The 139,816-nt window shown below is 50.1% G+C and overlaps 6 protein-coding genes across 10 annotated transcripts; 3 read left to right on the forward strand and 3 right to left on the reverse strand.

Moving 5' to 3' along the window:
* The first annotated feature begins 16,862 nt into the window (after positions 1-16,862).
* On the forward strand, positions 16,863-25,871 carry Sox10 (SRY-box transcription factor 10). Its single transcript, XM_057791230.1, has 4 exons — positions 16,863-17,050; positions 17,516-18,021; positions 21,925-22,193; positions 24,150-25,871. The coding sequence occupies exons 2-4, from the start codon at positions 17,594-17,596 to the stop codon at positions 24,851-24,853; spliced, it is 1,401 nt and encodes a 466-aa protein (XP_057647213.1). The 5' UTR covers positions 16,863-17,050; positions 17,516-17,593; the 3' UTR covers positions 24,854-25,871.
* A 2,880-nt stretch (positions 25,872-28,751) lies between these two features.
* On the reverse strand, positions 28,752-38,750 carry Polr2f (RNA polymerase II, I and III subunit F). The gene is made up of 5 exons (XM_057791231.1): positions 38,613-38,750; positions 36,209-36,278; positions 34,025-34,155; positions 29,139-29,210; positions 28,752-28,919 (listed from the first exon to the last, which is right to left on the reverse strand). The coding sequence occupies exons 1-5, from the start codon at positions 38,630-38,632 to the stop codon at positions 28,829-28,831; spliced, it is 384 nt and encodes a 127-aa protein (XP_057647214.1). The 5' UTR covers positions 38,633-38,750; the 3' UTR covers positions 28,752-28,828.
* Positions 38,751-38,763: 13 nt separating this feature from the next.
* On the forward strand, positions 38,764-45,637 carry C17H22orf23 (chromosome 17 C22orf23 homolog). 2 transcript variants are annotated; one of them, XM_057791233.1, is made up of 7 exons: positions 38,764-38,883; positions 39,046-39,157; positions 41,089-41,151; positions 44,322-44,504; positions 44,976-45,104; positions 45,270-45,370; positions 45,508-45,637. In XM_057791233.1, exons 2-7 carry the CDS (start codon positions 39,055-39,057, stop codon positions 45,577-45,579), a joined length of 651 nt encoding a protein of 216 aa, XP_057647216.1. In that variant the 5' UTR covers positions 38,764-38,883; positions 39,046-39,054; the 3' UTR covers positions 45,580-45,637. The 2 variants fall into 2 exon arrangements, with proteins under 2 accessions (XP_057647216.1, XP_057647217.1); XM_057791234.1 differs by lacking the exon at positions 39,046-39,157 and having other exon boundaries at positions 38,847-38,883.
* On the reverse strand, positions 43,884-75,575 carry Micall1 (MICAL like 1). Of its 2 annotated transcripts, none has more exons than XM_057791232.1 (16): positions 75,079-75,575; positions 70,551-70,599; positions 70,109-70,250; positions 63,504-63,598; positions 62,601-62,743; positions 60,012-60,448; positions 58,653-58,710; positions 57,544-57,902; positions 55,484-55,890; positions 52,793-52,927; positions 52,177-52,303; positions 51,968-52,058; positions 51,763-51,836; positions 49,519-49,633; positions 49,301-49,347; positions 43,884-48,222 (listed from the first exon to the last, which is right to left on the reverse strand). In XM_057791232.1, the coding sequence occupies exons 1-16, from the start codon at positions 75,222-75,224 to the stop codon at positions 48,101-48,103; spliced, it is 2,547 nt and encodes an 848-aa protein (XP_057647215.1). In that variant the 5' UTR covers positions 75,225-75,575; the 3' UTR covers positions 43,884-48,100. The 2 variants fall into 2 exon arrangements, 1 of the variants encoding a protein (XP_057647215.1); XR_009058463.1 differs by having other exon boundaries at positions 48,132-48,222; positions 49,519-49,628.
* A 16,899-nt stretch (positions 75,576-92,474) lies between these two features.
* Positions 92,475-116,070, reverse strand: Eif3l (eukaryotic translation initiation factor 3 subunit L). Of its 2 annotated transcripts, XM_057792623.1 has the most exons (13): positions 115,964-116,070; positions 115,497-115,545; positions 114,167-114,377; positions 113,105-113,184; positions 111,597-111,658; positions 109,850-109,919; positions 109,591-109,664; positions 107,318-107,489; positions 102,851-103,005; positions 101,068-101,238; positions 97,084-97,581; positions 93,553-93,633; positions 92,479-92,782 (listed from the first exon to the last, which is right to left on the reverse strand). In XM_057792623.1, the coding sequence occupies exons 1-13, from the start codon at positions 115,994-115,996 to the stop codon at positions 92,744-92,746; spliced, it is 1,695 nt and encodes a 564-aa protein (XP_057648606.1). In that variant the 5' UTR covers positions 115,997-116,070; the 3' UTR covers positions 92,479-92,743. The 2 variants fall into 2 exon arrangements, with proteins under 2 accessions (XP_057648607.1, XP_057648606.1); XM_057792624.1 differs by lacking the exons at positions 113,105-113,184; positions 115,497-115,545; positions 115,964-116,070 and having other exon boundaries at positions 92,475-92,782; positions 114,167-114,245.
* A 72-nt stretch (positions 116,071-116,142) lies between these two features.
* Positions 116,143-139,083, forward strand: Ankrd54 (ankyrin repeat domain 54). 2 transcript variants are annotated; one of them, XM_057792551.1, is made up of 9 exons: positions 116,143-116,351; positions 124,946-125,070; positions 128,876-128,923; positions 135,112-135,210; positions 136,422-136,493; positions 137,302-137,349; positions 137,430-137,554; positions 137,733-137,840; positions 138,095-139,083. In XM_057792551.1, exons 1-9 carry the CDS (start codon positions 116,305-116,307, stop codon positions 138,167-138,169), a joined length of 747 nt encoding a protein of 248 aa, XP_057648534.1. In that variant the 5' UTR covers positions 116,143-116,304; the 3' UTR covers positions 138,170-139,083. The 2 variants fall into 2 exon arrangements, with proteins under 2 accessions (XP_057648534.1, XP_057648533.1); XM_057792550.1 differs by lacking the exons at positions 116,143-116,351; positions 124,946-125,070 and adding an exon at positions 126,044-126,453.
* Positions 139,084-139,816: the final 733 nt, after the last annotated feature.

Below are 139,816 nucleotides of genomic sequence, written 5' to 3' on the forward strand. Positions count from 1 at the left end.
AGCTGCCTGACAGGGGTGCTGGGAATCAAACTTGAGTTTTCTGCAAAGCAGTATATGCTCTTAACCACCTGGCCATCTCTCCAGTCCTGGCTTTTGGAAACACTTCCATGGAGCAGATAGAGATAGAGTAGCTCATTACTACAACTCCAGAGCTCACAGGCTGGACACCTCGGGCTCCCTGCACTCAGTCTTGCACCCTCTGCCCTCTGCACCTCTTGTTAGCATCCATCCCTACACAAGGTTTGTGGATGAGCTTGGAACGGGACTGGCCCACCCGCTCTCCACCTTTGGGGCTGGCTGTCTTTGGGGATTCAGTTCTAGACCATCGAGCCAGTTCCTTCATGGTGACCCTCAAAGTGGCCCTTCTACACTCCCCCATCTTTGTGAACCATGTCACACAAGGGGATTGACTGTCCCAGGTTTGAGCTACATCATAACTTCCAGGTCAGCCTGACTATAATGTGAGACTGAAAAAAATAAAAGCAAGAAGGTGGGGCGTGTGATCACAGTGTTGGGGGAGGGGTCAGGAGGATCAAGCAGCCAAAGTCAACCTGGGCTACCTGAGAACCCATCTCAAACAACAAAACAAAAATACTTGTGTGGGCTCCTCTGTGTGTGTGTGTGTGTGTGTGTGTGTGTGTAGACCAGAGTCATTATTAGATGTCTTCATCAATCCTTCTCCACCTTGGTTTTTTATGTTATTTACTTTTATTTTACGTGCATTGGTATTTTGCCAGCACGTACATCTGTGTGAGGGTGTCGGATCCTCTGGAACTGGAGTTACAGTTGTGAGCTGCCAGGTGGGTGCTTGAAACCAAACCCGGGTCCTCTGGAAGAGTAGCCAGTGCTCCTAACCGCTGAGCCATCTCTCCAGTCCCTCCACCTTAGTTTTTGAGACGGTGAAACTGAAACTCACTGGCATCCCAGCAAGCCCTAGGGATCCTCCTGCCTCCGCCTCTCCAGCATGGGATTACAGGGCCAAGCTCAGTTTTTTCTATAAGCACTGGGGATCCAAATTCAGGTCCTCAAAGTTGTGTGACAGACACCTCATTCCCAGAGCCATCTCCCCAGCCCCTTCTTTGTGGATCCTCAGGCTACCATATTCTTCTTCCAGTGTCAAAAATTTGCATAGCTCCATAAGAAACATACACACCCTGAGCTGTGGGGCTCCAGTATGGAGAACTAGAAGACACCCAGCACTGCCTCCACATCATGCTGTCCTCTGGTGGATAGTACCTAACCGTCTGTCTAATCCTTGCTCTGGGTTCTCCCCAGCAAGGCAGAGCCAGGCTCCTGTGCCCTCACAGCTGAATAAGTTCATGACTTCTCACACCAGCAATCTGCTTCTCCTGTTTCTAAATCTAGCATCTTGCAGCCCCTGCACGCTTTTGTCAACTGGTTCAGTAAAAGGTACCTTGCCCAACATAGGGCACAGTGGCCAGAGCACCATAGGACCACATGCAGCCCCTCTTGAGCCTTGAATAACTCTCATCCCCCCACCCCCACTTTGTAGAAAAGGAGGCTCCGGCTAAGAGGGAAGGAAGAGCTGGTGCACAAGAAAGAGACTACAGCTTGAGCTGGAAAATGGCATGGGACTGTGGTCCCAGATTTCCTGATCTTTCTCAGCAACCCTGTTCGAGACAGCCATCAAGCACCTCCCCCCACCCCCCCACCCCCGCTGCTCTTCCCTGTTCCCACCAAGACCCAGACTTCACCTCCTCCAAACACTTCATCTTGTCGGCAGTTGGGTTGGCTCAACAGCATCATTCTCTCCCACACTGACCGAGTTTCCATTACGTACCAGGTGGGGTAAACAATGTATGCCAAAGTCATCAGCTTCTAAGCTACTCTGGGTGGTGGGTCCTTGTAAGGCTCCCCGAGATTTTTCTGTGGCCTGTATCCCCTGAGGATACAACACCCACTGCACCTCCAAGCTATGCAGGAAACCCTGGGCTGCCTTCGGCCCTGTGCCATCTGCACCTCTAGTTAGAGCCTCCATCCTTACAAGGGGTTTGGGAAGGAGCACGGAATAGCCTGGCCCACCTACTGTCCACCTTTGAGGCTGCCATTGAGGATTTCTCTAGAGGTCATTGGGCCAGCTCCTTCATGAAGACCCCCAAAGTGGCCTTTCTATACTTTTCCATCTTTGGAAAACACGTCACACAATCTGTGAAAGGAAATTAACTCTTCCCTGATCCTCTCCCTTGCTGAGCCTCTCCCCATTCTGGCTAGGAATAAGGAATTACCAAGGTCCAGTTAACTCCTGGAAGCTGCTGTGCATCAGGATGCAGGAGTCCAGCCTCCCAGCCTCGGGTGGCTGGTGGTTATTATTAAGTTGGTGGGATCTAGAATTACTGAAGAGGCAAGTGAAGAAAAATCTAGATTGGATTGGGGTGGGAAGATTTACCCTCAGTGTGAGTGGTACCATTCCACAGGCTAGACTAAATTAAAAGAAGAAAATAAGGCCTGGAGAGATGGCTCAACTTGCTGCTTTTTAAAGAGGACCAAAGCCTAGTTCCTAGCACCCACATCAGACGGTTCATAACTGCCTGACACTGCTCACAAGTGCTCCAGCAGACACCCTCTTCTGGCTTCTGCGGGTGTCTGTATGCACACGGGCGTGCATAAACATGCTCAAAAACATACACACACATAATAAAAAATGGGGGGAGGCACCGGCATTCATCTCTCTTCCTCCTGACTGTGAGTGAAATGCGACTGGCTGCCTCAAGCTTCCTGTGGCCCTGCTTTCCTCTCCATGATGGCCTGCACCCTCCAAGTGTGAGCCCAGATAAACTGTTCCTCTCTAAGCTGCTCCTGTCAACTGGTCTGTGACAGCTTGAGACAAATACCTGACGCACAGTCCAGTGTAGAAATGTTGGTATACTCTGCTGATTTCTTGGTACCCCAGGAGTCCCCTCCTCTCCAGACTCTAGCTCCCCAGTTCCCATGGTAATTAAGGCCAGTCACTGCATAAGGGAGGAGACTGAGACCTGCCCTTCTATCACAGTGTCATGCCCCCGACTCTTCACCACACCGCCAGCCGTCAGGGAGGTGGGAACGGGATGGTCACCAGATACAGAACGCCATTGGTCCATGGGCACCCTTCTGGCCATCAAGAACTCGCCCCACCAAAACTGCCACTGAGGAGCCTGAAGGCACTCCAGGTGCTTGGGCTGTCAAGTGCGGTAGCAAGCAGCCAATGGCATGCGCAGCCAGCCTTCTAGCCCAAGGGTACCGGGTACTGCCTAGACTTCCAGGAACTGTAATAGTCCTGAGCCAGGGCCTGAGCTATAACTCAGCGATAGAGTACTTGCCTGGAGGGCACAAGGCCGCAGGTTTGACCCCTAGCATCAAATAAACAACTAAACAAAAGAGTTTGAGGCCAGCCTGGCCTACATAGCGAGTTCCAGGACAGCCAAAACTTTACAGAGAAACCCTCTCTTGGAAGAAAAAAGAAAGAAAGGGAAAGAAAGAAAGAAAGAAAGAAAGAAAGAAAGAAAGAAAGAAAGAAAGAAAGAAAGAAAGGAAGGAAAGAGGAGGGAGGGAGGGAGGGAGAGAGGGAGGGAGGGAGGGAGGGAGGGACGGAGGGAGGGAGGGAGGGAGGGAGGGAGGGAGGGAGGGAGGGAGGGAGGGAGGGAGGGAGAAAAAGAACCAAACAAAAAGCAGCACAGAGTGGCTCCATCCAGGGTCGAAGGTTACGAAGGTTACGTGGTTGCTACATTTCTTTTTTCCCTAAAATGAAGCTGCCAGCTGATGGAGGTTGGTAACAATGAGTCACAGAGCCACAGGTGAGGTGCCTGACTCGGCCAGGTGCTCGGCACCCTCTGTGGCCCTAGTTCTTTCTGCCCCCAGTCTGAGTTCACCGTGTTTGATGTGACTCTTCACAAGGGGTCAGGACACCAGTCTGGAGACAGATGGTCTGGGCCAACTCCTGCTCAGCTCCAACCCAGGGCAAGCTAGTGCCCTCCCAGGCCTCTGTATATGCGCCCACAAAACCAGAAGTGTTGCCTGGAGCTTCTCCAGGGTCTTCACTGGGCTGTGACATTTCGGATGACTCTGGGGACTGCTGGTCCTCAGCCATGAGCCAGGCTGACACCAGAAGGTGTGGGCTCAGCAACTGATGAATTGCGCCCCCACGACAGCTGAGCTCCCCGGTGCGCCCCTCCCATGCAGGAGGAGTCACCTGGTGGCATGTGTCTGAGCTGACCCTGGAACTGGGTCAGAGGAACTCCTGGGACCAGGACAGAGGGTACAGCTCAGGAGCACAGACTGGACTTTCACAGCCTGGGGGTCTGAGTGAACCCTGGACCCCTAAGGAAAGACAGGGCAGGTGGAGGTCCCCAGAAAGCAGGGGCAGCATTCAGTCCTGACAGGCTCCAGGTATCAGGGGAGAAAGACACACGGAAGTGAAGGGTGCAGCCGTCTGGGAATGATAAACAAGAGAGGGAGAGCCTTGGTGAGGGGTGACAAGATCAGGTCTCCCTGCTGTGTGGGGACATGGACACGTCTGTGGGAGCAGGATCTGTCCTAGGGCATTACAGCCACATGCCAGGGGCTACTGTGACCAGCAGGTCCTCATGTCCTTCTCATATCTGAGCCTCAAGCCTCCATTTGTGAACTCTCTTTCTCTGTTTCTCTGTCTCTCCATCTCTTTGTTGTCTCTGCGTCTCTCTGTGTCTGTCTCTGTCTCTCTGTCTCTGTCTCTCTCGCATTCCTCTGGGAGTTGATCAGGGCTTGAATGACACCCCGTCCCCTCCTTGCTATTAATTCCCACACAGAGAATAGAGCCCTTGTTCCCTCCAGAGGATGGTCAGAGCCATCCCAAGAGTCCCTGACTTAACCCCTTCTTCTGACTCTTCCCTTACTTGTCCCTCACCAAAGCCACAGAGCAGCAGGGACCAGAGTAGTCAGGGACTCTAGGAGAACAGGAGCTCCCTCCTTCCCAGGCCTCCTGCAATCAAGTCCCAGGGTGAGAAAGGAGGCCTGAGAGCCAGACCCCTGCTATGTACCCAAAACTCCCAGTCAGGCCCTGGGGACAGAAGATCTCTACAGCCACACCTGGCCCCAGGGTCCTCAGCCTCCTCAGGGTCCTGACCCTGGGGGTACGTTCCTCCCAGCCCCCAGAAGGCCCTTTGAAGGGTAGGCCCTGGGGGATTAAGTAAGAAATAGGGCAGGACAACATCACACTGTCTGGGCAGGGTGCTGAGGGAAGGCGCTGCCTGACATTTGGATCCTATAAGCCTGTGGGGCCCGAGCAGGGACAGGAAAGTCTTATTCACTCTGGACATAAAGGCTTCAGCCCCATCAGAAAGAGAGTGGGGCTTCAAATGTTACCTCAGCCAGTCACTTCTGTCTATATGGGGAAACTGAGGCCCAGAGAGGGAGAAACACAGCCCCCTTCCCTCTGCAAGTGAGTGGTTGGCACAGTTCCAGGGACCTGGCTTCAGCTCTCCTTCCTCCTGCTCTCTCTTTGGCCCCCACTTCTCTCCAACTCTCTCAGATCTGTAGGCTTGGCTATGGGACCCCTGAGCAAGTTAGCCTGGGATCACACAGGAAGAAGAGGCTCCCACACCTACCCCACCGTCAGTATGAACAATCTTTGTTTGTTGCCCGGACAGGACTGAACCCTCTAGCCCCAGATTCATCCAGGCTGCCTCAGCCTCCTTGCTTGTGTCCTGCCACCAGCGGACAGGAGTGTTGTGGGGGCCTGGGAGCCACATCCCAGGGCAGCCAGCAAACGGACCAAAGGTAGGTAGTTGAACCGGAAATCAGAAGAGGCAGCTCGGTGCTGGGCTCAGGCCAAGGGAGGGGCAGGTGACCCAGGGCTTGCAGGTGTCCAGGAGAGAAGCAAGATGGAAACATGGGCTGGAGCCAGGTGGAGAGGGCTCAGAGGTTAAACTAGGAAGACAGCCCCAACCGGAGGCCTGCTCTCTGGCGTCCTTCACCAAAGCTTCGTCCTTCCAGCCTGTCACCTCTCCCCGTGGCAGTCTCATTTTTCCCAGAGTTCCCTAACTCCCAGGCAACCCTGCCCCCACCCCAGAGAAATGCACACAGAGAAAGAGACAGAGAGAAAAACAAAGAGAGCCGGGGGAAGGGAATGGGAGGCAGCCTAGAGAGAGAGAGGTAGGGACCTTGAAGACAATGGTGGACTGGATGAAAGAAAGCAAGGACAGGGAGACAGCCTCAGACAGACTGACCACTAAGAAAGGAAAACAAAACCAGGTATATCTGCACACTGCTTTAATCCCAGCACTCAGGAAAGCAGAGGCAGGTAGATCTCTGCGAGTTTAAGGCTAACCTTGTCTACTACATAAGAGAGACAGGATTACATTATAGAGAGACTCTGTACAAAAAAAAAAAGAAAAGAAAAAGAAAGAAAGGGAGAAATAAAGAAAGAGAAAGAAAGGAGAAAGAGAATAGAAAAAAGAAAAAAAGAAAAAAGAAAAAGAGAAACAAAGGAGAACAACAAACAACAGATTATGGAGTCAAGTAAGAGAGTCAGAAAAAGGAAACAGTAGAGAGAGAAAGAAATCGAAGCAGAGACAGAAATGGAGACAGAGTCAAGAGGAAGAGATTCTAAGGTGGACCAAGGGAGCAGAGATAGCTCCAGGCAGAGCTGGGACCTCCCAGGTTCCTCTGTGCCTCTGGCAGGCGACAACACAATGCTCCTGCAGCCTGAGTACCATCCAGCCCAGCACACTGCAGCCTGAGTACACTGCTGCCGGCCCCTGTCCCAGACAGGCCACAGGAGAGACCTATCTGCTTGGTGGAAGTTTTAATGCTGGGCAGGGCCCGGGATATGGTGGCTTTGGAAGGAGCATGCTCCAAAAATGTCCCTGCAACCTCCATCTTCATAGGTGAGCTTTTAAAATGACAGAGTTCTACCCAAATCTGTAATTCCAAATGGGTCCTGGGAATATTTACAAATTCTCCAAAGAGTTTGTTGTGACCCCTGGTTTAGGGGCTCCCTTGGCAGCTAAAGAGAGCGGCGGTGGTCAGAGAAGGGCTGTACCCCACCTTGCAATTCTCAGCAAGGCCTGGCCTCCCAGGAAAGCTAGTAGATAGATCCCAGCCTGTCCTTCACCCTGCAGAGGGGCCTCCGGGGGGGGGGGGGGGGGCAGTACCCACAGTGCTTCCCTCTGTCCCTCTATCCAGGCACAACTCCAGGGGCTGCTGAGGCAGTAGCCACCCAAAAATCCAGAGAAGAAAGGAATGGGTAGGGATGGGATTTCTGTCCTGTCCGTGTCCCCCACCCTACCCCACTTTGTCACCACCCACGTCCTCAGAGTGCCAAGGCCTGAGGCTGCAAGCTCTCACCAGAATGGGGGTGGAGGGCGGGACAGGAGGAAGGAGGGGAAGACACAGGGGCTTCCTGTCCCCCCCTTGCCCTGACTCCCTGGGTTCAGGGCTGGGTCCCCTGGAGGGGCGGGTGGCATCTGAGGCTGACAGATCTGCCCTGTCCTTCCTGATTGCTGGGGGAAGGGATCCAGCAGGCTCAACTCTCTATCCCCTCTTCCCCTTGTTTAGATACCAGGGGCCTGGTTCCCCAGTAAGTTATGCTCTTTCCAGGGCCCCAACTCCAGGAAAAGAAGAGCTCAAGATCTGACCAGTTGCCTCCGAAACAGAAGGGACACCAGAGAAGGCTGGCCTCTAACCCTCGGCCAGCTCCTGGTTCCCCATGCCTCTCCCCAGGAGGTTTCATTGAGTTGCTAGTTTCATTCCCTGGGCACCACCATACACCAAGCACCACCATCCTCAGGGGAAGATGGGCCATGTCTATAATAAACACATCATCACAAGTTGCAATGTGCAATAAAGGAAAAGTCCCATGTACACCGTTAGAGGGGAGTTCTGGAGGATCATGGGTTTGTCTGTAGACTTGACCATTATGCTGAGTGGTAAGCAAGGAACCACCTGGAAGGGCACGATTGGCTCCTGCCCCACAGTTTGCAGGAATGCCATGACCCAGACCACGGGACAGGTCTACAGGGAAGGGAGGGGAGGAGGATTCTTAGTGCGGTATCTCCATGGTCAATGAGCTCAGTAAACGCTTATGAACGGCTGCAGTATGCTAACACATTCAGGCCTGAAGCGGCAGTCTAGAGGAGACACAAAACCAGGTGCATGCTTCTCCCTATAGGACCTGAAGACCCCCGATGTTGACTGCGACAGAGCCCCTAGAGGTGACAGAAGCAAGCTCTCTTCTTATAAATGAAGGGGTGTACCTATAGGGCAGCTGACTTCCCCAAGGTCACACAGGGACCTTGACAGAGTCGGGAACAGTTCCTCTAATTGCACCTGCCGAGATACAGTCTGCAAAGACTTGACTCTGGACCGAGGCCCACACAGCAGGCACTCACTCTCTGGTTCCTCAGCTCATGTGGAGGTGAGACAAAAGACAAGAATCCATGAGGCTGGGGTGGGTGGGCCGAAGCTTTGGTCACACCACAGCTCCTTGGTAGGTGCACATTCCCCTCGCGGGCCTGTCCCACAGACCCTGCTCTTGGCATAGGAACTCTTCACTTAGGAAGGGACATGCTCTCCCAGGCCTTTTAATGTAGCTCATCAGCTGCCGTGCCTGGCCAATGCTGGACACACTAACTCGCATTCGAAGTGACCCAGAGACGGCAACACCCTGCCCAGGTTTCCCCAGAACTGCACAGAGCACTTGCCGTTCCTTGCTCCCATCCACCTTTGCAACAGTCTCATAAGACAGGTGTCGCCATCCTCATTTTACGGATGAGGAGACCAAGGCACAGGGAGATTAAATGGCTTGACCTGGTAAGTAGGACAGAGATCGCACTTGAACTCTGGTCTCTCTGGCTCTGCTGCCCCGGCCTCCATACCACTCAGCTCCCTTTCTCATAACAAAGTGATCTCATCAAAGCCACACAGATGCCAAAAGCCCTCCGATCACCCCACTGTCACGTCTAGGGGACAGAGGTAAACCATATGAGAACAAAAGTAAATAAGCCAGTGTCCTGGATTCAATTCACACCCAGCCTAGTCCTGGGTGGGGCCCTGGATGACTGAGAAAAGTGACATGGGATCCCAGTGGGGGAGCCGCCAGCTGCTCATCTCAACAAGCCCCTCGCCCAGCTGCTGGCAGCTGGCTGTAGACAGACTGAAACCTCAGAGGTCACGTGTAGCCTCGCCTGTACGAAAAGCCCCCTGTGTCCACAGCCATGTCTCTCTGCTCCAGGCCTCCGTCCCTGGTCCTTCCCTCCATCTTCTCTATTCCCTTGTCATGCACATCTGTCTGTACAATGTCACCTAAAAAGCATCTGGGGCATCAGCAAATGAACGAATGAATGGAAAAACAATCCCTAATAAATCTGTAAGTTCTTCCCTTACCCTCCAGACAACAGAGCCCTCCCTTGGGCATGTCTTCAGAAGACCTGGAGGGAAAAGTCACAGTGTTGTCCAGTCTCCTAACTCCTATCACCTGCTTCCCTTTCTGTGTGGTTCAGCGGGCTGGGACCCTGCTCCTGCTCTGTCTGGGTTAGCGGGAGCAGATTCAGGGACTCCTGGAGAAAGCAATTTGAGAGGACAAGCAGCAGTGGCCACTGTGAAGCTCAAGATAACAGGAAGCCACCTGTGGCAGAAGCTAGCAACAGTGACTGCCACTGACGGGCTCCACCGTGATCCAAGGACTGTCCTAAATGTGTACCCACACGATCTGCTTTAATCCCAACCTCAGCCTAGAAGGAAACTAAGAGCCAGGGGCCTTAAGCCATCTGCAGAGGAAACAGCTGAGAAGTGGGGGTGCGGGATTCAAGCCCACAGCTGTGCACCCTGAGTACCAGCTCAGGCCTTCCCAGGCCCCCAAACGACCTCCACACCTATGCGCAGGTGATTCTCTCTTTTGCTGTGGACTTTCCTCGTGCAGCCCCACCGAGGAGGGAAGCAGAACCCAGCCCAGAGGTCACAACCCAAAGATACAAGGCCCCATGAGTGGGCAAGCAAGGCAGGAGGCAGAAGACAGGCTGGCCTGTGGGGTGGGAGGGTGGACTTGACTGTAGTGAAAGCCAAGAGCAGGGGTAAATTGAGGTCCATGGGTTGGGAGCTCGGTGTGGGGATGGGAGAGCTGAAATCACAGCCCTTCTTCTTCCCTTACTCTTGGGACGGAGGAGGGGGAGGTCATGAAACAGGAAAGGGTCTAAGTTGGAGGAGAGAAGTTGGAGGGAGAACAGAGGCATCCATCATGGGAAAGGGAAGGCACTAGACAGGGAGAGCCCCCAAGTCCTGTGAACAAGGCCTGACACCAGGTAGTCACCCAACAAATGTCAAAACAGGCAGAGCTGGGGAAGGCCACATCATGCTTAGGCATTGAGGTGCCTCCAAGGTCACGTTCAGAAACTCTGTCCTCTCTGGGATAATGGAACTAGCATCCACCAAAACAGTAGTTAATAAGCAGAAAGACACTGTGGTGCTTGCCTGTAACTGCAGCACTCAAGAGGCTAAAAGAGGAAGCAGTGAGTTCAAGACCAGCCTAAGCTTCATAGCAAACAAAACCTGGGCCAGCCTGGGCCACGTCAAGTGAGACCCACCCTATTCCAAAACAACAAAGACACTAACCCCTCCCCCCAAAAAAGAATTCGTCTACAAGTTCGAAGCCAGTCTGGTCTATATAGTGAGTTCCAGGACAGCCAGAGCTACATAGTAAGATCCTGTCTTGAAAACAAACCAAAATAAATAAATAAATAAATAAATAAATAAATAAATAAATAAATAAATAGAGGGTTCATGTTTTAAGTAAAAGGCAAGGCAATTTCTCAATTCTGGAACCTTGAACTTCCGACACATCATTAGAAACACATTACCACAGCTGTAGGAAATGTGGTGTCTGACCATGACCCTGGCCCTCGGGAGAGACCCAGGGATGTGCCGAGGTGCACAAGGGACAGGCAGTGGGCTGGACACTGTCCTCCTTTATGAAGCATGGCACAGGCTGTCGGGGCTCTCAGGATACCTTGCTACCCCTCATTTTACAAATAGGGAAACTAACCGGGCAGTGGTGGCGCACGCCTTTAATCCCAGCACTTGGGAGGCAGAGGCAAGTGGATCTCTGTGAGTTTGAGGCCAGCCTGGTGTACAGAGCTAATTCCAAGGCAGCCAGGACTGTTTCACAGAGAAACCCTAGCTCAAAAAAAAAAAAAAAAAAAAAAAAGACAAAAATAAAAACAAACAAACAATAAATAAATAAATGGGGAAATTAAGGTCCAGAGAGGAAAGAAGGAAGCCAGGGCCACCTAGGCACCTGCAGCAGTTGGAACCTTTGGGTTCCAGCAGGGAGGGGTTCCAGTATATATCATCCGTGGAAGACTCAGCCATGCCAGGTTCTAGGGCTCCAAGCTAGTCTGATTAAACAAAGCCTGAAGTCCAAAACCAGGCCTGCCACCATCACCTCCTGTCCCAGCTCCTGAGCCCCCCTGCCCTGCTCTGCACAGAAGCAACTGAGCAGCTCGGAGCAGAAAGCAGGAAGGGCTCTCAGGCAGTTGGGTCTGATGACAGGAACGAGTAGTCTCTGTTTCTGAGGGCTTCTAAGAAGGGGGCAGAGGCCAGGCTGCCCCAGGCAGCACTGGGCACCAGCCCCAACTTCCTTGTTCCCGGAGAGGGTGGGGTTGGAAGAAGGAAGATTTGGGCCACTGGAATGGCCTCCAGCTCAAAGAAGAAAGAGGGCAGGGCCAAGGCCCCTATTGGGTCAGGTCTTGGAACAGATATACTCCTCCTGCCTCAGAGCACAGGCCCTCCACCTCCAGGAAGCCCTCCCTGACTGTTCCAGTCCCTTTCTCTTTTCCTCCTTAGATAGGAACTCAACTCAAGGACCACCACCAAAAGGCACGCTGGGCTGCAGATCAACCAAGACCAACAAGCCCTGCCCTCCGAGGGCTGCAACAGAAAATGATGGTCGCCTTGACCACCAAGCTGGGTCAGGAAAAGAGAACACAGGAAGCACACACACATAGACATGTCTCCAGTGGAGCACAGAGGGAAAGGAATTCTAGCAAAAATGCCCAGAAGAGGGCCTCTTAAGCTGGGCTGCAAGCAAGGACTAGACCTCAGCACACAGATGGCAGGCGATGCCCAGTGAGAGAACTCGGTGGGCAAGGTGAATAGCCCAGCCTAGCAGGAGAGAAGAAAAGATAAGACCCCTGTGACTCTGCCTGGGGTCTAGGGGCAGCAGACAGCCATGAGGACTAGACTGGAGAAACCAACCCCAGGTCTCATCGCTTTCATAACTAGATTGTTGTGCATGGGCTCATCCCTCAGCCTTTCTGTGCCTCAGTTTCCCTGAAGAATTCAGACTCAGGCAGAGGGTTGTTCAGAGTATGGAATCAAACATCACGAGCCCTCGGAGCTGGGCAGGTTCTCCCTCCCCACTTTAGTTAGAGACTCTGGAAGCTGCTGCTACAGGGTGCAGAGTGGAGGCCACACACAGGCAGGAGCTCAGCACATCCTCCCCTGGCCTGGACCTGGATTTGAGAGCCGTAGGAGAAGTTCCTGGGGGTAAGCGCTGGACATGGGTGCTTACCTAGTATGTGGGAGTCTCTCAGCCCTGGGTCCCCTTCCCCATTCCTACTCCCTGGCACTACAAAAGCAAGCAGAGCCCAAATTCCCAAAGGTGGGTCTACAGCCAGGTGCCGGTGCAATGGGAATGAAGGGAACCCCTCACCATGTCTCTCGGCATTAGCCCAGAGCCTACCTTATTTTCTCTAGTGAATGCTTACTATGATTACTAAGTAGATGTGTGTGTGTTATTCTTTCTCTCCCTTGTATACACACACTTTAAAGATATAAGCAGTAGCCGGGCGGTGGTGGCGCACGCCTTTAATCCCAGCACTCGGGAGGCAGAGGCAGGCGGATCTCTGTGAGTTCGAGACCAGCCTGGTCTACAAGAGCTAGTTCCAGGGCAGGCTCCAAAACCACAGAGAAACCCTGTCTCAAAAAACAAAAACAAGATATAAGCAGTAAATGTATGAAGCTCTCGACATTGTACAGGTAAAACCAAGTCCCAACATTCCTAGACTAGCCTGCCCAGGGCCATGTGGGTAGGAATGGTGGGCCCTCCCCGGTGCCATATAATTTTCTACTACACAGCCCTGCCAAGACGGAGTGACCTAGAAGGTGTTCAAGGGTGCATACTCATCCCCAGACACCCCCTAGTGCAAGCTGAGGAGCCAAGGCATGGTTGGATGCCAGGGTTACTCTTGACATCTAACCCTGACCCTCTGCCTCCCCAATGCACAGCTTCCCTTGCCACGCCCTCAAACTCAAGTGACTACAAGTTTGGTCACTGGCTCTCTGGCTCAGAGTCCAAGTTAAGTGCTATCCATTCTTCTTAGACACTTTGGATCTGGCAGGGGATCCCTCCCAGTCTTGGAGTTGTAGGGGACCCTGGAAGGAAACCAGAGCCTGTCAAGGGAATTACAAAAATAAAAATAAAATATACCCGCCTCTGCTTCCCAGAAATTCATTAAAAACAAACCAGTCTGGTATAGAATCTGACATTTTTAAATCCAAATCAGCATTTGTCTTAACTGCACACAGCTGATATGGAGGTGCACACCTGTAATCCTAGCTCCTTGGGAGGCTGAGGCCAGGGAATGGAGAGTTCAAGGCCAACTGAGGCTGCACAGTGAGACTTGTGTACCTGATCCCAGGCCTGAGACCGGCTCCTGGGCAGGTGCCAGGAAACAAACCTGGCAGGAATGCAGAACCTCAGACCCCTTATGACTGAGAAGCATCAAGCAGGACCCAGGGCAGCCGAAACATAGACTTGGGAAGGCAGATGAGAGGAAGCAGGGATTCCAGGTGTGGTCTATACCTCTGTGATCAGAGGTGGCCCCCATCTGATCCCTTCCATGTCCTATGAGGGAATCTGAAAGACAGACGACCGTACGGAAAACTGAACCTGAGGCAAAAGCTCAGGCTTTCCTGGAGCCATCCTAACACCTCACGGCTCCTGGTTCTGCCAAGTAGCAGGTTTCCCACTCTCTGTATATCCTCCAAGGCAGGGAAGGATGGCACTCCTCTGTCATGTGACAAATGAGAGGCCTGGGCTCAGGGTTGGGGATTATGGGTAAAGCCTGCTGCCAGGCAGGACAGCACCCCCCAAAAAGGTTAAGGGTTACTGTTGACTTAAGGTGATCTGGCCTGGCAGTATCATGAGTGAACTTCGAGTCCCACTGAGAGATTTCAGGTCCCTCCCAAGGACTACCTTCTGGGGGGATTGGGGAACCATCCTGCACCCAGGAAGCTCGTGATTGGCCTCTGCCCATGGCAGGAAGCCTGGATTCCACCACACGCAGGCCTTGGCCCTCTGCTGAGGAGCACACACCAGCACCACCCTCACCCATGGTGGGGAGGAGCCCTCCTCTCAGGGCAGCTTTGATAGGATGTGGGGTGTGGGGTCACGAGCATCCCTGGGATAGAATCAGGGATGGAGAGAAAATAGCCCCTCCCTTCTAGCTGCCAGCTGGGAAAAGAAGCAGGTGGTAGCCCTGGCCCTCCTGGCCACCCTGAGGTCCCTGAGGTCTGATATCAAAATGCAGGGACCCTCCCCACTTTCCTAATTCCCTACTCTGTAAAGAAAATGGGGCCTTTACCTTCTCCTGCTGGAAAGCACTGGGTTCCTAAGACCGAAAATGAGGCAAAAGCATCATGATTGCCAGTCTGGGATTTATAGATGTCTTGTTCACAAGGGATTCCCTCAATCAACACATAATCCTTCCCCTGCCCTCCCCCCACAGGCCTAGCCACCCCAGCAGCATCTCTCAGCAGGTAGCTAGGCAGGGTCCAAGCAAGTCAAGCACTCAGGAGAACCTGTGTGCAGGGACGAAGAAGAAACAGAGAGGGAGCACAAACCAGGTGTGACCCTCTATAGAGCCCCCTCACACACACACGCACCCCTTACTGGCAGCTGGGCCCAAGAGGGTGGTGGCAGGGAACTGGAGAGGTCCGCGGCTGTGAGACCACCACCTCCCCCACCCCCAGCTTCCTATAATCCTGGGCCCACTCCCCCCCACAGCGCTCCTCCATGCCCCAGGGGTCTCAGGCTCAGCCACAGACAGAGAGCAGGGAGGTCCTTCCCTTCAAGAGGAGGGACCGAAGGGTGGGGAGATGAACAGGGACCCACCGGGAGAGAGATGCCAGGCTGGCAGGCGGGCAGCGGGCCGGCAGCAGCGGACGTTGGAGACCGCTGCAGAGGAGCCGGGACACGACTGGCTGGATGCTTGTAGCTCAGTCCCTCTGTCCATCCAAGGCGGCTTCTCTCCGGGCGGTTCTGAGGCCGGGCGGGCGCTGTTAAAAAGCTTTTTATGTGTGTGTGCGTTAATCACATGATTGCCGTTCACCTGTATTTCGAACAAAGACAGCTCACTGTTTCAAGGCCCCGAACAAGAGTCTGGGCACAGGGAAGAGAAGGGAGGCGGGGGGAGGAGGGTTGGCAGCGCCGGGGGTGGCGTCGAGGAAAACTGGGGGGAGATTGTCCAAGGCCAGTGAGCGAGAGAAAGAGAAAACCCTTATCAAACTCCTAATTCACTGGGCTCTGCAGCCCCAGACACACTGGCCCAATTGTCTGGCTGGTTGTGTGTGCGCAAGCATGTGTGAGTGTGTGTTACCAGTGTCTGCCACCCCCTCGACATGCCTTTGCCCTGTGTGACTATCTCATTGTGTTCCACTATCCACCCTGGGGCCGTCCCAGTCATGAGGCCTTGATTCTCCAGATCCCATTTCCAGCCTGACTCCAGACAGTACCTGTTTGGTGTGGGCCTAGGACCTTGCCCAGCTAAGAGGGACAGAGAAGCCACATATTGTCACTGGTGTGACCCAGGCTCCTCTGCTTGTCCCTCCGTGGGCACCCTAGTTCTGCATAGCCACTCAACCAGGAAAGGCTGCCTTTGCTGAGAAGAGAATGGACAATAGCCTATGGAGGTGTGACCAAGGAAAGGGCTGAGGGGAAGGGACCCTGGAGCGATGGGCAGGAAGAACAAAGGATGAGAGTGAGGGGCAGAGGAAAGGGGGGGTCAGAGGCAGGGCAGTTCCTTTCTCAGTGTGGGACAGTGAGGGACTTCATGACATCTAGGTAGGGCTGGGACGCTTCCATTCTTCCCTGTCCCAGGAGAGGAAGAGATCAGTGTGGGAGTGAGACCCCAAAGTCCTCCATGTCTCCTTGAAGAGGACTCTCTCCCATTCCGCCTCAGCCTCCTGTGTCTCTACCTTGGGCAGGTCTGCCTTTCTGAAGGCTGCTATCTAGAGAGAGGGAATTATGGATTGAACCTGGGTATGTGTACGTATGGAGCAAAGGTTGTTCAGCTGAGGATCTCCTTGTCAGGACCTCTGACTGTATACACTGAGACAGGCCAGGAGAGAGTGACCGAGTGAGGCCATCTGGCAGCGGTCCCTAGCACACAGTGGGACTCAGTAGGATTTCTAAAACCAAGCAACACAGGCTGCCACCCTTTGAGATTATCGGCTTTCCTCACATCTCCCCCTAGTCCTTTGTCAACAGCCCATGCCACTACCTGCGGCAGAGGTCTAGGGTCCCAGGCAACAGGTTCTGACTGCGCCACCTGCATCTCTCCCTTCCCAGACGTAAAGTGCCCCACTCTCACACCAGCTGCCCAAACCCAAGCTTAGTCCAGGGAGACGGGCCTAGGCAGCAGTGCGGGCAGGGCTGGGGGGGGGGGGGGAGCTGGGCAGAGTAGAGGCGTCCTGGGTGTTGGGGATGAAGGCAGCGCTGGAGGCTCCACCTTCTGCCCTTCCCACCCTCCTTTTCCCCCCTCCCCTCCCCCTCCTTCCTTCCCCAGCCGTCTGCAGCGGCTCAGTCGCTCAGTCAGTCTCGGGCTGTCCAGCCAGGGTGTTTGGTGGTGAGGATTCAGGCTCCGTCCAGACAAGGCTGTGGCCTGAGGCTTAGGGCCCCCCAGCCCCTCCCTCCCAGTCCATCAGTGTCAGCCCCCCCAGCCCCGACCTGGACCGCACACCTTGGGACACGGTTTTCCACTTCCTCAGGACGAGCCCCAGACTGGAGGAGAGGTCGGAGGAGGTGAGTGCGCACCGCTCCCCTGAGCCAGGACTGCCATCAGGGGTCTGGGTCCCCCCAGTTTGGGGTGGGAGAGGCTGACACCCCACAGGCAGGCATGCGTCCCCCACCCAGCTTCCTTAGACTGTCAGGGCAGACGAGGGAAAGGAGAGTTGAGAGAAAAGGTGGGAAATTCCAGGGGCCCGGATTAGAGTCGAATAAAGGGTCCGTTTTTCTTCCTTTCCATCAACAAACCTCCACCCAAGAGGAGGTTTAAGGAAAAAAACCCACCCACACCTAGAGACGGTTGGGATCAGGGGGTGGGAAGACGTAGAGGCGGGACGCACCCACTTAGGGTCTGGCATGTGCGCGGGCCCAGGCCCGAGTGGATTTAGCGCGGGCAAAGAGGGCCGCCACCTCGGGGCTACATCCGCGTCCAGCCTGGGGTGGCGCACGGCGCCTCTCCATCGCGCCCTCCTTCCTGTCCAGGTGGGCGTTGGGCTCTTCGCAAGGACCCCGGCGGTGGGCCTGGGGGAGGCGGCCGAAGCGGCGGCGGCCGGGAGCGACATGGCCGAGGAACAGGACCTATCAGAGGTGGAGCTGAGCCCTGTGGGCTCCGAGGAGCCCCGCTGCCTGTCCCCTGGCAGCGCGCCGTCGCTGGGACCCGACGGCGGCGGCGGTGGCTCGGGCCTGCGAGCCAGCCCGGGGCCCGGCGAACTGGGCAAGGTCAAGAAGGAACAGCAGGACGGCGAGGCAGACGATGACAAGTTCCCTGTGTGCATCCGCGAGGCTGTCAGCCAGGTGCTCAGCGGCTACGACTGGACGCTGGTGCCCATGCCCGTGCGTGTCAATGGCGCCAGCAAGAGCAAGCCGCACGTCAAGCGGCCCATGAACGCCTTCATGGTGTGGGCACAGGCGGCGCGCAGGAAGCTGGCCGACCAATACCCGCACCTCCACAATGCCGAGCTCAGCAAGACGCTGGGCAAGCTTTGGAGGTGAGCCCTGCCCCGCCCCAGCCCCGCAGGCCCTAGCTTCGTGGGCATTAGGGCTAGCCTGGGGCCCCAGAGTAGGATCGCCCAGGCCCCTCTCCTAGGGGAGGCCAACCATCTCTTTAGAAGACTAGATTTGGTAACCTTGCCCATCCATCTACCCAGAGTGCTCCTGGGGGACTCCTTGGGCTGCTCGCCCTGGAACTCAGAACCCCAGCGGCCTAGGCTGGGCCTCCCCATCCTGAGATGGCGGGCTGGGAGGCGCCCCCTCGTGGCTGGAATTCTGTGGGTGGTGGGCAGGCCCACATTCACACATTTGGGTGCCACTGCCACCCGTTTCAGTGGTCGGGAGAATGTGGGAAACTCTGGGAGAGAATTGGTCTTGCTGTAGACGCTGCGACGCTGAAGCAGCCAGATGGAGAACTTGTGGGGAGGAGGGGTTGCAAGGAAAACAAGAAACCCAGAGAAAGCAGAGTTCCCTGCTCCCACAGGGTCCCTGCTCCAACTGCGCTGGGAGAGCTTCCTGACCCAAGCCTCTGCACTGAGGGCTTCCTTATTCCCAGGACAGGGCACACAAAAAGAGGCCTTCCCGTCCAGCTATGTCCCCGAGCCACCAAGCTACTCGCTCTTCTCCACTTTCTCCAGCTTTGGCGCCATCTTCCCTCCCTGGGCTCCACCCAATGGTTGAGCAACCTCTTCCCCAAGCTCAAGAACTGGAGCTGAGCACCCTAGCCAGGAGGAAGCCTGCTTCCTGCCAGGGTCCCTCAGAACTCTAGGCTACCTAAGCTGGTCCTCAAGCCTCTGGAGCAACATTTTCCCAGGAAGCAAATTTGACCCTTGTGCTCACCTGGCCAGTCCCAGATGTGTGGAGCACCCCTACACGCCACAGGCACTCTGGGCCAGGTTCAAAGGGAACAAGGGCTCCAGCAGAAGCTAGATTGCTGAGGTCACCTGATCCCCACTAGACTTTCCAAGAGACAGGCCCAAGAGGCAGTCTTGGCTTCCTGGGTCAGTCAGCGACAGAGTCCAGCCACCAATCCTTGTCAGAGGTTATTCCCCACATTCTCTCTGGTGACAGAGGTCACACTTGGCTCTCTGGAGTGGTCTGGAGTGGGCAGAGAACAGGAAAATGGAGAGGGCTTCATGCTTGAGGAGACTTGGGGTCTGTTAGAGGAGCCAGCTCCTTCCACTTTGTTGGCCTGGTGTGAAAGCCACAGGCCTTGAAGTAGCAGAAGGAGCAATCCGTTCCCTAAGAACAGAGCCATCCGCAAGCAGCTTCCTGACCTGCGCTCGCCATGTGCTTGCTGAAGGCCCGGCACCCCTCCCCCAGCTTCCTCAGTCCTGACCAGGCAATAGCTGGAAGCCCAGCCACTATGAGCCCAGAGCCCAGCTCTGCTCAGGGAAGGCAGTGGCGGCTACTCCTTTGTCCAAGGTCTGTCTAGGCATGCAATAGCACTGAGAGATGGACCCCCAACTCTCCAACCACCATCTGTTGCCAGGGTTTATGGAGTCCCTCCGTTGTCCCTGTCCCAATTCCCACTTTAGAACCCTTGACTTAGTCCCCTTCAGGCAGACTCATCCCTGGCTACCACTCAGACTGTGCCCACAACGTTCCACCTGGAGCAGGTGAGGCAGGAGAGCCCGGATGGCCGAGGACCACCCCAGGGATGGGAAGTGGCAAAACAATGCCAGGGAGCCAAGACTGTGTCAAGGGGAGGTAGCTGCTTAGGCCCTGGATGGGGTTTCTCAGGGACACCGGAATGTGGACTGAGCTTGCCAGTTGCTCCAAGGGTTTGAACACACTTTTTCCAAGCTCGTGCCTCTAAGGACATTAGGAGCATAGATGGTTGGGTTGACAGAACTGAAGAGCAGCCTAAAACACAGACTGGGGAGAGAGCTCTGCATGAGTCTGGGATCAATGCACTTGAACGCAGGTCTTGGGTGGCCGTGTGAGCACTTGGCACACTAAACTTGGCTGCCATCTGGGGAGGAACCATGACGTGCTTACCTGTGGGATGTTCGGTCCTGTTTAACCTGTACAGAAAGTACAGTCCAAGCCAGGAAACTGGGACCACGCTGCAGCCGAGCTCCTCCTGTAGGGCCCTCATTGGCCTCTCCTGCCTCAAGTCGCACAGACTCTTGCCCACATGTTGGCCTGGCAGGACACATAGCCCCACTAGGAGTTGCCCACTGGGCTGGGAATCAGCCTCCCTTCTCCTTCCACCCATTACAAACCAAGAGGCAGGTAGAAAGAAAGAGAGCAAATGAGGACCGAGCTGGCCCGGGAGGTGGGGGGGAGCAGTGGAGAAGGGCAGCTCTGAATGTGAGGGTTTGTACAGGAGGAAAGGGAGGCTTTGGAGATGGTGTGGGGTGGATGAGGAGACCTGCACAGACTTGGCTAAGATTGGTACTAGCACCACGGCTTCCCCAGGTTTCTGTTAGGGCTGACTGGGTACAGGGCGGCTTGGGGGGTGATGGTAGGCTCCAGTGTCGTAATCTTCCTGCACTTCTGCTATGTGGGGCCCTCTCCCACATTCCTTGCCACTTTCTTGGTGATTTCAGGTTGGCAGCCAGGCAGGGGACAAGAGAAGGATAGGCGAGACTGTCCGGTGTCACCAGCCACCGCAGGAACATCTGTGCTGGGTCCATGCTGACAGGACCCCACCATTCTGCTCTGTGGTTCTTTCTAAGGCCTAACCTTGGGGTCTCCACCTATCCAGAGAGTGTACTAACTCTAATGGAGTCTGGCTAGAGGGTCCTTTGGGGGAATGCTGGCAGGGTGCAGGGCAGACCAGGAGGCTAAGCTGCAAAGGAATGCTGCTGCTGGCTAGAAAGTGCCTGGTATAACCAGCCCGGAGAAGGGGCTTGGTCTTCTGTTGCCTAGGAGAAGAGGGCACCAATTGGGTGTGCTGGAGGGAGAGAAACCCTTAAAGTGGACCAGTGGTCCCTGTGTCTGGAGTCTATGGATCTGGTCTTTCCCCCTATTTAAGATGCCCCACCCTGTCTTCCTTACCCTGGGGCAGGCAAGTCCTGGTACCCTCCACCCTTCAACTTTGACCTGAAGCTGGAGTCGAATGGGTGGGGGCACTGCCATCAGGGCTTCTCCATGTCATGAGGGCTGGCCTTAGTCTGTCCCAGAGTCTGGGAAGAGACCCAAGATTCCTCTACCTTCTGTCACTCCCAGGTCCAGACACAAAATCTCTCTCTGGAGACAGTGCTCCCTATTGAAGGGGTTCACACCTAGAACACTCAGCCCCACCACATAGAAATTTCACCAAATCATTTTTCTGGACTTGAGGATCTACCCTTGGGCTGTCCCGTGCAGCTCCTCCACAGGCACCATCAGAGTAGCCCCTATTTCCTCTAGGTCCCCCCTCCCCAGGCCCAGGCACTTCGTGTATTTATATATATTTCTGGTGACCCACACCCGGGTGAAGTAGGTGTTATCATCCTCGTTTTGTAGGTGAAGAAACCCGGACTCAGAGAAGTAACTTGTGCAAAGTCTGGCACACAGCTAGTAAGTAGCAGAGACTGGGTTCCTCCGCAGCCGTGTGCTTCTGTCCACACACCTCCAGGTGTGCGCCAGGGAGCTCGCCCTTCAATGGGGCTTCAGTAACAGGACCGACTTCCCTCTGCTTGCACTGACACCTGCCCCTTGTAACTCCTTTTTGACCGCATGCTCAGAGGCTGGTGGCTCCTGGTGTCCTCTAGCCACTGAGAGGTAGGGGACAGACATCACAACCACCTCAGGCTGGGGCTCCTTGGTCTGACATTTTTCTGGGAGCTAACCACAGGGCATAGTCCTACATTGGGCCTGCCCTCTGGGTTCCCCATCCCAGGAATGAAGTTCAGAGGGAAGCTCACCCTGGTGCCCCAGCACTCACTAGCTCTGGTGTCCTCCACCTCCAGGCTGCTGAATGAGAGTGACAAGCGCCCCTTCATTGAGGAGGCTGAACGGCTCCGCATGCAACACAAGAAGGACCATCCCGACTACAAGTACCAACCTCGGCGGCGGAAGAATGGGAAGGCAACCCAGGGTGAGGCAGAATGCCCAGGCGGGGAGGCTGAGCAAGGAGGGGCTGCTGCCATCCAGGCCCACTACAAGAGTGCCCACCTGGACCATCGACACCCGGAAGAAGGCTCCCCCATTTCAGACGGGAACCCAGAGCACCCCTCAGGTGAGTGCTGGGTCAGGAGCTACCAGTGTGCTGTTGGCAGAGCTGCAGTGGGGCTGGGAGAAGCCAGGCAATGGAGAGTTCCCTAGCCTGAGCTGAGATCTGGGAAGGGCTGGCCAGGGGTGCGGCACCTCCAGCTGGAGGACAGAACCTGGAGGCAGCTCAGTGGGGGTTCTGGTGCTTTTGAGAAATGATTGATCAAAAGCCAAAAACCAAGCAACAAACAAACAAAAAAGACGGGTGGCGGGTGGCGGTACACACCTCTAATCGAGGCAGAGGCAGGTGGGTCTCTGAGTTTGAAGCCAGCCTAGTCTACAGAGTGAGTTCCAAGGCTATGCAGAGAAACCCTGTCTGGAGAAACCAGAGGTAAGAGGCAGGCAGGGTGAGTGATCAAACATGGGTGGAGAGGAAACCACGGCCTCTTCCGGCTCCTGCCCTAGGGTGATGCTGAGCACACGCCACAGAGGGGCCTACGTGGCCCATTCCTATTTACTTCTCGCTAAGGATGCGAGCTGACCCTGAGCGTGCCAGGCTGCCTTGCGTGTGTGAATCGCTTCCACTAGCCAGTCAGCCTGAAATGCCATGGTGAGGTGAGCAACTCCTCACCAGCGTCCTGTAGATGAGGAGACAGAAAAAAGAGCCTGCTCCTCAGCTGAGGTCTGAGCCCAGGTGGTAGGACTCTGCGGGCGATGTTTCGCTTGCGTTCCTCATGAGCAGAGCGCCAGTGTGACGCGCAGAAAGTGCTCACAGAGTAGAGAGCTGCTCTGGCTTCAGCAGACAAGCTAAGTCCTCATTGCATCAGGTACCAGGAGCCACCAGGAGAAGCCCATGGTCCCTGGCTTGGGAGCCTACAGTCTAGAGGAGGAGTAGGGATGGAATCGAGTGAATGACGTACAGGAAGAAACTAGCATAGGAAGAGCCTCTTTGAGACTCAGGCGGCAGCATCTATCAGTTCAGGAATCATCCAACTCCAGGCTGTAATCACAGTAGGCTCCCCAAGATGCAGCAGCTAGGCTCCCTGGTCTCATCTCCCCAAGATGCAGTACCTAGGCTCCCTGGTCTCGTCTCCGCTTTACTGACAAACTGCTTAAAGGAAGATTGAGGGTTTGCCGGGGATCACACAGTGAATGGCAGAGCCAGAATTCAAGCCTTGGTAGGTCTCCTGAAGTCAGCAGCCCTTGGCTAATGAAGGACTTGGCACTGCCTCCAGTGTGACGGCCGAGGTGCTATCTGCCCCGGCAGCTGCTGGCCTTACAACGCTATGCTGTGGATTTACTTCTCTGTGATGGGATGCTCGGTCCAGTCACCTTCCTTCCATGTAATCTCATCATCGGAGCCTCTGGGACATTCAGATGCCCTTTGAGACTCCCCCAAATCCCTGAGACAGCAGGTGGCTTCCTTCTCTCGTCCCCTCAGTCCTTTGCATGCGCCTTCACGCAGCGCCCACTGCTCTAGAAACCTGTGGGGGCTCTTATCTCTCTGTGGCTGCAAGCTTTTGGAGACAGGGCCCGATTTTATTTCCATTTCTTCCTAGGATCTGGCACACCTGGCCTGGCACTTAGCAGTGCCCTGAGCATTTGCTGAGATGGTGAATGAGAAAGTTAACAGGCAAAGCCAAGGGGGCCAACAGGGCAGGGAGTAGCCAGGCTTGAGGTTGCATTGCAGAGGCCACAGTGCTGCTGAGGTAGTAAGAGGTAACAGTCCAAAGTAGACAGGGAAAGTGACCAGCAGATGTCAAGGGTGCTCCAAAGAGCAGACAGGGCCCAGGACGATAGCCCAGCATGACCCAGTAGGCTCAGCCATTAGGCAGCATGTCTGGTCTTAGTGGTCAGCATCCTGCTGCCTGGAGATGAGCCACGAGGCCTTCTAGGGTCCATTTGCCTCTAACCTGCTCATTCTCACTCCTCTCTCTCTCTCTTTCTCTCTCTTTCTCTCTCTCTTTCTCTCTCTCTCATCCAGGCCAGAGCCATGGCCCTCCCACCCCTCCAACCACCCCAAAGACAGAGCTGCAATCCGGCAAGGCAGACCCCAAAAGGGATGGGCGCTCCCTGGGGGAGGGCGGGAAGCCCCACATCGATTTCGGCAACGTGGACATCGGAGAGATCAGTCACGAGGTAATGTCCAACATGGAGACCTTTGATGTGACTGAGCTGGACCAATACCTGCCACCCAATGGGCACCCAGGCCATGTGGGTAGCTACTCAGCAGCTGGCTACGGGCTGGGCAGTGCCCTGGCTGTGGCCAGTGGACACTCTGCCTGGATCTCCAAGCCACCAGGTGTGGCTCTGCCCACGGTCTCACCTCCTGGTGTGGATGCCAAAGCCCAGGTGAAGACAGAGACCACAGGCCCCCAGGGACCCCCACACTACACTGACCAGCCGTCGACTTCCCAGATCGCCTACACCTCCCTCAGTCTGCCCCACTACGGCTCCGCCTTCCCCTCCATCTCACGCCCCCAGTTCGACTATTCTGACCATCAGCCCTCAGGACCCTATTACGGCCATGCGGGTCAGGCCTCTGGCCTCTACTCAGCCTTTTCCTACATGGGGCCTTCTCAACGGCCCCTCTATACGGCCATCTCTGACCCCAGCCCCTCAGGGCCCCAGTCCCACAGTCCCACACACTGGGAGCAGCCGGTATATACGACTCTGTCCCGACCTTAGAGGGGGCCCTGCCACCACCAGTCCCCACCTTCCCCAGCCTGTGTGCCCTGCTCCCCATCAGCCTCAGGCCTGGTAGGGACAAAGGGGAGGCTGAGAGGCCGACAGCACCTGGGAGGTTTCTGCCAGCTCCTGCCCTGATGCCCTCACCCACCCCAGCTCAGGAGGCCCAGCCCTAACTGAGCTGGCAGGGGAGGACTTGATGGCTGCCCCAGACTGAGGGTGAGGGACCACCTGCCCCTAGAAATGACCCTCTATCCCAGGACCCGAGAAGTCCTGCTCACTCCTTCAGGGAGGTCGGAAGCATTAGGGTGGGAGGCCTCACTACCGTTTCCTCCTTAGAAAGCAAGGGGCTCAGAGGCCCAAGCACCGCTGTGTCACAGTGCCTGAGAGACAGGCTGCCAGGGACCTGCCTCAAAGTCTAGAGCTGGCTGTCCTGTCCTGAGGACTCATTGGGGACAGCTCTGAACAGCTTTGTGGGGCATAGGCTGGGATACTCCCTGGAAGCTCTTGTCTTTTCAATGCCCCCCACACCTGGACACAGGAAGGAACTGGCAGAGGTCCCCAGATTCAATTCTGTGTCAATAACTTTGTCTATCTAACTGAGGAGAGCCTCACATTCTTCCCCACCACCTCCCACACCTCAAGGCCCACCCCAAGTGAGGAGGCAGGGGCTTAGGGAAAGCCAGAGACCACTCAGCTGGTCTTCCTCTCGCCTCCTGAGTGTCAGCCTCAAGTCCCCAGGCTCAGAGTTAGCACTGCGCGGGCCCTAGTCCCAGAGCCCAGCACCCAGGCTGCTGGCAGCAGGCTGGACACTAAACCCCTGCGTGTACATTCCACCCTCGCCCTGTGCCCTTTGCTCCAGCGATACCTTAATAAAGAACGTAGCTCTGTCTCCCCAGTCCACATGTAACACATCGCTGCCCCTTATTTATCTGCATGGTCGCCATGCTCCCGCCCCTCTTCTAGCTACCCCAGTCCCCATTAACTTGCATTAAGCACTCCGAGTAATAAAATCAAAACTTCCGGTCGCCTGCTTGGTGGCCTGACCTGGCCTGTCTCTTGGTCTCTTACCCCCATACCTGTGCTTCTTCAAAGGTTTTCTGGGAGCGGCCAGGAGAGTGCAAAGGTGAGCGATTCCTAGGGTCTTTCTCCCCTGACCTGGGGATGGTGGGTCCATAGAATGTGTGGATGGACCTTCTGTGGCCACACTTCTCCACCCATTGCCTCCCCAGCGCACAGAGATGTGACATGCACACACACACACACGAGAGAGAGAGAGAGAGAGAGAGAGAGAGAGAGAGAGAGAGAGCGCCCACGCTAGCTATCACAGCAGCAGGTTTGTCTAAGCCAAGCAGCTCCATCCATTTGTGCCCCCCTCCAAGAGTTTGTCCTCAGTAGTGGCCGTGACCTATGCCACTGCCGAGCTCACCAAGGTCAAGGGGAATCTCTACCAAGTTGCTCTGACAGGAAGTGCCAACAGCCACACATCTCACAGCAGCAAAGCTCCTAGAGTGTGTCCCCGGTTGCTGGCTTTGCCAGGACACACGAACATCCATTAGGCCTCCGAGGGAGTGGCTCACGTTGCCTGATGCTTTGGGAAGCTGGTGCCCTCCCGACAGCACGTGCCCTGAACCACTCTCCAAGGTCTGCTGTTCCACATCATCCCCCCATCTCCCTCCGTCCCTGAGTGGGTGGGTACCGGGAACACGACCCACCATTCCATCTAGACACTGTAACCAGTAAGCTCTTTTGGTCACCTCCCCCAAACCGCTGGCTCCTTTGAAGCCTGGTATATGAAACCCTCTCTCTTTTTAACAATATCGAATGCAGCATCAGACCACCCAAACTACATGGAAGCTGTATTTTTTTATTGAGCTTTATTAGATCTTTACCTGTTGGACGACGTGACTCGTTGCTCCACCTTTATTAAATCTTGGGGCCTAGCTTCCCCTGAGCTAAGTCCGGGCATATGCATCTACATACTTGATTATCTTCACTGAAGGCATTAGGCTGGGATACAAGGGGTAGGCTGTGGGCCTGCATATGCCCGAGTGCCCCTCCTCATAAGCGCTCTTCCTCATAGACTACCTTCTTCACCCATCACAGGTGACAGGAGACTGTCAATTCCCCGGGTGAAAACCAAGGGCTAGTGATATGGGGCATTTCCTATACCTACCAGACCAGGAACCATAGACAAACTTCCTCTCCTGGCTGCAGGTTTTCATCTTATGATACCAGCACTGTCAGACATGAAACCAACTCCAACCAAGTTTTCCTGCTGACGCTCACTTGCCCCTCTACTGAAAAGCAGGACATTTGTCCACTTCCGGTCTACATACTGCACCTGCTCTGACGGGGAACTGTAGACAAGCTGGCAAGATGGAGGGGCCCCATGGAGGGGGTCATCCAGTCACCACTGGTGCAGGCGGCAGGGAAATGGCCATGGGGGAAGGCAAGTGGAAGCCAGCATTAGTGGGCTGTCCACATCCCTTGGAAGAGTTTGGATGCGCCCGGACACAGCAGAGGCTCCAGAGCCAGGTGTTTCTTTAAATGGCACAGATGACCTTAAACCTAAGGAGACAGATTTGACAATGCAGGCAAGTGACAGACCCGGCCAGCTGAAAGAGGTGCTTCCCAAGAGCAGAATTAAAAGGGGAGATGAGAGGAAAAGCACCCTCTTCTCTGTCTCCTTACACCCTATCCCCTAAGGGTTAACGCCCCCTCCTACCCAAGCTCCATCTCCCTTTAATCACATCTGATACTGAGCGGCCCAGCAGGGAACAAAGGCACCATTTAGAGAAATGGGCCAAGAGAGTGACCCCGCACTCTGGGGTGGCTGCCTGGATGCCGGCACAAAGGCGGCATTTCAGGGCTGAAATTTCAGCACCCAGCTTGATTAAAGGATTCCAGAGGCTTGGAGGAGGGTGGTAGGGTGCGAAGTCTGTGACTCCCAGAATTAACCACCATCCAAAGCAGCAAGCAGCCTCCTACTCCTGTGGCCACGCATCCTTCCCACCCTGGCCAGGGTGCCCAGTCCCATGTGGCGTGCCATGACTCCTTGGAGTTGCAGTGGACCAGGAGTCTTCCTTGTAATTATGCCAGAGTCCATGCCTTCTTTTCTAAAACAAATTCTTAGACAAACTCTCACATAGCCCAGGCTGACCTTGAACTCACTCTGCGAGCCTCCTGCCTCCACTGTCCTGATTCCTAGGTCCACACACATCTCTGCCACAGGATGTGAAGGGGTGGGAAGTGGGACGCACAGAAGTGGGACCCTTGCGAGTGAGCTCAGGCTGAACCCAAGAGCAAGCACATGATCCTAGCTCAAGTCTGAGAAGAAGAGGCACAAGGTGGCAGACCAAAGAGATGGCCACGGAGGGGACTATGTGAACTGGCCCGGGACAGAGCTGGACAGGTGCTTGGTCCCTGTTCCAGTTGCTGACTTGCCCAACAGGGCTCTGCCTGGGGACAGTGGGGGAATCACTGCACCCCCACACTTCCTGCTAGGGCACCACTCCTGAAAGGGGATCTGAGTCCTTGATAAGAGCTCCAGGCAGGTCCCTAGGAACAATGGCTGGCTTGATGAGACCTGCTCTGTGATACTCCTGAGAAGGGAGAAGCCCCTGCAGCCAGTCCCCACTGGAAAGGAAATTGGGGGTTTCCATGGCAACCAGCTCCCTGGGCACAAAGACTCATCTGTCTGCTGAGAAGGCAGCTGAGGTGTCTCCCCTGCAGCAGCTTTCACTCTGGTGCATGGGGAGATAGAGGGAGGGATGGGAGGACCCACGGGGCCAAGTACCCTGGTGCTTCAGAAAGTGCTAACAGTCACAGGGCCACCTCGATGTGGGATTGCTCTCTGCAGCAGGTGGCAGCACTGTAGACAGCAGGCGCAGAGGGGTAGGAAGGGCAAAGTTTATTATTTACATATATAAAATGGGCATAGAAATGGCGCCCGGCACAGTCCAACAACGCTGCTCAGTCGGTGATGATGAGCTCGTCCACACCCCAGTCTTCATAGCTCCCATCTGGCAGGTAACGGCGAATGATGATTGGGATCTTCCGGGCCCTGTGGTGGGGAAGTCACAGGACATGAGTGCTGGTGCCCCGGCTCTGCAGCAGGGAACGGGTGGGAGAAGCACATGTCACAGAAACACCCTCCCTCATCTCGGGGGCTTGACTATGAACGAGCCAGAGATCTACAGGATCAAACACCAGCTTCCACAGACAGAGAGGCCGAGAGCTGCTGCTGCGCTCTGGAGGAAGGACCCCTGTCTGAGGGACTTACTTGAGTTCCTTCATGGCAATGAGCAATGGGTCTGTCTCCCCCTCCAGCTCCACCATCACAGGGGCACACATCCTGCAGGGACAGACATGGGTTGGAGAGACAAGAAACAAGGCTCAGAGAAGGTGTCTACGGTGTCCTGCTCCTCATCCAGCAAGGTCACCTAGGCAGGTAGCTGTGGTGGCAGAAGTATACAGGGAGCTGCCACTAAGCAGAGAGACCAGCAGACTGGATTAAATTGTGCCTCCAAAGACAAGCCACTAGATTTCGGTCCACATCCCAATGGTCTCATTTATTTATTTTTAAATATTTATGTATTTACTATGTATACAATATTCTGTGTGTATGCCTGCAGGCCAGAAGAGGGCACCAGACCTCATTATAGATGGTTGTGAGTCACCATGTGGTTGTTGGGAATTGAACTCAGGACCTTTGGAAGAGCAGCCAGTGCTCTTAACCTCTGAGCCATCTCTCCAGCTCCCAATGGTCTCATTTAAAAATGAAGATAATCCCTGCCTCACTGGGAAAACCGAAGACTAGAAGACTCCATGCCACTCACTGTTCTCCACCTTGACATTCTCTGTTCATTTGAGGGGAGTCCCACTTTGACTTTTTTCTGGTGAGCAAACTGAGGTACAGAAAGGCGAGTAACGTGCTCAAGGTTCAAACACATACAGGCAGAGAGGCAGAGTCTAGATGACGTGTCCTATGAAACATACTAAAGTCATCTAAGTGCAATGCTCCATCAGAAGAGGCCCTTCATTCTTACCACATCAGTCAAAACCACAACCCTTCACAGCAACAACCCCAGAAGGGTCACATCCAGCCTTCATTCACACACCCAAAACAAACTTTTATGCCTCCCCGCTCCCATGTTCTTAAGTGTTCCCTATGTTCTTAAGTTACCATGATGATAGTATCAGGCAGAGGAGGGGCCTTTGTCCTGAGGGTAGGACCACTGTGAAGGCTTTATAAGAGGAAGAGAAATTCAAGTCTCACCATGTGACCCTCTACCATGCTATGACGCAGCTTGAAGTCTCGTCAGGTGCAGGTGTCATGTTCTTGGACCCCCAGAACTGTGAGCCAAACGTACGGAGCCAGGAACCTGCCCCAAGGATTCTGTCACAGCCACAGAAAACAAGCGGAGGCGCCTGTCCATTCTGCACCGTCTCTCCACAGCCTGAGGGCTCAGGTGTCCCCACTCCAGAAATGACAGTCTTCACTGCCTGTGAGTCTACATGTGCCATTCATGGCACCAAAGACACCAGACTACTGTCCACAGCAGACCATGAGCTGCTGGTGGCCCAGGACCACACATGGCCACTGTGAGGGCCCAGTCCCCAGCCAATGCTTGGCCAAAGCAGAGGCCCCAACACCAAACAAGGGGATGGCACCTCCAGTTCTGTGCCCTAAGAACAACTCCCCTGATCACCCTGGACAGGCTTACACCTATAAATCCAGGGCTACTGAGAAGCACACCAAAGCCAGGGCCCACGTCTTCTCTAGACCATGAGGACATACTTTTTTATTTGTTTGTTTTTTCGAGACATGGTTTCTCTGTGAAGCCCTGGCTATCCAGGAACTCACTCTGTAGACCAGGCTTGGCCTCGAACTCTGCCTGCCTCTGCCGCCTAAGTGTTGGGATCAAAGGTGTGCACACCACCATCACCGCCCGGCTTGGAACTGGAGGGATAGATGGTGTGAGCTAGGCCGTCTCTCCAGTCCTGGGAGAGACTTTCTCGTTAAGGGTTCTGAGGATTGTACCTTTAGAGCTGCCAGGTGACTCTGGGGCCAACCAGTGAGAGCAACACTGACTAGTTCATTGCCAAATATTCTCATCTCTGCTACTCTCAAAAGCCTGGAATTTTCCCAAGAGCAGAAACCAAATGCCCTTCCTGAATAACAAAATGTCTCCAAAACTTGGGGCGTAGTTTGGCAATAGAACGTAAGACCCCGGGTTTAGTCCCTAACACCAAGAAAACAAAAGAAACGCCCACTGCATACAAAGCCTTACAGAACATGCATGGCTGTATTGACCTGTCTGTAACGCCCACTGCATACAAAGCCTTACAGAGCATGCCCTGACCTGTCTGGGCCTGGTCTCTCCATACAGAACAGGAGCACCTGAAGGGCATTTGTTCATCAGTGTCCCTATCTATGGACATGCAAGTGCAAGTGTGGGCTTCAAGTGACTGTCTTCTGCTGTGGCCACTACACATCACCCACCCAGTTAGCAAAGTGTGAGCGAATCAGCCACCAGGTGGTGCTAGTGGGCCGGACTGAACCTCATCAAAAGCTATCCAAGCAGGCATTTCATTCAGCACCTAAGCAAAGGTTACCCATCCAGTGCGGATGTACAGGATCCAGCCTGGCTGTCCCTCACAACAGGCAGAGCGCCACCAGAGGGCATGGACCCCTCAGGGGAAAGTGCACTAAAGCCCCAAAGAAAACTATGACAGTCGGGTTGTCTTGGATTGAGGTTTGTCTGGGCCTTCACACTCTATGAATACTCCAAACTGGCTTATCAGACACGTGTCAATTTGAACCTGTCCCTTTAGGGTCTACTGACATTTTACTAATTTTATTTCTTAAAGTTTTTTTTTTTTTTTTTAATTATTTGTATTCGTGTGTCTATACTGGGGTAGATGAAGGAGAGGAGGTGCCAATCCCTCCGGAACTGAAGTTATAAGCAGCTATGACTCAGCTCCCCTACGAGAACAGTATGTGCTTTTCTCTCCAGTCTTCTAAAACAAAAGTTTATTTTATTAATTTTGTGTGAGAAGACTTAAAATTTTATTTTTACTTTTACTTATATGTTTTGTGTTTATATAACATGTGTGTGGATGTCCATGGACGCCAGAAGAGGGCGTTGGGTCCCCTGGAAGAGCACCAAGCACTCTTAACCTATGATTGCTTCCTCAGGCTGTATTTTGTGTTTGGGTCTGTGTATGTGCGATTATATGCATGCCATGGCAAGAAGGAATCAAATCAGTTCTCTCCTTCTACCCTGTGGGTTCTTGTAAATCAGGTCGTCAGGCTGGTATCAGGCATCTGCACCAGCTAAACCACCTTGCTGGCCCACTTTAGTGACATCTTTGCCATCATTGTGCTGCAAGCTTGCCACCTAAACTGTAACCACCCACACTATTTTTAGCACCAGAGATACATACAAAACACCACCCTTGGTCTACCACCCTGGGGATTCCAGCCCCTCCATGCCCTTTGGAAAGCACTATCCACACCTGCCCTGACTTGGGGCTACCTGTGCTCCGGTCCAGCTCTCTCATCAGAAGATACCCGGGGAGCTGGGATGACATCTTTAATCGCCTCTACATTCTCAACAGGGCAGCACCACACCTCAGTGGTGAGCACAGCTGCATTTCAGAGACTACGAAGACATCCTGCCACTGGGCCATTTCTACCTGAAAGAATGAGCCCCCCAGAACGCTCAGCCAGTTGGAAATGTCCTGTGAGCCACAGAGATGCTCCTGACTCCTGAGATGCGTCCAGTATTGGGGGGAGGGGGTTGCTTTGTTTTCATTTGTTTGGGTAGGTTTTTCTGTTGTAGAGGTGGTGGTTTGGGGCTTTTTGTTATTGTTTTTGAGATGGCATCTAAATGTGTAACCTGGCTGTCCTGGAACACACTCTGTAGATCAGACTGACCTTGAAATCACAAAGATCCACAGGCTCAGCCTCCTGAGTGCTGAGATTAAAGACATGTGCTATCTCACAGGGCCAATTTTTTTTTTTTTGGTTTTTCGAGACAGGGTTTCTCCGTAGCTTTTTGGTTCCTGTCCTGGAACTAGCTCTTGTAAACCAGGCTGGTCTCGAACTCACAAAGATTCGCCTGCCTCTGCCTCCCGAGTGCTGGGATTAAAGGCGTGCGCCACCACCGCCCGGCTGGGCCAATTTTTTAATTAACGAATTAATTTAAATGGCCACATGGAGACATTGAGTGCCATAATGGACAGTATGAGCCAATAGGACCGTAGCCAACTTTACTCAAAGGAGCAAGACTGCAACCGTGAAAAGGAAAGGTCCATTCCTGAGGACTGGCTAAGGACCACCTTGCCCACACACAAAACCCTTTATCAAGGCAGACACCGCAGTTATCTTTCCCCAGGGCTGTGTGAACCTGTGAGGGATGCAGACAGCTCTATGCAGGCCTCCACACACCCGGTGGTAGAAACTCTAAACTCCCAGGTCTGTCCTACAGCATCCGCCATTCCCCCACACCACCACGTCAGAGGTCCAGCAGTTTCTCTCAGGCTCAGGGCTCCCACTAGAGTTCCACTAACTCTGCCTCTTCCAGGTTACAGCAATCACTGATTGCCTGAGTCTGCCTGCCTACTGTCTAGACCTCAGAAGCCACTGCTGCTCTCAGGCTTTCCCAAGTGAAGGGCCCTCCCTACCTCACTGGGCTGGCCAGTCTCCCTCATAACAGGAAGGGGTACAAGCCTGAAGGGCGACCATGGCCTTCCCTGAATTCATCCTCATCTCACTGCAGCAAACTGACAGGAATTATCTGAACTCAGGGCCTCACACGTGCTAGACAGACATTCTGCCATTGAGCTATGTCCCCAGATCCCTTTTCACTTCTCACTTGAGACGGGGTCTTGCTAGTTGCCCAGAGTAGTGTTAAACCCACCCCATAGTCCAGGTGGGCCTTGAACCCATTCTCCCACTGTTTCTGTCTCCTGAGTGTCTTCAATTACAGGTCTGTGCCACCAGGCCTGACTAGGGTTCTTACTGACACTTTTTTCCTGTGTGGCCTATTTTTTACATTACACCACAGGCTCCCTAAGCCCAGCACAAGGCCTGGCACACAGGAGCTGGGCAGGATCAGCAGCCTGGGGCTCACGGTGAGAACAGCAAAGGGCAACACTTACGCAATCTGGAGTGCCCGGGTGCCCAGCACACGGGCTCGCTCATACTTGGTCATGTATGGAGTGGTGATGCGCTTCTGGTTGGCCTGCGGTCGCTCACCAGAGGGGAGAATCTCAACATTCTCCTGACCTTCCTGGATACCAAAAAAACAGAGGGGACATCTCAGGGTGAGTTTTTTTTTTTTGTTTATTTTTATTTATTTTTTTTTGGTTTTTCGAGACAGGGTTTCTCTGTGGTTTTGGAGCCTGTCCTGGAACTAGCTCTGTAGACCAGGCTGGTCTCGAACTCACAGAGATCCGCCTGCCTCTGCCTCCCGAGTGCTGGGATTAAAGGCGTGCGCCACCACCGCCCGGCTTCAGGGTGAGTTTTGGGTCAGAGAGGAAGATGATGACAATGACCTCCCCACCACCATTACCGCTTTCTGGATGTCAAGCACATTTACTAACGCACCATTCCTTACTACCCCGTGAGGAATAGGCAGGAATCATGGTCCCTATTCCAAGGGCTTTAAGAGCCAGCCAACCTGACCAAATTCTCCAAACCAGCAGTAAAGAAGACTGAGATCAGGACTCCAGAGCCAGCTGCCCCACCGAAAAGAAGGCTGGTCCTGTAAGTGATGAGCACACCCTAAACGGGAAGTTGCACAAACACCAGATCTTTCACGGGTGGCAACTGAGTCAATGGGTCGAGTGGCAAAGACAATGATGGTAAGAAGAAAGAGTCACCACCCATACTGAGCAACAACTTGCCACATATCTGTCCAGGCTAGCCCTGAGTTCCACCCTCTGCTCCACACACACGCAGGTACACAAGCACACACACACATACACACACACCTGGGTTCCACCTTCTGCTCCACACATATGCACACAAGCACACACATACACCTGGGTTCCATCACACACACACACAAATAATAATCCGCCAGCAAGGCCACAGATGCTTAGGTACTAAGCAAAGGGTTTCTGATAGCAGAGTCTTGACCTACAGGAGAAAACAGAGGCACAGAGCACCAGCTGCTGCCAGGATCGTGCATAGCCTGTGACGAGAGTTTACAGGATTCCGAAACCAAGAATTCGAAGTTAGGGTATGGCTCAGACAGTAGAGAGCTTGCTGCCCAAACTGGAGGACCTAAATTTGGATCCTGAGTTTCCATGTAAGACTCTGGGTATATAACAGTGTGTGCATATAACCACAGAACCAGGAGGTAAGAAGAGAAAGATTTCTGGGGCTTGCTGACTGACAGTCTAGCTGACAGAGAGAGTCCCAAGCTCAGGGAGAACCTGTCTTGAAAGAGAAGGTGGAGACCATAAGAGGATGACAGCTGACAGCAGCCTCTGCCCCTCCACCACACTACACAGGTGAGTGTACCGCACACAGACACGCAAGTGCACCTGCACAAAAAAAACTAGTTTTTTAAAAGATAAAAAAATATGGGGGCTGGGGAGGTGGCTCAGCAGTTACAAGCTCTGGCTGCTCTTTCAGAGGACACGGGTTCAATTCCCAGCACCCACACAGCAGCTCACAACCATCTGTAGCTCTAGTTCCAGGGTAATCCGACACCAATACACAGAAAATAAAGTTAAATAAATTAAAAATAATAATGATAATAATAAAATAAAAACTGTTTGCCGAGTGCTTGCTACAGGCCCAGAGGTATTCGAAGTGTTTGGGGTAGAGCAACAAATGAAAGGGAGCAAAGCTGCTTCCACCTGGACCAACGCCTTTAATCCAGCACGCAGGCGGCACAGGCAGGCTGGTTGCTGTGAGCTAGAGGCCAGCCTGGCTTAAACAGCTGAGTTCCAGGGCTATCTACCAAGAACAAGTCTAAAAAAAACCCATACATAATAAGATACAACAATCCCAAAACCAAGCTAAGGTCTAGCTCAAGCAAAGGCCAAGAGTGTATTTGTGAACTGGGTGGTGTTGGCTCACGCCTTTAATCCCAGCACTCAGGAAGCAGAGACAGGCGGATCTCTGTGAGTTTGAGGCCAGCCTGGTCTACAGAGCGCGTTCTAGAACTGGCTCCACAGTTACTGAGAAACCCTGCCTATATCTGTGGGAGACACGTCCCTGGAAAAGAGAACAGCGAAACTGTTCAGCAACCATCACCCACCCCGCTGTCTAGCGCCTGGGCTGCTGTGCAGGAAGCTGAGGGCTGAGCGGGGGAGGGGGGTGCTACTGACCTCCTCGGCATTTTCCAAGTCATCTAGTCCTTCGTCCTCCTCCACATCGTCAAAGTCATCTCCATCAAAACTAAGCCAGAAGAAACAGCTGGTTAGAGCGTCACCTGCCAGAATCAGAGGCATAGCTCGGTGTATGGCTGTGACGTAGGAGGGACCTCAAATCTCAATGAGGGAACCTCTGGCTTCGCTGTATGCCTTCAATCTTGTCCCGTCTGCCCCCCAATTTTGCTAGGACTTGTTTGCCACTGTTTCCCTCTCTATGAACTACTGTGGTCAGCTTGTAACATGTACTTTTCTGGTCTGAGGACTTTTTTTTTTTTTTTTTTTTCGGTTTTTCGAGACAGGGCCTGTCCTGGAATTACCTCTTGTAGGCCAGGCTGGCCCCAAACTCACAGAGCTCTGCCTGCCTCAGCCTCCCTATGTGTTTGTGTGTGTGAATGTGAGTGTACGCACGAGTGTGCAGATGCCTGTGGAAGCCAGAAATGGGGTGTCAATTCCCCTGAAGCTGGTGTTGCTCAACACGGTGCTGGGAGCCGAGCTTTCACTCCCTGGACAAGCAGCAGTGCTGGCGATCACTAAGCCATCCTCCAGTCACCAGCGCAGGACGAGCCCCATCGGAAGGGGGAAGCTATACATCTGTGAGTGTGATGCTACACTCCTGTACTCCTAGCGTTTGGACAGTGGAGGAGGAGACGCAGGAGTTCAAGCCCAGCCTGGGCTACATAGGGAGATGCTGTCTCAAGAACAAAAACAAAATTTACTTCAGGGCTGGAGGGGTCGCTCAAAGTAGTGTATACACAGCATGCACGAAAATTCCTGGGTATTAATTCCCAGCAGAGAACATTACCCGAGAGGAGATTACGACTGTGAAGAGAAGATAATCTAACCTCGGTGAGACTTCCACCACACCCCAAGCTCTGTTTGCTGATTACCTTTTTTTGTTTTCTTTTCAAGGCAGAATTTTTCTGTGTAGCCCTGGCTGTCCTGGAACTCCCTCTGTAGACCAAGCTGGCCTCGAACTCAGAGATCAACCTGCCTCTGCCTCCCGGGTGCTGGGATTAAAGGCGTGAGCCAGTCAGTTTCACTAATGATCTTTTCCTTGCTAACTCCTTCCCAGTCTAACAGCTGGCACATCTGGCTCCTCCCTCCTGCTTCACACTCCGGGGGAGCGCCTCCTCAGCCTTTCCTGGGTTCCCCCTTTTCCCCAGTCACTCACTAGCCACCTCCTCTCTAGGGGTCCGCACAACCCTGGTCGACATGCACGTCTTTGCTTTCACTGTATTTTTCCTGCGTTTTGTCTGCTTGCTTCTGAGACAGCGTCACTCTGTACTCTATGTAACTCAGGCTGGCCTGAAACTCGCTACGCAGCACAGACTGACATCTGTTCACAGCAATCCTCCTGCCTTAGCCCTCCCAGTGCTAGGATTACAGGGGTAAGCCCACCATATCCAGCTTCTATTTCTGAGTTTTGATAGCTACATCTATTTTAGGACTCCCATAGTTTATCTTCTCTTTTGACCTAACACATGCAGCCATTAGGAAATGCTCTTGGCTCTATCTTAAAATATATCAGCAGCCAGGCATGGTGGCACACCCCACAATCCCAGTGCTCAGGAGGCAAAGGCAGGCGGATCTCCGTAAATTTGAGGACAGTCTGATCTACACAGTGACTTCCAGGACAGTTAGGGCCATGTAGACAGACTCTGTCTAAAAAAAAAAAAAAAAAAGGAAAATATATCCAGGAGCTGGCCATGGTGACATAGACCTATAAATCCCAGTGTTCTGGAAGCAGAGCTAGGTGGATTTTTTTTTTTAGGTTTGAGGCTAGCCTGGCTGACACAGTGAGTTCCTGGCCAGCCAAGGCTACATAGCTGAAACTTTCTCTTTTTTTTTCCCTCTTTCTCTCATGTGTGTGTGTGTCTGTATGTGTATATGTGAATACCATCTCTCTCTCATATATGTGTCTGTGTGTAAGTGTAGTGTATACCAGGGGCCCGGCATAGTGGTTCACGCTTTAATCCCATCATTTGGAAGACCGATTGCTAAAGTGGAACCACCTGGTATACAGTGAGATTTGGTCTCCAGATAAATAAAATAAATATATATCCAGAGTTCAGCCCACTTCTGGCCACCTATGCTACAAGCCCGCGCCTGCTCCCAGCCTCCCAGGCCATCTCTGGATTGCTTCTTCCTATTTCTACGACTACACGAACTACACCACCGGCATTCCCTTCCAGAAAGGGGGTGCCCAGAGGGCTTAACTCCGCACACTGTCCTGGGAGCATTGCTCCGCGAGGTAGGAAGTTCTCAAGACTTCACCCCCACAGACCCCGTAGCTGGGCTAGCCTGTGCTCCAAGAGCCCAGCTCGCACCACGAAGTCCTCCCCTCCGAGCCCGCGCTCACTTGTCCTCGTTGTCTGACATGATGCCGTCACCGCACTGACCACTCCGGACCACACAAGGATGAGCCGCGCGCTTCAGTCGTCCCCGGCACTACCCGCGGTCTGCGCCTGCGCCGTGACCCAAAAGCAATCACTTCCGGGAGACAGCCAAGAACGAGTGCGCGTACGTGGGCGTGTATACTAGTTACCATAGTAACCAGATGCGCTTGGTGCGGGCACTAACACACTGGCTTCCCCGAGGACATCCTTCAGGACGGCGCTGCCACGCTTAGGGTGAGCGCTCCGCCCGGGACCGTCCCGATGGGGACTGTGTTCACTGCACGGTCCGGAGCCGAGGGTTCGGGCACCAGCTTCTCAGATACCCAGGGTGCTGGCGATGAGATGTCGGGACTGCAACGCGAGACGAGGGCTGGTCATTGCTTCTCTCCCTCCTAGGGCCCTCCCATGGCTTCACAGGAGAGGGTGGGCGCAGTGTCGAAAGGAACCGGGTTCCGGCGCTGCCCTAAGCAGGTCACTTACACGCCCGGGACCTGCGAGCTGCTCAGAGGTCAGTGCTTCACAGGAACAACGACAGGAGAGGTGGTGATTTCTTTAAGAGACTGGGATTAAGAAAAGTTCAGGAGAGGACCAAAGTCCAAAGGACGAAGAATTTTGGGGTGGTTAGCTCATCTTTTACATTGCACGTTCAATGAAACCTAACTTCTCACCACAGTGAAAACTTCCAGTACCAAATCCAATTGCCTTCCTTGGGCTTAGCTGGAGTAACAGACAGTTGTGAGCCCCGTGCAAGTGCTGGGAACTGAACCCAGGTCCTCCTGAAGAACAACTGGTACTCTTCACCGCTCAGCCATTTCTCCAGTCCCACAGCCAGCACCTTCTAAATGGTGAATGCCACCAGGCGGAGAAAGTGCCTGTTTCTGCTCACAGTTGTGGCGCCAGCCTCTGATACATGGATGAGCATATATACATTCATTTATCCAACAACTAAAAACACCTGATATGTAATTTTCATATTGTCCTATGTACTGGAAGTAAAGTGTTAGGGGATTGCAGAAAAGCAAACAATTCTTGCTTCCATAGAGTTAACAGTATAGGAGGTTAACAAGAAAAATCATCAAGAAAAAATTATAGAGCGGGGTGTAGCTCAGTAACATGTATGCTAGGCATACATGAAGCCTGGGTTTCGATCTCAGCACAGGACACACAAAAATGTTACAGTTGGAAAAGTCGGTTCAGTGGTTAAGAACGTGTATTATTCTTCAAGAAGACTTGAGTTCCCATATTAGCCACACACACACAAAAAAAAAGGTGTATGTCTTAGGTAGATATAATGATATGCAAGTTTGCTGCTTGAGAGGATTGCCTGAGCCAAAAAAAAAAAAAAAAGACTGTCTGGATAATTAGATAATTAGTAATACCCTGTCTTTAAAATAAAATACAATAAAAGCTGTGGAGATAGCTCAGAGGTTAAGAACACTTGCTGCTGTTCTGGAGGACCCAAGTTCAATTCCAACAACCATGTCAGGTGGTCTGAAACCACCTATAGAGGTTCAGTGCCTTTTTCTGGCCTCCACAGGCACCCGTACACACATAGACATATTTATGCACACACATACAAAATCTTAAAGCCAGGTGGTGGTGCATGCCCCTAATTCTAGCACTCGGAAGGCAGAGGCAGGTGGGTTTCTGAGTTTGAGGCCACCCTGACCTACAGATGGAGTTCCAGGACAGCCAAGACTACACAAAGAGACTCTGTCTTGAAAAACCAAAATAAATAAATAAAAGCCTTAAAAAAACTTTTTTAGGTGGGCAGTGGTGGTGACTCAGGCCTTTAATCCCAGCACTCAGGACGCAGAGGCAGGTGGATCTCTGTGAGTTCAAGACCAGCCTGGTCTACAAGAGCTAGTTCCAGGACAGGCTCCAAAGCTACAAAAAAAAAAAAAAAAAAAAAACCTCTCGAAAAACCAAAAAAAGAAAGAAAAAAGAAAAAATCCATATATAGTGGCTCATGGCTTTAACCCCAGCACTCTGGAGACATAGGCGAGTGGTTATCTGTGAGTTTGAGGCCTGCTCAATGAATATACCATGTTTCAGAGCAGCCAGGCTACATAGTAAGACCCTTTCTATAAATAGATAGATAGATAGATAGATAGATAGATAGATAGATAGATAGATAGATAGATAGATAGATGAATGGATAGATGAATGGATAGATGAATGGATAGATGAATATAGAGAAGGGAAAAAAACTAAAAATGTGACATGGGCTAGAGAAAACGAAGCAGGCAGAAGAAGATGTGTGCTTAGTTGGGAGTTGGGGAGCAGTGCTGCGGTGTGGAGTTTGGGCAAAATGAGACATGCTGAGACGTGGGGGAGATACAGGGTTCAGCTGGAGCTCAGGAGGTCTCATGCCAAGACGTGGGGGAGATGCGGGGTTCAGCTGCAGCTCAGGAGGTCTCACAGTGTTTTATTTTGCAGTGATGATGAAGGAGTCCAAACTGACTAACTTCCAGCAACGACACATCTTGGACACCATGAGAAGTAAGGACAGTCACTCTAGAGACTTCCTGGACAGAGGGCCAGGGATATATCTTTAATATTCCTCTATGTGAAAGGGAAGGGGAGTTCATCTCAAAGGACAGAGATGAAGCCAGACATGATTATATACATTTCTAGTCCCAGCACATAGGAAGCAGAGGCAGGAGGATCACCAAAAGTTCAAGGCTGAGCCCGGCAGTGGTGGTGCATGCCTTTAATCCAGCACTCGGTAGGCAGAGTGAGTTCCAGGATAACCAAGGCTACATAGAGAAACCCTGTTTTGGAGAAAATAAAAAAAGTTCCAGGCCAGCCTGGCTTACACAGCAAGGTCCAGGCCGGCAGTGCTACATAGTGAGACCATCTCATAAAAAAGGTTTGTTGAGAGTAAGGTAGGCTGGAGAAGTGGCTTAGTGGGTAAGAGAAGGCTCTTGTAGAGGCCCTGAGTTTGGTTCCCAGCTCCCATGTCAGTGGCTCACAACCACCTGCAACTCCAGCTGCAGGACCATCCCACATCTCTGGCGTCTGTGGGCACTGCAGTCATGTTCACAGACGCAGAGGCATATACATATCTAGAGTAACTAAAAATAACATTTTTTTTTGTTTGTTTTTCAAGACAGGGTTTCTCTGTGTAGCCCTGGTTTTCCTGGAACTCACTCTGTAGACCAGGCTGGCCTTGAACTCACTGAGACCCGCCTAACTCTGCCTTTCAAGTGCTGGGATTGAGACATGCTGTGGACAGATTATTCCTTGTGCTGCCAGCTCACAAACTACACGGAAACTTAATCATGGAAGTTCAGCCAAGGGCTTGGGCTTGTCCCTCTAGCTCTATTCATCTACATGCTGCCACACAACTTGTGCCTTTCACCTCTCCTCTGCATCTGGTTGGTGACTCTGCCCTCTTCTTTGCAGCTCTCTGTCCAGAAGTCCTGCCTATACCTCCTGCCTAGCTATTGGCCATTATCTTTTTATGAAACCATTCACACTGACACATCTTCACACAGTGTAAAGGAATATGACCAGCCAGTGGTAAAGAATACTTACTGCTCTTGCAGAGGTTCTGGGTTCAGATCCCAGCTCCTACATGGTGCCTCACCCCCATCTAAACTCCAGTGCGAAGTGATCCTCTTCTGACTCCTGTGGGCACCAGAAGAGGTTCATATATGGTATACATTGATATGTGCAAACATTCATAGACATAAAATAAAGTACACCTTGAAAGACAAGGCTTCCTTGAAGCTGTTCCCTAGGAATTCACTGTCTACTTCTCCTTAAGCAAAACATTGTTTCATAGCTTAGTTGAAGCCACAGATCCTTCTCTCTAATATGAATGTCCAGCATCACTGAGGCTGTAACTATTTGCTTGCTCAGTGTGTGCTCAGGGGAGAGGCAGACCTGGGGCATGGGATCATCCCGAGAATGGTATCTGCTTGGTTCCACGAAGGGAAGGCAGTGGGAGAGTGGGGAGTAAAGGCAGGCACACACTTGTAAGCCCACAGCACAGAAACCCAGTCATCCTTGACGGCCCTTGTTCTCCCTCCTACCTGGTCAACAGCCCTGCAGCCTACAACCTGACCCTGATAACCTGTCTTCTCTGCTCCTCACCAATGCTGCATGTTATCTGAATAGCTGTTTTCCTTGACCCTACCCTTGGCCATGAATGGGACTTTCAACAGCAGAAAGGGTAACTTTTCCCCAACCCCCCCAACGGCTTGCTACGCTGTAGAATAAAATCCTCTTTCCAGAAGCTTCCATAAGTCCTGATCTCTGTCTCCCACCCCATTAGCCTCTTGGCTGCTACCTAGATACCTGGGTACACAGTGCCTGAGCACCTTCACCCCAGCTGTTCTACCTGGAACAGTCTTCCTCAAAGTAACTGCAGGTCTGGCTCATCACCCTTCACTGTCTGCTCCAATGTTACCCTTTTACAAAAGCTTTCCCTGTTACAACCACAATCTGGGCTGCAGTTTTGGCTCAGCTGGTAGAGCCCTTGCCTCAGATGCGCCAAGCCCTGATGCATTCCAGCACCAAAGAAACCAGGTGTGGTAGCAAATACCTACAATCCATGCACTTGGAAGATGGAGGCAGGAGGATCAAAAGTTTAAGGTCTATATGGAGTTGGGAGGCCAGTCTGGATAGACCCTGCCTTTAAAATAAGCAAAAACTGCCAGGTGGTGATGGCACACATCTTTAATTCCAGCACTCGGGAAGCAGAGGCAGGTAGATCTCTGTGAGTTTGAGGCCAACCTGGTCTACAGAGCAAGTTCCAGGCCAGGCTCCAAAGCTACTGAGAAACCCTGTCTTAGCCGGGCGGTGGTGGCGCACGCCTTTAATCCCAGCACTTGGGAGGCAGAGGCAGGCGGATCTCTGTGAGTTCGAGACCAGCCTGGTCTACAAGAGCTAGTTCCAGGATAGGCTCCAAAACCACAGAGAAACCCTGTCTCGAAAAATTAAAAAAAAAAAAAAAAGAAAGAAACCCTGTATTAAGAAAACAAACAAACAAAAAACAACATCAAAAAAGCAAAAAACAAAACACAGGGCTGGTGAGATGGTTAAGCAGGGAAAGGTGCTTGCTGCCACATGTAACAATCTGAATTTTATCCCTGGGACACGCATGGTCAGAGAGAACTGATTCCTACAAGTTGTTCCCTGACCTGCACACATACACAGACATGCATGCACACAGCACATTAAAACAAAAACCACACACAGAGAAATAAAAACACCACACCAAAGACTCAGTGTATAAGAATGTTTATTGCAACATTGTCAGAAGTAGTAAAAATCCAACCAACAAAAACAAAACAAACCCAGAGAGACCTGAATGACTAGCTGAATAAATAGTGTAATCATTCTAACAACTAGTAGATTACTATAAAAAATAAGTTACATATAAATGTGTCTTTATGGAAAGTTGGTCATGATAAATTGGTAAGTGAAAAGGTGTGATCCAGTGTTTAAGAACCATTTGTGTACATACCGAACAAAAAACATCCTTGAATGTGTTTTAGAAGCATCAAGAACGAGGAGCGACCACCTAATTGTTAGTACAACCTGCAGAGGAGCAGGCTCGGAGGGCTGGACTGTCCACACTGTTTGACTTCTAATCGGCAAATACCATTTTTCTTTGAAAAGAAGGACAAACAGGTGCCGTCACTTGACCTTTTTGTTCCCAGGAGGAGCCCCTCTGCCCCTGCAGTGCAACCCAACATCCAGCCAGAGGGGCTCTCCTTCCAAGAAGCCAGCTACAGCCATCTACCTGCCTCCCATCCTGGCTACCCACTCCCACCTCCGGCCTGCCAGCATGTGTCAAGCCAATGGGGCATACAACCGTGAGCAATTCAAGCCTCAGGCCACCAGTAAGTGATGGTCTTGGGCTAGGGACTCTCTTCTGTCTTCTGGGGTCACAGAAGCCTGGGACAGACAGCACCATTCCAGTAGTGGGTAACAAACCCAGACAGATAGCCCTCTTCATCCTATAGCTTTTTTCAAATTAATCCAGTTTTCCTAATCCTAATCCCAGAGGGACACATGGTCCCTCAAGTCCATCTCCTCTGTATTTGAGCCCACATCTGGGAGCATGCCCCAGCATCCTCACAATTCCCTACACACAGGTCACCTCGGAGGTCTGCATTTCTGGATTCTCTGTTAGCTCTGCACTGAAGCTTTTTCTTGGTTGTCTCAACTGCTAACCTGGCATGTTCTGCTCTGGAATAGCGAAGGGAGGCGCTGGGTCTGCAGAGCCCACTCCTCTCAACCCCAACACCTTGCAGCGTGTAAGGGAAACAACTGCTCTTCCCTCTTAACAAGACTGTCTCTGGGCCCTACAGGAGATCTGGAGAAGGAGAAACGAAGACTCCAAAATATCTTTGCCACTGGGAAGGACATAGAGGAACGGAAAACGACTCCACGTGTGCAGCAAGAGGACCCAGCTCCCGAGGTGGACCGGTTTGAAGAATGTGAGTGTATGTGTGTAGAACTGATGGGGCTAACAAGAGAACAACATTGACTTGCTATAGACCCCCTCCCCCTCCCTGCCCCGCTCTCCCTCAGAGGCCATGTGCTGCCTGGGCCCCGTGCACTCCCACTGTCCAGTGCACTGATGGCTCTTCCCCTCTGTGCAGTGGTGAAGGAAGTCCAGGACAGGAAAGAATTCTTGGCTGCCATGGAGGCTCTGGGACAGGGCAAGCAATACCGAGGAATCATCCTGGCTGAAATCTCCCAGGTAGGAAAGCCCAAAAGTGGGGAAGAGTAGAGTCAAATGGGAGGAGCCCCAGCCAGCACCATGGCTGGCCTTTCAGGTGGCAAGCTCCCACCATGGTGTCCTGCCATGACAGCCATCTTCCTGGTGGCCCTTTGCAGAAAATAAGGGAAATGGAGGACATCGACCGCAGCAGAAGCGAGAGGCTTAGGAAGGCTCTCGCCACCACCTAATCCTAGACAAGGGCGGGCCAGCCCAGTGCGACCCGACCACCAGAGCCTTCGCTTCGCCAAGCAGTGTCATTCCCAGGTCTGCCCACCCTCAGAGACCACGCCAGGGATGCAGAGGCCTCAGTGACGCCTCTGAGTCACTGTCACAGCCACAGTGTTGGCACCTTCTTCAGGGGAAAGAGCCCAGACACACCATGGACATCTGCCTAAGGGCACCCTCTCTCTGGCTCTTCCCACGCCACAGCTGTCCTCCAGGTGCTCTGTGAACACGACTCTGTCCTTCCTGTATCTTAGGATCTATTTCTTTGCCTTCTTGTAGCCTTGGGCAAATGTTTGACCACAATGATTAATTGGCCAATAAAACACATTTAACTTGGCCATGACATGTGCCGCCTTGTTTACACAGGAATAAACACATTTAATCTGTTCAGAATCAGAACCCGTCCAGCGCACATGGGTTCTAACCGCTGTTTGCACATCTCCAGAGGAGCAGGGAAACAGATTCCTGAGCAGCCTGTTGTCAGTGCTAGCCCTCAGTTCTGTGGTGTGAACACCCGTCTCACCAAGACACTCCATCCAGGTAGTTACTGCTGAGGGGCCCACTTGGGGTTAAAGGTCAACTTCATGACTTCCACCAAATGAAGACTAAGGAAAGAAACATGAAAGGAGGGTCCATACTCAAAGGGCTCCGGCAGGTGCCACAGCCTTGGTTCCAGTTCCATTCGCCTGCTCCCAAGGTCCCAGCCTGAAGGTCAAGGAACCCAATAAGCAAACAGTCCTGCTCCCACCTGGTATGGCCTCACTCCCCACAACTGGTTTACTGCACAGCAGTGTCCTTCAGGCTGTGACTCTGAACAGCCTGACCTTCACTAGTATCCCATCATTCCCGTCTCTAGAAATGAAATCCTTCCTGTACCTGCTACAAGTCCCATATCTGTCTTCTTTCCGAAGAATAACCATGGCTACTATGCAAGAGCCAGCAGATAGCATCAGTCAGTAGGGACACAGCCTCCAGCCCAGGCCTAGCACACTGGAAACGCCAGGGCAAGTGCTGCCTACAGTGGCAAACTCAAACAGATGGGAACATTTACAGATTATGCCTGTACAGAAACTGGATTCTGGGTTTCTTTTGAAAAGTGAGCAAGACGTGGCAAGCCTGTGCCCACGTTCACAGGCAACAGGTGACTTCTGTGAGGAGGGCTGGTCCCTGGAGACATGGAAACTATGCTTGACACTGAGACAGCCTGGTGGAGCCCTCTCCTGGGTTACAGCAGCTGGGTCACAGGACCCTTCTGAAAAACCTGAGGTGGTGGCCTGGGCTCCAGGTCAACAGCGCATCTGGAAAGACTGCCAGGGGCTATATGGGAGTGCAAGCACCTCTCCCCAAACAAGAAGGGAATCCTGCCCCATGGGAGGCACTGTGGTCAAGTTCCCAACTGCGTGGACAGCCCAGCCCCTCCCAGGTGGCCAGATACCTGGCCATGAGGTGGAGCACACACAGGCAAAAGGGCACAGATGTGGCTGTGGCCAAGGCTACTGGGCACTAGCAACTGAGAGACAGTGCACTCCTTCCCAGGATGCAGAGGGAGGGGCAGGCACTGAAGAGCAAGAACAGTGCTTGGACCATAGGCTGCCTGGCATATTCCCCAGGGAAAGGATGTACCCCAGCACTGTTCTCCCAGGGCCATCCAGCAGTGAATGCCACCAGTCCCCGGAGGGAACAGACAACCACAGAAAGGAATGGGTCCATCCCCTGGGTATGGGGTGGGCAAAAACCCTGCATCAGAGGTCAGATCACAACACCTTAGAGAACAAAGGTTAGCACCTACCCAAATCACGCCTTTCTAGGCTAGTCTGAGTCACCACCTCAGCACAACCACCAGGTCCCCATGTGGTGGGTGAGGCTTCCCATGAACCAAGAGAGATAAGGGAAGAGCTCCCTACAACTTGGGAGGCAGAGAAAAGCAGTTCATTCCCAACTGACACAAAACAGCACTCACTGAGGGGCCAGAATCTGAGACTTCATAGAGCTCCTGAGTGAGGGGACATGAGTTTCAAGGGCACCTGTGTTAGACAGGAAGGCAGAGACTAAGAGCCAGGGCTGAGAAGGAAGAAGTTAGGCAGCCAGCCTTGTTCCTGGCTGCTGCAAGGTGCACATGTCATGGCCAGAGCCTGCCTTGGGCAGGACTGACAGTGAAGACTCCATCTGGCCTGGTTCAGAAGTACAAGGAGAGTTACTGCCTCTGCCTAGTCCCTGCATCCCTGCTTGCCCCTGAGCCTGTCAGAGCATCTGGAGTCAGAATCCAAGTGGGCAGGGCTAAGTCACAGCAGTCTGCGACACAGGGAAGAAAGAGGGAAGAAAACTTTAGCCCAAACCAGCTGGAGACTCCCAAGGAGGCCAAAGCTCACCCAGGGACTCCCTCCCAAGGTCACTGTCCCCCTTGGCAGGTCTGAGGGCAGCAGAGTGCTGCTCTGGCCTGGAGGCTCCAGGAGAGGAGAGGAAGTCTGCTTCCTGTGCTGTCTGTCAGCTCTTGTCCCCAGGGACCTTGCTTTTGGTGTCACGCTTGTTTCCCAGCAGCTTCAGCACCTTCATGGTCTTGAACTTGCCTTTCTTCTTACCCTCGGACTCAGTCTCTCTTTGGAACTCTGCAGCAAAGAAGAGGGACCATCAGGGGCAGGATGGAGCAGTGGCCAGCGTCACTGAGCAGCTTCAGCCCATCCATGCACTGATTCATGTCACTATGCCTAGTTTCCCCTTTCTCCCTGGGATCCACACCTGGGAGGACAGTCTGGAACCTGAGATGGTGGTGCTCAACCTGTGGTCACATATTCTACATATCAGATATTTATATTACTGTAGCAAAATTACAGTTATCAAGTAGCAAAGAAATAATTTTATGGTTGGGGTCACCACAACATGAGGAACTGTACTAAAGGATTGCAGCATTAGGAAGGTTGAGAACCACTGTGAGGTATAGCTCACTTTTAGTCAATAGCTCGGATCACCTGGACTGACATACATTTCTCTGTAGGCTACAACAGAAATCTCAACTGCCAGGACTAAGAAACACCTCAGAAACCATCTGCCCAAACCTCAAACTCTCACAAGGAAAATCTGTGCCTTTGAAAAGAACCAACACCAACCGTGTGCTTGTAGGTGCCTAATCCCAGACTGGTGTTTTGCACCATTAGCTCCATAACCCTCAGCCCACACCAGGGAGAAGCACCATGGCAATGGAAGTGAAGTGAGGGCTGAAGGAACTGGCTCAGCCACCAGCTCATGTTCAAGAAAGGACCAGTGGTCAGTCTGGCTCCAGCCTCAGCCAAGATGTAGCCATGAGGCAAAACAATGAGCCACAAGTGGAACTAAGGTCAAACCCCAACCCAAACAGCTCTCAGGGAGCAACTCCAGGCACTCTGATCCTAGCTCTAGATTCCCATACCCCTAAGCCAACCCGCAAAGCTCTGGAAAGATAATCTGCTCAGAGCAAAGCCGTCCTGGTCAAGGCCCCCTGGTGGACCACAGTCCTGCCCTTCCAGCCTGAACCAGAGCTGCATGGCTGTGACTGGCCTCACTACACTTGGCTTTCCAGCAAAATGGAGCCTGGAATTTGCATTATGACCAACCATCCCTATGGGGCCTGTTCAACCTTCTATTTCCAGGCTGAAAACACAGGCTGGTGCTCACAGGTAGGTACTGGTCCCTCCACAAGATGAGCCTCACCTTTCTTCCTCATCATAGCTTCCAACATCTTGTCTTCCTCTTCTTCCCTGGGGTGGAAATGACAAGCTGAGTGACCACAGCAAGAAGGAGCCAGGTCATCTGCGAGCCCCTTCCAACCTTCAGGCCCCACAGGACTGGGCAAACGTGAAGGAAAGCTGGCAGTGAGGGCAGAGCTCTGCCAGGAAGTGGCTCCACCTATGGGGTCCCAAGCATGTCACCTCTGCCGGTCCTCATCCAGGCAGTTGACAATGGCATTGCGCTGCTCGATGAGGGTCACAAGCTCCTGCATCAGCACCTTTTCTCTGGCCCGATCCTCCTCTGTCCAGTCCTTTTCTGCCAAAGGAGAAAGTTAGGGTGAGTGATGGGGACCCTCTTCTTCACAGTAACAGGACACACCACCTGAGTTCCCGGGAAGACAGCAGGTAACTATACTGTGGAATGAGTGGAGGGCACAGAGTGACATTCACAAGCTCTTAGATAGATGGAAGCAATTCTAGAAAAAAACAAGGACACCTGGAAGCCCACCAGATAGCCTTCGAGAGACGCCCTGTAGAGGCAGAAACCCTTAAGGGGTTCCTGCTCACCAAATACGTCATTCAAGGATACCATGCAAGGCCAAGGTGCCCACCAAACACACTGTTCAAGGAGCTCGTGCAAGGCTAGCAATTCTCAAGGGCTTCCTGCATGTCAAACCCACTGTTCAAGATACCAAGCAGGCCAGCACTCCCCAAAGCCTTCCTGTAACACATTTGTTGGTGGCATCTTGAGAAAAGGTATTGGACTGGCTTGAGTGGGCAGGGATGGGAACGACAAGGAACTTCCAGAGGTCCACTTGCAGAAGCAGTATGGTCCCGGTCACGCAGAGGAACAGGAGCCCAGTCAGGAGGATCCCTGGTGTCACTTCCAGCCTCTTCCCTCTTCTAGGCCCAGGGCTGCCTCACAAGACCACCGTCAGGGGCGCACTCATGTCTGGTTCCTCTCACCATCTCCAGGCTCCAGAGCACCCACACCTGGTGCCCCTTGTGTGCTACACACCTAGAAATAAACCTCCTGAAGCTACCAGGAACTGTCCCATTCCCCTATGACCTCACCTTGTCAAAACTGAGGGTCAGGAAGTCCAGCCCAGTTCTGGGGACAGAGTATGGCTTCACAGTCACCACCCAAGTTCCAATCCTGCTCTGCCTTTCTTCATCTAGAGCTTGGTAAATTATGCTTCTAATCTACATGGAGGGAAATTGAAGCTTTGGAAAACGAAGCCTTTGGCCAGCAATGGCCAGAGATGATAAAGCCAAATTGAACCCAGGCAGCCTGACCTCCTATTTGTTATCTATGGACCGAACTCCCTCAAGGTCAAATAAACCAGCTTTATCTTCAAAAGCAGCATCAGGGGAAAGCTAAAGAGGACAGGGTTACAGCCACAGCCTTGGGGCTGATGGTTCATACCCACTCTCTCACATTGGGCTCTTGAGTGCTGGCCACACCCCCAGCTCCTGCTGACTTGGAAGTGACTCATGGTTGGCAAAGGACGCCTAGGACATTCTGTGACTTGGGGTACTCCAGCGTTCGAGTTCCCCAGTCAATGGAGAGGAAAGACAAAGCTAGTAGCTACACAAACAAAGAAAGCCCAGCCTCTGGGTCCATTTCTAACCTCAGCTGTAAAATGGCAATGACGGTCCATCATCCGAGTCTGACATGATGTCACAACGTAGGAAAGAGGCTGGAACCCTGGATCCTTCCATGGCTTTGTGGACTCTACTAGCAGCTATAGATCAGTGCACGTCACAGCCACAGACATGACGGTCAGTGCACGCCACAGCCACACACATGACGGTCAGTGCACGCCACAGTCACAGACATGATGGTCAGTGCACACCACAGCCACCCACATGACGGTCAGTGCACACCACAGCCACCCACATGATGGTCAGTGCACGCCACAGCCACCCACACGACGGTCAGTGCACACCACAGCCACAGACAAGCTCATCACAAATGCACAGGTTTTAAGAGTCAAACTTGGATCCTCATACTTATATAAGCACTTAGTGACTAGGTCACCTCCTCAGACCTTCATGGGTTTATTTTGTTTTCCAAAACAGGGTTTCTCTGTGTAGCCTTGGATGTCCTCAACCTCACTCTGTGAACCTGATGTCCTCAACCTCACTCTGTGAACCTGGCTGGCCTTAAACTCAGAGATGCACGTACCTCTGCCTTCCAAGTGTTGGGATTAAAGGCATGTGCCACCACAGCCAGATACTTTACAACTTTTTGGTTTTTTGAGATGGGTTTTCTCTGTGTAGTCCTGGCTGTCCTGGAACTCACTCTCTAGACCAGGCTGGCCTCAATCTCACAGAGATCCACCTGCCTCTGCTGCCTGAGTGCAGGGATTAAAGGTGTGCGCCACCACTGCCTGGCTTATTTTTCAGTTTGTAAGGCAGGCTCATGTAGCTGAGCTGGCTCACCTGGCTTGTTGAGAAGGCACCGCAGTTCATATTCTACGTCAGCCTGCCGCTGCTCCAGGTTCTGCTGCTTGACACTAAAGGGTGAGATGAAGAAGTAAACGCTTCTGTGCAGTGCCAGCCACCCACACTGAGCTGCCATGACAGAGTGCAGGCTCCCAGTCCTCCCCAGACCCCAGTGAGGAGCAGGCAAGGAGTCAGGACTCACACGTAGATAAGCTCTGACTCTCGCCGCAACAGTAGGTGCTTTTCGTGAATGAGCTTGAACCAGTCGACCAGCATGTTGTCCTCGCTGCCCTCTGGAAGCCAGATCCCCACTGAGGCCAGAGCTGGCACCCCTCCCAGCTCAGCACCCCAGGGTAAGGGGCTCCCATCAACCCACAGCCCTCAGCCATCTCCTCTCAGCAGCTCCCGCACCATTTGCTCCTCCACGCAACTTCTCTTCCAGCAGAACGCCACGGTGTTCCAGGGCATCCAGCTGGCGCTCAATAGTGTCCATCTCACCATAGATGTCCTCCTCAGGGATATACTGGTCAGCCTGGACCTGCCCAACAATACTCTGGTCACCTAAAGAGCAGTGGCCCTCCCCTCCACCTGCTCCTGTCCAACTCACAGGGTCCCCTGGCCACTGCAGGCTGCAGGAAGCCTGGTCCTGTCCCACAAGGTAGCATGACAAGAAGGCAGCATAGGTGTGGAGAAGGAGCTGTCCCCCCTACCAAGGGTCTGACAGACTCCCAATGAGAGGCTAAGTTCCTGCTCCAAGAGAAGCGTCTCCCTTCTCTGTCACTCAGGAGTTCTTTGTGGGCCAGCAGCTGGTGTAACAGGTTACAGAGCACCCTGGGGCACCTTTCTGAGAAGCACACGTTTCTCCTAGTGCTCGCTCTCTGCACTTGAACTACTGTTAGAAACACCCCCTCCCTCTGCTCCTGGCTACCTTCCAACTGGGCCACCCACAGGTCCCAGATGCCTAAGGCTGCTGCGGGGAGGGTGCTGGGCCCAGGTCAGCTGGGCCTCGGGGTCTCTCTGCCGGCACCTTGCGTTTGATGAGTGGAAAGCCATGTCCGGGGGCAGGTGGCCTCATGGGCTTGGCTCCTTTGGTGGCCTTCCTTACGGTTGGAGATGCGGAAGGAGATGGCTTCCGGTTGAAAGGATTCTCTTTGCAGGAAGACTGAAGGAAGACATGACGGATGGTGGAGTCTGAGAAGTCTGATCACACGGGGCTATGGAAAGCAGGCCAGGACCCACGTGGCAGGAGGGAGAGGGCCCAGGCAAGAACAGAATCCCCCAAGTTCCAAATGGTTCCGCTTCCAGAGTACTTCCCCAGTGTCAGTTCCACACCTTACACACCTTCTGCTCAAGGGCACGGCTGAGAGAAAAGTCTTTGAGCCCAGTGTGGTGGCACACCCCTTCAATCCCAGCACTCGGGAGACAGAGGCAGGTGGACCTCTGTGAGTTCAGGGCCTGCCTGGTCTACACAGTGATTTGTAGGTCAGTCAGGGTTATTTTAAAAAAAAAAAAAAAAAAAAGGAGGAAAGGGGTTATGTGTTAAAGGGTTAAAGGATAGAGCAGGAGATTAGAGGGTAGGGAATTTATCAGAACGCATTTTATAAACCAGGCGGTGGTGGCGTATGCCTTTAATCCCAGCACTTGGAAGGCAGAGGCAGATGGATCTCTATGAGTTCAAGAGCTAGTTCCAGGACAGGGACCAAAGAGCTACGGAGAAACCCTGTCTCGAAAATCCAAAAAAAAAAAAAAAAGAAAAACCAAAAACAAAACAAAACAAAAAAAAAAACAAAGCAAAACAACAGAATACATTTTATATGTGTAAGATATTGTTCAAAAAGCAAAACTAAAGATTAAAAAACAAAAATGATGGGTTGCCTAACAAGTGCAAGGCCTTGGGCACTAGCCTGGCACTCAGGCACAGAAAGGCCTCACTCACTGCATGCCCATTTACAACTGAGCTCAGTGCAGAGAGGCTGAGCACCCGGCTCCAGGCCACCCACTTCCCAGAGGTCCAGTAGCATCCACCACAGGTCAAAGACCCCACATTTGACTATACAGTTAGTCTTCACCGCCACGCTTTCTCCAGTGGAGACTCAAAGGTTCAAAGAGGCGTAGCTCCCCGTCTAGAGTCACCCAGCAGGGAATGCAATAGCAGGAATCCCACCCTCCCTCTACCTAACAGACAGAGGGGCGATCCTCCCCTCCCTCCCCTCTCCTACCCACCACAGACACACTCAGACCCTGGCTCTTCATCTTTCTGTCTCTCTAGAGACCCCTGCCCACTCTGAGACCAGGGTCCTGCCTTTCCTACAGTGCCCCTCGGTTTATGGAAAGCAAGCATCACACTTGAGGCCTCAGCTTCCCTCTACTGATGGGGGTGGTGGTGGTGGGAGTGAGAGCAGGCCCTGCCCTTATCCAGTCAAGTTCCAAGCTGTGCAGTGACTCCAACTCTAGGAGGTCTGACACCCCCTCTGCTGGCTACCACAGGCACTGCACTCACATGCACAAACCCATACACGGATACACATATTTAAAATAAAGAAAAACTAAAACATATAAACAAAGGACCTGGAACGGTTCTTTAAGCTACCCCAAGTCCATCACTTACCACCATCTAGATACCCAGAGGCTCTTTAGAACATTCTGGAAACTTGGCACTACCCAGTAGCTTACTGTCAAAAATAGGCCTTTTCAATGTCACACAATAGGTAGCAGAGTTGGAAATATCATACCTACATGAGTCACTGTGGCCCAGAAAGGATCAGTACAAGAAACAAGACAACCCAGAACTATAGAACCTGTCAAAAGCCAGATTCTGGATAGGGGCCCAGCTAGATCCTCCTCATGCCTGCTTTACCTCTGAGAGAAGACAGAGCCTAGCATGGGTTTAGGGACGGGCCTGGTCTTATACCCTATAACCCATAAGAAAGGAACCCAGGAAGGTGTGCATCCTGTGCCCTTTAGACTGATGGGTGCTAACCTTGGCTCCTACAAACCAATATGGCTACCTGTGGGAGTCGTTTCAGAACCTGCAGATCAGACAATGACAATGGGCCACTCAAGAACAGAGGCCACAGCCAGGCGGTGGTGGCGCATGCCTTTAATCCCAGCACTCGGGAGGCAGAGGCAGGCGGATCTCTGTGAGTTCGAGGCCAGCCTGGTCTACAAGAGCTAGTTCCAGGACAGGAACCAAAAGCTATGGAGAAACCCAGTCTCAAAAAATCCAAGAAAAAAAAAAAAAAAAAAAAAGAAAAGAACAGAGGCCACTAGGCCTGTGTGACCTCTGGAATCCAGGTATCCCATGCACACAGGAGGTACCCTCCCCACTTCCTGGTAAGAGCTGCAGTCTGTAGTGAAGGAGTCCTCTTTCCTATCTGTGCTTCACTCCATATTACAACAATCATATGCGTGTCTGCCCATGGAGATGGGGTGCCCCTAGAGGGCAAGCACAGGGTCTTAATGAACATGCCCAAGGCCTGGCATCAGTGAAGTCAGAAGGTAGTGGGGTAGAGGAGGTGTGGGCAAAGGGTACAGCGGTGGACAGATCCCATCAAGTCAGTAAACAGGCTGGGAGCAGACAGACAAAGGGATGGAGAAACACAGACCAGGGCCTCACACAGGTAATAATGGGTGTGTCCACTCGAGATCCCAGACGAGGGCCTCCTTGCCCCCAAACGAGCCACACATCCACTAGCTAGAAGGCTGCTTCTGCACTCACCTTGATCTGCAGCTGTGGGGATGAACTCCCCCGGGAAGGGGCAGGGCTCCGGTCTCCAGCCAACAAGAAGGGCGTGGGGGTAGCACCACTGAAGGGCTTGGTGGCCTGGGTACCTGGGCTGCCCCTGGTCCTGGCCTGGGGTACTTGTTCACCACCAGGCTGTCCCAGCTCCCCAGAAGACGATAGGGAAGAGTTGGCTGAGGGGGTGACAGAGTTCCCAGCTATGCCAGGGGTACCAGGCACGTGCACAGCAGGATCTGAGGAGCTCTTGGGGACGGCAGGCATCTCCAAAGGCTCTGTACTGGCAGTGTGACTGGAGCTCTCGGATGCCAGGCTCTCCACACTAAGGGCTGGTGATGGCGTGGCGGAAGGAGGTTCCGAGTGTGACAGGCGGGAGGCGTGGAGAACTGTTGAAAACGAATAGCAGTAACATTCAAGTGGTAAGCAGGGCTTCTGTCCTCCCGCAACACATCCTGCTCCCAGAGCGGGGGTAGCCCTGGACACCAAGTTTTTCCCATCTGGATGGGCAGGAGGCCAGAGAACACCAAACCCATGCCAGGACCCACGTCACAAAGGCACTAGGTCATTGTACCCCTGATGCACTAGTGTGCCAACTTGTGGCACATTTATGGCCCTAACCTCTCACTCAGAAAGACAGCTGCCTTCCACTTCCCCACATGTCCCACGATCCTCCCATATCCAAGCCCACTCAAAGGCAAGCCACGGGGCAGTTGGAGGCTCCAGTACAGGGAATGCAGGGGAAATGAGACTGGCCTTCGTCTCCAGAAAGAAAGCAACAGCACAGGGTGGGGGCAGCACTTGCTGGGCCAGGCACTGCCAAGCACAGCTTTCCCCTTCTGCAGATGACATGGACTCTGCCTCCACGTCCATCATTGTACTTCCTGGATGAAGCTGCAGACTCAGGGAAGGATCCTCCCTAGCTAGGGTCACCCTTAAACACAGCTCTGTCCAACTTCAGAGCTCATGCCCCCATTACCCCGAACCCAACCAGCAAGTGGACCCAGGGCATATAGGACTGAGAATTTGCCCGTAATTGCTCCCAGCAGGTGCTTGGTCCCAGAACTGCCAGCCACACCCCTAGGAGTGGGATAGGAGACCAAGAGTTTAAGACAAATCTGAGATAAAACCAAAACATACAGCGTGCTAGGGTGAAGGGACCTGGAGCTGACCCACATCTCACACATGAGGAGACTAAAGACCAAGTCATACAAAGGTAGAAGCCAAGCTTCTCAGTGGTTGCAGAGATAGACACAGGGGGCAGGATTCAAGTGAACTCCTGCCTCATGCCTTTCACCAGTCCAAGGCTGTGCCAAGTACTCCCTGACTCCCATGTTGAATTAGCATAACAGGAAGTGTTAAAAGCTGGAGCTCAGGGGCTGGAAAGATGGCTCAGTGGTTAAGAGCACTGGCTGCTCTCCCAAAGGACCCGGGTTCAATTCCCAGCACCCACATGGTCGCTCACAACTATCTGTTGTTAGCTCAGGCACCTGTGCTGTCCTGACCTTGGGGTATATATCCTCAGCTGTAGCCACTAAGAGCACCTCCTATGCACATTCACCACATTCCCCTTTAAAAGGGCCCTGCCCACCTCCCATCTCTCTCTCGTTCTCTCTGTCTCTGTCTGTCTGTCTCCCTCTCTTCTGCCACTCTTGTCCCCAGAGGCCGGTCTCCATCTCCTCTTTTCCCATTCACTTTTCCCCAATAAAAAAGCCTCCCCCTGAGCTCTGTCACATGGTATCTCTCACATACCACTTTTTCCAAATTATAACATCTGTAACTCCAAGATCTGACACCCTCACACAGACATATATGCAGGTAAAATACCAATGCACATTAAATGGATGGATGGATGGGTGGATGGGTGGGTGGATGGATGAACAAAGCTGGGGTTCAAATTCCATCTCCACTGCTCCAGTGCTCTGCCTCTCCCATAAAGTGACTGCCCTTCTCCCAGCCTCTCTTGGATGAAATGGGAGACCACATACCCACAGTGTACAAAAACATAACAAAGCTCCCTATACCTCAAACCCAGAACTCACCAAGGGGGGAAGCACTGGGTGCTCTCGGGGCGGGGCGCTTCTTTGTCTTGGGGCTGCTGGTGGGGGTGATGCCATACCAGGGGTGCAGAGACTTGGGTGTGGATTCTGGTGGGGCTGGGGCAGGGCCTGGTACTGCTGGGGCTGTCTCTTCTTCTTCCTCTTCCTCCTCAAAGGGGTTGTAGGGCTTGGGTTCTGGCCCAGCTACTGGGCTCTTCTGGGTCCTTTCTTCCAGGCCTCCATTCTCCACCTGTCTGCTTGGTGACCCAGGACTGCTGCTGGGGGGCGGTGGGGCTGGTTTCTTCTTTGGCTCTGTCTGCACCAGTGTGATCCATGGGGGGTCCTTCCTTGGTGCTGGCATCCTAGAGGAAGGCCAAGGCAAGGGGTCAGCCTTCTGCTCTCTAGGAACTTTCAGTCTGTCTCAGAGGAGGGGGAGAAGCTGCCTCTGTTCTCCCAAGCCCAGCCCCAAGGTCAGGCCAAGCACAAAGGTAAAATGGGTTGTGACAGTCATATCCCAATAGGGCACCTTGGAGCCCAGAGAAGACAAGCCTTCAATCACACAGCTGCTGTCAATACAGCCCAAAAGAAGGGCTGTGTGACATTTCATGATGTCACCCACCTCCCTATGCCTCAGGCTCATCAGCTCCAAGAAGGCTTAGCTAGCCTTCCATTTCACAGGGTCAGGTAAGTTCAATACCCTGCTCCCGAGTGTGGTTACACACCAGGAACTGCACAAATGTTTACTAGTGGGGCACTGTGGCCCCTTACCCCTCCCAGGGCAGCTATCCTAATGAGGACAGCTCTCAAAGAAAAGCTAGAAGTATGTCCTCCCCAGAGTGGGGCTGTAGAGAGGCAGACACATCAGCTTTGTCTATGAACTATGTACTCTATGAACAAGACCAAGACGCCCATGTCATGCAGGAAGCACAGGCTTGGGAAGCAAAGTGACTCTAGAGGTGGTTGTCCCCACTTGGAGCACAGGTCAGGCAGGTTGGGGACACGGCTTTCCTTCCTCACCCAGAGAGGAGCCTCCCTGTGGGCCAGGAAATCCTTTTCCCATCTGGGCCCTGGAAACCCCCGCTTCTCCAGAGGCCTTTCAGGGGCCAGCATACCTCTCTGACAGCTTGGGTGTTCCTCTTGGCCTGGGAACAGGGGGTTCCTGCAGTCTTCCTAGACGTGAGAGGACAATGAACCAGGCCTTCATGGGCTGTAGAGGGGTACCAAGAGCCAGCCAGAGTACTGGCTTTGCAAGCCAGCACTTTGTGCCCTACATGGCAAATCACAGACCAGGGTGACCGCAGTCCCTCCCTGCCCCGCCCTCAGGGAGATAAGATACATGATCAAAGGTGAATAGGAGAATGGTCAGTCAGGCTGTAGGCAGGCTTCTGACAGGCCCAACTGCATGCTAGCTGAAAAGTCCCAACCCAAATCCCTTCAGTCACTTCTTCTATACCAGGGTATCAACCCAGGTGCTACCTCCACCTGGAAACCTCCCTTGACTACAGCTATCTAAATCCCAGTCTTGGCTTCCTTTCATCCACCCCAACAGCGTGTCTACACATTATCAAATCACTGGTTCCTCCAAGAAAACACAACAAGGTCCAAACATTATCAGTGTCCCTAGTACCCAAACCTAAGCCAGCCTCCAGAAATGCTGAGAATGTTTTGGCACAAGTCCCGGGATGCTCTCTCCCTCGGGCCTTCATTGCCTTCCCTGACCAAATGATAAGGAATGTTCTGCAAGCTCAGGAACACATGGAGGTCATCTAAGAGTACCCCGCAGACAGCAGGCCAAGAGTTCCCATGAAGTGCAGATGAGCCCAAGGGCCCTGGCCCCGCTACCCTCCCCAGACAGATAACAGATACACATAATGAGAGTGGGAAGTTACCTGAAGCATACCCGGGAATGAACCAGGACACATACTATTGACATCAACATGCACAGTCCCAGACACTCAAGACACACACATGTATGCCTGCTATACTCCAAGCCACAAGACGGAAACAAAATGCATACACGGGTCACAGGTGGCGCTGTGGCTTACGCTGTACCAGTTTGGAGAACAACATGGCACAAAAAGGCACAAGGTGACTGGGACACACACAGGAGACCTCATCACACATCGCATACAGGTACCAGCTCAGAGCAGTTCACAGGGCTGGAGAGATGCCTCAGCAGTCAAGAGCACTTGCTGCTCTTCCAGAGGACCTGAGTTCAGTTCCCAACACCCAGATCAGGAGGCTCACAACATCCTGTTTCTCCAGCTCTAAGGGATCCTATGCCCTCTTCTCGACTTTGGACTTTGTAGGCACCTACAATCACATGCACAGACACACATACACACAATCTAAAATAAATCTTGAGGGAAAGAAGGAAAGCTGACAGTATTTCAGGAACACAAGGCTATGTACATGCCCACAGGAGGAAACACATTCAGCCAGCACGCCCTGTCCACTGGGTTCTCACTCACCATTCACAAGGCCGCTGCTGGTACCCTGCTCCACCAAGCCATCCTGCTGCAGGCTAGACCGTGGCCGTGGTGTTGGGGGCGTCAAGGCTGAGGTCTCAGAAGCCTTCCTGGGGGCAGGTGTGGGCCGGCCAGCAGGGGGACTGGCCAGCTCCTGGGGCTTGCTGGGAAGAAGTGGCTTGTTCGGGGTCTGGGGCTGTACCTCGGAGCTGGCCTGGAACACATCTGCCTCGGCCACTGCAGCCACACTTGGGCTAAGGTCACTCTCCTCTCCATCCTTGGCTTCTGCTAACTGCTGCTGCTTTCGATGTGACAGGGGCCTAGTTACTGATCGGCCTCCTGGACCCAGCCTGGTGCAGCGTTCTGCACACACAAAGGTGCCTTCCTCGGGCCCACTATTATAAGAACCCGGGAGCAGCGTGCTGGAACACTGCCGACATCTGCAGGGGACAGAGCAGGTATTCCCTTAGCAGGGCACATTGGCTAGGCCCTGGGTAAGTCCTCCATCAGAGACCAAAGTTATTATCCCCTTACTCCCTCCTTCAACTGCCAGGCCCAACTGGCTTTATACCCTGGACTTTCCAGAAGAAAAAAAAACAGGGCAACTGTCAGAATCAGAGAAGAGTAAACCACGTCAAATTAGAAACAGGCATTGTGAAACAAGCTTGTGCTGCAAGGGGAAGAGGCGAAAGTGCTCCAGGGTTTGCCCCAGGGGAAGACCGCCATCAGCCAGTTACTCTAGAAATCAGTTTGGTTCCCTACCTATCATGTTTGTTTTGGTTTCACTTTGTTTTTCAGGGCTGGGAACCAAAGCCTCTAAAAAGGCTAAACACTGTGCTCTACCCTTGGACCACTGCCCAAGCTCATCTGTTTTGAGGTGGAACCCAGAGCCTTGTGAATTATGAATAAGCACTCCACCACTGAGTCACACAGCCCCAGCCTGGGGCTGGCTTGCTCTTAATGAAACAGAATAAAATACAGTGTATCAGAGTGACTCCTGTGTGGGTGAGCCCAGCTGCAGAAAGCTCTTGTACAGGGCACACATCTACAGACACAGGGTCAGACCACGCATGCACATCTAGTAATATCAAATGCGTGTTGTACAGGGCACACATCTACAGACACAGGGTCAGACCATGCATGTACATCTGGTAATATCAAATGCATGTTGTGGGGGGGGTTACTTTTTAAGATTTAGTTTACGTGTTGGGCTTTTTTGCCTACATGTAGATCTATGTACATGGATGCCTGGTGCCAAAGGAGGCCAGGAGAAGGCATCAGATCCCCTGGAACTGGATTACAGAAGGTTGTGAGAGACCATGTGCATGAAGGAAATCGAACTTTGGGTCCGCTGCAGGAGCAACCACTGCTCTTAAGTGCTGAGCCTTCGCACCTGCCCCTCAAATGCACTTTTTAAAAAGTCAGGTATGGTAGTACACACCTGTTTTGTTTGAGGGTTTTTTTGGTTTTAGTTTTGGTTTTATAAAACGGGGTCTCACTTTGTAGCTCTGGCTGTCTGGCACTCAATCTGTGGGCAGGCTGGTCTGAAACCCACAGAGATCCGCCTGCCTCTGCCTCCCGAGTGCTGGGATTAAAGGGTTACGCCAACATACTTTATCTCAGCATTTAGAAGACTGAGGCCAGAGAAACACCAGTTCCAGGCTAGCCTGGGCTATGCAGTGAGGCACTGCCTTAAAACAAAAACAAAAACAGAAAAAACAAAAAGGAGAACCTGTCTTCCCTTGACTGGAAGTATAGCTCAGTGGTAGAGTCCTTCCCAACAGACACAGACTGGGTTCAGACCCAGCACCACAAAACCAAACAACTTGGCATCTCCAGGAAGTCACACTTAAACCTAAGAAAATTCTTTGTTTCAACTGAGCTCCAATGATGAGGGGGGCTGAGCACAAAATTCAGTGGTGAGACGCTTGCCCTGCACATGCCTGGGCCTGGGTTCAAGCCTCAGCACCTCAGGAAAAAAAAGATGGCTCAGCATTTGAGAGCAACTGCTGCTCTTGCAGAGGACCTGAGTTTGGTCCCAAGCACCCACATCGAGCCACTCACGACGGCCTGTAACTGCAGATGGCTTCCAGGGGCGTCCCCACACACAGCTTCTGCTTCCACAGTCATAGACACATACATAAAAATCAATACATCTTTAAAAAGAATTATTCAGAGGGCTGGAGAGATGGCTCAGAGGTTAAGAGCACTACTGACTGCTCTTCCAAAGGTCCTGAGTTCAATTCCCAGAAACCACATGGTGGCTCACAACCATCTGTAATGGGGTCTGGTGCCCTCTTCTGGCCTGCAGGCATACACACAGACAGAATATTGTATACATAATAAATAAATATTTTTAAATAAATAAAAAGAATGAGAATGGGAGGGCAATCCTGTGACTGACTGGGTCTTGATCTTTCTCTTCTAGGCCACAGTTTCTTCCTCTGTGAAGTAAGGAGAAGCTGAATGCCCAGTATGAACAGCACGGAGGGTGTGAACGGCCACAGCAGGTGTGAAGGGCACAGTGGGTGCTGACCCCAAGGGAGCTCCCTCCCGGGTGCTGGGAGCTATACCCTGCCCTACAGCACTCACCGGAAGCAGTGCCGGTGGTAGAGCCTGCCCTCAGCCAAGTACCGCTGCACCAGGTGCACCCGCTGCCCACAGGCTGCGCACGCGCTGCTGGGGGGCTGCTGTTTGCCCTGCTCAGACAGGCTGCCTGAGGAGAGGTCATCACCCTGCAGGAAATGGGGCACAGTTACCAGCCATGCTGCTCCCCTTCACCACAGCTAGGTTCCTCAAGTGCACACAGCTCCGCAGTGCTAACACATGAAGATCAGAGTCCAAGGAGAGCCGAGGACGGCAGGCTGTCGCCTTCTCCCACATGAGGAGGCCAGAGCCCAGAGAAGGTGACTTTCTCAATGTCCCAAGTCAGCACAGAAACAGTGAAGCCCAGACTTCCAGCTTCCAAGGAAGGCCTCCTGGCCCTAGGAGAGGCAATTTTTGGTTGCCAAGTCCCTCCTGGTAGCTGCTCTAGCCAACCCTCCTTTCCTCTGGTGGCCTTGGCTCTCCATCAACTAGCTGTCAGCCCACTCAGGCTGTCTGGGCACTCACTCTGGGCTTGCTTCTCTCTAAAGCTCATGAAAAGCTGATGTCCTTTGGAGAGGGAACTAACAAGGTAGTCCCCACTTCTCTACTGAGAGACCTTGGACAAAGGACCAAGCCTCACTGAGTCATTGTTTCCTGTCTGGACAACAGGGCCTGAGAGATGCCACCTTGGAGGGGCCTCACTCACACTTAGTTCAAACCTGGGACTCCACAGAGTCAAAGGGACAGTCACATCACTGTGCGTCATTTGCATAGCTCCTGACAGTCCCATGATGGCAAGGACAGCATGAGGTTTGTCCAGTCACAGAAATGAACGTGACTCACTCAAACTCTGGAGAAAACATCCAGGCTGTGCCCCTCCCTGCTCTTCCACCCAAGGAGTCTGCCTACCTGAGCCTCCTCTCCTGGTTGCACAGCAGGGGATGCAGATGGGGGAGAGGGGAGTGCTGGGTCCTTTCCTGGTGAGGGTGATGGTGAGACAGCCGCTACAAGACAGGAAAGACATTGTCTGAGGCAGGGAGAGAACCTGGAGACAGGGGGGCGCCAACCCACCCGAAGCTCCACAGCCACCTCCTCTGGGCAGAACACGGGTCTGCACCTGGGCTGCACGTAAGACAAAGCGGGAAACACTTCCACTTTCATGCCCTGTGCCAGGGGCCTTGCTGAGCCTCCCTCAGGTGGAGCCAGTGATTCACACTGTACAGGACTGCCACAAGCCTGGGTACAGCAGGCTGATCCTCGGCTTCCTTCTCACTCAGGCAAAGGGATGAGGCCTGATCTGAAGGCTCAGGGAGGTGGCCTACTCCCTGAGGTCGCCCACCTGTCTCCAAGTGAGCAGATGTGGCCCAGAGTCAGAGGAAACCGCACACACATGCCAGGGCTTCCCTCAGATTATGTCCCTCCTCCATCAGTTAGTGTCGTTGAAAACCTCCTCTGCACCCACGCAGTAAAACAACATCCAACCTCTAACTTCTTGAGAACTGTGCACCACAAAACAGTCCGTGTGTGGTAATCTAACAAGTATCCAGACAGCTCATCCATAAAGCGCTTGGCTAACATAATCAAGGCTCTGAGTTCAAGCCCAGGACTGAAAAGAAACAAGGTATGTGCATGTGTGTGTGTGTGTGGTGCACACCTGTAATCCCAGTCCCTGGAGTGCTGGCACTTCACGGTTATGAACTCTGAGCTAGTCTGAGCTACAAAGTAAGAGCCTATCTCAAAAAATAACTAATTAGTGAGTTAATCAATTAAAGGGCCAGTGAGATGACGCAGCAGGTAAAGGCTCTTGCTGCCAAGGCTGATGATTTGAGTTCAGTCTCTGGAAACCACATGGTGGATGGGGAGAAATGACTCCCACAGTTGACCCACACGAGCCATGGTATATATGCACACAAATTAAATAAGCAAATGTGAATTTTGGTGGGGGTGGAGGATTGAGACAGAGTTCCTATGGATAGCCACGGCTGTCCTGGAACTAGTTCTATAGACCAGGCTGGCCTCGAACTTACAGAGATCCACCTGCATCTTCCTCTCAAGTGCTGGGATTACAGGCATGTGCCACCCCAGCACAGCTTAAAAAAAAAAAAAAAAATGGCTCTTACACCAGATGACGGTGGCGCACACCTTTAATTCCAGCACTCAGGAGGCAGAGACAGGTAGATCTCTGTGAGTTTGAGGCTAGCACCAGCCTGGTCTACCAAGTGAGTTCCAGGACAGGCTCCAAAGCTACATAGAAACCTTGTCTTCAAACAAACAAACAAAACGGCTCTTACAGAGAACCTGGCTTGAGTTCTTGCACCTACATGGCAGTAGTTCGTGAACATCTGTAACTCCAGTTCCAGAGGATCCAATGCCCTTCTGGACTTCTGTAGGCTTATGACGCCAACATATGACTCACAGAGATATGCTCAGGCACACACATACACACATACAAAACAAATATTTATAATAATAATGATAATACAATTCAATTAAATACAACATCTGAACAAGGGCATACATAGAGGAGAAACATCTACTCAATGCAAAGGCTATCATGTCAGACGGGAAGGACTGATTTCTAAAGCTTACGTCACTTACACATGAGTGTGAACTTGGGGATGTGGCAGGGAATGCATCTGTTTTTGCTTTGTTGTATTTTATTGAGACAGGATCTTACTGTGTAGCCCTGGCTGCCCTGGAACTATATAGACCAGGCTGGCCTCACACTGATATCCACCTGCCTCTGCTGCCCTAGTGCTGGGATTAAGGGCATGCCTGACTGGAAAGCTGTCTTATTCTGAGTCACAGTGAAAAGGTTAGGAGACTCAGCAGCCTAGGCAAGCCCCTGGGGAGATTTACTGGGCTGGCTCCTGTCCTCCTCCTCCTAGACCCCAGCGCACGGGTCCCATGCTGCTCCACCTGCCACACTCCTTCCCACACCTTCAGAGCTGTCTGGCTGTCTCCTGCTCACTTCAGACATCACCTCCAAGGCCCTCCAAGACCACACATCTAAAGTGACCACTTCCTGCTCTCCTTGGTGTACTCTGCCCTTTGCTCAGATCCTGAGAAATGTACTGTTTAATGCTTTCTTTCCCTTCCTCCAACACCATACAGCATGACCTCTGAAACTCTCTTTCCCCAGCAGCCAGCACAATGCCTGGCATACAGCAAGGGCTCTACAAGTACTTGTTAAAGTACTGGGTTCCAGGTGCTGGGACAGCACAGCTGTGCAGACAGTGCTGGTCTGCAGGGAAGGCAGGCTGGGACAGGGTTCAGTGTGAGCTGCCTGTTTAGCATGTGGGAGCCCTGGGTTGTACATACTTAAGTATATTCTGTGTGTTCCCCAGGAGAAAGAGGCAGTGGCTACTGTACAGATGAGAGGGCCAGGCAAGGAAGAATTGGCCATTCTCTCTCTCTCTCTCTCTCTCTCTCTCTCTCTCTCTCTCTCTCTCTCTCTCTCACACACACACACACACACACACACACACACACTTTCCACTTATCCAAAAGGTATAATACAGGACCATCTTGGGGAGGGAACACAGAGTTGGAACACATCACAGCGGTGGCAGATGGGATAAAAATGGTTTGTATCTAGGGGCCAAATGACATAGAAGATACAAACTTTATCTTAAGCAACGAAACTCCACAGGACACCCCCACCTTGCAGGCAGGTCCAGGAAGGGCTGAAGAGAGACTCACGACTGGCCACAAAGCAGCTGGGAAACAAAGGGAGCACGATCACACACATCTGGAACTGGCTTAGAAGGTGAGGAAGAAGCATACTGAATTTCAGGCTAGCCTGGGCTACATACATCTGAAAGGGGTAGGAGGAAGCCGAAGAACAGAGTAGAGAGGTGCAGTCTGGAAATAGAACTGTGATCAGGGTCACACGATCCATTCATGGATCCTGACTATTATGCAAGCTACACTCCATCAGCAATCCAGACGCGTATGTTCTTCTGTTACAGGGGCTTCCACCCAACAAGCCCATCAGCACTGGAAACACCCTTACGGTGACGCTCATCCTTTATAACTCAGCACACAGTACACTAGAGATGTTAGTCGTTTCCCAGGCTGTGAGAGTCACTGTCATGAGACGGTACCACACAAGCTGGGGACATGTGAGTCCTAAATCAGAGAGGACAAACATGCTCTGCACACATCCCTTTCACTCCTCACAGCAACCTTGTGAGGTGGGCTCTATGCACAACTGATGGAGGAAGGTCATTGGCTAATAAAGAAACTGCCTTGGCCCATTTGATTGGCCAGCCTTTAGGTGGGTGGAGTAAACAGAATAGAATGCTGGGAGGAAGAGGAAGTGAGCTCAGATGCAGGGCAGCTCCTCTGAGAGACAGACGCCATGCTCTCCTCTCCAGAGCAGGCGAGATGAAGCTCCGACCCAGGATGGATGTAGGCTAGAATCTTCCCGGTAAGCGCACCTTGGGGTGCTACACACATGTATAGAAATGAGCCAGGCAGTGTTTAAATGAATAGAGTTTGTGTGTCGTTATTTTGGGGCATAAGCTAGCCAGGCAGCCATGAGCCGGGCTGTGGGAAGAGGCCCGCAGCTCCCCACTACACACAACCCCATCCCAAAGAGGAGACCGAGGTGGGGGTTAAGCAATGCAAAGGGAAAAGTCTGAGGCCATGTTCTTCTCTCTACTGAAGCTAGACTCCTTCCCATAGCGACTCTGGGGTCTTCCAATGCAGTTGTCCCTGGCATGTGCAGATACCGAAGTTCCAGCATGCTCCAGACGGCTACATGCATCTTCCAGACACTTTGCTTACTTAATTTCAAATTTTAAAGTTTTCTTTTATGTTTTGATTACGTGTATATGTGTGTGTCTATGTGTTGTTATTTGTTTTGGTTTGGTTTAGTTTTTCGAGACAGGGTTTCGCTGTAACTTTTGAGCCTTTCCTGGAACTAGCTCCGGTAGACCAGGCTGGCCTTGAACTCAGAGGTCCTTCTGATTAAAGGCGTGTGCCACCACCTCCCGGCCTCTGTGTTGTTTTGCACACGTGAGTGCAATGCTCAGGAAGGCCAGATCCTCTGGAGCTAGAGTTACAGGCAGTTGTGAGCTGCTGGGCATAAGTGTTGAGAAGAGAACTCAGTCTTTTATTTTTGTTTGTTTGGTTGGTTTTTCAAAACAGGATTTCACTGAGTAACAGACCTGGTTGTCCTGGAACTCACTCTGTAGACCAGGCTGGCCTCAAACTCTCAGAGATCCACCTGCCGCTGCCTCTCAAGTGCTGGGATTAAAGGCGTGCACCACCACTGCCTGGCTCTGAATTAAGTCTTTATTAGTAGTCAAACCATCTCTTCAGCCCCTAATTTATTATTTTTTAACTAAGATTTTGAAGCCGGGCGGTGGTGGCGCACACCTTTAATCCCAGCACTCGGGAGGCAGAGGCAGGCGGATCTCTGTGAGTTCGAGACTTACCTGGTCTACAAGAGCTAGTTCCAGGACAGGCTCCAAAACCACAGAGAAACCCTGTCTCGAAAAACCAGAAAAAAAAATTTATTTTGATATTTATTTACTTTTTGGGTACAGAGATTGAAAGCATCATGGTTCACAAGCGGAAGTAAGAAGGCGAATTTCAGGAGTCAGTTCTTTCCATGGTGTGGGTTCTACGCCTGGAACTCAGTCATCAGCCTTGGCAGCAAGTGCTGGCTCAAAAAACTGTTTTTTTTTATTTTTAAAGACAAGATGTTATGTCTCCCAGGCTGTGTGGCTGACAAGGACTTTGACCTTCTGGTCTTCCTGCCTCCATCTCCCAAATGCTGGGATTCTGGGTGTTGTCCACTACCACTAATGTACATGGTGCTGGTAAATGAACCCAAGCAGGGTTTTATGCATGGTGTTCACCCACTCTGCCAACTAAGCTACATTCCCAGCTCTAGCACAGTGTTTTTAGGGTTTTTGTTCTCTTTTATTTTTTTAAGACAAGGTCTCACAATGTAGCCCTGGCTGGCCTAGCAGACCGGGCTGGCCTTAAATTCACAGAAATCACCTGCCTCTGCCTCCTATGAGCTGGTATACAAGGCGTGCACAACCACATCCAGCCTTTTATAAAAATGTTTTTTATAAAAAAAAAAAAAATGTTTTTTATAGCCAAGTAGTGGTGGTGCATGCCTTTAATCCCAGCACTCGGGAGGCAGGGGCAGGTGGATCTCTGAGAGTTTGAGGCCAGCCTGGTCTATTTTTTTTTTTTTTTTTTTTTTTTTTGGTTTTTCGAGACAGGGTTTCTCTGTAGCTTTGGAGCCTATCCTGGAACTCCCTCTGTAGACCAGGCTGGCCTCGAACTCACAGAGATCCGCCTGCCTCTGCCTCCCGAGTGCTGGGATTAAAGGCGTGCGCCACCACCGCCCGGCCAAAGTTTTTTATTATCATTTAATTATGTTTGCATGTATGTTCATGCCTGATGCTTGCAGAGGTCAGAACATTCGATCCCCTGGAACTAGAATTATAGACTGTTGTGAGCCTCCATGTTCATGTGGGTGCTGGATCCCCTCAAAGAACAGACTATGTTCTTAACCACTGAGCCAGCTCTCCAGCTCCACCCCGTCCCGCCCCATTTAAAGAGACAGACTGGATTCTGCCCACACAGAGCAGACACAGAAAACATGACCCACATGGGACTGGCTATTCAGGACCTAGTGGCACCAACTGCCCAGTGTAGGACTCAAGACTCCTGACTCCTCAGCCCCATTGTTCAGCTTCTGTGCTGTGTTCTTGAGCTCCTTGCTTCCCTTCTTTAGACTCACTTCCCCTATGCAGAAAGGAGCTGTCTGCCCCCAGCTGCCCTGGGACACTCACGAACCTGACTAGAACAGAGAGGACGCCTGTCCCTCCAGCATATGCCCTTCTCCAGTGTCTCTACACTCAAGCCGAGGAGGCAGGCTCTGCAAAGATGCTGTGCAATAGCCCAAAAGAGAGCGCATGGCAGGAAGAAAAAGCGCTGGGAAGTGTCTGGACAGGAAGTGTCAGACAGGAAGTGCAGTGGGTGAGGGGAGGTGAACGCACAGATGAGCTCACCTGTGTTTACTGCCTGTCTCTCTCTCTCTCACACACACACACACAGGGCAAAGCAGACAGGGTCTGATTGTGTGGCCCTGGCTGGCCTCAGATTTGAGGTAATCCTTCTGCCTCAGTCTCCCAAGTATGGAGATTACAGGTGTGAGCACATCACCCAAGCCAGTGCTGTTTTAATGCAAAAAATATATGAACTAGCAAATCTACAGTCAGTGAATGAATGGCAGGCCGTCTGTTTCCTGGATCTTTCTTTCTTTCCTTTTTTGGTTTTTTGAGACAAGGTTTCTCTGTGCAGCCCTGGCTGTCCTGGAACTCACTCTGTAGACCAGGCTGGCCTCAAACTCCGAATTCCACCTGCCTCTGCCTCCCATTAGAGGCGTGTGCCGCCACCACCTGGCCATCCCAGCTATTTCTGTACCACTCAGAAAAGAAGTAAACAGCCCAGGGCAGCCTCCCTGAAGGGCTGTCCCCTCTTACCTTGGCCAGAACTGGTGAAATGGTTGTAGTACTGGGACACATAGGTCATGATGCTGAGACAGTCAGGGACACTCATGGAGACCATGTCCTTGGGGTCCAGGAGAGCAGGGATCCCCAGCTCTTTTTCAGCCACTTCAAAGGCCTAGGATGGAGACAGGTACAGCCACAGTGAGGAGAGGACAGCGAGATGGCAGAGTCAGGGAACACTTCTCAGACCGGGACCAGCTCACTGTAAGAGGACTGGGTGACTATAATCCCATCCCCACATGGTGGCCTGAAGGAGCAGCTGAAGGAGCAGCTCACCCATGGGAAGCGGTGAGAAGGGAGAACCAGGACCTCCCCTAGGTCCTGAACCAATCCCCTTTCCAAATGTAGTGGCCCTCTGCGACCCCTGCCCTCTCCCACCACAGCCCTCTGTGCTCCCATCTGTCTGAGGACTCACCAAACGGTTATTCTCGAAGACATTTTCCTTAGAGAGAGACTGGAAATCGCTGCAAGAGACAGAAGGATTGATCAAGAGAAGTGACAGGCGGAGTCAGGAGGGAGGGAGGAGGTGATCTTATCCTAGCAGGACCAGCCTCAGCTCTCCAAGAGGTTCCTGAGGAGGAAACTGAGGCTGCAAGCCCTGATGGAACTGTCGCTGTCAAGTGGAAGCAGAGAGTGAGCCTATGGCCCCTAAAGGTACCCAAAGGCAGGCTTGAGAAATCACTGAGAAGGGGTGGGCTCAAGCCAAGCTCCAAGTCATGGCTGGATTCTTGATTCATGGCCAATTCTTCCTCAGGAGACATTCTCCTCAGTCGGTGGCAAAAAAGACAAACCAAGCATGCAGACTTGCAATGTGGGCATTCCCATGCAGAGGAGCCTGCACTTCCCTGCAGCTTACCTGACAGGTGCTCACCCCATTTTACAGAAGAGGGTGGTAAGATTCAAGAGGGGAAGCTAACCAGCCCTGGGAATCTATACTTTCGGAACTTCCATCAAATGTCACAAACACACAAGCCATACCAAGCACGGAATCCAAAACCCCATCCAACTCCAGGAGGAATGTTTTTCTGTTTTGTTTTGTTAAATTTGTATTTTTTTAGTGTGTATGTACACATACATATTTTCTTGTTTATTTAATATATATTATATATATATAATATATATATATATATATATCTGTTTTCCAGCATGTATGTCTGTGTCCCATGTGCCCAAGGTCAGATGAGGGCATCAGATTCCCTGGGACTAGAGGTACAGTTGCAGTCGGAGTGAGTGCTGGGAGTTGAACCCCGTTCCTCTGGAAGAGCAGCCAGAGCTCTTAACCACTGAGTAAACTCTAGCCCCTACATTTGTTTCTTAATGGGGCCCAAAATAGAACAAGCTAGCAGCAGAGCAGAAATGAGCATACTGCAGAGCCGCTAGAACTAACAGTTGGTCTGTCCCATCAGCCACTCCTGGGGACAGTTTCCCTCCAGGGGACTTCCTACTTCCCTAGGAAAGGGCTTCTCAGCTTCTGAGTGGGGCAGGTGAGTGGTGGCAGGACCTCCCCTCAGGTCACTGGTGTGGGAAACACGGGTGCTGGTTGGCTTTATCCGTCTGTGGAAACCAGTGGGCTGGACCATGAGTGGGCGGGACACTGTGGCCCTGCTCTTTCGGGTAGGCTGTGTGACTGTGGGCATCGGGAACCCTACCTGCCTCTACTACCTGAAGACTCAGGAGAGCCTCAGGCCTTGCTCCTGCGTCGGAGTGAGGGCCAGCAGCGTTTGAGAGTGACAGAGGCCTCCTAGATACTGCAAAGTGTCTGGTGGCCAGTCAGAGTCTAGGCTAATTAGCCAGCCCCTCCCTGGTCTCAATGAGAGCCTGTCTCAAAAAAACAGGACTATCATCTTAATTTGACCTCCAGCCTACACACACACACACACACACACACACAATACACAAATATACACATACATAAACACAATATTAGTGTTTCCTCAACGTCTTCCACTTCATCTCTACCCCTAAACACCATCTGGGTTTGGGCTGCACAGATCTTTCTGAGAATTTTCAAAGGCCGAGAAAGTTCCATCTGACGTGAGGAAATGAAAACACAGAAATGAATGCCACATGGGCCCTGGTCTCAAGGGAATTTCGAAAAGGCTGGAGGAGGCAGAAAGGCATTGTCCAGTTCCTCACGCAATACAGAAGGAAGCCCCACACATGCGCACACACGGAGAGGGAGCCTGGGACCAGCCCTGGGCCGCAAGGCCTGCAGCCCTGGAGGCTAGGACCCTTACTCTACATCTATCTGCTCCTGTACGGATCTGCCCCTAAGTGCTGAGGTTGCAGCTCAGTGGCTGAGTGCTTCCTTGGCACGCACACGGGACTGGAGTCAATCCCTAGCAAATAAATAAATGGAGGACAGATAAACCTCCTCCCTTCTCTGCACTTTATGGAGAACCTGGCAGGGGCTGGAGAGTTGGCTCAGTGGTTAAGAGCATTGACTGTTCTTCCAGAGAACCTGAGTTCATGTCCCAGCAACCACATGGTGGCTCACAACCATCTGTAATGAGATCTGGCGCCCTCTTCTGGGCTGCAACCATACATGGAGGCAGAATATTGTACACATAGTGAATAAATAAGTAAATAAATAAATAAAACAAAGAACCTGGCTTCAGTTTCTCTTCCACGCAAATTAGCATGGTCCAGGCCCAACTTCCCTAGCAAATGACTAACTGGATTGAGTCTAGACCTCTGCTTGGGAGGGAAGCCCTTCACACCTGCTTTCTGGACAACTGAGTGACCTCCCTTGGGCCTTGAAGTCCTCAGGCGGGGCCTTGTGGCCTTCTCTCGACCTTGGCCTTTCCCCAGGATGTCCCCTGGAGGTCTCCAGTTAGGGACCCCTAGTTAGTCACCACTAACTCTACATGTGTGGTAGTATGTATAGGCTCTTTTGGTGCTGTTTTCATTTTTGATTTTCAAGACAGGGTTTCTCTGTGTAGCCTTGACTGTTCTGAAGCTCAGCCCAGGCTGGTCTTGAACTCAGTGATCTACCTGCCTCTGCCTCCCGAGTGCTGGGATTAAAGGTATGGGCCACCACGACTGGCTCAGTATGTAGGCTTCTGCCTTGTTGGCTGTGGTCTCTGTCAACTCCACTGTGTGGGAGCAGTGACTACACATACTTGTTGACTAGATGAAGGGGTTAAGCAGTCATTCCCACCCCCTACTGCCTAATAGCACCTCTTCTAGTGGTTAGTGTTAACTGCCTGCTTATTACCTCCTTTAAAATCCTGACCACAGGGCTGTGAGGTAGGTCTTGTTATCAACCCCACCTTCCAGATGTCCAGAGAACCAATGATTTTCCCCAGGGCTTAAACATTAGCACCAGGCAGCCAGCACTTAGAACAGGGGGTTCAGCACCTAGCATCCTGACACTAAATCCTCTCTTGAGGCTCATCCTCTGCCTCCTGCTTCAGGGCTAGTCCCCAGCAAAAACAGAAGACCCTGAGCGGCAGCTCCAAAGCAGGGGCCAAGTCGGCATCTTCTCCACCACTGCAAGCCCAAGCCCCACTCCCCTTTTCGGTTAGCACTGGGTCCCGTGCTATAAAACCTAGCTCCCTTCGGCGTCCACACCCCCAAACCTTGTCTTCCAGGGCCCCTGGGACACTATTCAACTGCACATACAGTAAATCAAGTTAGAGCTGGGCAATCCCTTCCTGGGCCCTCCCACAGCCTGTCCTATGGAAACAGGTCTGGGAGAGAGCAGCAGAGACTGTCGGTTGTGAGAGCTGGAGGAGCCCTCCCAGGGGAGCTGTAAGCAAGACAGAGCCAGGCCTCTTCCAGATTTGCTACTAAAGCCTGAAGTGAAAGGAAGGCAGACACCAGATGAACTGTCACTTTCAGTTTTACGATTAAATAAATCAATGAACCAACAAAAAGAGGTTCCAGGGCTCAGAAAAGAAGCTGAGGTAGAAGCCCATGTCAATCGTTCTGCAGGCCTGAATACATTTTTCCAGGAGACCCTTTGGAAGTGGCTGGGGTAGGAGGGACCCACTTTTCAGCAGGAAGCTACAGATCGGGCTGTTAACTGTCCTAAATTTGTTACCCCCCACCCCCCACCCCCGCCGCCCAGCTCCTTCTCTGCCCCATCGCTGTGCCCCACTGTGAACAGCGGGACTATAGGGCATACACCCTGTCAGATTCCTACTTGAGTGGTGTTGGGAAGTAGTGTACTCCAAGTCACCTGACAGTCATTAATCCAGGACCTCTGTGCCAGAAACGAGGTTAATGCCCAACAGCGCATCAGCCCAAAATGCCTAACGGAGAGGTGGTTTCCCTCCCCCCGGCCCCCTCCCCCCGGTTCTTTGCACTTTAAATGTAAATGGCAAAAAGAGCTGAAGAGAAGTGAAACTAATGACCTACATTCCCGTGGGAGTCCGACAAAATATGGGACTTGGAGAGTCGGATGACAGAGCTTATATATAGAAGGGAACCGGGTTTAGGCTTCTGGGGAAGGGAAGAACCGGGTGAATACAGCCAGGCAGCGGTCTCAGGTGGGACGAGATTTGGGGCAGCCTTCTTTCTGACACCCTTTCCGGTGGTTGCCCTTCCCGATGTAAATTCCTACTGGAAAAAGTCAGCCTCCCAGAGCACCTGGATGTCTGCTCACACGAGCTCAAACTCGGAGGCAGCCTATCTGGGGGAGTGGCACAGCCTGATCCCTTACAGTCAAGTGTGGGGGTACTATGCACAGGCGCCGCCCAAGGGAGGCTCAGCGTGTGCGCTGGAGCCTCGAGTAGGAGCGTCCCTGAGGAGGGGTCAGCCTGACACCAGGGGCCCAAGGCGGGGGAGGGGTGCACGGGTCTGGGATCTCGGCGCCCCCGCTCTGCACACAGAGCCGACGGGTGTGGACTCCCGGATCTCTCGGGGCGGCGCGCGCCACCGCGTCACTGAGGGGGGCGGCGGTCCCCAAACCCGCGCGCTCGCGCGTCCCGGGCACTCACAGCAGGTCGGGTCGGTGCCGGTGCAGGATGGCGCAGAAAGCCAGGCCGTCCCGGAAGGAGCTGCTCAGGTCGCGGATGTCCACGCCGCGGTAGCCCTCGCACTGGCGGCGGCACCAGGCCAGGAGAGCGCCCCGCGGCCCCGCCATGGTGGGCCGGGCTCGGCCGGCCCCGACTGAGGCTGGGACTCCGGCTTCGGCTCGTGCGGCTCCGACTTCGGATCAGGTAGCACGAGGCTGGTGCTCGGGCTCCGGCGGGGCCGGTTTCCGGCAGAGACTGCGGCGCGGCTGGGAGCTCGGGGCGCCACCGGCGGCCGGGGCGGGGCCTCGGTGTCCTCGCTCGGCTCTGGCGCGGCTAGGGCTGCGGGCTCGGATCCCGACCCCGCCCGGCCAGCCTGCCCCGACCTGCCCGCGCAGCCTCCGCCCCGCGTGGCCCGGCCTGGCCGGCCGCCGCTTACTCACCGCGGCCCGCTCTCCTCATTGTGGGCCGGCCGCGGGCGCCCACCGCCTCCGTCCCCGCCCCTGCCCGCCCGCCAGCTCGCCCGCGCCGCGGGGGAGCGCGAGGAGGAGGAGGCCCCACCCTGCGGCCCCGCCCACGCCGTCGAGCCCCTTCCCCGGAAGGGCGGGCGCCCCATAACCCCTCTTCTCCAGACCGGTTGGTCACCCCTTCCCAAGAGGAACCCCTCCTGGCAGCCGGGTCAACCCATCGCTGGCTAGCCCCTCCCCATCGCCACCCGCAGGCTCCCCAGACCCTCCTACCCCAGAGGCGGGACACTCTCGCTTGCCACTTGCCTGCCTCAAGCTCACCCCTCAAAACCTGCGGATTCTCCTCCCTGACTTCTGTGAACCACACCCACACCCGATCTGAAAGAATCGAGGCACTTTCCACGCAGATCCCAAACCTCCATATGGTCATCAGCTTCCTACCACCCTTCCCCACTCTATAACACCCCGGTCGCCCTCCCTCCACCCCCTATGGCCTGCTTAGGGGACGCAAACTACTACCAATCCAGAGAGCTATGTAGTGACAGGCTGGAGACCCCACAACCAAGCTGGTCCTTCTTGGTAGTCCCCCTCTAGCTGTGTAAACTAGGAGATCTCACTCGCTCGCACACACCCTTCTGGGCCCGCGTCCCTTCAACTTCAAGAATGGCAGGGGGCTGCACTTTTGCTGGAAGGACCTAGAAACAGACCACTCTCTAATGGAGTGTTCTGGCCACACCTGGCTTTGGAACCTTTCCTGTCTCCTAGCCTGGTCTGCTGGTTTAAGACCCCGCCAATAAACCCCTCCCCCAGAGGCCTCTCCAAACGAGGAGCTGTTGAATCAGCTGCAGAGATGGTGACATCACTCTGACCTATGCATAGCTAGTAGGATTGGGTCTGCTGCTCCCCCTGAGGGAATGAACGGGGCCTGAGTCATCTGGAACAGGGTTTTGGAGTTCTATCAACTCAGTCTCAAATCCTGGCTCCCTCCTTCCCCAATCCCATGATCTAGTGTCACCTAGTATCTTAAACATGGAGATAGAACCACTGGTTTATGGCTATAATCCCAGCACCTGAGAGTTGGAAGGAGTTAAGATGTCAGTCTGGCCTACAAGAGACCTGTTTCAGAAATAAAGCTAGGAAGAATGGCTCAGATGTTTATACAATGTATGGGCGAATGCCGAGGCAGGAAGAACCACCCAAGTTTGAGGATAACCTTGGTTACGCAGGAGCAGGCCAGCCTGAGCTACAACATAAAAATAAACAGGAGCGTGGAATGATAGCACACCTTTAATCCCAGCATGCAAGAGGCAGAGGCAGGTGGATCTCTGGGAGCTGGAAGCCAGCCTGGACTAGTGAGTTCCAGGACAACCAAGACTACACAGAGAAACCCCATCTCCAAATAAATAAATAGGGCCAGTAAAGATTGTTCATCAGAAGCCAGGCAGTGGTGGCACATGCATTAATTCCAGCACTCCGGAGGCAGAGGCAGGCAGATCTCTGAGTTCAAGACCAGCCTGGTCTACAAAGTGAGCTCTAGAACAGTCAGTGCTGTTACATGGAGAAACCCTGTCTTGAAAAACAAAACAAAACAAAAAGGTTCATTGCATAAAGGCACAAAGCACTTATTGCCGAGACCGCTGACCTGAATTCAGTTGTCTAGATGTACATGACGGAAGGAACAAACCCACTCCCACAAGCTGTCCTCTGACCTCCACACAGGTCCCCACAATCATAAGCACACATATGCACACAAAAATAAATGTAAAATAAAAAATGTTTGGAACAAGAAAGAGCACTTGCTGCTCTCATAGACAATCTGGGTTGGATTTCTAGCACCCAGTCTGTGACTAGCCACCACATGTAACTCCAATTTTGGGGATCTGATACTCTTTTGACTCTAGGGACACTGTCTGCATGCTGTGCACAGACATATATACAGGCAAAACACTCACGATGTAAAATTAATAAATCTTTAGAAAATTAATAAATGAGCCAGGTAGTGGTGGCGGCACATATCTTTAATCTCAACACTTGGAAGGCAGAGACAGGTGGATTTCTGTAAGTTCAAGGCCAGCCTAGTCTACAGAGTGAGTTCTAGGACAGTCAGGACTACACAGAGAAACCTTGTCTTGAAAAACCAATAATAAGGTCAAGAGCACTAACTATTCGTCCAGAGATCCTGAGTTCAGTTCCCAGCAACTACATAGTGGCTCACAACTATCTATAATGAGATCTCGTACTCTCTTATGGCGTGCAGGTATACATGCAGACAGAACACTCTATACATAATAAATCTTTTTAAAAATTAAAAAAGAAAAACCAATAATAAAATCAATAAAAATAATTATAAATGAATGACTGACCCTCATAAATTAAACAATTGATTCTGGTACTTTAAAACATGAGCTAGGAGCCAGGCAGTGGTGGTGCACGCCTTTAATCCCGGCATTCAGGAGGCAGAGGCAAGAGGATCTCTGTGAGTTTGAGGCCAGCCTGGTCTACAGAGTGAGTTCCAGGACAGGCTCCAAAGCCACAGAGAAACCCACGTCTTGAAAAACCAAAACAAAACAAAACAAAAACCAGGAGATAAACTAAAACCTTTGTACCTAACTTATCGCCTATCCTCTGAGGGTCAGTTATCAAGGAAAGAGATTGAATTCTGTTTCCTCTAAGTCCCCAGAATCACACTTCAGAATACAGTTGTGATCCAGGAGACACATCAGCCAAATTCACACTTCAGAGTATGTCTGCAGCTAGAAGTCCAACAATTTGCCTTTCACCGCCACCTTCTGCCCTGCCCCTGGGGAATCAGGGTCTAGACACTCCCCTTACATCAAGGACTTAGGGTTGGGATCCTGAAACTAGCTTCTTCAGTCTTCAAACATCACTCAGGCAGGATTCTCACTACAAACCCAGAAGGTTGGGAGTTGGGGATTTAGCTCAGTGGTAGAGTGCTTGCCTAGTAAGCCAAAAGCCCTGGGTTTGGTCGTCAGTTCCAGAGGTAGGGGGTAGAGAAGGGAGTGATTTAGGGGCCAGCCTGAGCTATGTACCAAAATCCTGTCCAAAATATTGAAAATCCGCCGGGCGGTGGTGGCGCACGCCTTTAATCCCAGCACTCGGGAGGCAGAGGCAGGCGGATCTCTGTGAGTTCGAGACCAGCCTGGTCTACAGAGCTAGTTCCAGGACAGGCTCCAAAGCCACAGAGAAACCCTGTCTCGAAAAACCAAAAAAAAAAAAAAAAAAAAAATTGAAAATCCCAGAAATGGTTGTACCCGTTTCCAAAAGGAGGGCCGGTCGGTGACTTACTGCTGTTGGTCTAACCTCGATCCCTCACATTGCCTTAATAATAGCTTAGACAGCTCAGCCCTTGGTCCCCAACAGCCATCTGTGGGCTTCAGAAATCCAGTGCCTTAGTCAGCTTGCCGCATCATGAAGGGCCTGCACGGTGACCAGAGCTGTGTGACTGCAGGCCAGACACCTCACCCCAGTGAGCCCCAATTTCCCTCCCTGTAAGGTGCAGATAATTATCTTTGCCCTGCCTGCATCCCAGCTTTGTGGGTAACCAAGTGAGATAATGACAGTAAAATGCTGTGTCGACAGTCAATCAGGGTGCAGGAAGAGGATGAGTCCTTGTTTACAGGGAGGTTCAGGAGCCACAGACCCACGGGCAGGCAGGTCTGGTCTCTTGGTCAAAGTGAAGACATGATTTCAGGATTAGGACTTTAGAGCATTGTTTTTTCTTTTGGTTTTTTTGAGACAAGGTTTCTCTACAGTTTTGGAGCCTGACCTGGAACTAGCTCTTGTAGACCAGGTTGGCCTCGAACTCATAGAGATCCACCTGCCTCTGCCTCCCAAGTGCTGGGATTAAAGGTGTGTGCCACCACTGCCTGGCCTTTAGATCATTTTTCAAAAAAGACAGCGCCTCTCTGTATAGTCCTGACTGCTCTGGAATTCTCTCTGTAGATCAGAATGGCCTCAAACGCAGAGATGTGCCTGCCTCCGCGTCCCGAGTGCTGGGATTCAAGGCACGGCCCGCTATGCCCAGCTAGCACTCTTGATCATTATGTCTGCACGTGTCTGATTATATTTCTGCAGTACTGGAGACTGACTCCAGGGCCCTATGTGTTTGTTATGCAAGCACTCTACCAGATGAGTTTCACCAACAGTCCTAACCTTACTTTTTTTTTTTCCTTTTTTATTGAAAAAAAAAATTTCCGCCGCCTCCCAGCCTCCCATTTCCCTCTCCTTACTTTTTACATGAATCACTGAGCCTGGGAATGCGGCTCAGTGGTATGCCGTTTGCCCAGCACGTACAAGACACTGAGGTACATCTCCAGACTCGGAGAGGGGGATGTGCTTTAACAGAGAGAGTGAGCAATGGGAATGCAGTGGCCAGAGCCAGAGAAGGTTTCTGGTTGACCTGGGCAAGAACTGAGGGCAGTGCCTTCCCCTTGCCATTCTGCCAGCCAACTTGTTTAGCAGAAGGGCTATGATGGAGATTCGAACAAGGTTTTAAAAACTGACAATGTATTAGTTACTTTCTCCTTTAAGCAGCATAAGGAAAGAAAGGCTTGTATTGCCTCACGGTGTGATGGTCCAGCACGTCATGGTAGGGAAGGCATGGCTGCAGGAGCATGAGGAGGCTGCTCACATTGTCAGTGGGCTGAGGGGATGATGCTGGTGTTGGCTGACTTTCTCCTTTTACGGTTTTGTGTGTGCATGCATGCATGTGTGTGTGTGTGTATTGTGCCATGCACAAGTGTGTGCACCCATGCACACGTGCACAGAGGCCAGAGGAGGCTGTCAGGCGTCCTACTCTATCTACTATATTACTCTTTTGAGACAGGGTCTTTTACTACGTCTGGAACTAAGCTGGCAGCCAACAAACTCCAGTCATCTTCCTGTCCCCTCCCAGGCCCCACAGCACTATGGTTACAGGTACCTGTGACAACATTTGGTGCTTCCCATGCTGCTGGTGATCCAAGCTCAGGTCCCTGTGCTTGTGCAGTCAATGTTCTTACCCACTGAGCCATCTCCCCAGCCCCATTTTATTTCCCTTCATACAGTCTGGAAACCCAGCCCATGATATGACATGTTATTTTAATGAGAATGGTCCCCTAGGCTCATCTATTTGAACATTTGGTTCCCAGTTAGTGGAACTGTTTAGGAAGGATTTGGAGGTGTGGCCTCATTGGAAGAAGTTTGCCAAAAAAAAAATAATAATAATAAAAGAGAAGTTTGTCACTGGGAGTAGGTTTTGAGGTATCAAAAGCCCATGCCAGGCTCAGTCTCTTGTTTTCTCTCTCCATCTTCTGCTTGTGGGTTGGATATAAGCTCTTAGCTATTCCAGTGCTATGATGATCATGGACTAATCCTCTGAAACCACAAGCCCCCAACTTAGTGCTTTCTTCTATAAGTTGTCCTGGTCACGGTGTCTCCTTGGCAGTCACGCAGTAACTAAGACAGATGGTATCACTTGCATTCAAGAAATGCCCTCACAAGGGCCCAAGATGTATGTGTCCTAGGTGATTCTATGTTGACAATGAAAATTAACCATCACAAACAGCAGCCAAAAACCCACTGAGCATGGGGAAGGGTAGCATTAATAAATACTGGTGAGAAGGAATGAATAAACAAACTAGGACCCAGGGCTCACATCTATTTTCACATGCAGGTATCAAGGCAAGTTCCAGGGACAAAAGGGAGAGGAATGGGCTACAGACCACATCAGTCAAGGGCAGACTGCTTACCTAGCAATTTGTAAGACTTTAGGCCCAATCCCAGTCCCTCATCCCTACCCTGCAAAAAAGAACCTCAATGGAAGATCTTAGAGAGGGCTAGAGGCATATTAGTGTGGCCTTTAACCCCAGCACTTAGGAGGAGAAGCAAGCAGAACTCTGGGAGTTTCAGGCCAGCCTGGACTACACAGTGAAACTTGGTCTTGAAAATATAAAAATAGGGAAAGAGAGAGAAAGGAAGGAAGGGAGGGAGGGAGGGAGGGAGGGAGGGAGGGAGGGAGGGAGGAAAAAAGGAAGAAAGGAAGGGAGGGAGGTGATGTGGGAGAGTCTTCTGTTTTGTGTTGATTTCATTGGTTAATAAAGAAACTGCCTTGGGCTGGAGAGATGGCTCAGAGGTTAAGAGCACTGACTGCTCTTCCAGAGGTCCTGAGTTCAATTCCCAGCAACCACATGGTGGCTCACAGCCATCTAGAATGAGATCTGGTGCCCTCTTCTGGCATGCAAGCATACATGGAAGGAATGTTGTATACATAATAAATAAATAAATCTAAAAAAAAAACTTTAAAAAAAAATAAAGAAACTGCCTTGGCCCTTTAATAGGACAGAAAATTAGGTAGGCGGAGTAGACAGAACAGAATGCTGGGAGAAAGAAGCCGAGTCAGTCAGTCGCCATAGCTCTCCTCTCCGAGATGGAAGCAGGTTAGAATCTTTCTGGTAAGCCACCACCTCGTGGTGCTACACAGATTAATAGAAATGGGTTAATCAAGATGTGAAAGTTAGCCAGTAAGAGGCTAGAGCTAATGGGCCAAGCAGTGATTAAAAGAATACAGTTTCCGTGTAATTATTTCGGGTAAAGCTAGCCGGGTGGCGGGAAGCACCCCCCCCCATCACAACAGGGAGGGAGGAAGGGAGAGAGGGCGGGATGGAAGGAGGGAGGGAGGGAGGGAGGGAGGGAGGGAGGGAGGGAGGGAGGGAGGGAGGGAGGGAGGGAGGAAAGAAGGACGGAAAGAAGGAAGCAAGGACATTATTGCCATCCAGGGACCTCTGGTCTCTGATCCTGGCCACCTGATAATGCAGCTGCTCAGAGGCCCATGGTCCCTTCCATCTTAGAGACAAAGGTGGGTTTGTGTGTTCCTGGGTATGGGAACAGCTACCTGGTTAGCACAGTCATACACCAACTGCTCTCTTGTCTGTGACTTCCTGAATGTAAGTAAAATGTCACCTGCCTAAGGCTCAACATCAGCCTGTATATAAGGGAAGAGGTTTCCACCTGTGACAGCAGGCCTAGTTCTAGGACTGAGTTCCAGAAGTGACCCCTGAGGAGCTCGAGGGTAAGCACACAGTGATAGTCATTGCTCACAAAAGTAAAGCCCTGCAAACAGCCTGAGTGTTGCTCAGCAGGGAACTGGGAGATTGAGTTTCCACACAGCTGGATGATACCAAAACACACAGTAGTCTAAAAAGAAGCCTTGGGAAGCCAGGCACAGTTCTAGCTATACGGAAGGCTAAGGCCAGAGGACTGCAAATTCACAGCTAGATTGAGCTGCATAGTGAGAGCATGTTTCAAAAAAAAAAAAAAATTAAAGCTGGGTGGTAGTGGTGCGCGCCTTTAATCCCAGCACTTCGGAGGCAGAGGAAGGTAGATATCTATGAGTTCGAGGCCAGCCCGGTCTACAGAGTGAGCTCCAGGACAGCCAGGACTATTTCACAGAGAAACCCTGTCTCGGATAAATAAATAAACAAATAAATAAATAAAGTGGAAGCTGGTTGTGGTGGCACACACCTTTAACCCAAACACTCCAAAGACAGAGGCAGGAGGATCTCTCTGAGTTACAGGACACCCTAGCTATGTAGAGACCCCATCTCAAATAATTAAGGTGAAATCAGCGAAAGTGAAAGACCTGGCATCAGCTCAGGACACTCCAAGACCAAGTTTTCTGCACAAAGGAGATTTATTTGCCTCAGAGGGACAAAGGCAGGGAATAAGAGACAAAGACAGGAGAAAGATGGAGAAAGGGGAGTAAGGGAGAGGGGAAGGGGTATTTGTCCTGGAGGGACCAAGGACTGTCTCTAGATACAGGGGAGACACGGCCCACAGACAGATGGTGGTTTATAAAGGTAGAAGGGGAAGCCCGTGCTAGGATGAGGTGTTTCGTTTTAATTGGGCATGTTTATGAGGTGAGCGAAAGGGTGCTTTTGATTGCAGGACTTCAATACTTTGATAGCTGGACCTTGGCAGTCAGTCTCAGGAGGAGGAAGTAGTCATACAAGAGTCACCTTGGTGACTAGCTTTAGGAATGTAATCTAATAGATTTTAGCACGGTGGAGGGAATGAGGGAGAAGGGCAAGGCCTGCCAGGGCCATGTTTGCCATGCTTGAGCTGGCCAGAGTCCCTTCAGAGAGGACTCAGTGGATAAAGGCTCTTGCGGCCAAGCCTGGTGACTTGAGCTCAATCCCTGAGACCCTCATGACAGGAGAGAACTTACACCCTTGAGTCCTGACTTCCACACCTGCTGGAGCATGCGCAACGTCCCCCCACCACACAAAATAAATGAATAAATGTAACAAAAAGAAATTTAAAAAATAAGGTAGCGAGTGTGCTCAAGGAAGACGTTCAGTTTCAACCTCTGGCCCTGCACCCCTGTGAACGAGCACCCTCTCATACACGTGCACAGACCCACACGAACACATACGTACGGCACACACACAAACATTCATTTTAGCTTTTTCATGTCAGTGTGACACTGCTTTCAGTTAATGACACTTTCTACAGAGTTATTATTGCAGTGCTGACAGTTCAGCCCATGACCTCACTCTGCCCAAGCACTAGACAGCACTAGAGTACCAAGGCACACTCCGATGCCAGGGCTCTGATTTGAAAATAAAGCCAGCCCCCAGACAAGGAAGTACAAATATGCCCACTCAGCCACCCAGGGCCTCAGGCAAATCACTGGGAAGATGGGAGGTCTGGGTAACTCAGAGAGGGGTGGGTACAGTCTTTATAAGGAAAGGGAAAAAAGGAGAAAGATAGATGGAGAAAGAGAGAGAGAGAAAGAGAGGGAGGGAGGGAGGGGAGTGGGGAAAGGAGAGAGGGAGGGAGGGGGAGAGGGAGGGAGGGAGGAAAAGAGGGAGGGAGGGGGAGGGGAAGGGAAGGAGGGAGGGAGGGAGGGAGGGAGGGAGGGAGAGAGAGAGAGAGAGAGAGAGAGAGAGAGAGAGAGAGAGAGAGAGAGAGAGGAGTGGGCTGTGTGCACACAATCATCCCCCTGGGCTGGACAGACCAGACTACAGACCACCTGTGGCCTACTGTGCACTGCATTCTCTAAAAGGCCTTGACCTTCAGATTCCAGGGTTCTCAGTCTAGGATTCCCCAAGTTCCTTAGCTGCTTCTGGTGTGGCCTGCAGTTTTTTCCACCCAAGCTGTCCCAAGAATGAGGCCCTGCCCAGGCCCCCAGCTTAGAGCTGCTCCCTGGGGGTCAGCCTGGCGGAGCAGTGAACAATGGGAGTCTTGTGGAGTCCCAGGGGCAGGGCTAGGGCCAGCAGTGAGCACATGGAGGGATGGCAGCTTTCTCATCTTCACCATCCTGGGCCAAGGCAGCTCAGGATTCGCTGGGACACTTGCTCACAGCCTGAGCCCTGGAATCCCACACAGGCCTCGCCTTCTAGACCTTCCTGTCCTCACCTACTATGTTCTAAAAATTCTTCCTGGGTGTGGGCAAATGGGGCCACCCTTATACTAAGCTCTGCAGAGAAGAGAGGAGCCTGTGCAGTCACTGGGTGCATGCTGTCGTCGGGACTGCCCCGGGTCAAAGAGCCTACTGAAAGCCCTAACAGGCCAATACCCTAATTTAGTGAATTCCCCCTACGCACTGAACTGAGAAGAGGAAGAGGAGGTTTGTTGGGGGCACAAACGTGCCTGGATTGGGAGTCCAACCCCTGCCCTTTCAGCGGGCACTGTTGAGGTCTCAGGCTGTCCCTCTGCTTTTTTTTTTTTTTTTTTTTAAAGATTTATTTATTTATTACATATACAGCGTTCTGCTTGCATGTATACTTGCAGGCCAGAAGAGGGCACCAGATCTCATTACAGATGGTTGTGAGTCACCATATGGTTGCTGGGAATTGAACTCAGGACCTCTGGAAGAGCAGTAAGTGCTCTTAACCTCTGAGCTATCTCTCCAGCCCCCTGTCCCTCTGCTTTTGGCTGTTCTGAGATGCCTATTGCTGAGATCCGACCCAGATGCCACCTCGTCCCTGAAGCCAGGCCTTCAGGTCTTCTCACAGGACTCACCCTCAGAAGGGAAGGGCCCCAGAGGAGATGTTCCACATGCCTACCCCGGAGGAACTGACAGCTGGTGTGGAAGACAGGTCTGTAAGCTGTCCCGGACAGCTACCATGTAGAGATGAGTAGTGGGATGAGAAAACGGGCAAAGCACCTTGAGGATCCTCTTGCTTCTGCAGGAGACGCACTTGGGGGTCACCCACACTGGATGGTATATATATTGTACACGAGTGTTTGCCCTTTGGACCAAGATGATAAATAATACCAACAGCTAACCTGGGCATCAGCTGTAGTCCAGACATTGCATGTGCTTTGTCACGAACATCCATTGCCACACTTCATAAGGTCTCTGAGGTCGCTGGCATGTACTGCCACACTTCATAAGGTCTCTGGGGTCACGGGCATGCATTGCCCTGCTTCATAAGGACTGAAGGGTCACAAACATGAATTTCCCTGCTTCATAAGGTCTCTGGGGTCACTGGCATGCACTGCTACACTTCATAAGGATTCTGGAGTCAGAAAGAGACCTACAGCAGATGCAGTCAGGACTCAGCTTTGGTCTTTTGGACTTTACAAGAGTTTTCTTCACCATCAAGATGTGCTCCATCTGGGCACAGTGGTGCACATCTTTAATCCTAGCATTCAGAAAGCAGAGGCTGGTGGATCTCTGAGTTTGAGGCCAGCCTGATCTATAGAGTGAGTTCCAGGATAGTCAGGGCTACACAGAGAAACTCTGTCTTCAAAACAAAACAGAAATTCATTATATATTATATATTAATATATATAAATACATTCTGAAAAAAAGATGTATTCCTTGTAAATCACAGCAGACATTGTGTCCAGGTCACTGCTGCATAGCTGGCTGTCACAATTCAGACAGCTTCTGGATTGCTGGTGAACAGGAGCCACCCTAGGCTGCTCCAATTACAATGGAGCCCTGCCTTCGGATGTTAAAGGCCAAGCCTGGGCAGACATCCCCAAAACCTCCAACTTTGGCCTCCTAGCAGTTTCTCATCTCCCTCTCTGCAGTGGTAACTGCTAATGGCAGTACTTGCCATTTGGCCAGCAGATGGGCTCCCGTCTCAGTAGATTCGCGCAAAAATTCACCTGGAGGCTGGGCAGTGGTGGCACACACCTTTAGTCCCAGCACTCGGGAGGCAGAGGCAGGCGGATCTCTGTGAGTTTGAGGCCAGCCTGGTCTACAAGAGCTAGTTCCAGGACAGGAACCAAAAAGCTACGGAGAAATCCTGTCTCGAAAATTCAAAAAAAAAAAAAAAATTCACCTGGAGGACCAGTCAAAGTACTTGCCTTAGAGGTGGTCCGAGCGGTGAATTGCCCGATTATGCTTCAGGGAGCCCTCTCTGTATTACCTGCCCCTCTGCAAGTCAAAGGCAGGCAAGGCGGAAATGGTTCCTGAGCTTTCCTGACACAGGAAGATGGCCTCTCTGAAGACTAAGTGCTAAAGGAAAGAGCAGTCACACACAGGAAAAGGGACAACTGCCTGTCCCCGTGTAGCACGGCGCCAGTAGCTCTTCCTGTCACAAACAAAAAGTGGCACTTTTCTGTCCAAGAGCTAGGAGTTAGGGTGGGTTTCAGCCCCAGGTGACCCAGGACACCAGCTAACTGGGGGGATAGGAAGTTAGGCTAATGGGGGGGACATCCAGGGGGACGGCAAGCAAGAGGCTCCATTTGACTGCCTGGGTAGATAGCAGAGGCTCAGGAAGTTAACACAGAAGTTTCCTGGTTTGGAAGGAGCCACACCAGAATGGGAACCCTGGAGGCTCCTTGAGTTCCCAGATATGATCCGAGGAGGCCACCTCTCAGATTCACCAACTTCAGAGGACGTGGAGGTTGGGTGCAGGACGAAGCAGAATGAGCAAAAGCCTGACCTCATAGCAGGCTGGACAGGAATGTAGATCCACAGGCACCAGGACACACTATGGCTTCCCTTCCCCACCTCCTTCAGGAAAACCTCAGGAAATTGCTGGTTGGGTTTTGGACCTTGACATTAGCAGGTCCCCTGCCTCCATCTCAGCCTCTTCCTGGAACCTCTCCCCATCTCGGGAAGTTAGCTCTTGACCTGACTGCAGTGCAGGCTGGGTGAAATGAGCAGCCACTGACATGAAGTCAGGCAGGCAGTCACTGTTTCCCCTCCTGACTGCAGCCCACCATCCACCTTCTACATAGAACTTGCACACACACTTAGACTGATATTGGTATGCTAATTCCTTTTTTTTTTTTTTTTTTTTTGGTTTTTCAAGACAGTGTTTCTCTGTGTAATAGCCCTGAAACTCCATCTGTAGAGCAGCTGGCCTCAAACCCAGAGATCCACCTGCCTCTGCCTCCCGAGTGCTGCGATTAAAAGCATGTGCCACCACCCTCTTCCTGGTGTGTCGTTATTCACATATTCCTCAAGGATTTATCAGTTGCTCATTCAAGACGCTATGTCCACTGTCTGGGTCATTGCTACCAAGACACCTCTTTCTCAGGTGCTCTCAGGTTCACATAGATCCTAAATGACACCCAGAATTCGAGACCAGCAGGGCTGGTATCTGCCTTACTTGCCTACTTGGCAGAAGAGCAGTCCCCAGCCACCCTACGGTCTAGGCAATACGGGAAGGAAAGGCCCATTTCGGGTTCACTGTACAGTGTGTAAGAGGAAGAGAGTAAAGAAAAGGGAGGAACTGAGGACAGGTTCCCAAGGCCTTTAGAGGATGCTGAGAAACCAACTCTAGTCTGGGAGTCTAGCGCTCAGGACTCTAGCTCCTGCTAATGGCTGGCTCCAAGTTGTTGTGCCCTTGGAACCTTGCCAGTCTCACACAGGCTCCCCGCCCACCCGCAGATGCCTTCACTTCCCTCCTGCCCTGGCACTGTCCCCACTTCACCAGCTCCATCATCACCCACTGTGAGTCAGAAAACTGGCCTTCTCCCACCTAGCAATCCCCATAGCCAAATCCCGTCCCCTGTAACTTCTGAAGCCTCTGGGTTTTCCTGTGTCTGTTGCTGGGCTACTCTGGGGAGTGCCTGAACCTCTCTGTGAAATGGCCTCTGCACCGGCCCTTCATTTTAGTACAGGAGTGGACCCCAGGCTCCCCCAAAGGCCCTGCATGTGCTATGCCACTGAGGACTCAAGCCCCAACTCTCCATTACTCCTTGGAGAAACAGAATGGACAAAGCTTTAACTGGTCTTTGAGGCTGCAGGTCCTTGCTCTACCATTGCCAAGCTGTTACACACATGACCTTTCTGCCTAGTCTATGACTGCCAAGTTCACAACCCGCTAATAATGGCTTTCGTTCCCTAACTACACTTTAAGTGCTGTACTAAGAACTTTAATTTACTCATCAGCACAATCTGGAGGCAGGTTTCTTTCCCATTTTAGAGTTGAAAAACTACAGCACTTGACAGGCAGGGCTCAAACCCCAGTGCAGACAAGCCCACACTCTGCTCTGCTGCCTTCTCTTACAGATTCAGAAACTTCTGGTAACCAGCTCCACCCAGAACTCCCATACCCTGATAACAGAATACTTGCTCTGGCCATGTAGGGAAGGATTCTGAGCCGGCTTGCTCTGCCCTGGGCAAGACAGAACCAAGCTCCTGCCTGTCGGGTGCAGCTGCTCAACTCACTGCCTTTCCTCCCTGTGCCAGGCAGAGTTCAGCTGTGCCTGCCTGACACAAGGGCTGCCGGCTGCCAAGCACAGCCACTGGGCTGGGAGGTGATCCGGAGCCAGACACTCACACACACTGGCTCTGTGTGACCCTGGCTAGGGCAAGCAGAGGGCCAGGAAGCCCTGTCAGCCTCCTCATCTGGAAAAAACCCTGAGTATTCTTTTTATTTAAACACATGTATGAGGCAGTCTTAGTTTAGATGCAACGTGCTTACAGGTGGCCAAGGATGCCCTGGAACTGGACTTACTGGGAGTTTGTTTTTAATTCACTTTTCTTTTATGTGCACCGATGTTTTGCCTGCACATATACCTATTTCAGGATGTCAGATCTCCCGGAACTGGAGTTATCAACAGGTGTGAGCTGTTATGTGGTTGCTGGGAATTGAACCTGAGTCCTCTGGAAGAAGTCAGTACTCCTAACTGCTGAGTCATCTCTCTGGACCCTCATACGGAGTTTTGAGCCACCAGATGTGGGTGTTGGGAAGTGAACCCAGTTCTTCGGTAAGAGCAGTATTTGCTCTTAACCACTGAACCATCTCTCCAGGTCCCTGATCCAGATTGAAAAGAGAAAACCTGCAACTCCAGTGTTAGCCCAGGAGCTGTGTTTATTTTGGTTAATGTTTGAAAGACAGGGTTTCTCTGTGTAGCCCTAGCTGTCCGGGAACTTGCTCTGTAGACCAAAGTGGCCTCAAACTCAGAGATTCACCTGCTCCTGCCTCCTGAGTGCAGGGGCTAAAGGTGTGCACCACCTGTCAACTTTAAAATATTTGGCCAGGCCTCCCAAGTGCTAGGATTACAGGTTCATGTCATCATGCCTGGCCTTAAGAACTCGATTTTTGTTCGACTCATGGTTTCTCTGTGTAGCTCTGGCTGTGCTGGAAATCGCTCTGTAGATCAGGCTAGCCTTTGTCTCCCAAGTATTGGAAATAAACCATGCACCACCACCACTCAGCAAAAACTGAATTTTTAAAACTACAACTGGGGGAGAAATTAGCCCAGGGGAGTCACCCACATTCAGTGCCAGGACTGATGGTGGGACAGCAGGAGGCATTCCTTAGGAATCTGAGCACAGCACCCTCCCCCAACCAGGGAACTAGCACTGGACAGGAAGACGGAGAAATCCAAAGCTTAGCAAATCCTGACTCCACTCTTCAGGCTCCTATAAGGTCACAGATGTAGTGCTTGGAAAATCCCCAAGGGTTTTACAAGTGCTTGAATGTTTTCCATATTAAAGGGAGAATGTGCTCTGGCTTTTTCCCTTTGGAGTGGGGCTGGGTCCCAGCACAACAGTTTTTAGAACTGAGCTGCCCTGGGTTATATCTGAACTCCACCCTTTGGCTCTAGAACTAGCAGAGAGCTCTATTAATTCTTTGGTGGGGAATGGCTTCCCGCCTCATGCAGGCTGCCACCCTTACCATCACCTACAGATCCTGCATGGTCTCTAGCTTCCCACTCAAGGTATCTGTACCAACCAGCCTTCCTTCTGCCATTCCCTCAGCATCTAGTGTGCTCTGGTCTCAGTGCCAGTTTCTCTCTGCAGATGAATACTTGCCCTGGGTATCTGTAACATATGCCTTCAGGATTCTGTTCGAAAAGACACCTATCAGTGTGTTCCCTCATCGTCTCCGAAATCCATTCCCCCATTCCCTCTGCATGGTAGTCCGGAGCTTCCAATGATCTTCCAGCTTCAGTCTCCCAAGTGTGGGGATTACAGACAGGAGCCACCATACTTGGGCCAAAACTACCCTTGTGAGATTGCCTATAAGTCTCCATAGCTCCTATCACCATCAGATACAGTAAGCATGATTTATCATATATCCACCATAAAAGTTTAAGTTTAGCTGGGTGGTGGTGGCGCACACTTTTAATCCCAGCATTTGGGAGGCAGAGATAGGCGGATCTCTGTGAGTTTGAGGCCAGCCTGATTTACAGGAGCTAGTTCCAGGACAGGCTTCAAAACTATAAAGAAACCCTGTCTCAAACAAACAAACAAAAAGTTTAAGCTGAAAGATACAATTTGGTTTTTCCATACTTGGACTTCTTCCTTGCCTAGCAGACCCTGGTAGATCTAGGACTCCATCGTCTTACTAAGTTCTATGCTGTCCCCAGGGCTGCTGTACCAAATCGTAACACGCTTGGAGGCTTAGAGCAGAAATCACATTGAGCTACTCCTCAGCACATGGCTGAGAAACCCAACGTCTGTTCCTGTCTCTACCTACTATGGCTCTCTTAAGGATCCCTGTCACTGGATTCAGAGCCCATCTGGATGTCTAAGACTCTAGCTTCTATCCACACAGATCTCCTTCCACAAAAGGTTACAGCAATAGCTTGGAGGCATTTGGTGAATCAGTGGGAGAGAAGAGTTTATGAATTCCAAATGTGGGGGAGGAACAAACGAGAGAGCATCCACTGTGTGCCAGGCAACAAATGGGTGCAAACAGCATCTGCCCATTCCTGCTGGGCTCAGAAAGAACAGTTGTCCTGCAGTCACCTTCTGCGCCAGGCACCAACCTCAGGCACTGGATTGCCAGTCAAGACAACAAGGTGACAGGCACATCACTAGCGCCCAGGAAAGGAAAAGCCACTTTGCCCAGCTTTAGCACCTGTCACCATCAGAAGTTACCAAGCTGGACGATTACAAGTCTGAGATCATTCTGGGCTACTCCGATAGCTATGCCAGCCTGAGTCACGTATCAAGATCCTGTCTCAAAAAGTAAAAAAAGGGCTGGAGAGGTGGTTCAGCAGCTAAGAGGGATCTGACTTCCCTTTCTGACTTTTGCAGGCACTGCACAAATGGTGCGCAGACATATGCAAACACCCATACTCAAGATCCCCCCACCAAACCCCACAAGGACACATCTATAATCCTAGCAGTACGGAAAGTGAGGCAGTAGGATTTTCTAAGGGCATCCTGGGGTACACAGCCTTGTCTCAACCAACCCCTGCCACCACACACGAGAAAGATTTTTACAACAGATCTGTAGAGCAGGCGCTAATCTGGACAGAAGGCAGTAATAAATTAGTTTGAAGACTGGCTTGTTTATAACTATATGACCTCAATCACCGCAGGATCTATCTACTTTCTCAACAAAGAAATGGGACACTACACAAAACCTGAGCTGTAGGGGTTAAGCGCGTCTGAGACTTGTCTGAACAACTCTGGGCAGTAAGAGAAGTCCGACAGTCTTTTCCCAGGGCCCAGCACTGCCACTAACATGCTATGCAAATTATAGCAGGTCAGACGTCCTATAGAGCACACAGTATGTCATGAATACAGGGATGAAAGAACTCAGCTTCCACACTGTCTGATGCACCACAAAATAAAAATGAGAGCACAAATGCAGCTCCAACAAAGATCCTTTACTGGGAGCTCCTAAGACATCCAGTCCTTAATCTGAGCACGTTTCAACTCAGCTGATGGCTGACTTAGGTAAGGCTTCTCGGTGACAAGAGTGCTTCCCTCTCTATTATCAAACAGGTTCTTGACTCCCGTACGAGCATCCTCAGGGCCTCTGTCCCATCTTCTTCAGGGTTCGATTAAGCTACAAGGAACAGTAAAGCAAAGTTAGATGTGGGATTTTTGGGACCCATCCCAACAGTGTGCATTCCTTAGACCCTCAGTGGTCAGTCTTTTTTCTTGTCTTCAATTGACAAACCCACACCCTATACTGCTCTGCCTATTTCATAGACAGGACAGGGGTTCAGGGGGGCTAGACCAGTTAGCTTTGACCTCTCCCTGATAGAACAGTCCTGATTCACTGTCTGACAGGCAAGGCTTAGACGGCTAAATAGTAAAAACAGTGCCACTCTGTCATGATCCTGAAGGAGCATGGCCTCTGTCGGAGGACAAAGTGGCTCAGAGATGGACGAGGGAGTCCCACCAACTTGTGCTCTTTGGCATGACACACAAGACATTTCTTAGGGTAAGACAAGTGAGTACTAGGCCTGTCAAACACAGCTTCTAGTGGTTCAGCCTGCAGACACTGGCCAGACCTGTCTGGGCTGGAGAACACCCCAACTGGGAACCGGGAAAGGAGGGACTCAGCAGCAAATCCACCCATATTAGGAAATACCAGGAAGGGCAAGGAGCGGCACCCTTTAAGGCCACCCGCAGACCAAGATCTTGGAAAAAGATACCCTAGAAAGGGCTGACACAGCAAGTCCTGGGCCCAATCCACTCCCCAAGCTGCCAGGCAGCTGAGCTTAGAAAGTTAAAGGGCCAATCACTCGTTTCTTAAAAAGAAGCATGAGAAAAATTTAAAAGCCCCACCTCTATCCTCAGGCTTATCAGCCACTCTCTTAGACATCTTACCTCTTCAAATTTGTGAATCTGCCGGATAAAGAAATCCCCGTAGCGTCTGGCAACCTTGGTGTCTGCAATATGGATCATGTCCTATGGGAGAAAGCAGTCAGAAGTGGTGGGGGGCGGGGGAAGAGGGCCACCTAGTGTGGAGCCACTTAACTGCAAAGTACAATGTGCCAAGTGGTGCCCCCAGTACTGGGGGCGGGGTAGGGGAGGCTACACTACTTAGCTACATCTCCAGTCCTCTTTATTTTTCTTTTTGAAAGGGTCTAAATTGCCCAGGCTGACCTTGAACTTTAGATGCTCCCTTCTCAGCCTCCCAAGCAAACAGCATTAGAAAACCTGAACTATCACACTCAGCTCCTACACTAATTTTCAAAAGCAAATTTGGGTAAAGCAGATCATGACCAGAAAATAAAAGCATGCATTCGCAGGCACACACATGTAGTCCTAACACTTGAGAGGCTGATGAAACAGGATCATCCCTGCTTCATCTACACAGTGAAGACCACCCTGCTCTCAACACTCCCCAAACCACCCAAGTCATAACTGGCATAGGGCCTTTAAACCATAGATGCAGTAGTAATTTTATCTGAATACAATGTCACAGCAAAACATGATTTGTGAGCTGGCTCAGTGATGGTGATCATCTATAATCCCAGGATTCCTACTTGGGTTGGGAGGTGGAGTCATGAGAATCCAGCAGAGTAAAACAAGACAGAATATCTTATCATGACAGAAGGTGAGAATCAACTCCCAAAATTGTCCTCTTACCTCTACATGCACACCAGCACACAGATCACACACACAAAAACAAAACAGAAAAATAAAACTTGTAATTTACGAGTCAACTGGGAGAAGTATTTATTAAATCATCTGAGTTGGGACTAGTTGCTGGTCACTAGGAAATGATGGTGGGTAGAACAGGTCAACGGTACTATAAAGAAATTGTTTATGTCAAACACCGAGAAAGAATTCAGTGCAGAGAACAGGCGTGTGGGAGGGGTGCGGACACACATTTGTGCAGATGTATACAACTGTGCACAGAGGCCAGAGGCTAATGTAGAATGTCTTCTTTTATTACTCTCCAACTTACTTTTAAATTTTAAATTAGGGGCTAGAGCCTTGTGGTGGTGGTGCACACCTTTAATCCCACCACTTGGGAGATAGAGGCAGTCAGATCTCTGTGAATTTGAAGCTAGCCTGGTCTAAAGATTGAGTTCCAGGACAGTCTCCAAAGCTACATAGAGAAACACTGTCTCCCCCCCCAAACAACAACAACAACAACAAAAAAAAACACAACCCTCCCCAAAGTAATAACAATAACAATAATACAATAATAATAATGGGCTGGAGAGATGGCTTAGCGGTTAGGAACACTGTTGCTCTTCCAGAGGACCCGGGTTCAATTCCCAACAACCACATGGCAGTTCACATCTGTCTGTAACTCCAGTTCCAGAGAATTTGACACCCTTACACAAACACATGCAGAACACCAATGTAAATAAAATAAGAATAAATCATTTTTAAAAAAGTAAAAAAAAAGATTTTAAATTATATGCAAGTGGGTATCTGCATGTCTGCATGTGAGAGCGAGTGCCCAAGGTGGTTAGGGGCATTACACAGCAGCCTGATGTAAATTCCAGTCCTTCAGAAGAGCAGCAAATATTCTTTTTTGTTTGTTGTTTCTTTGTGTAGCCCTGGCTGTCCTAGAATTTATTCTGTATCCCAGGCTGGCCTCAAACTCACAGAGATCTGACTGCCTCTGCCCCGAGTGCTAGGATTAAAGGCCACCACTCCCGGCTCCAAGTAAACTGTTAAAGCTAAATTAGTGGAAAGCCACATGAGCCTGATGATGGGCACGATTTCAGATCCCATGCAAAGATAGAGAAAGAAGGCTGGAGAGATGGCTCAGAGGTTAAGAGCACTGACTGCTCCTCCAGAGGTCCTGAGTTCAATTCTCAGCAACCACAGTGTGGCTCACAGCCATGTATAATGAGATCTGGTGCCCTCTTCTGGCCTGCTAGCATACATGGAAGGAATGTTGTATACATAATAAATAAATAAATTAAAAAAAAGATAGAGAAAGAAGAGCAACTCACAGAGCTGTCCTCCACCCTCCCACACACCATGTGGCACACGCACTCGCTCGCTCCTAACAGACTACCCAAAACAGGACCCATCCATTCCATAATTACACACACACCCAAGCCTGAAAGCACTATTCACGAGAGTCAGAAAGAGCTGCTGCAGTGGGTACAAGCACTTTCTGTGAAAGCCTGATGGACGACTTGACACCTGGATCCCACACTGCAGGACAGAACTGCAAGTTGTTCTGTGACCTCCACGCAAATACATCAAGGGGCACTTCAAGTCAAGTACCTTGGTAAGGGAAACTACAACTACTTGATATATAAAAGAAGCAATGCAAATTAAAGTGAGGCTGAGTGGGGTGGTTTGAATGAAAACAGCACCATAGGCTCATATATTTGAATGCTGGGTCTCAGTTGGTGGATCTGTTGGGAAGGATTAGATATGATCTGCTAGAGAGGGTGTTACCAGGAATGGGCTTGGAGATTTCAAAAGTCCACACCACTCCCAGTTAACTCTGTCTGTCTCTGCCTCAGGCCTAAGGATCGGATGTGAACTCTTAGCTTCTGTTCTAGCACCAAGCTCCCTTCCGTGATGGCTAACCTTTGGAACCATGAGCCCCGAATTAAATGTTTTTACAAACTGCCTTGGTGATGTGATGATGTTGCCATGGCAATGGAAAACTAAAACAATGGGCATGGTGGCACAGACCTGTAACCCCAACTACTTAGGAAACTGAGGCAGGAGGATCAAAGTTCTAGGCCTACTTGGGCAATTTCACAAAATGGGTTGTAAAACTGGGCTGGGGAGTGCTTGCCTAACATGCACAGGCCCTGCTGCATACCCAGCACTGCACAAAACAACAACAAAAGTCGTTTTCATCTTCTCGTTACACAGGACACTAAAGAGTCTGGCTCCACCTGGAGTCACAGCTCTACTCTTCAGGCCACCATAGTCCAAGGAAGCCACTGCTATGCTGTTAACACTTCAGTAGGAACTCAACACCTTCTCAGACGTGTATGCAAATGTGCTACAGATTACTGACAGCGAACCTACAAAAGCCTTATGTACACTGGACAACAGCATATGCGTACAACCCAGCATATGGGAAGCTGAGGCAGGAGGATCATAAGTTCAAGACCCTATGTGTTCCTTCATGTAATAACCTAAAATCACCCAGAAGCCCATCAACAGGAGAATAACCACTGTAGTGGGCAGGCGATGGGAGGTGACTGTGGGTCTCAGGGCAGGCATGAAAGAACTGAGCATGTGCAGCAGTTGTGGAGAACAAGTCTCTCACAGCCAATGTTGAGCTCTCATCCCAGCTGAAACCTCACTTTCTCAACAAAGCCTTCTTTACCATTTTATGTCCGTAATTTACTACATATCTGACTTAATTATAAGATCTATCATTTACCCCTTGGAGAGAATAAACAGGGGATGCCGTACCTTATCAATATAGAAGTCCACCTCCGAGGCTGACTGGAACTCGCCATCTAGGGCAGAAATGCCACTGGTCCACACCAGGTTCTTCATCTTGTGCTTGAAGACAAGCAGTTGGATACGGAACTCCTGTTCTGTGAGGTCCAGGAAACCAGCCAGCTTGGCCACAGGCATGGTGGTGTAGAGCTTGAGGAAGCTGCGGATGGTGGAGAGCTGGGCCTGCTGCTGCACTTCGTCAGAAAACACCTTCAGCTGCTGCAGGAAGGGCTCTTTGTGGTAGTTAGGATGCACATTGTCATAGTTGGGCACCACAGGTGACAGGAACTTGGGACAGGCATAGCTAAAAAGCTCCTCATAGACCTGGGGGTCGCCCTTCTGCATGCGCAGCATCTTGTCCCCGTATTTCTCCCGCAGCTGGAGGTGGATGCTCTCATCAATCCGCATGGGGTACATGGTGAGGGCAATGGCCAACAGAGCATGCATCTGCTCGTTCTGCTTGTTAATCTGGGGAAGTCAAAGAAACACAGACCATCATTTATCACGCTGTCCAGCACGCATCCGTCGCTGCACTCTCCCAGGAGGCCTACAACCCCAACCCCAAGCTCTCTCGAGCCCCACCCAGGGCTAAGTCCTCCATGGCTGTCTCCAGAACCCTCCCCAGGGCCTCTCTGGTTGGCCTCACATTACTGGAAAGTCAATTCTTATAAAAACTTGTTAGCAGAAACATCTGATGCTAAAAGAAAAAAAATCTTCAACCTGCTAAAGGACGGCCTACCAAAACTAATCCCTACATTCCCAGGAAGCCACTGCCTAAGCTAGTCTACAGAGCTGTGTCAGGACTCTCCAGCTCCAGCCCCTCTCTGCTCAGGCCATCCATGCTTCCTAGGAAACACCTCTTCAGCCCATATGCCTAGAGCCCATCGTCCCCTACTAACTGCTTCAGACATTTGTTTTCAGTGCTGAGGAATGAATCCAAGACTTCCATCATGCTAGGCAAGGGCTCACCATCAAGTTAAGCTCCTAGCCCATCTAACCCCAAGTTCCAAAGTGTTAATGATCAAAGGTAGATGTCACGACAACAAAAGCAGAAGTCCTGCTGGAGAGTAGTTCAGTGGTCAGCGGTCGTCTACACATGCCACAGCTGAACAAAACCACATGTTCTCACACTCAGAAGCCAAAGAGGTTGATCTGACAGAGGGGTAGAAAAGAGTTGTCCCTAATGGCAAAGGCTTTTATTCTCAGCTACTTTAGTGGTTAAGAGATGGGGATCACAAATTCAAGGCCTATTAGGGCAACAAAGTAAGTGTAAGGTTGACCTGGTAAACTTAGCGAGACTTCTTAAAATGTCTTTGTTTTTGCTTTTGGGGGCAGTGGCAGCTGGGAATACAGCTCAATGGTACACTGCTTACCTAACAAGCATCAGACACTAAGTTTAAGCCCCACCCCCACACACAGGAAGAAAAGCTGTGAGTCCTGTAAGCTAAGATAACGAACAGTATGGAAAGATATACCCACAGGAGGAACAGTGGCACAAATATTATAGCGTAACCAACCACTTTCTGATTGGGTTTAAGGCCTGCTCCACAGGAGGAACTATATGTCTGCTTCTGTAATTTAGGCAGAGAAGCCACAGTAGGGAAGCCCATAGGCCCCAGGGGTGAACCTACTGCTATTAGTTTGCTAAATGGACATAGCACCAAAATGCCCTCTAAATCTGTATCTCTCGGGTTTTATCAAAGAAGTTCCATTGTGTAATGGACAACAGTTAACACAGAAATTCACAAGTGGCCAAAATCCCAAGAAATGTTCAGTTAGTCACAAATGGGACATCTGTATCACACTCCCTGCATCCCAGACTCAGGGACCATGGAGAAAGAAGGGCAGGAAGACTGCAGAGTCAGAGACTGAGAAGGACTTTGGTGCTGTGAGAAAACCTTCTTGCATACTATAAAGATTTGTCACTCCAACTGGTTTAATAAAATGATGATTGGCCAGTAGCCAGGCAGGAATTATGGGCAGGAAAACCAAATTTGGAGAATGATGAGAAAAGGGCGGACGGAGTCAGGGGAGATGAAGCAGAATGTGTAGAAAATGAGCAAACAAGCCGTGAGCCACATGGCAAAGCGTAGATTAGAAATATGGGTTAATTTTAATATAAGAGCTAACTAGCAATAAGCCTGAGATATCTATCGACCAAGCATTTATAATTTGTATTTGTATAATTGACTGCTTCTCAAGTCAATTATTTGAGAAGCAGCTGCAGGTTATTTGGGAGCAGTTGGTAGGGACAGAAAAACTCTGCCTACACTCTGTAGTAAAATAGTGTCTTCTGGACATGACAGGACACCTGCACTCAGGAATGACACCAACTGTGGTTTCCTGGACAAGAACAAGCAAGACAGTCACTATTCCAGCATGGAACAGGAAGGGGCGGAGCTCAAGAGCCCTCACCGCTTGCTGAGGAGCCATCAGTAGGTGATGGTGTCGGAAGGAGAGTCAGTTTGCAATGGCACTGCACCCAGGAGTGCATGGGCAACACAGACTATTCCCTGGTTCTTAAAATAACCAAGCAAACAAAAGACACAAGGTTGAGAGGGCTGGGAGTTCTGGGAAAAGAATGGAGTGGATATGATGAAGATATAGTTATAGTGTGTGCATGCACGAAACTCTCACGTAATGAAGAAAACCATGACACTGTTTAAAAACCCAACATGCTGAGGAGGAAGACAGTGGCCAGGAGCAGCTGTCAACAGAGTTCCCCACAACAGCTGCTGTGGTCCCTGGAAGTGAGTGGGCAGACAGAAGGCGTTCAGAGAATAACAAAGGCCATATTTATATCAATTAAAATATGCCAATATCTTATATTTTATATATCAATATATAAATGTATATGTACAAAGAACTAGAAAAGGGACTAACTGGAGAGATGGCTCAGAGGATAAGAGCACTGGCTGCTCTTCCAGGGGTCCTGACTTTAATTCCCACAATCACATGGTGGCTCACAGCCATCTATAATGAGATCTGGTGTCCTCTTCTGGCATGAAGACATACATGCATGCAGAACACATATAAATAAATCTTAATTAAAAAAAAAAAAAAAGAACTAGAAGAGCCAGGTGGGCAGTTGGTGGCAGAGGTAGGCAGATCTCTGAGCTTGAGGCCAATCTGGTCTACCGAGCAAATTCCAGGACAACCAAGGTTACCCAATAAAATGCTATTTCAGAAACAGACAAAAAAACAAAACCAAAGGGGCTGGAGAGATGGCTCAGCAGTTAAGAGCACTGACTGCTCTTCCAGAGGTCCTGAGTTCAATTCCCAGCAACAACATGGTGGCTCACAGCTATCTGTAATGTAAACCTGGTGCCCCCCCTTCTTGGCATGCAGGCACACATGGAAGGAATGATGTACACATAATAAATAAATAAATCTAAAAAAAAAACAAAACAAAAGCACTAGAAGAATAGTTTTAAGGTTTTCAACACAAAGAAATTATAGATTATAAGAAATATCCTGAATTTTTGGTTGTTTGTCTCTATGTAGACCAGGCTAGCCTCAAACTCAAGAGATACACCTGTCTCTGCCTCCTAAGTACAAGAATTAAAGGTATGCACCACCCAGCTCTGATTTTTCTTTTTCCTTTCCTTTTTTATCTAATTACCACATATCCCACAAATACACACAATTTAAACTGTATTGAAATGAAGTAGGTTTTTTGTTTGTTTTTGATTTTGGTTTTTCAAGATAGAGTTACTCTGTGTAACAGTCCTGGCTGTCCTGGGACTCGATTGGTAGACTAGACTGACCTCAAACTCACCGAGATTCGCATGTCTCTGCCTCTTAAGTGCTGGGATTAAAGGTGTATGCCACCACTGCCCGGTGAAATGAAGTATTTTTAAGAGTAGCAAATTTTAGATAGTGTTTATCCAGAACTGTTGGTGTAAGTGCCAAGGAATCAGCTGCCTGGTGAGACAGTGATTGCAGTTCTCTTACCATTTCATACTTGTATGTGGTCCTCTGGAACATACTCTTGGTCCTCTGGATGTACAGGAGGATGTTGGCAAACACCCGGATAGCATCCTGGTAGCGACGCATCATCAAATACGCAAAGCCAACATAATAGTATGTGGTGACCTGGCACTCAGGTACACGGGAATACATGCTCTGCAAAGAAAGGTGGAAGCAGTAGCCATGAGTCCTGATTCATATCAAACCAGAAAAAAAAAAAAAAAAGAGGAATAATTGGATGGGATAATAGATTGGCATTTGTGAGTTATTGTTTTTAGACAATTATATTGGTATAGATTCTTGTATATTGACACAAAGTTAAATTAATTGAATATTGTATCCATGTATGCTTCTACTTGTTTGAAACATTGTTTATGTATTTATATCTACCATATTGCAGTGTACATTACTACCTCTGATCAAGATACTTAAACATTGTTTACATTTGAAGGTCATTGTCTTTATTTATTACACAGTTGTTTATTGTCTTAGTCTTTAAGTTAGATAGGTATTGAGAATTATAGATCAATGGTCATCTATGTTTGTAATATTTATAATTAGACTAATCAGGTTCTTTAGATACATAGAGATTATATTCAGTATAATCTTTTTAATTAATTAATTAATTTATTATATATAATATTCTATTTATTTATTATGTATATAATATTCTGTCTGTGTGTATGCCTGCAGGCCAGAAGAGGGCACAAGACCCCATTACAGATGGTTGTGAGCCACCATGTGGTTGCTGGAAATTGAACTCAGGACCTTTGGAAGAGCAGGCAGTGCTCTTAACCTCTGAGCCATCTCTCCAGCCCCAGATAGATAATCTTCAACTTCTTCAAAGAGCTGCAGAAAATGGCCTTTAATCTAACTTAAGAGTTCCGTGGTAGTGAGACACAATCGCTCCTGGCAACACTGATCTATTCCTGAGAGAATGTTGAGCACCAAAGACACTCCACCTGGAGCCTTTCTTCTTGACAAAACTGACCTTTGGGAGAAGAAATGCCCATACCTCAACCACTGACAGAGATACAGAGTATCCGTAAATGGATAAAACAGGACTGTCATATCCTGCCAAGACAGGGTAAGATAGTTTTGAAAAGTTTCTTGCCTTTGAAAATGGTATGTCAGTTACGTTAGGCCTTAGCCAAAGTTGGTTGCTTCAACACTGCAAATGAGACTTTGGGTGATTGCCCAGGTAGTCAGTTGTCTCTGTCATTTGTTGCACATTTTGGAAGTTTCTCGATCGCACTTCCTGTTTACTCAAGTAATAAATATTGTTTCCCTTCTCAGATCCTCGATGGAGTTGAAGATTAGATAATTGTAGCCACCTTCCTCATTATTTAGACAAGCTTATTTTCAATGCAGTATTTAGACTCCTTGAAATAGAATGTTTAGTACAACTTTTGTTATGCATTCCTTACTTAATATTGTTTATTGTCTGTAATTTTATATTTGTTATCTGTTCCTATTGTATATAGTTGTATTGGATTTGGATCGATCTTGTTTAGACAAAAGGGGGAGATGATGGGGAAACTGTCAACCAATCACATCTAATTAAGGCATGGCAACCCGGACCCCAAAAAGAAAAACTGGGAGGACCCAGGTGCACGCTCTCTCTCTGCGCGGTGCCCGCCGGACAGATAGGAAGTTGGACCTCTCACTCTTGTAGTGTGAGTTTTCCCCTTTTAGCCATTAAAAAAATAATTGTTATTCTTGAGCTGGCCTGGCTATTTATTGTACCATCCTAATTCGCTATACTTACCTTCTTGTTCAGCTCGATATTCTCCAGAACCTTGATAGCCTGGTAGTAATCCCCTAACAGGGAATGCAGGCGCAGAAGCCCCACCAGGCTGAAGTAGCCCAGCATCTTGTAGAGGGAGTGTCGTCCATACTCCCCAGCCACACTTTCAGGGTCGCCTGTGAGGGAAAGATGTTCTGAGTGCTTCCACAGATGAAGGTAAAAAGTGACCAGCCTGGGCCCTGACTGTTACTAAGACTCCTCACCTGATGCCAGGTTTCAAAGCGCGCACGCGCGCACTTATCTTATGATGACTAGCAGCTGCACTGAGAGTGGAAGCTCATTTGTTGTTTTTGTTTTAATCCTAACATATCTAAGAACGTGAGAAGGACCTCACTGAGAACAGTTATTCACAGGCCCTTCCTTTTGAAACCCAAAGCCAAAGCTATTTACCCACAGATGCTATGGCCTTTTCTGTGGATCCAATAGGCATGGATAACACTGAAACAATGCCAGGCAGAAGTATGGCTGCCTTTGTACCCTCAGGCAGTGTGTCCTGGAGGCCACATGGTTGTTCTTGCTCCTTGTCACAGCTGACTTAAAGACCTACTCCCTTTCCTCAGCACTCTACTTAACACAATCAATCACACACACGAACCAAACTCATGCCTGGGGATTTGACAGACATGTCTCCAAAATAATCTCTCAATGGAAGTTGAAAGGGCCGACAATATGGTTGAGCAGGTAAAGGCACTTGCAGCCTAGTCTAGCAAATTGAGCCACACTTCCCAGAACCCGAGTGGAAAGAGAGAATCAACTCCTAAAGTTGTTCTCTGCCCTCTGAATGTGTGCACTGTGACACATGTGCACCTATACACAGAAATAAATAAAATAGAATTTTAAAAAATTTAGTGAAGCCGGGTGGTGGTGGTGCGCGCCTTTAATCCCAGCACTTGGGAGGCAGAAGTAGGTGGATCTCTGTGAGTTCAAGGCCAGCCTGCTCTACAGAGCTAGTTCCAGAACAGGCCCAAAGCTACCAAGAAACCCTATCTTGAAAAATCAAAACAAACAAACAAACAAAAAACCCAAAAAACAACAACAACAACAGAAAACTTGGTGAAAACTAACAGTATTTGCTGTTAATTTAAAAAAAAAAGTGAGTTTTGCTTGGTTTAGTGGCGTGTGGCTTTAATCCCCGCAGAGGCAAGCAGGTCTCTGAGTTCAAGAGCAGGCCAGTCAACGCTACACAGAGAATCTGTCCCAAAAATAAAAAGGAACAAAAGAATGAGCTTCCAAAGACTTACCTGATGAGGTGAGGAACAAGATTTTTTTCTTTTTGGTGCTGGGAATGAATCTAGGGCTATGCACATGCTGAGCACATAGTTTTCTACTGAGCTACACCCAAGCTCTAATGTGATTTCTTAAAAATTATATAATAAAATAAAAGGTGTCAATCTTAAACCAGGTATGTTGATACATGCCTTTAGCACATGTGAGGCAGATAGATTTCTGTGAGTTCAAGGCCAGCCTGGTCTACAGATGAGAATTTCATTCATGTTGATAAAAAACCCATTGAAATTATAGGGCAGACCATTAAGTTCAAGGTGACAAAGAGAAAGGTCACACTAACATGGCTCCTCCCACTCTACCCTGATTAAAGAAATACTGTCAAATCGCAAAGAAATACACACTAGAGTGAAGAGCAGGAGCAGAGCAACAGTACCGCCTGAAAGGCAATTCAACCTTCTCAGGAACACACTGCAGACAGGCGAGTCTCTGAGTGCCAGACCAGCCTGCTCTACGCATAGGCTGGCACAAACACACACCATTCTTTCCCTCCCAGCTGAGAGCAGTGTGAAATTAGATTATCCTCATACACATTCAACTAAAATCTGTTACAAATCTGACACAAAAACAGAGATAAGACTCCAGCCGTCTTCTAAAAAGTCAGATTTTAATGTGCCCTGGAAAAGTCTTTAACTGAAAATAAAATAAAAAATGTGTGTTCATGTGTGCACATGCACACGGTCAAAGAACGCAGCTGTGTGATAATTCTGAGAACTTGTGAGAACAAGAATCTTGTGTCCTGTTTCTTCTTCTTATCATTATTATTTTGTTTTTTTTCGAGACAGGGTGTCTCTGTGTAGCTTTGGAGCCTGTCCTGAAACTTGCTCTGTAGACCAGGTTGGCTTTGAACTTACAGAGACAGGACTACCTCTGCTGGGCTTAAAGGTGTGCACCACCACTGCCCGTCCAGCTCCTCTGTTCCTTCAAAGCTTGGGTTTGTTCTTAGAAGGTGTTTTTGTGCCCTTCCTGGGTATTGTAAACAGGAGTGGGCTCTTCAGATTACCTAATACCTTGTTATTCAAAAAATGTTTTCCTGCCAGGACAGTAGTAGTGTACCCCAGAATTTGGGAGGCAGAGGTAGGTGATCTCTGAGTTCCAAAAGAGTCAGGGTTCCACAGAGAAACCCTGTCTTGAAAACAAAGTTCCCAAGCTGGGCCTATCCTGGAGTTTGTATACAGCTCGAAGTCATGTGAATTTTATGTGACCTTGCTCAACCCTCAGGCTATAAACTGTCTGATGCTCTAAATAAAGTTGGCTATTACATGAGTGATACAGATATGAATAATTTAAATTTAAGGTCAATTTTCTTATATGTATTTCTGATCTTAATTGTGTAGCTCATTTAAAATGTAATGTATAATTAGGAAACGTAGGTTGTTAATGGATAATCATCAATAATAGTCAAGCTTGTAGTTACGTTAGTTAGATTTTCTAGATATATAAAGATATATTTCAGTTGGATAGGCATTCTTCATATCTTTCAAAGACTACAGAAAATGGCATTTAAAATGTTTTAATAACTTAGGGCTTTTCATGACAATGAGACACGTCTGCTCCTGGCAGCACCAGCTTCTTAGAGAGGAAGATGGGCATCGAAGAGGCTCCTTATGGAGTTGGTTAGCCATTTGGGCAAGAAACTGCTCTTGCCTGGACTGTTGCATAAACTGGACACAAAGAAGCCACAAAGAGAGGACTGCTGAACTTGCCTAAAGGTGAGATGATCCTTCAGGGTTCCTGATTCATGAAAGAGTCTGCAAGACATTGTGCAGGATACAAAAGAAAGTGACTGAACTGTCTTTGAATTTTCCTGCTTAATGGAAATGTCTGCTGGATACTATGGGCCTGTAGGCTAAAGATGGATGCCCCAACGGTACAAAAACTTTGGGTAACTGTACAGGTGGCGAGATGTCTGTCATTTCTAGAGTTTTGGAAGTTTCTTATTTCTTGTTTACTTAGGTAATATTATATCCTTCTGGAGTCTTTGATGGAATTGAAGAATGGATAGATGGTTATAGTAAAATAGATCTAAATATTGTAACTGTAATTCTTGCTTGATAACTGTTTTGTTATATGTAATTTTACTATGTTAAAATGAAAGCCTTTCTTTTTGTTTAAACAAAAAAGGGGAAATGGAGTAGGAGGACCTTCTGTCTATATCTTACTTTCATTGGTCAAATAAAGAAACTGCCTTGGCCTTTTGATAGGACAGCAGCTTAGATAGGCGGAGTAGACCGAACAGAATGCTGGGAGAAAGAAAACAGAGTCAGGCAGACGCCGTGGCTCTCTGGCCCGTGAAGGACGTAGGCTAGAATCTTGTTGGTAAGCCAGTCATGTGGTGATACAGATTTATTAGAAATGGGTTAATTTTTTTAAAAATATTTATTTATTATGTATACAATATTCTGTCAACATGTATGCCTGCAGGCCAGAAGAGGGCACCAGACCCCATTACAGATGGTTGTGAGCCACCATGTGGTTGCTGGGAATTGAACTCAGGACCTCTGGAAGAGCAGGCAATGCTCTTAACCCCTGAGCCATCTCTCCAGCCCCTAGAAATGGGTTAATTAAGATATGAGAGTTAGCCAAGAAGAGGCTAGAGATAATGGGCCAGGCAGTGTTTTAAATGAATACAGTTTCTGTGTAATTATTTCAGGTAAAGCTAGCTGGGTGGCGGGACAAGGCCTGCTGGCCTCATCACTACACACGAGACTTTAGTCCACCTCATTTTTAGGCTCTGCTCTTCCAGGTTCACACCAACTACAGCGGTGACACACACACACACACACACACACACACACACACACACACTTACATAATAATGGAAATGTTATGGTTCGCATTATTTTAAATGTAAAGAACAGGTAAAATGGCTCAGCTAGTGAGAGCACAGGCTGTAATAGGCCAGCAACCTGGATTTGATCCCAGGAATCCATGTTATGGAGGAGAGAACCAACTTCTGCACGTGTGTCCACATGTATATCACCATGAACACATACACACACAGCAATATTTTTTTAACACGTAAGGACTTCCCAACAAAAAGTTTGGGCTGTATTAATGCAAACAAAGGCTCTGGAGACACAGCAGAGAAGTTGAAAACGAAGATCTCAGTGAGGTCAGCTCGGCCTCGCCTGCCGCACTCACCTCCGCTCGTGTAGACCTCCAGCTGCCGGTTGATGTTGGATTTGTCTACTAGTGAATGTAGTACATTAAGGACACTGTGAACATTCCAGATTTTAGGGTTAGATCTAAGGAAGTCAATCTCCTCCTCGGACTTCTTGGCAGTCTTGCAGCGGTACTGACTAAATGACTGGAACTGTTGAGGAAGAGGGAAAGATGCGACAGGAGGGTAAATCCCAGTGACAGTCGTGTTGAGAATGAAGTGACACAGGCTTTTATTCAATAATTTTTAGGACAGGGAATGACTTAGCTATACAGCGCAGGTGGCCTCAAACTCTCAATGGCCCCGCTTCTGCTTAAGTGTCAGGATGAAGACAAGGTGTGTGTTTTCAAGTCATAGCAAATGGCACAATAAAGCACAACACTGTCACAACAGCTCTATAGGCAAATTCATATAAACACCCAGGCACTAACGTGGTGCCCTTCCCTCTAGAGTAACTGATGCCTATGCAACAGCAGCTAGCAGCCACTTTTGTGTTATATGAGGTTGAAAAGACTATATAAAACTCCATCTAAAAGGCCAGGGGTAGAGGCACAGTCTTTAATCCCAGCACTGAGGCAGATGTTCAAGGCCAGCCTGGTCCACAAAGTGAGTTCCAGCCCAGTCAAGAGCTACACAGTAAAACCCTGTCTCAAGGGGAAAAAAAGCACTGAGGAAGAGCCATTCCCTGTGTCTCTTGCCTTGGCCAGGGAGACTTGCAGGCACTCCCCGATCCTCGTGACAGTCTCTGTGGATTAGAAAGTCCCTTACCAAAAAAACACCAGCTAAGCTAAGGAATTATACTTATCTTAAGACGGATAAAGCTCAACCAGAGGATTCTCCTCCATTCCCAAGCCAATCAGGCAGCCAACAATCTCAAATTATGCCAAGAGGCTGACAAAGCCGAGAAGCCACAGGTGCCAAGTACACAAGTGTGGCCTGAGATTTGTGCCACGAAGGGCACTGGGGTCTCCCTCTCTCAGAGCCCGAAGGCATCTGCACCCGCCACAATTCATCAACATGCCATTCACAAAGGCTCCCTGGCCTGTGGCATTCAAATACCTTAATTAAGATACTGATTTCAAAAAAAAAAAAAAAAAAATAAAATAAAAAAAAAAATAAAAAAAAAAAAAAAAAAGATACTGATTTCAAGTGGAGGCACATACCCTTAGTCCCAGCACTTGGAAGGCAGAGACAGGCTGATCCCTGGTCTACAGACTAAGTTCCAGGACAGCCAGTGTTACACAGAGAAACCCTGTCTTGTGCAGAGGGGGAGGAATATATACTAATTTCTAACTTGGTCTGTAATTCCCTCAACATGGAGAAGAGGCAGAAGTTTGAAGAGAGCCTGGGATACATGAGATACCATGTCAAAGGCAATGATTTGAGATAACATGGCCCGGAACTTGCTACAATCCTCCTGCCTCTCCCTTCCAAGTCCTGGACTCACATGTGTGTGCCACCAAACCCCGGAGCGTATTCTGCTTGTAAGATGACTAAAGAAAAGCCGGAAAAGGACTGTGACAAGACTGACTATATAAGGAACACACGTTAGCTGTTCTCTGACTAAGCACTGGAGATGAGGAAGCCACTGCTGGTGGTTAAATCACACACCCAGCACCCAGGAACTCCAGGACCCGTCAATGGTGACACTGAACTTCTATCTGCAGGCTACACAGTCATGACAACACCTTACACCTGGCCACTCTCAGTGCAATCTCAACAAGAGAACCCTGAGGCAAGAGACAGTTCCTCATTGATAAGCAATGTGTTCTTGATTCTGACCTAGCGCATATCAGGCAAACACTATAATCAAGATAAAGAACTATTTCTAGCTAGGCAGGGTGGTATCCCCCTTTAGTCCCAGCACTTGGGAGACAGAGGCCACCCTGGTCTACAAAGAGAAACCTAAATGTTTCTGTTTGATGGATGAGAAAGAGTACTGAAAACTTAACGCCAGTTACTGAGACACGAGGCAGACCAGAATCTACAGCCACCTAACTCTAAAGCCTGAAGTGTGCTGCTGCCAGACCAGTTCCTGAAGTCAGAAAAGTACTAGGTGACAGAGTTCGAACCAAAGACTTCCAAGTTGGTATCTGGAATTCACAGGCTTCAGTGTTCTCTTTAGAAAACCATTCTAACCCAGAGCCCAGCGCCAGGGAGCCACGCTGGAGATAGCATCACACAAATGAATGACCCATGGCTGCTCTCTGTAGGGATTACTTATTTCACGTTAAGGCTGAGGCTGAACAGGTACCTGGTAGATGAACTCATCGATGATGTCCCAGAGCCACTGGTTGGGAAGTTCGAGGGGAGCAGGTCCATCAGCATCTGTAGAGATCACAAGAAAATCAGACCGCAGACAGAAGTTTGCCTGTTGGAGCAGGGTCAGAGCACCCTCATAACCTCTCTCACCAGAGCACTATAAACCACAAGACCTCCCTTCTTCCCCACACTGGAATCCGGTTCAGGAGACAGGTGCCCTAAAACCGTCCCTGGACAAAAGTGAGACTTACTGAGAATGTAGTTGAAGAGATTGCAGTAGTTGTAATAGGATTCGAACCTCTGCTCTAAAGAGGGTCCCCCCTGTAAAGAGAACAGGGATATCAGGGCACAGGTCTGCTCTCTCACTAGGAAAAAGGAGTCCTAGTGACTGAACCAGGTCAAGGCCAAGTTATGGCCACACATCACAGCCAACATTCCCAGAGGAATGCAGATCTAGAGAAGCAGAGAAACAGAAGGTGTTTCAGGAGCCATGGCCCTAACAAAGGTGACAAGGTAACATTGGAGAGCTTGAAGGTCAGGGAGTTAAAGGAGGTAACACAGCACTGGGTTACCAAGGGTTTTCAGTGACGGACAAGAGAATCCAGGGGATGGCAAAGTCATTGGCCATGAACCACCTCCCGGTAAAGCCATGCCTACTCACTTGTATCATTTACGACTCCTAGAAAGGCACAGATGAACAGATTAAATTTACCATGTCGGGCTGGAGAGGTGGCTCAGAAGTTAAGAGCACTAACTGCTTTTCCAGAGGTCCTGAGTTCAATTCCCAACAACCACATGGTGGCTCACAACCATCTGCAATGAGATCTGGTGCCTTCTACTGGCTTATATAGGATATATGTAGGCAGAATACAATATACATATTAAATAAATCTTAAAAAAAAAAAAAAAAGGTAGCACCTGGGAGGCAGAGGCAGGTGGATCTCTGTGAGTTTGAGACCAGCCTGGTCTACAAGAGCTAGTTCCAGGACAGGCTCCAAAACCACAGAGAAACCTTGTCTCGAAAAACAAAACAAAAAAAAAGGTACCACATCCCTAAATTCTACGATATTTATTATCTGGTCCTTCACAAAGGTTGACTCTGGTTCAGAGTCTCGAGCTGGGGAACACAGTGGACAACGTATTTGTGAGGAGTAGAAAGAACTGCCTTGGACAATTAGATTGTTCACTGTGTTCCCCAGCTCAGTGTGCTAGTGACTGGTGCTCTGATGGGCAGAGAATAGCTAGGAATCCAGGACGGGTGGGGACAGTCACAGGGAACACAACTGGCAAGTGAGTCAGCCAGATGCAGCAGGGTCAAGGATCTAACCTCACATTTCCTAAACATGATGGACTACGGGGGATATATTACTGTAAGTTCCCAAGAAGGAGGACTAGGATAGTGGAGATGGACGGGCAGGCACAAGTGTTCAAGTGTCTATAACAGATACCAACTTTATGGGTCAAACTATTCTTTTGTCTTTCTTCTAAAAAGTGCGGTGGTGCTGCACACTTTTAATCTCAGCACTCTGAGGGCAGAGGCATATGGATCTCTGTGAGCTCGAGACCCTCTGGTCTACCGACCGAGTTCCAGGACAGCCAGGGCTACCAGAGAAACCGTGCCTTGAAAAACCAAAACGTTAAAAGAAACCAACCAACCAATGGAGGGTAGGGGACTACAGTGATTAAGAGTAATTCTTGCAGAGGACCAGGGTTAGATTCCCAGCATCCACATGGTGGATCACAACTGTATGTTAACTCCGGTTCCAACGGATCTGATGCCCTTTTCTGACCTCTTCAGGCACACAGACATACACATGTAAGCAAAACACTCACACATATAAAATATATATAAAAAGAAACAACAACAACAAACAACAACAAAGAGGTACCAAGCACCTTAAGACACAGAACAAATACAACTAGGGAGGGTATTAGAGATGAAATGGACACAGACAGTTCACAAAAGTTTTAACACCAACATTAATGTCAAGTACTCACGCTGACTTTGGCATATATATGCCTGTAGTATAATTCTTTGTACAAAATTAGGAATACAGCATCTAAAAGACATAGCAAAAGGGTACTTCATTAATCTACAAAGCAACTGGTGTTTCCTGCAGCTGCAGCCTTTCAGTGGAGGGACAAGGGTGATCTAGAGGGTAAACCTCTTTTTTGTTTAGGTTCTATTTATTATGTATACAGTATTCTGTCTGTACACTAGAATGAGGGCACCAGATCTCATTACAGATGGTTTTGAGCCACCATGTGGTTGCTGAGATTTGAATTCAGGACCTCAGTCTGGTCAGTGCTTTTAACCTCTGAGCCATCTCTCTAGGCCCTAAACCAGTGGTTCTCAATGTTTTTCATGCTGGGACCCTTTAATACAGTTCCTCATGCTGTAGTGTTCTGAACCCAACCATAAGTTTCTTTTGCTGCTACTCTATAAATAAATTTTGCTACTGTTAGGAATCATAATGTAAATATCTGTGTTTCCTGGTGGTCTTAGAGGCAAACCCTGTGAAAGAGTTGTTCAACCCCCTTGAAGGGGTAGCTAGCCACAGGTTAAGAACCTCTATTCTAAACTCTTAAGCTTATGCCCCAAGAACCTATGCACCCAGCCAGGGTGGTGGAGCACGCCTCTAGTCCAAGCACTTGAGAGGCTGCAGCAGGGAGATCTCTGTGAGTTTGAGGTCAGCCTGGTCCACACAGTGAATTCTAGGTAAGCCTGAACCACACACAATGAGATCCTGTCTCAACAAAGGACTGTATACTGGCCAGGTGTGCCCAGAGAAAATGATGTCCCATGCTGCTTTAGAGCTCCTAGCCATCTCTCCCTTCTCTCGCTCTCTCTCTCTGAGGCAGGGACTCACCATGCTATCACTGGCCTTAAAGAAAAAGAAAAGTGAAAGGTGAGGGGCTAATTAGCCCAAGCCAAAGTGACTCAAAGACCACATACCCCAAAGATGGAAGAGAAAAGTTCATATCTGGAAAAGCTCAAATTATCCAGCTTTCTCTAACCATGTAATTTTACTAAAAACCTACACCTTGCCAGGCGGTAGTGGCGCAGGCCTTTAATCCCAGCACTTGGGAGGCAGAGGCAGACAGATCTCTGTGAGTTCGAGGCCAGCCTGGTCTACAAGAGCTAGTTCCAGGACAGGAACCAAAAACTACAGAGAAACTCTGTCTTGAAAAATCCAAAAAAATAAAAATAAAAACCTACACCTTAAGCTCCGGGGAAATAAAATGCTAAGTGAAACACATACAGGCCAACCATGGTGGCGCACACCTTTAATCCCAGCACTTGAGAGGCAGAGGCAGGTGGATCTCTGATTTTAAGGCCAGCCTGGTCTACAGAGTGAGGTTCAAGACAGCCAGGGCTAAATAGAGAAATCCTAGCTGGTAAAAGCAAAAAAGGAAGAAGAAAGAAACACAAGCTCCCTGGCCTTTCTGCTTTCATGATATCTGGATCCAGCCCACGAGACACAGCGTTCACATCTACCACCTACCGTTACCAACTTGGGGAGCGATGGCTTCCGCCTCAGGCCATGGTGTATTCTTGAAGAATCTTTCAGTTAGCTTGGTCCAGCTGAAAGCCAAGCAAAAACAATTCACAACTCCAAAACAAGAAAGACTCAGGACCCAACCCTCAAATTCAGAACATAGGAGATATCACAGAAACAAGCCTGAGCCCTCCAAGTCTATGACTCTTCTCAATCCAGCTCTTCTCTTTGGACCCTAGCAATGTGGGAACAGAGTTCAAGTCCTGTTCACTGATCCAACAGGTGTCTGGTCATTTGCACACACACCATCTTCCCAGAACTTCCTTAAAACATTTCCCGTCTCACCCCTAGCTGATCTGCCTTTTATCCAGCAAACATTATTATCCACTACTCTGGAGCTTGGTCTGTGCTGATATGCACTGGAAGGTTGTACAATTCAGAAATTAAGCTCTGGTGTTAAGAGTGTGCCGGTTTAGAACTGAGCATATGCACAGTGGGGGCTAGCTATGGTTGCTTCTATGCTTCCTTTACTGTAAAAAGAGGAAACCTGTGGAATTTACACCATGGGATTACTGTCATAGGCAAAGAAGAAGCCACACAAAGTACTCCAAATCTTCTAACCTGCACTGGGAATATATGCTAATTGTTACTACCACCTTTAATAGCAGTGACATTATTTTAGATACGAACCTTGCTTGTTTGTGGGATACAAAGTCCAGTTAATGAACAAGGCCAGTGGTTCTCACCCTGTGGGTCTCAACCCTTTTGGCAAACCTCTATGTCCAAAAATATTTACATGACAATTCAGTAGCAGGATCACAATTATGAAGTGGCAATGGTAACAATCTTATGGTTGGGGGTTACCACAACATGAGTTGTATATTAAAGAGTCACAGTATGAGTAAGGTTGAGAACCACTGCTCGAGCCCAAGGAATCACAGCACAGTGAAAACATCTCTGAAAAACCAAAACCCATAACACACACACACACACGATTACACATTACTCATCTTGTAGGAGCTTCATCAGTAGGCCAGTCCCACACAGAAACTCAGAAACGGCACATACCTGTTCTCATAAATGTCCTGGATCTCATACACCTTCTGGTCAATGACATCACTGGAGACACGACTGGCCTGAAGCTCATATACTTTCTGGTCAATCAAATCTGAGACAGTCTTGTGGAAATACTGGATGAAGTTTTTGATCACTTCAGGAATCACCTGGTAGGTCTGCTGCTCATACTGCCGTTCGTAGGCGAGGTCCTGCTTCGGGTCTCCTAGAGGACGGACACAATAAAAACTCAAGTGCTTGCAAGCTCATACGTATGATGGACCAGAAGGGCAGGACCACATCACAGGGCTGGGGATAGAGTTCAGTCTTAATCATAGAAGCTGGGGTGGATTGGGGAGGGAACACACAGCCACAGAAACACGCACCCCACCCCATACACTAAACTCAGATCCACATCCACACAAACCAGTATAATTTCCCTTTAAACATTTAGAGACACAAACTTTCCCCAAGTCACCCTCGGTCCTTCAGAACGATTACCATCAAAGTTATTAGCCGGGCATAGTTGCACACACCTTTAATCCCAGTACTTGGGAGGCAGAGGCAGGTGGGTCTCTGAGGCCAGCATGGTCTACATAGTAAGTTCCAGGATAGCTAGAGCTATACTTACAGTGAGACCCTGTCTCAAAAATAAAAAGAAAATAAAAAAGAGAAAAAAAGAAAAGAAAACCAAACCAAAACAACAACAAAAAAAGGAAACTCACTTTCTAACTAAATAACTTATGGAAAGCTACTCAGTCTTTTCACCTTTAAAGAGACATTACTCTTGGTACTTAGTTCATCTCAAAGTCACCATAGCATTTCAGTAAACTTCAAAAGCCTCCCGGGGAAATTTTACATGGACCTGGTTTGAATCAAGTACATTTTCCACACCAAGCTTTTCTTCCTCGGGGCTGGAGTAGGGGTCAAGTGGTAGTGTGTGCTCAGGCTGCACCGGACCCCGAGTTCAATCTCCAGTCCAAATCAGCACACCCACAAAGGTTGTCCACCTTCACCTGATGGTTTAAACAAGGAAGGTTGTGGGTGTGGCTCAGAGCTGGCCTAGAAGCATAGGGCTCCATCTCCAGCATGACACATAAAATTACCCACAAGTAAGGGAAACCTAGGCAGGCCAGCTATCCTTCAGACACCGGCAGGAAGAGCACAGAAAAGGCCTGATTTATTAGGCTCGTGACGCTAACCTACCACTCAGGCCTAATGGCCGACTCCAGACCTGGGCCACCAAGGTATTTTTACCAGGGGCCTGTCAGATTCAAAGCTGAGACAGTCAAAAAGGTGCCAATCCCTGGAGACACTGAGCCAGCAGGGCGAATTCAGGTCTCACCTGTGTGCATATCATAGTCGCCCGGGTACGCATAGGGATCATATGCAGCCTGCGAGGAAAAAGACAAAGTCAGGAATGCACGCCCAGTGGGGATTCCAAAACGCTCGTCCTCAGGCGTACACGTCAAGCAGGAGACTGATGTCACCACGCAGATAGGACAGTCCCCACCTCGGAGGGGTTCATAAGTGTGCGAGAAATGGGAGCAGGGGCAAGGACGACCCACAGTTACGGTGGAATAAGGAAAGCACGGTACGAGCGCGTCACAGCCAAGAGCTCAGCTCCAAACACCCATCAGCCTGCCTCGGGCTGCAACGACACGAGGCGGCAAACGCCGAGGAGGCGGGATCGGTGAGGAGTCCCGGAGCAGGGAGGACCGGGATGGTCGCGACGCCGCCTCATCTTGGGGACAGATCCCACCGAGTCGGGTGCCCGAAGCGGAGCCTGCCACGCGCACAGCTCCTCATTACCTCAGACTCGTAGTCATCAGCCGGGTAAGACATGGCTACCGCGCTCCAGAACCCCGCGGGAGAGAGCGGAAGAAGTACTCTGCGCCTGTCTGGCTGGACAGGAAGTCCCGCCCATCCCAAGTCTTACCGGAAACTCTTCCGGCCCGGCTGGGGACCTGGTGTACGTTTAATTGGAAGGACCGAGCTCGCAAGCTCTCCGTGTTCCCTTCTTCCTCCAATGGAGGCTTTTCAAAGGATGTGCTTCTGGAGTGCTGGTGTAAGCGCAGAAATAGGGGCCGGCGGGAGTTCTGTATAAAGGGGAAGCCTAGAGGACCTGTTGGCTCACGTCTGCGATCTCTTAGATGGCTGGGGGTGCAGGAGGTTTGCAGCGAGATCGAGGATACCCGAGGTTAGTTACTTCAAGGACAATGCGGTTATAGAGCAAGATCCTAAAAAACAAAACAAAAACCAAAGGGGAAAAAAAGAGGAAAGAAGGTGGGCCTGACCTGAGGTTTAGGTATAAATGGTTTGCCTGCAGTGAGAAATGTCCTAAAAAAAAATTAAACCCTGGAATACGTGAGACAACCCAGCTGGTAAATGTTCTTGCTGCCCAAGGCTAACCTGAATTGATCCCAGGGACCCACATGGTGGAAGGAGAGAACTAACTCTTCAAAATTGTCCTTTAACCTCCAAGTACACTCGAGGACACACACGTTAAATTGTAAAACGAATTCTAGTTGGGTTTTTTGTTTTGTTTTTCGAGACAATTTCTCTGTGTAACAGCCCTAGCTGTCCTGGAACTAGCTCTTGTTGACCGACTGACCTTGAACTTACAGAGATCCATCTGCCTCTGCCTCCCTGAGTGCTGGGATTGCAGGTGTATACCACCACTGGGCCAAATTCTAGTTGGTCTTAATAATACAAACTCAGAGTCAGATATAGGGGTTAATGCTGAAGATCAGATAAACAGGACAGCCACTAGAGAGTTCTTTTACCAGTGTTCAGACGGAAGGGGCAATCCTGTCCTCAGACTGCTTCTGCAGACTCCCTCTCCACTAAACTCCAGCCTGCAATTGTCTCCACCAAACCTCGGACTGCACTGAGCCCGTCTCCTTTCTACTCCTCCCTCTACCCAGCCATATCACTCCTGTCTCCACCTCTCTAGTGCTGGGATTAGACACGTGATTCCAAGGGCTGGGATCACCTTTGTGTGAGCTCTGTTTCTCTTTTAGACAGATTCAATCTTGTGTAGCCCAGGGTACCCTTTAACTAACAGAGATCCCTCTGCCTCGGTCTCCCAAGTCCTGGGATTAAAGGCCTGCCCTACTGCTGCCCGGCTAAGATCTCTTATTTGTCTATTTTTGACACGGGGTCTCTCTATTACATAGTTCTTGGTGTCCTGGAACTCAATATGTAGACCAGGCTGTCTTCAAATTCGCAAGAGACCTTGTGGGCTGGAGAGATGGCTCAGTGATTAAGAGCATTGCCTGCTCTTCCAAAGGTCCTGAGTTCAATTCCCAGCAACCACATGGTGGCTCACAACCATCTGTAATGAGGTCTGGTGCCTTCTGCCCTTTACACAGAAAGAATAGTGTATACATAATAAATAAATATTTTTTTAAAAAACAAGAGACCTTGCCTCTGCCTCGTAAGTGTTGGGATCAAAGACTTGTGCTAATACACCCGGCCCCCCAAGATATTTAACCTAGGCTTAAACACTAGTATTAGGAGATAGAAGCACTCAGAAAAATGTTAGGCTCACCTGAGAGCAAGGCCGTGAGCTTCTCCACCAGTCATATAGAAAGTAATACCAAGGGTGGGTAAACAGCTCCTCAGAGGAGGGTTGCTTTTACTGTTTTCCTTTGCCTCCTCCTCTGTAGTATGACCAGAGGTGAATACGGTCCCAAGACTAATGACTCTTAAGCTTCAGAGCCCCTAGACTCTGAGGACCTCTTCTAACTGCAGTGAGGTTTTCCAGTAAGGTACTCAGATACGCGTATGCTTTTATAAAATTTGCACAATAGTAATTTTACTGTAATTGTTCAAGGAAGCTTTCCCCACTTGGGTTTCCCTTTTGCTATCATTCCCTTGTGTCTGGTAGCATCTGGAATCCTGCAGAAAGAAACCCACCTGGGAACAAACGTAGGCAATAGACTTTGGTGTGGATTTAAGGTATTGCTGGCATTCTGCACGCAGGAATGACTGGGACCCATGGTTGTCAATGAGTATCCTCAATGAGAAAATATTTAAAGGTAAATCAGGGCACTAAGGAATTGAGTTTACCTGAAATCTCATAGTGCATCTATGCCAGGGATTTCATATACTTTATCAAAGTTTGATGTTTCTCAAAATGTGTAATGAATGACATTTATTTATTTATTATGTATACAATATTCTATCTGTGTGTATGTCTGCAGGCCAGAAGAGGGCACCAGACCTCATTACAGATGGTTGTGAGCCACCATGTGGTTGCCGGGAATTGAACTCAGGACCTTTGGAAGAGCAGGCAATGCTCTTAACCACTGAACCATCTCTCCAGCCCCCGATGAATGACATTTTTAAAAGAGTTGTGAAATTGAAAGATATATATTATAAATATATACATAATATATTATAATATGTAACACACAAAATATATTTTTTGAATTTTGAGCCAAACATGGTAACACCTTTCTGTAGTCCCAGCATTTCAGAGGCTGAGGCAGGAGGATCACAAATTTAATGCTGTGGTGTCACATGCCTTTAATCCCAGCACTCAGGAAGCAGAGGCAGGTGGATCTCTGAGTTCAAGGCCAATCTGGTCTACAAAGTGAGTTCTAGGACAGCCAGGGCTACACAGAGAAATCCCTGCCTCAAGAAAACAAAACAAAGGTATGTGTTCCGGATCATCAACGTGTATATTTGCTTCCTGGGTTTTGAGAACTTTGTGTTACTTTTGTTTTAATTTGGGACAGGTTCTTTTTTTTTTAATTGATTTTTATTGATCTCTACATTTTTCTCTGCTCCCCTTCCTGCCCCTCCCCTGCCCTTCAACTCTCTCCCAAGGTCCCCAGGCTCTTGGGGCAGGTTCTTATTCTGCACTCTGGCTGGCCTCAAACTTGGCCTCAGCTTCGCCAGTGTTAGAATTACAGGTACTGGCCACCACTCTTAGCTTAAAAGTTTTGTTTTGTTTTGACTTATTATTTGAGGTAAGGTCTCACTGTGTAACCCAAGCTGCTTCCAGCTTTCGACGCCTTGGCTCCACAGGTTGCTGTGTTTTAGGTATACACATTTAAGGTCCAGCTCATCTTTTATTCTTCATGCAAGCGTCAACATGCCAGACTTAGAGTCCCTGCTTATAACGACCTGGCATGTATTTTATTCATTAGTTAGGCAGCACTTATTGCCTCTTCTGGAACACACACTTTAAAAAATATTTATTTGGGGCTGGAGTGATGGCTCAGTGGTTAGCTTCACTGGCTGTCCTTCCAGAGGACCCGGGTTCACTTCCCGGCACCCTCACGGCAGCTCACCGCTATCTGTAACTCCGGTTGCAGGAGTCCCAGTGTCTTCATACAGATACACACTCAGGCAAAACACCCGTGTACATAAAATAAAGATAAGAACATTTTAAAGATAAATAATAAAAACTTTAAAAAGACTTCTTTTATGAATGTGTATGTTTATATGCCTATTCATGCAGCAGCTTATGGAAGCCAGAAGAGGGCGTTAGTGGGGAGCTGGAGTTGCAGGTAGTACTGAGCTACTAAGGACGCTAGGAACTGAACTCAAGTCCTTTGCAAGAGCAGGAAGTTCCAGCACCAAGCCATCTCGCTAGCCCCCAGAACATACATAGTTCTGGAAGGCAGAACTGAAGACAATCATAAAAGCCCTGAAAGGTCCTTCCTCACTGGCTTTCGCCCCTCATTTTCCTTTGTGGTGGCTTCCTTCTTATCCCTCTACCTACCTGTGAGCTTAGTCCCTAAGTCCCTTTTCTGTCTACCTGTCTACCTGAACTACCTAGTAGCTTATCTGATCCAGTAGGCCTAAGTGCCACCTATATGCTACTAACCTTCAATTTCTGTCTTCATCCCAGACCCCACTATAGAAGCGGGATCATGGGTTACATAATTGGATATCAAAGGTACCTCAAAATGAGCACGCTTGGGCTCAGGCTGTAGCTTACTTGTGGACTTCATAGCACGTGTAAGGCTCTGGATCTGATCACCAGCATCACTAATGATGATGATAGCCAGGTAGTGGCTGACGCTTTTAAAGCCCTGCACTTAGGAGAAAGAGGCAGATGGATCTCTGAGTTTGAGGCCAACCCAGTCTACAGAGCAAGTTCCAGCTCTGGGCTACAAGAGAAAGCTTTTCTCAAAAACAAATACAGCAAAACAAAACAAAAAAAAACATAATAATAATAATAACAACAACACTTTCAAACTGAACTGACTTTCAGGTCAACCCAGTTTCAACCGCAGTTTTCCCTTCTCAATTAAGGACAACTTTAGTTTTCCAGTTGCTTATGTGTGTGTGTGTGGGGGGGGGGTCCCTGCAAATGCTACAGCCAACAGGAAAATGAAAAGAGAGGCAAGAAAGGAAATCAGGTTTGGCACTACTTGACAAGTGCTGATTCCAACTTCTAGAGTCTAACACTGGGCAGTTTATTTTAGACATATTTAAGTACAATATCATTTGTGGGGAAAGTTTCCTAGTAACAGTTATCTCAATCCCAGATATACAAGAAAAGCTTAAGGCGTGACTGCATCAAAACTCTTTGCCAAAGTACATGTGACCTCTACCATGAGGATCGATTCTATAACTCAAGAGCCCAGGATCTGGTGTAGTCTCTCATCAAGATAGCATAGATGTTACCATATAAAGTTCACGTGACATCTTCCCTAAGGATAGGTTCTATTGACTGAGAAACAAAGCTAAAGATAAAGGTCTAGGGAGAAAGAGTCCGGGATAAACATTCTGGGGGACTCAAGCCTGGCATTACAGGTAGCAAAGGCCACCAGGTTATTAACCACAACCAGTACCAGCCTTCTGGGTGGAAAACAGGTGTACATTTCCCTTGAAGAGATAAGCCTGTGCTTAACATTCCTGGTTTACTCAGTGCTTATCTGTGGGCATAAGGACAGTATGTCCTCTACTGTTGCTCATGTCAAAACCTCCACAGCCACCCTTCCTTCCCTCTCATAGTCAATGTATTCTTTGTGGGTTTTTTTTTGGGGGGGGGGATAAGGTTTCTTTGTGTAACTCTGGCTATTCTGGAACTCACTCTAGCCTCGAACTCACAGAGATCCATCTGCCTCTGATTAAAGGCATGCAGCACCACTGCCTGGCACATGTGCAAATCTTACTGGCTCTGCTTCCAGAAATATTCCTGTAAGCTAGGTCTCCCCACCTTGTCCCCACCACTCGTGTCTAGACTCCCACTGTGTCAGCTGTACTTTAACAGCTACCTCGGTCTCTTGCTTCCGTTTCAGCCTGTGTTTGTACAATTGCCTTTGAGTCGAGACTAGGTCCGTTGCTTGACAGTACATTAACTCAACTTAGAAAAGCAACTTTGGTGAGCAGATGAAAGCCCTTCACAGACTACGCAATCTTTCATCACAGGGAGTTTGATTTTGCAAGGCTCCTTTGTAAACGGAAGAAAGAGCAGGACTTCAAAGGAGAAGGAACAGAGCAGCCTCCGGCTCCTGGAACAGGGGATTCAGCAGCTGCAATGCTGCTTTTTTTCTCTTGATCTTTTGCCTGGGGTTTGAGGCAGGAAATTCTGGCTTGGGTCATTAGTCTATCCTAGCCTATATAGGCTCTGCAGACGAATGTGTTAAAGCTCCTTTCTCCACGGCCGTGAGGTCTGCTTGTTGCTCCCCTTCTACCCTGTTTGTTTCACTGCTCTGAGCGGTGTCTCAGATGCCCTACCTACCCCAGCCTGCACTTGCATTTTACTAGTGAGAGCTAGAAGCATCACTGTGGATCCTCCTATATAGGCTTTATTGGGCAAAGTCTAAACTGAGGCACACTGTATAATAAAAAGGCCAATGAAGGGGCAGGCTATCTCCTTATTGCATCTTAAATTCTATCTTTTCCTTTCACCGTGCACTTTGAAGAATATATTGTTCTTGGCCACAAATACACAATCTGATTACTTGTCTGGGTATTGTTTTGTTTTGCGTTGCTCCATTATTTTCTTTCAAGATTTAGTCATCTTATTTCGTATATATGAAAGTTTTGCCTATGTGTATGTGCACTACATGCAGTGCCCTTGGTGGCCAGAAGAGGGCCCCTGGAACTGGAAGAGGAGCAGGTGCTCTTCTAAACCATCTCTCAGGCCCAGAGCTTTGCTTTGGAAAAAAAAAAAAAATCCAGGTAGTGGTGGTGCAAACCTTTAATCCCAGCACTCAGGAGGCAGAGGCAGACAGATCTCTTGAGATTGGGGCCAGCCTCGTCTACAGAGTGAGTTCCAGGCTGATTAGGGCTGTTACACAGGGAAACCTTGTCTCAAAAAAAAAAAAAAAAAAAAAAAAAAAAGAAAAAAAGAAAGAAAGAAAAAGAAAAGAATAAAAAATGCAATATAATTGAAGCACAAGATAAGAACTTCAAAGCAGCAAGTATATGTTAAAGGACCATTAAAGAATAAATCCCTTAATGAAGACACTGAAAGCACAAACTATTGAATGAAATAATGAAAACAGCTGAGAGATGAAAGTAGAAATAGAATCACTAAAGAAACACGAACTGCAATAAAACTAGAAATGAAAATTTTAGGATGTCCAACAGAAACCTCAGAATCAGTGCCTCATTCAGTCAGCATCAGAGAAGCTCCTTCCTGCAGATGGAAACTAACACAAAGATCCACACCTGGAAAATGTGCAGGAAGTGAGAGACTGTGGAGCGCTCACGGCTAAAGCCGCTGTCTTCATCGGACTGCGCCCTCAGGGCTCAGGGATCTAGTCAAAAGAAGAGGCGTAAAGAATGTAGGAGACGGGGCTGGAGAGATGGCTCAGAGGTTAAGCGCACTGACTGCTCTTCCAGAGGTCCTGAGTTCAATTCCCAGCAACCACATGATGGTTCACAGCCATCTGTAACAAGATCTGGCGCCCTCTTCTGGTGTGTGGGAAGCAGAATGTTGTACACATAATTAATAAATAAATTAAAAAAAAAAAAAAGAATGTAGGAGACAGAGAAATCCTGTCTCAAAAAACCAAAGCATATGTCTTACTTTCTAGCTCTGGCTGGTCTGCAGTTCGCAATGTAGCCCAGGTTACCCTCAAACTCACAAAGATCTAAAGAGGCTTAAAGGTTTATGACATCGTATCCTGCCTCAACATTCCACTTTTTTTTCACTTTTTTTTTTTTTTTTTGGTTTTTTGAGACAGGGTTTCTCTGTAGCTTTGGAGCCTGCCTGGAACTCCCTTTGTAGACCAGGCTGGCCTCGAACTCACAGAGATCCCCCTGCCTCTGCCTCCTGAGGACTGGGATTAAAGGCGTGTGCCACCACCGCCCGGCTCAACATTCCACTTTTGAGTAAAAAAAGCAACATTTTGATTTCTTGCTAGTTTATCTTAAGAATAGACTTTCTGAGCCGGGCGATGGTGGCGCACGCCTTTAATCCCAGCACTCGGGAGGCAGAGGCAGGCGAATCTCTGTGAGTTCGAGACCTACAAGAGCTAGTTCCAGGACAGGCTCCAAAGCCACAGAGAAACCCTGTCTCGAAAAAACAAAAAAAAAAAAAAAAAGAATATCTGGATGGTGGCGCATGCCTTTAATCCCAGCACTTGGGGGATAGGGCAGGAGGATCTCTGAGTTCAAGACCAACCTAGTCTACAGAGAAAATTCAAGGACAGTCAGAGCTACACAGAGAAACTCTGACTGGGGGAGGGAGGATTTCCTACAAATATGACAGGAAGTGTCAATTGCCTTTCAGCCACCTTCGGAAGGCAACAAGGGTGGCCAGACTATGTAGGGAAGGGGGAGGAGAGCAGGAACTGGGGTGTAACTCTGTAGACAGGGTGCTTGCCTACCGTGCACAAAGCTCTGGGTTTGGTACCCAGAGACACCCAAACGTGAGGGTTCTGGGTGCTTGTGGTTCTAGTACTTTTCAAGAAGTGAAGTTCAAGGTCATCCTAGGCTGCATAGTAAGCCTGAAATAACAATGTACAATAGACACAGTGGGGAAACCAGGTGATGAGTTGACATACCTTCCCAATTTTTAGGAGAATGCCAATAAAAAAGTTGTGAAGTCTCATTTTAAATTTTTATTATTATTTGTGGTGTGAAAGCAGGGGTGAAGGAGGGAGGGAAAGGGAGAGAGAAGACAGACAGATTGCCGGTGTGTCCATGTCATGGAGTGAGTGTGGAGGCTGAGGGAGAACTTCCACCACAAGATCTGGGATCACAGCCAGGTGGTCGGGCTATTGCAACAGGAGTTTCCAGCTGCTGAGCCAATGCTTCTCACCCTTCCTGGCGCTGCGACCCTTAATACAGCTCCTCATGCTGTGAAACCCCAATCATAAAATTATTTTCATTGCTACTTCCTGTCATTTTGCTACGGTTATCAATCATAATGTAAATAACGGATACGCAGATGGTCTTAGGCTGCTTCTGTGAAAGGGCTGTTTGCCACTCACAGGTTGAGAAACACTCTTCATCTTGCTGGCTTAGCTGTCAAATTTTTAAAAATATTTTTGCTAGGTTTATTTATTTCTATGTGCATTGGTGTTCTGCAAGTATGTCTGTGTGAGGATGCCAGATCCCCTGGAACTGGAATTATAGACAGTTGTGAGCTGCCATGTGGGTGGTGGGAATTACATCCAGGTCCTCTGCAAGAGCAGACTGTGCTCGTACCCGCTGAGCCATCACTTTGTCACCACCAGCTGTCAAATTTAAATGCTGATAATTAGTTCAAATTTTTATAACATACTGTGAAGGCCAACAGGTGGAGGCAAAGAAAGATGGAAGGAAAGGCAACGTGTTGGATCTGGCCTGAGCTGGTATTCATACTCTTCCTAGAAAGACTCCTGGTCCAAAGACTGGCTCCAAAGATTGGCTCCAAGAAGTTGCACCCAAACTACGAACATGGGGTAGAACAAAACTAGAATCCAAGTCCTTGGGAGTCCCACAAGGCAATAATACAGGTATTTATTTACCAAGTAAATAAATTTCTTTCGATTGTTTTCTATTTTATGTACGAATCGACCAAATGTAAATAACGTGTGTGTGTGTGTGAATGTATGCATGCCCCTGTGTGTGTGTGTGTGTGTGCTTTCAGCCCCCTTGTGTCAGGTTCAGGCATGTGTTAGGTAGGACTTTCAAGGCTAAATAATAGTTCTGCACTAATCTGCCTACTGAAGGGTTACTCTTGTATAATTACATTGAATTAAAACTGTGTTAAGGGCTGGAGAGATGGCTCAGAGGTTAAGAGAACCCCCAACTCTTCCAGAGGTCCTGAGTTTAAGACCCAGCAACCACATGGTGGTTCACAACCATCTATAATGAGATCTGATGGCCTCTTCTGGCTGCAGGAATATAGGCAGACAGAACACTGTATACATAATAAAAAAATCTTTTTTAAAGCAATGATTCCCCTCGGGAGCAAGTGAACCCTGAGGGAGCGAAATCTATTATGTTAGAAGATATTACCGCCTGCTTAGAGGTGATATTTCCAAATCATCGTGCGTTTTGTGGAAAACCTCGTTCATTGATTCAAAACACACCTACACCAGACTAGTTGGTTTCTTCATTTTCCTTTGCGATTCGCTGGGGAGCATTTTACCGTGATTGGTTAAAGCATTTGCCAGTCGTCTTTCCGGACCTACGACAGGAAGAACTGGAAGAAAGGGGTGGGGGGAAAAGTGCTCAGAACTCAGCTTTTTTACTGGCTCCAGTAGGAACACACGCTTAGTGCGTAGCAATTCCAATTTGTGATTGGCTTATCTGTCCGCCAGTCAGACCACCGTAAACCAGTGGTCTCCTTATACTCTGCTTTCCTTGCCTGATTGGCTGAGTTGTACATGTTCTGCAGTGTCTGATTGGTCCGACGTTTTACGCGGTCCGGCCTGCCCGCACTCTGTTGCCGTGGTTGCAGGCCCCGCCCTCCCGCTCGCTGACAGCGAGGCTTCTCCTGGAGGGAAGCGGGTCCGTTGGTCGGTCCGGAACGAGGCTGGCGCTGCCAGGCCCGCGCCTAGCCGTTGCCATGGCAGCCACCGGCGGGGGCGCGGATGACGAGTCCCGATCTGGCCGCTCGAGCTCCGACGGCGAATGCCCTGTGGCGCCGGAGCCGCTGGCGGAAACCGGAGGCCTGTTCTCCTTCTCGGACCTAGGCGCTGCGCTGGGCGGCGGTGCAGGCCTCCCGGGCCGGGCAGCCGGCAGGGCCCAGTCCCCGCTGCGCTACCTCCAGGTCCTGTGGCAGCAGGACACCGAGCCCCGCGATGATCTGCGCTGCAAGATCCCTGCCGGGCGGCTGAGGCGTGCTGCCAGGCCCCACCGCCGGCTCGGGCCCACGGGCAAGGAGGTACACGGTGAGCTCGGCCAGGGATCCTGGGATCGCTCGTGAGTGATCGCAGTAGTTAGAGCTAACGAGGACCGTGTCTTCGGCCACTTGGACATCACTAAAAAAATCTTTCCACTCTTGAGGGTGGTTGTTAGTAGACAGTAATGTGGGACGATTGAGAATATTTTTATTATTAAAGAAGGAAGCCAAGGGGGCTGGAGAGATGGCTCAGAGGTTAAGAGCATTGCCTGCTCTTCCAAAGGTCCTGAGTTCAATTCCCAGCAACCACATGGTGGCTCATAACCATCTGTAATGGGGTCTGGTGCCCTCTTCAGGCCTGCGGGCATACACACAGACAGAATATTGTATACATAATAAATAAATAAATAAATAAATAAATAAATAAATAAATAAATAAAGAAGGAAGCCAAGAGCCTGTGGCTATGCCATACCTACTTGTGTGAATGCACAGATCTGAACCAGACTGCTCCACACATGGCCCTTACACACCTACAAACACTTGTAGCCCCAGTTTTCTATATGTAGAATGGGTACACTACTAGCTTTACAGGGGTGTTAAGAGTTAGGTTCGCACACCTTTAATTCCAGCACTCGGGAGGCAGAGGCAGGCGGATCTCTGTGAGTTTGAGGCCAGCCTGGTCTACAAGAGCTAGTTGAAGGACAGGCTTCAAAGCTACAGAGAAACCCTGTCTCGAATAAGAAAAAAAAAAAAAAAGTAAGGCTCTGCTTATAAAGTCTACCTTTATGATGGGCAAACATTCATTTGATTCACAAACTTTTATAATCATTTCAAGAGATAGATTGTGACCCATGAGAAGTGACTTGTACAGAATTTTCTGTACACAAGAAAAACGGCCCGGTGTGATGGTACCTGAGGAGGCATAGGTGGTAGGAAGATCTCTGTGAGTTCAAGGTTAGCCTGGTTTAAGTAGCAAGTTCCAGGTCCACAGTGTGAATCCTGGAGATTGCACTGGGGAGGTCAGGTTCTGTAGCAAGCATCTTTTCCCGCTGAGCCATCTCAGCATCCCTAAATAAAATACATATTATCATACCAAGTTCAGTTACTCCCATCTGGACTGCTGATCTCAAGTCACATAGAAAAAGGTTGTACTGTAGTCCAGCTCAGGTCAGCCAGACCGTCCTGGTGTATCTGCTGTATTGCTTTCTACAGTTTGTGGGTGAAAAAGTAAATGGGGTACAGAAGGATTAAGAATGGAAAGTTTTTTGTAAGATTTATTATGTATACAGTATTCAGTGTTCTGCCTGCATGTATCCCTACACTCCTGAAGAGGACAGCAGATCTCATTTATAGATGGTTGTGAGCCATCATGTGGTTGCTGGAAATTGAACTCAGGACCTCTGAAAGAGCAGCCAGTCCTATTAATCTCTGGGCCACATCTCCAGCCCCAAGAATGGAAAGTTTTAAGGTCTCTTCAGACTAGCACCATTTGACCTGGTGTCTTAAAAGTCAAAAGAGGAGCCGGGAGGTGATGGCGCACGCCTTTAATCCCAGCACTCGGGAGGCAGAGGCAGGCCGATCTCTTGTGAGTTCGAGGCCAACCTGGTCTACAAGAGCTGGTTCCAGGAAAGGAACCAAAAGCTACGGAGAAACCCTGTCTCGAAAAATGAAAAAAAAAAATGTCAAAAGAGGGTCAGGTAATGGTGTCTCTGTCTTTAATCCCAGCACTCAGGAGGCAGAGGCAGGTAGATCTCTGTGAGTTCGAGGCCAGCCTGGTCTACAGAGTGAGTTCTAGGACAGCCAGGGCTATACAGAGAAACCCTGACTCAAAAAATTTAAAAGAGAATTTCAAAGTGCTGTAACAAAAAAGTACATATAGATGCCTGCAATTGTTATATCTAGTTCGCATTTTTTTGACCATTCTCAGACAACAGAGGTTGTTAGTTCTGTTCTAAAGTAGAGGCAGTATCAGTGCAAGGAGGGCAAAGAAGTTTCTGCTTGGGAATTACCATGTTTGGTAAGTCATTTAGGAATGACCGCTGTGAAGTAGAGTAATAAAGCTTGGGTGTGATTATCTTACAAAGGACTAAGCAAACCCTCTCAGTCTTCCTATTTTAAAAATATTATCTCAATTTTCTTTGTAACAACTTAAGAGCTGGCCAAACAGCTCAGCCTTGTTTTATGGATTATGGGCTGGGGCCCAGGGTAACTTTCTTGCTCAAGGTCGCCAGCTACCACAAGTGGCAGAAATTAGTTCTGGCTCCAGAAGTCAGTTTGCTACAGAAATTGGTCTCTCCTCCAACTGTGGCTCAGTTCCAGTTTCTCCTTGTTCCCAGACTGGTGGTTTCTGTCCCAACACCTTTCTGTACTGCTATGACTGAAGGGTAGACTATCAGGGAAAGCTCAGAAGCCATGTGCCTTCTGTTTTGTTATGGTCATTTTTATTTAACTGTCTTTTCTGTTTTTATAGCTCTGAAGAGGCTGAGGGACTCGGCCAATGCCAATGATGTAGAAACAGGTGAGTGTGCACAGTGGGACCTGTGGGCTGAGGGGGAAGGAAAAAGCCAGATCACCCTCCTTCCCTCGGGGCATGCTCACCTTGTTCACTCCCTGACTCTGAAGTCACTGCAAAACAGAAGTAGGGTGTAGGACTCCCTCACTGTCTCACCATGCCCCTCTGTTACCAGCGTCTCCTGGTGTCACAGTGCCCTGTATGCTTCCTGATGCTAGGGACCATGCCAGTGTTTTGTGTTTTTCTTTAAATCTCTGGGGTTCAGCATAGCCCTCAGCAAAGAGCAAGTGCCCACTTTTGGCTCCCAGGAGTGACCTCCAGGTTTCTCTCCTACCCACCAATTTCTGAATAACCACTCTGAGGCTTAATATTAGTTACAAACTCTTTGGCCTTTTATCTCAGGCTTATTATTAACTAGCTCTTACAACTTAAATTAACGCTTTTCTATTATTCTACATTTTACCACGAGGCTCGTGGCTTGTTACTTCACATCTTTCTTCTCCAGTGGCGGCTGGCGCCTCCCTGATTCTGCCTTCCTTGTCCCTGTATCTTTGCTTGGATTTTCCACCTGTCTCTATTCTGCCTGGCTACTGGCCAAATCAGCTTCTTTATTAACCAATGGTAATAAAACATATTCACAGCATACCGAAGGGCATACCGCATCAGTGAACACTCTCCCTTGACTGCCAGGTAATCATCTGGCACCCCTGGCTCTCCAGTGACTGGTCCTCAGACCTGTTACTGAAAGGGCATCTCACAAGCTTGGGTGGGGCCCCTGCAGGACACTGTAGCTGACTTTCTGTTGCTGCTTCCAAGCATTCCCTAACTGAGGTAAAGCATCAGAGGTACAAGGGCAGCTTCTAGAACAAATGCTACTGCTACCACCACTGCTGCTACTAATTCAGTCTGCTAACAATACCTCCCATGTGTCAGGGGAAGTGGCGTGTTGGGTTACTGTGGCTGTGTATTGTCAGACTTTGTCACGGTGACAAACTTGCACCTTAGGAAGAAGATTACTTTTGCTCCTGAATTCAGATCTTTTTTTAAAAAATTTATATATTTATTTATTATATATACAATATTCTGTCTGTATGTATGCGTACAGGCCAGAAGAAGGCACCAGACCTCATTACAGATGGTTGTGAGCCACCATGTGGTTGCTGGGAATTGAACTCAGGACCTTTGGAAGAGCAGGCAATGCTCTTAACTGCAGAGCCATCTCACCAGCCCCAGATTCAGATCTTTTAGTGCTCAGCTCATCTACTCCATTCAGACCTCAATGCAGTGGAGTATGCCCTAATCCTAGAATTTAGGAGGCAGAGGTGGTTGGATGACTATTAAGGCCAGTCTGGTCTACACAGCAAGTTCTAAAAAAGCCTGGGGTGCAGAGGGAGATAAAAATAATAGGTTTTGCTTAGTGAATGGCTCAGTGGGTAAGAGTACTTGTCATAAAAGCAAGAGGATTTGAGTTCAAATCCCCAGGACCCATGTAAAAAAGTCAGGCATGGCTCCATGTACCTGTAACCCCAGCATCAGGGTTGGAGACAGGTGGATCCTAGGAGCTTGATGGCCAGCCATCCGAACTGCAGCAGGAATCTACAGGTTCACTAAGAGACCTTGTAACGTAAAATAAGGTGGCAAATGACAGAGGATCCCTGATGCCCTCTTCTGGTCCCTGCATGCACACACATAGGCATATGCACTTGTACATACCATGATCAGAAACCATACATACACAAAAACACAAAAATATGAATAAATTAAAAAGCAAAACAAAGCAGGTTTCCATTGGTCGTTGCTGGAGGGCATGGCAGAAGAGGTCAGTGTCCCTGTGGCAGGAAGCAGAGAGCATGCATGAGCTTTCAGGCTCCCTCCTCTTTCCTGCCCTTCTGGGCCTGCAACCTATCGGATGATGCTGCCCCACTCAGGGTGGGAATTCCCTCCTTCCCGAATCTTCTGAGAATGCCCTCATAGGTTCACACTGATGGTGATCCAGGCACTTCTCTGATCAAGTCAGGATTCACCATCAGAAAGGCCTCCACAAACGGCCTACGTTTAGTGCTCAGCAACGCGAGTGGCATGGACAGTTCTGCAGGTCACACCTCCAGGCCAGGTTTCCTGGCCAGGCCACTCCACATATCTGCATTTCTGGAGGGTCATGGGAAGAATCGGTTTCTCTTTGCTTTTCAACTTCTAAGTTGCCAGGTCTCTCTTAGGCCTCTTTGTCACCCACAAAGCCCTAACAGTGGGCTGAGCCCTCGTCTTGCTTTCTCTAGCTTAGTAAGTAGGAAAGGGTCCCCGCTTTTAAGGACTCATTCAGTTCCACTGGGCCTGGATGATCCAGCAATGCCTCCATAGTTTAGAGTCTTTAGCCTTGTGCAGATCTGCAGAAATTGCTTTTGCCTTGGAAGTAACATCCACAAAATTTGAGGGCCATTATTCTGCCTCCCTCCAGGGTACAGCATTCTGATTTGGTGGTGGGCTGTTGTGGCAACAGGTAAGATGTGGACATTGAGGGGCCATGGTTACAGGAGCCTCCTTACAGCAGTCGTGGGATAGGCACAGTTATCTCAGGGACCTGCTTCCAGATGGTTCCCTTGCCTTTGGCTCAGCAGTAGTCAGCAGGCTCAGAACCTGGAAGGTTTGTCCACTTCTTGCCTTGGTCTGTTTTCCTTGAAATTTAATGTTTGAGGATATTTGAGCATCAACTTAGAAAGTTTTGCAATGAAAGATAATAGACATTATTTTTTAATGTTTATTGTTTTGGGGAGCATGTGTGTGCTTGTAGATGTCATTGTACAACTTATATGTGCCTGCTTGTTTGTCCTGCTGCTCAGTTCCCAGCCACCCTGCTAGCTTAGCCCTGAAATAACCACACAGAAACTGTATTCATTAAATCACTGCTTGGCCCATTAGCTCTAACTTCTTATTGGCTACTAACTCTTACATATTAATTTAACCCATTTCTATTCATCTGTATATCACCACCACGTGGCAGTGGCTTACTGGCAAAGATTCAGCATGTCTGACTCTGGTGGCTTCATGACGGCTCTCTGACTCTGCCCTTCTTCCTCTCAGCATTCAGTCCAGTCCTCTCCACCTAAGTTCTGCCATATCAGGCCAAGGCAGTTTCTTTATTCATTAACCAATACAAGCAACACACAGAAGGACCTCCCACACCGATATGTGTACTTGCTCCCTCCTTCCACCACATGAGTTTCAGTGATTGAACTCAGATCATCAGGTTAGACCCTTCCTGCCCACCCGGCCACTTTTTAAAAACCATCTTTTCTTAGAGTCCAGCTCTTAAGAAACCCCTCTCAGGGTCCAATCAAAGACACTACAGTAAGCAAAGGGGACTAAAGTCTGGGGGTTAAAAAATCTACTCACAACAGGATTTGTCTATCCATGTTCCTTTATTCTTCTCTTTTTCTCTTCTTAATTAATTCTCCTGTACAAACGTTCCCAATAATATATGCCCTTATAACCAGCTGTTCCCCAGCCCTAGCAGGTTCCAGGACTGGAATGCTTTTTCCCTGTAAAAGAGTTTTCACACACATGTGCGCGCTCATATACACATACACACATGCGCGCACACAGAGCTGTGGCTGTCAGTTCAAAGGTGGGTGTGGCTAGCACACGTCCTTAATGGAGAAAGTTAAGAAAGGAATTACATCATTAGGGAATTCTAGATGGAATGCTATATTTTAGGTGGTAAATAAAAGATCAGTTTAGTTTAATTTCAGTTACTTTAATAAAGGTTTATTAAGCTTTTATTTTATAAAATTATGAATAGGGCACAGAATGTATTTTATATCAGTGTGCAGCTTATCTCCCAGCATGCATACAGGATACTGGGTAACCAGGCAACATATGTAAACAGTCTGGGGGTTGGCAGGGAAGCTAATGGCTCCTGATCTGATTAGCACATTCACCATGTCTAGGTCTGGAGTTTACATTTATTGCTCTAGGTGGTAAAAAACAAAGAGGAGAACCAGGCCTCTACATTATCAGTTCCAGGGTATGCTGTTATTAGCTGTTCTGATGAGGGGGAGTTGTGGGTCTTTCTTTAGGTTGCTGTTAATTATCTCTTCTGCTGTCCTTGAGAGTAAAACACAAGCAGTAAATTTCCTGAACTAAAATTATCAGTAAACTGAAGTGAAGATGAGCGTAAGAAGTTAGGAATCTTTTGAGTGAGGTAAAACCAGGGCATGCGGATTCTGCTACCTATCTAAGCAGTTATGAATCAGCAGCTTGGGCAAGCAGTAATTCTGTGTCCTTGGATAGCTGTGAACATTGTCAATGGGATGCTCTTGCCTAGACCCTGAACACTGACCAATGCCTGCTGATAAAGATAACTGCAGGAAGGCAGCTCTCTGCATTTACCTAGGAGAGAGGAACGAAGGCCTGGCAGTGGGAAACTGCTTTCTCGTGTAGCTAGTGGAATGTGATTAGTAAGCCCCAAAGGCACAGGAGACAGTTCGGAACTGTGGAAATTAGTTCCTAAATATGTAACAGAAGAGGAGTTAGCTACATCGAAAAGCTACAGCAAAAAGACACCCCCTTTATTCCCAAAGCAACAACACTAAAATTTCCTTGAATTATGGCTTAACCATTACCAGGGCCCCTGGCTCTGATAAGTCACTGGTGAAAAGATGGCTGAGCAATACTGTATAATGTTGTGGCTTGTGGCAGAGAATAGGATTGGGGCTGATGTCTTTCAGTTTGACCTTGAACTTGTGATTCTCCTGTCTCTGTTTCTAGAGTGCTATGGTTACAAGAGTGTGACATGACACCCAGCCAGTCAGCAACAGTAATGGGGCAGCACTTACGGGCACCATGCCTCATACAAAGCTATAAACCCGAAATATAGTTGAGGAGGAAGACGATAAAGCGACACCAGTTCAAAACCAGACGGAACTGAGCGGTGCACACCTTTCATCCCAGCACTGGGGAGGCAGAGGCAGGTGGATCTTGGTCAGTTTGAGGCCAGCCTGGGCTACACAGTGAGCTCCAGGACAGCCAGGGCTACATACAGTGAAACCCTGTCTCAAAAAACCAAAAGACAAACTGAAGCAAACCAAACAAAATAAATGCAGGCAGGAATGCAAAATGCAGCAGTGATGTGCTGAGCTGGAGCAGAGACATCAATTTGCAGCCCACTTTGCCTCTTTTCACCTGGGTCACTGTGGCCTATGAACCTCACATCTCACGGGGCCAAAGTGTCCTGGTCTGTGAAGTGGATGTGACACCTTGCATGGCTATTGTCAGGCTGATACCTGGCCAGAATTCCAAGTACACTGTACAGTGAGCGCTGTTCTAGAATGGACAGTCCCCTGCTATTAAAGGACAGGATGGACAGGAAGTGGGAGAAATGTGGGAGAGGAGAGGCTGACTCAGCTAGGGCAAGCTACATGGACAGGAAGCAGTTTGGACTTTGACTGGAAGGACTCAGATCCTTGAGGGGGCTTCTGGGAAAAAGACTAAAACGTCACCGACGCTGGAAGAACTGGCAGCAATTTTCCCCATTTCTGGTCATTAGTGCATAATGTCTCCCCCTTTCCAGGGCCCCCGCTCTGTCAGAGAAGGAATAACACATCCATTATTTCCATCACAGCGGCTCTGCAGGCGGCAGCGCAGAGATGATGCCCATTTTCTGTGACTGCTGTGCACATTCAGGCCTCCATGCCTGTTCCCATCCCAGCTCCTGCCACCGCCTCATGCCGATGCTGTGCGCTCCTTTTTTGCTTAGTTTAGCTTGGGATTTTATGCGTCCCTGGGGCTTATGCTCTCTCCCTTTCAAAGTGCGACCTCTTGAGAACCGAGTACCAGCCGGTAGCTTGCTCAGCTGTGTCCAGATGGAATGAAAATGTACCTAAGCGTGGAGACAGAGGGATGGGGCCACTCCCTGAGCCAGAATTACTGTGCCCTGCAGTTCCTACCGTAAAGATCAAGAGCCTCTTCTGATGTTCTGTCCAGTCCCTAGACACACAGGTTAAAACAGATCCATGTCCATTAAGATAACAGAATTCTCCTTGGGGCCAGTAGTCCCTGAGGGGCCAGCATCTAGGAGGGACCAACTTTGCTGTGAATTATGAATGGCTCATCTGGAGGGACCCCTGAGCATCATTGTCTATCCCTACGGACTGTAGCATAGCTAACACTACTGCTTTCTCCCCCATGTTGGTGGTCAGTGCAGCAGCTGCTGGAAGATGGCACGGACCCCTGCGCAGCTGATGACAAAGGCCGCACAGCCCTCCATTTTGCCTCCTGCAATGGCAATGACCAGATTGGTGAGTCCTGGGGAAGCAATAGGAATTGATCCTTCTAAATGAAATGGGGGAGGAATTGCTGTCTGCATGCTGGGGGGAGGGCTGGGGTGTGGGATGAGGAAGACTTGTGACAAGAGCCCTCAAGTGTTAGAATTACAGATGTGTGCCACCTTGCCTGGCTTGGTGAGCAGTCATTCACTTAATAAGCAGAGGTCCTTGTTAACGAATCCAATGTGTGTGTGTGGGGGGGGGACGGGACAGAGTCTCTTGTAGTCCAGTCTGGCCTCACAGCTGCTGTGCTGCTGAGAACACCCACAAACTGATCTTGCTTCCGTCTCCTGAATGCTAGGATTACAGGTGTCCACACTGTTACACCTGGGCCAGGTTTTTTGTTTGTTTTTTTCTTTTGTGGTCCTGGGGATAAAACCCAGGGGCTTCACTCATGTTGGCAAGGGCTCCACCGCTAAACTTTATCTCCAGCCCTCTTCTTACTTTTTATTTTGTTGTTCAGGCTGGCCTTGAGCTCATGCTACAGACCAGGTAGGCCTAGAACTTGAGACCCTCCAGCCTCAGACCCCTGGATAGCTAGACTCACAGACCTAAGCTACCAGGCCCAGCTATAGTGCACTGGTTGCCAGTAGGTTTTTTTCTGTGTGTGTCTCTTTACAAAATCTTTGCCTTCCCCACAGAGATGGTCACCTATTTCCTTCTAGAGATGGGACACTGTTACAGCTCCCGTTTTGTCTATGGCCAGTCCCTCTGGAATTAGATTTTGTTCTTTTGTGAGACTCAGCCTGGCTCTCCAATACAATGTCCTTAACCTAAATGATTCCATCTGGGAGGTTGGCAAGCCTTGGCAACATGAGGCGGCCCAGGACAGCTGAAGAGGGGTGTCTGCTCATGGAGCGCAGTGTCGTCTGTGACCTCACCCTCAGTGCAGCCTGCTGCCATATGGGGAATAGGAAATACTTTCAGGAGCCTTCCCCAGTATTTTCCCCAGTCAGATAGGACCAAGAGGCCAAGAGACTGACTCTCCTACAGACCTTGGTTCTGGACCCTTGGGGTCTACACATAAACCCTGTGAAGCACATAAATGATGGAGTGCATGCAACAGCGTTGGCGAGCCATGTCCAGGTTCTGCACCCCACACTCTGGGAAGCCTCTGCTGGCTTCAGGTGAGGTTTAGTTGGTGGGAACCTCTAACAGTCTATCTTGGATTTTTCCATCTTCAGTGCAACTTCTCCTGGACCATGGGGCTGACCCCAACCAACAGGATGGTCTGGGCAACACACCATTGCACCTGGGTAAGTCCTCAAAAGTCACAAGGTAGACTTCTAGGGCTCTGCAGGCTCTCAGGAGTGTCTCCTAGCATCCCGACAGAGCTTGAACCCCAAGGATGCATTCCCCACAGACTGTGTCCCACAGACCATCCATTCACAGTAGGCTGCGCACTTAGCAGAGCTGTTGGTGCGCCCTGGACTGGCTGCAGTCACCTCTGCTAAGAAGTGGGTTGTGAGCCCTTTGGCTGTCCCAGCCTTGCTGTAGACTCACACCGTCGATTATAGTGAGTCTTATCTCCAGGGCTCAGTTTCCACAGCTGTACAGGGAGAAAATTGGACTTGATCTGAGTCCCGTCCAATAGGGCACACTGACCTGGTGACACTGTCTCGGGAGGGAAAGTGGCACAGGCACACTCAGGGACACAGATCTCTTCCCTGCTCTCCCCAGTTGTGATTCCTTTTTTTTGAGACAGGGTTTCTCTGTAGCTTTGGAGCCTGGCCTGGAACTAGCTCTTGTAGACCAGGCTGGCCTCGAACTCACAGAGATCCGCCTGCCTCTGCCTCCCGAGTGCTGGGATTAAAGGCGTGCGCCACCACCGCCCGGCTCCCAGTTGTGATTCTTTTTTTTTTCTAATTTTTTTTTTTTTTTTTTTTCGAGACAGGGTTTCTCTGTGGTTTTGGAGCCTGTCCTGGAGCTAGCTCTTGTAGACCAGGCTGGTCTCGAACTCACAGAGATCCGCCTGCCTCTGCCTCCCGAGTGCTGGGATTAAAGGCATGCGCCACCACCGCCCGGCTCCAGTTGTGATTCTTAAGTCTCTCTTTTTTCCCACAGCGGCTTGCACCAACCATGTGCCTGTTATCACCACGCTGCTCCGAGGAGGTATGTGGCGCCTTCCTCCACCTCTTCCTGCCTTCTCTCGTTCTCATGCCCAGCATGCTTCCTTCTCCCTGTTCCCACAGGGGCCCGTGTGGACGCCCTGGACAGAGCTGGCCGCACGCCCCTACACCTGGCCAAGTCGAAGCTGAACATCCTACAGGAGGGCCATTCCCAGTGCCTGGAGGCTGTCCGGCTGGAGGTGAAGCAGGTGAGCGATTCCTCCCTGGATGGGTACCACATTTAGCAGACCATTCGCTTCTGGCTTGGGTTTCCTGATTACATTGTTCCCCAACATCTCCACTCCATTATGCTAGCTGGTGTAAAGTTGGGCCTGTGCCTGCCTTCTAGCCAGCAGCTCAGCTTCCATCTCCTTTCTCTCCTTTCAGATCATCCACATGCTACGGGAGTACCTGGAGCGCCTGGGGCGCCATGAGCAGCGGGAACGGCTGGATGACCTCTGTACCCGCCTCCAGATGACAAGTACCAAAGAGCAGGTGAGCTACAGCCACAGGACCTGGGGTGTCACCACCACCATGGACCTCAGCTTCTGTCCACTTCCATGAAGCCATGGTGGCTGGTGACACCTAGACCTTCACTGGTCAAGGACTGTGCTGAGCCCAACACTGAAGTCTCTAGCCCCCATCGTTGCCATTGGCACACCAGGACGGGAGAAGCATCTGTACCCTGAAGAGAGGCAGTGCCTTCGTTGTGTGGTGACCCCCGGGTCAGTCTGGGTTTCTCTCTGCAGGTGGATGAAGTGACAGACCTCTTGGCCAGCTTCACCTCCCTCAGCCTGCAGATGCAAGGCATGGAGAAGAGGTAGCAAGGACGGCTCCTCCTTGCTTTGCACCACCCTCCTGCCCTCTGCTCTCGGTACAGGGAAAGCCCAGGGGACTCCGGAGTTCCACCTAGCCCTTGCCCTTAGATGCTGAGGGCAGAGCTGCTCCCAGACAGTCGGCATCATCTCTATGGGCCAGGACCACAGCCCCAGCTCCTGCTGCACAGTGCCAGCTCTGTAGCCAGCCTCCAGGCCTACATGTGCTGTCCCAGCAGACATCACTCCTCCTGTGGCCTCCCTATGTTCTCAGCAAGCCCCAGGGCCCCATTTCTTCCCAGCCATGGACTTATTATCATCTGGCTTAGGGTAGGTACTCTGAGGCCACCCTGGCTGCTATGGGTATCTAAGATGGCCCTGCCCCCCACACCAGCACTTAAGTTTAGCCCTGCACCTGACTTTCAAGGACACACTGCAGTGCATGGGTGTCTCTGAGCAGAAGAGGGGCATTGCTGATGTCTAGGCCTTCATAAGACTAGGAAGGACCCTTTTTAGCCCAAAGAAAGATCTCCAACTCCTTGCCTCCCAGTCACTGAAACACTACGGATGGGATCTGTTCTGCAGCCAAGTTGTGAGAGGGAGATAGTGGTTCATGTGCCCAGGTCCTCATCCCAGGAGCCTCGAGGCCTCAGATGGTGTGACAAGAGCCTGCACAGATATAACTAGAGGTCTTAGAGGATCCTGGATCATCTAGGTGGGCAGGGTAGCACCCCAGGGAGCCGTGTGGGAGGGAGGCGGGAGGTGATTGCTGCCATGTGGATGTGAGAAGTAGAGGAAGAAGCTGGAGAAGGACAGCAAACGATTGTCCTCTGACCCTCCAGCAGGGACTGGCTCTGCTGGCACTGGACTTGAGCTCAGTGGGACACGTGTTGGTTTCTAGCCTCCAGAACTGTGAGAATAAATCTGCTGTTTCAGCTGTTTGTTTTTAGTGGTGGCTTCTTGTAGTGACAACAGGAACTGACAAAGTAGCAGGGACTCAGACTCACTGCAGAGGTCTCTTAGGTCTGCTGAACAGTGCCCTTCCCTATCCTGAAGGAGACGGCTCTGGTGTGGGCGTGGGGGAGAATCCTCATATAGGAGCCCCCTCCAGACAGAGATTTCACCACTGACTTCTAGTCCATGTCTGGCCTGGCATCACCCCCATTTTCTCTCTTGCCAAGCAGGAAGGTCTGGCTACTGGCAGAAGAGAACCCATCTTCAGATCCCAGCTTGGTACTGAACAGAAACTCAGCCACTCCTCAGACCCTGGAGGAAGAACTGGGTGGGGTTTCAACCCCCAGCCCCCTGTGGGGAAGGAAACCCATGGTTCCCTACTTTGGCAGGATTAGGAGGACAAAGTGTTTTAGCAGCCCCAAAATGAGAGGGGCAGTGCTGTCCCTGCTGAATGACAAGAGGAACAAGGGACTCTGTATGGGGCAGACTTTCTCCTCTGCCTGGGTGACCAGCTCTCTAAGTGACTTTCACTTCTTGGGGCCCATGGGCACAATTGATCTTGCTCTCTTCTTGGGGCTTCACTGGGGCTGGGTCATTACCTGGGGCATGGGACCAAGGCAGCAGAGAGGCAGGGTGGAAAGAAACCGCCCCTCTCAGGCCTTGGGCCTCCTCATCCTTCACCACCTGGAAAGAGCTAAGGCG

Source organism: Chionomys nivalis, chromosome 17, assembly GCF_950005125.1.
Source record: "Chionomys nivalis chromosome 17, mChiNiv1.1, whole genome shotgun sequence".
Classification (NCBI taxonomy): Eukaryota; Metazoa; Chordata; class Mammalia; order Rodentia; family Cricetidae; genus Chionomys; species Chionomys nivalis.

Excerpts from the sequence above, each read along its gene's own strand:
- Micall1 (XM_057791232.1), bottom strand. The coding sequence starts at position 75,224 with ATGGCGGGGCCGCGGGGCGCTCTCCTGGCCTGGTGCCGCCGCCAGTGC. Across the intron at positions 70,251-70,550 it reads TCTTCGAGAATAACCGTTTG|GCCTTTGAAGTGGCTGAAAA; the intron begins GTGAGTCCTCAG and ends TCTCCATCCTAG. Across the intron at positions 60,449-62,600 it reads TACCACCGGCACTGCTTCCG|ATGTCGGCAGTGTTCCAGCA; the intron begins GTGAGTGCTGTA and ends TGTCCCCTGCAG.
- Sox10 (XM_057791230.1), top strand. The coding sequence starts at position 17,594 with ATGGCCGAGGAACAGGACCTATCAGAGGTGGAGCTGAGCCCTGTGGGC. Across the intron at positions 18,022-21,924 it reads ACGCTGGGCAAGCTTTGGAG|GCTGCTGAATGAGAGTGACA; the intron begins GTGAGCCCTGCC and ends CTCCACCTCCAG. Across the intron at positions 22,194-24,149 it reads GAACCCAGAGCACCCCTCAG|GCCAGAGCCATGGCCCTCCC; the intron begins GTGAGTGCTGGG and ends TCTCTCATCCAG.
- Eif3l (XM_057792623.1), bottom strand. The coding sequence starts at position 115,996 with ATGTCTTACCCGGCTGATGACTACGAGTCTGAG. Across the intron at positions 113,185-114,166 it reads CAGGACATTTATGAGAACAG|CTGGACCAAGCTAACTGAAA; the intron begins GTATGTGCCGTT and ends CTTGGCTTTCAG. Across the intron at positions 93,634-97,083 it reads TGGACTTCTATATTGATAAG|GACATGATCCATATTGCAGA; the intron begins GTACGGCATCCC and ends TTTCTCCCATAG.
- Polr2f (XM_057791231.1), bottom strand. The coding sequence starts at position 38,632 with ATGTCAGACAACGAGGACAA. Across the intron at positions 36,279-38,612 it reads ATGTCAGACAACGAGGACAA|TTTTGATGGAGATGACTTTG; the intron begins GTGAGCGCGGGC and ends CTTCTGGCTTAG. Across the intron at positions 29,211-34,024 it reads ACCCGGGCACTCCAGATTGC|GATGTGTGCCCCTGTGATGG; the intron begins GTAAGTGTTGCC and ends CTGTCCCTGCAG.
- Ankrd54 (XM_057792550.1), top strand. The coding sequence starts at position 126,129 with ATGGCAGCCACCGGCGGGGGCGCGGATGACGAGTCCCGATCTGGCCGC. Across the intron at positions 128,924-135,111 it reads TGCCAATGATGTAGAAACAG|TGCAGCAGCTGCTGGAAGAT; the intron begins GTGAGTGTGCAC and ends GTTGGTGGTCAG. Across the intron at positions 137,350-137,429 it reads CACCACGCTGCTCCGAGGAG|GGGCCCGTGTGGACGCCCTG; the intron begins GTATGTGGCGCC and ends CTGTTCCCACAG.
- C17H22orf23 (XM_057791233.1), top strand. The coding sequence starts at position 39,055 with ATGGCTTCACAGGAGAGGGTGGGCGCAGTGTCGAAAGGAACCGGGTTC. Across the intron at positions 44,505-44,975 it reads ATTCAAGCCTCAGGCCACCA|GAGATCTGGAGAAGGAGAAA; the intron begins GTAAGTGATGGT and ends TGGGCCCTACAG. Across the intron at positions 45,105-45,269 it reads GGTGGACCGGTTTGAAGAAT|TGGTGAAGGAAGTCCAGGAC; the intron begins GTGAGTGTATGT and ends CCCTCTGTGCAG.